The 144179-nt window shown below is 42.1% G+C and overlaps 1 protein-coding gene across 1 annotated transcript; it reads right to left on the bottom strand.

Moving 5' to 3' along the window:
• Window positions 1-23198: 23198 nt before the first annotated feature.
• Window positions 23199-124986, bottom strand: WLS (Wnt ligand secretion mediator). The gene is made up of 12 exons (XM_084875621.1): window positions 124597-124986; window positions 83580-83852; window positions 57094-57218; window positions 52146-52307; window positions 50445-50581; window positions 47398-47566; window positions 46012-46109; window positions 45122-45185; window positions 42452-42595; window positions 41092-41175; window positions 34050-34203; window positions 23199-24216 (listed from the first exon to the last, which is right to left on the bottom strand). The coding sequence occupies exons 1-12, from the start codon at window positions 124700-124702 to the stop codon at window positions 24107-24109; spliced, it is 1626 nt and encodes a 541-aa protein (XP_084731747.1). The 5' UTR covers window positions 124703-124986; the 3' UTR covers window positions 23199-24106.
• Between the last annotated feature and the right edge of the window lie 19193 nt (window positions 124987-144179).

Genomic DNA, 144179 nt, shown 5'->3' with positions numbered 1-144179 from the left:
TTGTTACAATTAATGGACCGATTTTAATACATAATTATGAACTCAAGTTTATACTTTGTTCAGAATTTTGCAAAGAGGACCTCAGTCTTTTCTCTTAAAACTTTCAACTGATTGGATAAGGCCCTCCCACATTATGGAGAATAATCTGCTTTACACAAGTCTAATTATTTAATGTTAATCACATCTAAAAAACACCTAGACTTATGCTTGACAAAATAACTGGATACCATAGCCTACCCAAGTTGATGCATAAAATTAACCATGATAGAATCAAGACTTCCCACATATCTTCCAGCCAGTTTCCCCTATTACAACAGTTTATATGTATATTTGTCACAAAAAATGAACCGATATGGATATGTGATTATTAACCCAAGTCCATTATTTTTTTAATTTATAGTGTTTTATTTTAAATTACACTTGAAATACTATATTATATTAGTTTCAGTTGTACAATGATTAGATATTTATATAATTTACAAAGTAATCACCCGGATAAGCCTAGTACCCACCTGATACCATATAATTATTACAATATTATTGACTATGTTCCCTACGCTGTACTTTATATTTTCATGTCAAGTCCATTCTTTATTCAGGTTTTCTCATTTTCTTTTTTAATGTTCTCTCTGGGCCTCAAGATCCTATCCCATTTAGTTATCATGTCTCCTTAGTTTCCTCTTGATTATTACAGTTTCTCAGACATTGCCTGTTTTTTATTACCTTGAAATTTTTGAGGATTACTAGTCAAATATTTTGTAGAATGTCTCTCAATTGGGACTTACTTAATATTTTTCTCATAATTAGTCTGGGAATTGTTTGGGAGGAAAGCCACAGAGGTACAGTATCATTCTCATCACATCATATCACAGGTATATACTGTCAACATGACTTTACTGTGATTGTTATCCTTTATCACCTGGTGGAGGTAGTGTTTGCCAAATTTCTTTACTGTAAAATTAATTTTTCTTTCTTCCCCTCTCCATAGTATACTCACAAGCCTGAGTCTTAAAATGTAAGAATAATTAATACCATCCCAGAGACTGGCATTAAAAAAAGAAGGCTTTCCAATAACAAAAGGATTCTTAGGCAAGAACAAGAAGAGGTTTCCTTCCCCTGTACCAACAGTGGAAGAGAGTTTCCTTTGGATTCCCCAGGGTTGCATAAAGAATCTGATTTGATAAAGTTTTAAATTGACATGATGCACAAGAATATTCATGTTTTTTACACAATACAGAGGCATGTAAATACTTTTGGGTTTTGACTGGTTCTGCTCTTTTTTAATATACATCTTTCCTTTGCCACATAACGTGAGAGTAACCAGAATAACATACCAGAGTAATAACGTAAGAATAAAATACAGAGGTAAACAAAGGACTATGACAACGTTGGAAGAAAGAATACTTTCAGCCAGGTAACTTGAGAACAGCTTCATGGAGGGTGTGACATATGAGCATGAGTTTAAGAGGTGGAGGTGGCTGAAAGAATATCACATGCACTAACCTGAAAAGGAGAAGGAAATGCAGAGGTCGAATGTGTGAGAGTTCCAGGCAAGTAGAATGTCTATGCCAGGCTAAAGAGTTTGCACTTTATTCTGTAAGCACAGTTATGGGGGACACTGACATTTTGGGTTAAGGGCAGTAATATGATCAGATCTGAGTTTTAGAAATCTTAGAGGGAAGGCAGGGGGTGGGGATGAGTTGGTGGGAAAAGATTAACCAAAAACAATATATATGTATATATGCATAACCCATGGATACAGACAATAGTGCTGTAAAGGGCTGGGATGGGGGGCAGATGTGGTGTAGAAGAGGTCAATGGGGGGGAAAGAGGGATACCTGTAATACTTTGAACAATAAACATAACATTTTAAAAATCATTCACCTGATGAAAATAAAAAATAAAAAAGAAAAGAAAAATAACTGGCAAATGCCTATTGGAAGGATAAGAGGTTAGGAAGAGGGAGAAAAGGAGGTATTATAAAAAATTACGAAAGGCTAGAAAATAAAGGATGTGATATTGGAAATAGAGAAGAATAGAAAAAATTAGAGATAAGAGGCAGAATAGATAAGACTTAGAGCCAATACAACAACTAACAGTAGTAGAGACCAGTAGAATGTTCACTAAACCCATTTCCTCTTCTTCCTGGCCACCTAGCTGGACTACATTCCCCAGCCTCCTTTGCAGTAGGCAACACCGTGTGACTGAGTTCTGGCCAAACAGAACACTATGGATGAAAGTCATATAGGATCCTTCCAGACCGATCCTAGGGCCTCCGTCTCTTCCCTCTTCCTCAGCACGGTGGAGCGGAGGACTCCATTCTGCTCGATGGGCCATGCATTGGAGATGGCAGAGCCACAGGAGTGCAGGAGCTCTGTTTCCCGATCACCACTGCGAGAAGCATTACCCAACTTGCCAGACCTTGAGACAGGTGAGAAGTCAATGGTGTGCTCGGGTCTCTCTGCAATCACAACACAGGTTAGACTACCCTCAGCAAATTAGAAATTGGTCCATTGAGGTGGATGCTCCCATAACAGAAAACTAAAGCATGTGACATCGTTTTGTGAGGAAACAGATATTGGAGGCTGGAAGACAGGAGGACCCTGTTTGCTACGGCAACATTGTTGATTAAATTGTTGCCTGAGTCACAGTGCAACGGTTTGGGCTGTGCACAGGTAACATTCCCAGGAAGCCTGTCTGCACCAGTGGCTCCACAATCCCTGATGGAAAGGGGCTGAAGAACAGTACCTGGTTGGAGAGAGGTTGAATGAGTGTGAACAGTATTTTACATTAGATGTAGGAATTGTCAGTTGAGTTTATCCAACAATAGGATGGAAAGGCAACAGAATTATGAGGCCCTAAAGCCCACCTGGAAGCCCTCAGTACTGCCATATGCTTGCGGAGATGGTCTTCTCAGCTATCTCCCCCCCCCACCCCCCCACCCCCCCCACCCCTCCCCATAGCTGGAGCCAACCTCAGAAATGCCTCACTCGGACCTTTACCTTCAAGAGCAACTTGCTCAGGAGTAAGGAAATGGCAGTTCTGGATCTGGGGCCCAGGTTTGGGAGACCCAGAAACAGTTTTCACCTTAGAAGTATGGACGGTTCTGTTTGGGGTCCTAGAAGAGTAAGCAGGAGGGATAGGAGAGGACATGGAAGCTTGGAAATATAAGTAACCTATTCAAGGTCACACGCTGTCTCTCCATTTTAAATGGCTTGCCAGCATGATGTAGCAAATTAGAAGCAAAGTCTAGTAGTGAACTATAATTCATAAAATCTACAAAATTCAATAACTCAATAGCACCATTCTATTCAAACCTCTCAAGGGCAGAAATGACATCTCCTATTGCAGATTGTAACTTTCAAAGGGATTTTGACTTTTGTCAACGTATGTGGGTGGGTGGCAGCAAATGCCGTCCTTACAGCTGCTGGGAGGTTTGAGCTGCGAGCTCTCTGCATGGGGAGGTGTGGGTGGCCGGATGTCTGTTCTCCAGGAGGCAAGGAGTGTCTACCATGAGCCAGCTGTGTGCCTTGAGTATTTTATTCAGCACTCCCCTGCTTGTGTGAGGGAACCATTTTCTCCTCTGCATTCTTGCCAGTTTACACAGCAGGAACCTTTGCATTCTGTGAGCCACAGGGAAGTGAGCTTGTCCTGGCCTTCTCCCTCTCCTGCACCACTCCCATGGGAGGGGGTGCTTCTCTTCCTGCAGAGGCCAGCCAGAGAAGGGCTCCCTTTTTCAGGCTGGCTGCACGCAGGATGGGGACCCCTTTGTATTGCTGGGGCAAGGCCACCAGTATCTCTGAGGTATGTCTATGTTTTGGATCTGATCCAGTGGGCTGAAACCTGCATCTAGGTCACCTGCCTACCTGCCCACACCCAGGTGAGCTATACTAGTATAGTTGGACTTCTCTTATTATCAGATTTTATTAAATAGAGCAGTAATCTTATCTCATTAAGTGACTCCAAGATGGTTGCTAGGGAACCAATATGGATATATACTAGTATATAATTTGTAAATTTTGTAATGGCCCTAAATTAGCAGTAATCTGTGCTCTTGCTTCAAATGGATTTAGACTGAGCAGACTGGGAAACAGGTGAGTGGACGCCAGATGTAGCTATTTTCTCTCTTTTCCACATCCAGTGCAAAAGAGAGCAGGTACAATTCCTGAGTATTGGCAGCTGGGAATTGAGAAATAAAAGAAAGAGATAAGACACGGAGATAGAAAGAAAAGCTGGGGCCAGGTGAACCGCTGACCTCTTCTGATGGAGAGACAGTGACCCAGAGCTGATGCAGCGCATTTACTTTATACCCCCAAATACCAGGAAGTTTCACCAAAAGGTCAAGACAAAGGAGATTATTTGCATTCTTGAGTAGGCCCTGAGCATTCCTGGTGCTAGAATGGATTTAACATCAAAGCCCACTTCCCCACACCCTGGGCTAAAATGAAGATCAAGCTGACAATACCCTTGCCCTTTTGGCAAGGCGGGTCCCCAAGGCTTGGCTTTGCTGACACTGGGTTCAGCTGACAATAATTAAAGAATGCCCATGTACTTTCCCAGGGGGCCCTCTACAGGTGAGGAGGAGAAAACAATCAGAGGTTGGCTTTCACTGCGTTCACACTCCTCAAAGAAGGAGCCAGAGGGGACATATGACACCCTTTCTAGTGGACCTAGAACGCTAGAAAGGCAAAAATAGTGCAGTTCCTCTGTTCTTATGAATTCAGGTTCTCCTGGCAGAGTGATTGGAGGCAGCGTCAGAAGAGATGGAGATAAATATATATATATATATATATATATATATACATATATATATATATATATATATATACATATATATATATATATATATATATATATATATATATATATATCTACAAGGACTTTTCATTTTAAGATGGATTCAGAATCTTAATACTGTCATTCATAGAGGGCCGCATACTCCAAATTAGGAGAATGAAACTACTTGGGAAATGTCATCCTCAGAAAAAGCGCAGGGTGGTCTGAATGTAGGATCCAGTGTCAGAGTTGGGAGAGGGTGGGCATCATTTCTACCTGGCCTTTTCATGGTCCACCCCTGCGGTCAGAAGGTCATCCAACCTCTGCTCTTGGACATTTCCAATAACGAAGAACTCACTCCCCAAGGCTGCCAATTTTATTTTAAAACAGCCCTAAGTAGTTAGGAAACATGCCAAAAATGGGGTATGGGTGGGTGGTATTTTCCCTCCTTGATGCAGTTGCTGGCTGAGCTCACCGAGGGTTGTTTCTGAGTCTGAAAGACCATCTCCCTCTGTTGTATGTGCCCATTACTGAGCAAGCCACAATGGCTCTGGGGCTCAGGGATGTCCAGAACATCCCTTGATGTATCGTTTGAATAAACCTGTCTCTCAGGGTCCAGCAATGTTTATCTCATTGTGATAAAAGCCAAAATCGGAGTGCAGACCCTGTTACCCAAGGTAAATGCCATATGAAACTTTTCTTCATACAGTGTCAGGGCCAATGGAGGACGACTCTGTATTGGATGAGTCAGATGTGGAAGTTCAGGGGGTCCTGGGCTCCTCTTTGGAAACTTCACAGTTCCATTAATGCGTTGGATGTCACATCAGCTTGTGGCAGCTGCCTCCCCCTAGTGACCCCTGTTGAACTGTCCAATTACTGGAACCCCCAGGTTATTTCTTTCTGCTGGTGGAACATGACATGGCCCCCCAACCTCAGCTATGTTGGGACTGTGGATGTCCAGGGCCCCTTCTAGTTGCTGGCCTGCTTTTGCTGTCAAGTTCATGCATATTTTAAAACATGATCTCAGGGATGCAACCTCTTGTCTTTGACTCGTTAGCATCTCTTCTGGTCTTTAAGGCCCTGGGAGGTCATTGCCTTATGCGACCTTATTCACACGGTCCTGTTCCCTTTAGCTCCAATGTACTCAGACCAGCATGCTGAGTGAAGTTAAATGTCTAATCTGCCCTTTGTCAATGTCTGCTCTCTTTTCCAATTCCTTGACAGAGAAGTTGGATGAAAGGCTTCTGCTCTTTCTCTGACCCACTGAAGCATCCTCATTCGCTTATCAGATGATATATTACCCTGGTGAGAGGTAATAGTTTAGGATTTTTTTTAAAAATAAGACTTCCAACCTAAGTGTGTACACTCTGCATAGCCATTTGACATGGTTTGGGTCTGCTGGGTCTTATGCTATTTCATTGTTTTAACAAACAGTCCCAGGGTCTATAAAATACAGACACATTCATTACATTCTTACTCAGTTCAGTCACTCTTGTGGAAAATCTATTTTTATGTCCCAACAGAGTAATAGCGAAGGCTTGCCTCACGGCAGAGAAAGAATCCAGGAAGAAGTTGCCGAAACCGGTTTGGCTCAATGGATAGAGCGTCGGCTTGGGGACTGAAAGGTCCTGGGTTCGATTCCGGTCAAGGGCATGTACCTTGGTTGCGGGCATATCCCCAGTAGGGGATGTGCAAGAGGCAGCTGATCAATGACTCTCTCTCATCGATGTTTCTAACTCTCTATCTCTCTCCCTTCCTCCCTGTACAAAATCAATAAAAAATATATTTAAAAAAAAAAGAATCCAGGAAGAAGTAAATGTTCACTGGAAGCAAAGTTGCACATTCCAAACTGTGAAGTGCTGATCAGATCCCTGTGGTGGGATACTAGTTTTAGTCTCTGAATTCGGCTCAGGATTTGCTAGAAAACCAGCTGCCCTGTAAACTTGGAAGTACAGAAAGGGGGCGTGAGTAACCTCAGCCTTAGGGCAAGGAGTCAGAATGTGTCTGACAGGAAACAGGGGTGAAACGATGGGATGGGGTTTGGAAGCTGCATGTCTGGAAAACAGCAGTGCTATTCTCTTCACCGGAAGTCAGGGGCGTGCACACACAGTTAGCTAGAGAGAGGAGAAAACAATACCTTTGACCCCAAATAGGAAGTGGCATGGATTTGGTTAAAAAGGAGAAAATATTATGAGACTCTGCCATTATCTTCCTTCCTTCCTTCCTTCCTTCCTTCCTTCCTTCCTTCCTTCCTTCCTTCCTTCCCTTTCTTTCTTTCTTTCTTTCTTTCTTTCTTTCTTTCTTTCTTTCTTTCTCTCTTTTTTCTTTCTTTCTTTTTCTTTCTTTTTCAGAATGTTAACTTTAACCTTTAGTCACTGCAGTTGAAATTTTACTATGGGAAACCAAGTACCTGGCTCTGAAATGCCAGAATTCCTTGGTGCAGATTTGTGCCAGGGAAGAATCCCAGTTAAAAGCAACTATCCCCATAGCACTTTAAAAAACTTTATGTTCAAAATGTAGATGCATCAATAATATATATACTCTTGAGTGGTTAATTAAAAGGCACCTATAACCATCCACATAGAGATAATAATAGTGCAGCCTCCCCTAAGGGCCAGGAGGGGAGTCAGGGGCGAGTGCTCCCAGGGAGATGCTGAGGCAGGTGGACAGGACGTCTGTGAGGAGAGCCTAAGGGAGCCCTGAAGCTGCCCCCCTCCCACCGCCACCCGCCCCCTTCCCCCCCCCTCCCCGACCTCTGCAGCTTGACTGTACTGAAAGGCAGTAAAGACAGTATCTCTGGACAAGAGGGAAACCCCAGGCCTAGTAGCCTCCCAGTTTGGGACCCCAAAGGCAAGAGCTGGGGAAGTGTACTGTGATTTGATTTCATCTAGGAGGCAAATCAATCCAAACTCCATTCCAGAAACTCATTCCTTGGTGGATTTAGGAACTCACTACCAGCTGTTCACAATGCCAGGCATTTGGGGACAGAAATCTTAGTGCTTCTCAGGTATATGCAGGGTGCCTACTCTCCTTTCCAAGGGGCACGAAAAATGTGCAAGGTTGGTTTGCTCTCTCTCTCTCTCTCTGTGTGTGTGTGTGTGTGTGTGTAGAGACTCCTGGGACCAGAGATGCCCAATGTCCTGCCACTCTGGGTCAGTTTCACACAACATACTTGACCCCCATTGTCAAACACTGTGCTTTGGGCTCCGTTAAAAGAAAAATTCCCTTAAAAGAAGTAGGTACCATTTTAAGTTGGTTTTGGTATTTTACAGTTTAAAATGATTGCATCTCAATCTTTCTTGCTTTTACATTTTAAAAGACTCCTAAATTTAGGAAATACATATTAGCATAAAGAAAATGATAAAATAATCATCAATCTCACTATTTAGATATAACACTTATTAATGTGTTGGTGTCTATCTTTCCATTCATTTGTAAAAAAAATAGGACAAAACTACATGTACTATATTTTAATCATCTCCTTTTAGTTAACACATTGAATCTTTTCATTTTCTTAAATGTAACCTTCTATACTATTTTAGTTGCTGCCTGATGTTCCATTTTATGGATGTGCATTATCTCACTATCTTCTGCTGTTGAACAGCTAGATTTTTTTGCTATTAACACAATATGGCAATTTATCTTTTCTTCAAAAAAGATCCTTAATTGTCAGAGAGCGACAGGATGTTTGACATCCTGGGAAGAGTTTAGGATCTGCAATGAGGAGCCCTAGATTCAAGTCCCACCTCTACTACTTATTTGTTAATCACATAGCCTTAAGCCAGATATCTGTGCCTCAGTGTCATCTGTAACATGAGGATGACAAGACGTACGCAGCAGGACAGCACAAGGGATTGGCTGTGATATTATCCACGGGGCTACCTTTTAACTGTAACTCTTAGGAGGAGAGATTTAAAAAATATATTACCTACCATTTATTGCAAGCTGCTCATATGCCAAGTACTTTTCTATGCTTTACATACTTTATTTCATTTTAATGCTCATAGCAAACCTATAAGGCAGGTACTAATTTATTACCCACATTTTACACAGGAGGAAAACGAGACGGGTGTGTCACTTACTCCGTATGGGCAAAGCTGAAAGTGGCAGAGCTGGGACCCAGGTCTGCCTGACCCGTGGCCCAGGCTCTGGGGCGAATACCCTGCAGAGAAGGGGACGTGCACAGTTTTGCAAAAGACCTGCTCTAGCATCATTGCTGTCTTCCACACCGGCTCTGCGTGAGATGAATGTAATCATTAGTGGAGACAATCTTAAGGCCAAAATGGCCCAAACAAGCCTCACAGCCTGGGTTTAAAGGGGGCTTTTGTCAATCCTTGAAAATGGATGTGATGATCCTTATAGTACATGGCCCTTGTATATTTCAGAGCTGTTTGCTGTTCTCTCACTTGGTCCTGATGCTATCTCGGTGCTGTAGGTGAATCAGGTCTCTTATAGGGGAGGAGTGGCTTGTCAAACCTCACACTATAGGGTGTACATTGGGGAGATAAAACATTGCTAAATCAACTACATTGATATCATCAAAAGATACTTATAAGGAAAGTGAAAGTACCAAATTCAAATATCTTTCAGGAAGGTAATTTTAGCATAATAGCTCTAACTGACAAGGAATTAATATCCAGATTATATATTTTAAAATTCTACAAATCACTTAAGACAATCCCCTCTCCAAATGGGAACAGGATACAAATAGGCATAATTATAGATGAGGAAACACAAATGACAAATAAGCATAGGAAAATATGTTTAGTCTCAATAGTAATCAGGGAAATAAAAACTAAGACCAATGGGACACTATTTTACACATGCTGAATTGGGAAAATCAAGATAATAGCAAGTGTTTATGAGGATGTGGCTCAACGGGGACTCTCATTCACTGCACAGAACTGTGTGATGGTGGCTGCTGCGGGATTCTTCTGGAGCGTGCAATTATCTGCTCTGACCTCTGGGGACACATGGCTGTTTTACAACTCCCATCTTTAGGGCTGCAGATGCTCCGTTCTCCTTTAGTCCCTGCTTGGGAGCCTAGCTGTCCTTGCAGCAAGATTTGGTTGATTTCTTTGAAGAGAACAAGCACAGACCACTGGCTCTCTGGCTCTGTCAGCCAGCAGGAGCAGAAGGCTGGCTGGCTCCAGTTCTAACTGCATCCTCAGAACAGCCGCATTCAGGGCTCTGTTGTCCTGTGTAAGGCTGAGCAACGCCCTCCCTTGGACACACTGGGAACGTACACAACTGGCTGCTCTGAGAATAGACCTCGCCACGGAGAGAAAACCTCCCATAGCTGTGGCCTGAGCTGAGCAGACCACTGCCATCACATGAGGGTGCCTCAGGGAACACTGGGTGGAGGGGCCCCTTTGGAGAAGGGTGCAAAGCCCTTTGGGAGGAATGAGAGCTGGGTTTCGGTGCTCACCTGCTCCCTTGGCCAGGCGCTCTTGTCCACGAGCCGCACAACTGTACCCAGTGGCCAGACCCTCTGTTCCCATCCATCCGGACACCCCACCCCCAAGCTTCCCCCTGGAGCCTGTTTCTCTCTGCGGCTGCTTCATTGCAGCCTGAACCTAAAAGCATGTACATCTCAGATTCCAGCCTAAAGGGATGGGTCCAGGGATCCAGCCCTCCTGGTCTGACATTCAAGGCTTTCTATACTCTGCTTCCAATTTTGCTTTACTACCCACTACTCCCCAGACACTTCCAGGCACACCCCCTTAGCCATTGCCTCCCAAGTAACGCCTGTGAGATTTCACCTTCATGCTCTCTCACACTCTTTGTCCTCCCCTGTTATCCAGCTATCGGAAGGCTCGGCTCCTTTGGCCTCGGCTCAGGAATCACTGAGAAGCCTTCCCTGGACCTCCCACTGGCTGCACAACTCACATTGTGGAAGCCCTGCTCCCCGAGATTATAGGTTCCTGGAGGGAAGGAACCAGTTGGAGACTTGGCCCTCAGGTTCCCTTACTTAAGAATGGCTAAGCAGCTACGATGGTAACAAATAGCTTCTCTTCCTGTTCTCCCAGATCAAAACAAATAAACAATAAAGAAGCAAACAAATTGTTGAAGAGCATGGGATCTGGCTTCCTGCCCTGATTGCAATGAGAGCATCCGGACAAGGATGAGGCCAAATCGGAGATCCCGGTTTAGTAAGTTGCCCATGAACTTGGCCCGGGATGCTTTGGCTTCGTCCTGATTGCCTGAGGGCCACCGGCCTGAGTGCCAGAGCAGGAACATCTCCCTCCTAATGATTCACTCGGAGACCTCATGAGGCTCCTGCAACCCAGAAACAAGCTACGTCTGCGCAGGTGGAGCCTCACATATACTCGGATGGATCTGATGTGTAAGTTTAAGAAGTGCGTTGACCGGTTTTCAAGATCTTTGGTGAGTCTGCAGCAGGACTGGACCACTTAGGAACTCACATCCATCACAACTCAGTACAGCAAATGTTTCAGGAAAGGGGCATCTTGGCTGAGTTTCCTTAGCGATGCTATCATTCCACAGGTATATACTGTCTGGGATCCAGGCAGCTTTAGGTGCTGGACATACAGCTGGGAACAAAACAGACAGAACTCCCTGTCCCCACTCTTCACATGATCTGGTCCATTCTTCACATGACCCAAAACAGGCAGTAGGGCTGTAAAGAGATGTCACAGAGCTCCTGGGTAGGGAGCATAGCAGACCCACCTTTTAGAAATAGCGTCTCAAACCCCACTGTTCCAAGTGCAGTCTGTGGACCACTAGCATCAGCACCACCCGGGAGTATCATAGAAATGCAGAATCTCAGCTCCTCTCAAGACCTTCGGAATAGAAGCTGCACCAGAGTGGGCCCCCAGGTGTGCCGCATGCAGGTGAAGGTTTGAAAAGTGCCTTACAGAATGCTAAGGCCCACAGCTGTCCTATATACACGAAAGCAGAATGGTGGAATGAGTTTGAGAAAGAGCACATCCTGTCTGTCCCTTGAAGACTCAGAAAGCTGGCATGTGAAAGATGAAGACGTCCTTGGAAAAGAAACTTGTGACCTAGCCAGTTTGGCTCAGCAATAGAGCATCGGCCTGTGGACTGAAGGGTCCTGGGATTGATTCTGGTCAAACACATGCCCAGGTTGCTGGCTTGATCCCCAGGAGGGGACGTGTAGGAGGCAGCTGATCAATGTCTCTTTTCATCATTGATGTTTCTATCTCTCCCTCTCCCTTCCTCTCTGAAATGCGGAAATAAAGATACTGCACCCCAACGACACTGGCCACATGAGAGCTAAGCCTTCACGATGATTTCAACTGCTGGTTAACTTGTGGGACTGCACATGGGAAACACTACCTTCTAGGAGGAAGTCATTTGGAGAAATCTAAAAGCAATATAAGCACCATTTGTCATTTAGGGAATTCATGAAGGTCCTGGGCCATGTCAAGGATCCACGGTGATGATAAGGATGGCTAACATCTATTGAGAGTTTCTTATAGCCACACACTGTCCTCACTCATGATTTCCTTGCAACCACACTGAGATAAGTAGTGTAATTATTTTACAAGGAGGAAACTGAGGCACAGTTCAATCCCTTTTATGTAGAAGGTGACTTCTGAGATATAGGTGACAGTAGAGACAAAGCTGGCCTCGACAGGGGCCCTTGGCACCCAACCCCCTGCCCCCCGCAGCAAGCTCCCCGAGAGCTAAGAGCCTTGCCCAGAACCCTGGTCAGACAGTGGGCATGACTCAGCAGAACTGCCTGGTACTGTGCTATAGGCTCCTTCCTTCGGGAACCCTGTAAACTGAGAACATTCATCTCCTTTGGGAGAATGTCTCTCCTGTCCCCAGGGTGAAGGTGCCGCTCCAGGTGCGAGCAGCACTGAGGAGACAGAGCAGACTGGAGTAGCCCCAGCGCTTGCTTTGCCTGAGCGTTGCATTTCTATCATGCTCCAGAGGCTGCTGCTGCTACTGCTACTGCTGAGGCCACCCTGGAAGGCAGGGCATGGCCAGGGCTGCCAGGGAAAACAAACCTTGCACTTGCAAGGCCTGGGCTCTAGTCCAAGCTCGGGCCCCCAGCTGCTGCACAGTCTCTGGCAAGCTTCTTCCCAGGCCCTCTCCCCCCCCCCCCCCCCCCCCAAGTATGTGGGGCAGTCCCTGGTAACTCACTGGTGCTCAAGAGGTCCTTCTTGGACTCCCTTGGGCTTGCGGCTGCTCCAGGCTGGCAAACTGGGATCACGTGAGAGCTGGCCTACCCCCCCCCTCCCCCCCCCCGGCTCTCAGGGACATACAGATCTGCTGCCTCCACATCACCCAAACAGAACCCCAGCGATAAGGAGGAAGCCACTGGTGCATGGTCAGACCAAACCCTGTCTCTGCTTCTTGGGATGACACTCAGAGGTAGGTCCCTGGGACACAGAGGAGAGTCGCTCGGTTTATGTCACGTTGAGCCCCAGCATAGGGTGGTGGTAATGGTCGTCCAGGCTCAGCCTTGCCTGTTCGCTGAGTGAGCCGGGGAAGAGGACCTGATCTCTGAGCTTCAGAATGCTCACCTGCGAGTGGCACGAGTGAAAGTCCATATACTTCGGGGCTGCTGTGAGGGGCTGGCCATGACCAGAGCTTCCTAAAGAGCAGCTACTACTATTGCTGTTATTTGACTATTGGTTATAAGAGGGGATTCTGGGGTACACTATAACAGAACAATTTTTAAAATCTGCCTTTTAAAAACATCAACAAGCCCTAACTGGTTTGGCTCAGTGGATAGGATATTGGCCTGCGAACTGAAGGGTCCCAGATTCAATTCCGGTCAAGGGCATGTATCTTGGTTGCGGGCACATCCCCAGTGGGGGGTGTGCGGGAGGCAGTTGATTGATGTTTCGAATTCTCTATTCCTCTCTCCTCTCTGTAAAAAAAGTCAATAAAATATATATTTTAAAAATCAACAAATTTCTAAATGGAATTTTAAAATGTTTTTCTCTCCCTATACAATTAATGTTTTATATGAAGTTGGACACATGATAAGATAAATTAACAGAAATCAAGGGTTTCTAAAAACCCGAGGAGTCTTTCTATGACCTACTGCCCTTCCCCTCTCCCTCCTGGCAGCAGCCGCTGGCGTTTCAGTGCAGCCTGGCAGGTTGCTCCTCCCTGGTCAGTAGGTGCCAGTTCTCCCGGGAGCTGACCTGAAGCCCTCCACTGTATGCTGTCTCTTTGACCCAGAGAGCTAGGCCAGCATGGAGGAACTTTCAGCTTCATCACTAACTTCCAGGCTGCCTGCTGCCCCTCATGCTGAACTGGAGAGGCAGGATCACAGGGACCTCACGTCAGAGGCCTGGAGCAGCTGGTGAGAGATTCCGTCCTTCCTGTGGGCTCCTGGCCCTCCCATCCGGGGGCCAGTGTGGGGAGGGAGGAGGACTGGGACAACATTGGGTCAGTCCCAGCTCTGAGCATGCCAGCCCCTGCCATGTGTCTTCTTCCCACAGCTACGTAGATTGAGGGACTGGCTCGCCGCCACACAGTGGCTGAGACGGAGGAGTGGCTGAGGCAGACGAGCAGTTGGCATTTGTCTTTCCATCTAATAATGTTGCTCTCTATACACGGAAGTGTATCACCTGAAACATGCAGGGAAATGGAGTGGCTAAGACCAGGCTCTGGAGCCAGACTCAGTTACTTTCTAGCTGTGTGACCTCAGGGAAGTTGTTCAACCTCTCTGTGCACCGGTTTCCTCACCTGTGAAATGGAAAATAATCATCCCTACATCATAGGGCTGATCTGAAGATTAAAATGAGGTGATATATTATATATAAAGCCATTAAAATACTACCAGCCACATATATGCTTGATGTTATAATTGATGTCGTTACTGAATTAAGTACCGTGAAGGTAGGAATTTTTGTGTTTTGGTTCCTGGTCTGTTTTATAATGTTCAAGGTACTTACTGGGTGCTCCATAAATATTTGTTGGGTAAATGAATGTTATTGCAATCAGAGAAAAACTCTTTTGTAATGCAGACATTATTTGTTTTGGCCAGCAGAGAGCAGCAAGTAACTGTGACTGACACTAATTCTGGGCCAGGGTGGTTTTAGGTGTTCTGACTGTGAAGGCTAACAGGACTGTCCTGAGCCAGCTGGTGGGGTGAAAGTTTGCCAATGCACCTGTGTGGGTGGCCCCTCCCCCACCCCCTCACCTTTGTGCAGGTTAGAATGATTGGCAGATATTCTGATTCACAACAAACCTTGGTTCAATATTCTCTCACAGGCCCAATTCATTTTCAATTTCTCTCCTCCTTTCCTTTCTACCTCTCCCCCTCCATCCTCTCTTTCCCTCTTTCTTCCTCTTTCTCTGATGATCTGTTTCTCTCTCACAGACATACTTCATCCTCTGTATCAAGCCAGTACACTGTACACATTCCCAGATTTTATCTGTGCAACTGCAGCTTATATTCCAAACCAGGAAATGCATATCCTTATGAAGTCTTCTCCCCAATGCTAAATGTGGGATATTAAAAAGAACATCCGACTTGATCAATCTAGATCCAGAGAGGCACTATAACTTGGCTCAGGACACACAGCAGTAAGTTGTAGGGTAAGAGCACTAGCCAGGCCCTTTGGCTCTGTCCACTCAGCCAGGTCATCACTTGCTTCCCTTCGTACCCTTGTGGTTCCCTTGTGTTGATCCAATCGGTGAAGCCATCGGCTCTGGCCCCAGATGTCTGGCACAGCGGAGCAGCTTCCCGGGAGGACTGCTGCCTGTTTCTTCCTCAGCTCGCTGGGCCCGGCCCAAGCTCTCGCGTTTCCTCTGTGACCCGGTATGAGACCAGATGGTGCATTTCCTCGTATGGACAAGCCCACCCCAGCCAAGTCAAAGTTAGGTTTCCTGGGAGCCTTGGGGGAATCCCTTAATGGGGGGGAGGGGGGGGCGGGGGCAGAATGCTCTATGCCTGGCCAGCCAGCGGCCACAGTGGTTCCTCGCATCAGCCTCATCACAGCTCTGCTCTCTGTTCAGGCACGTCCCCTCACCACAGCCTCTTCAATTGGCTTAAGATCCTGTCTTTCTCAGATATTATCCCAAATGTCATGCTAGCATTATTATTTGGAAAAAAACTTAATTGATATTCCCACTGAAAAAGAAATTCCCTATGAATTGGTGAGTAAAAGAAAACGAATATAGAGAAATTTAAAAACTAGAGGAAAAAAACAAACAAACAAAAAAACCATGGATAACCTATTCTATTATCTTAGCTTAGGAAGATTTCCCTAAGCACTACAGCAAAGGTAGAAACTCAAAAGGGAAAGATTTACAGATTTGACTGCATAAAAATTAAAAAAGCTTTATGCCCCAGAAAACATCAAAAACAATATTAAAAGCAAGAAAGAAACTGGGAAAAATTTGGCAACACATATAACAGACAATACTACTTATAGCTCAGAATATCAAGAGGAAAAAAAGAACATTAATCGACAAACTAAAAATACAAACTTACAGGAATATGGAATATGTTCAACTCCCTCATCGTGGGATAAATGCAAAATCCAACGTTTATTTTTCCTCTTGAAGAGGCAAGCAAACTCCCAGTGTCGGGAAGGATGCTAAGCCACAGGTCCCCTGATTCTGCTGGTGGCGCGTTTCTGGAGGGCGCTTTCAGCTTACAGGTGTCCCTGGTAAACACCTTTTCTCATAGACTTTATGCTATCACTGTATTTATTTATTACCTATTGCCCATCCTCCTCTCCCCCCGAATCAATAACTTGGTGAGAGGGACGTTGCTCATTAATCCATCGCAGGTGTTTACAACAGCACCTGGCCCATAATAGTTCACTCAACATACACTTAGTGAATAATTGAACTTTGACCCTGGTGACTCTACTCCTAGGGATTGTTCCTAAGGCAACAATCAGAGAGCTTTTAACATATTTACACCCAAGGTGGTCATTTCAGCATATGTTGTAGTAGCCAAACTTGGTAAATCATTTAAATGTCCAACACAGGGAATTAACAAAAAAGTTTAACATATCCTTATTAGAGGCTACAATAGTAAAGTTATTAAAATCATGTGGTAGGTGATGATGACACTGAATGACTTTCTAGATATAGTGTATTATGAAAAGGGCAGGTTACGTGACCCTGTTTTCTACAGAATTTCTGAAGAAAATTTCCAGAACATTTCTGTATAGAATACTATCCTAATTTATATATATAAATACTATCCTAATACTACCCTAATATATATAAATACTATCCTAATATATATATATATATATATATATATATATATATATATATATATATATATATATATATATTTACAGCAGTGCTGCTCAGACAGCAATGCCAATGCACCTGTTCACAGCAGATCCCTTTAGGCACCGGACTGCTAAAGGAAATCATGAACATGTAATTTTTAGAATCGAGGCTGGCGAGTTCTTTAGAATTCACCTGGCTCGAGTGGTTGGGGGTGAAGCTGCCCAGAGGATCCCAGAGCAAAGGTACGTGCATAGCCAGGACCAGAACTTACTAAAAAGCAGCAGTTCTCTTGGAGCAACTGCCAATTTCCCAATTCCAAGATCTACCTTTTGATCTGGATTGGCCCAGTGATAGCTGTCATCCTCCCTTTGGCCAGAAGAGGGCAGACACTGGCCATCGATAGAGGAGGAGAGCTGGCAGATACTTTTTTTAAGGTTGAAATAACATTTCCCAATAAGGTCATTCTATTCTATCTGATGAGAATTGGAGCTCAAAACAAAACTCTTGACTTTTCTGCTGCAAATCTGCTACTTAAAAAGCAGAGAGGGCCCAAGACTGAGGATCTCTTCTTAGCTCCAACTTTGTCACTTCACCTCTCGGAGCCTCAATCTTCATCATGGGAAGTAGATTCTCTACTGTGTGACTATGAGGTGCTATAGGGGGAAATACGTAAATTAGAAAGTTCTATATTACAAAACACATAGGCACAGTAAATGGGACTTAATACAATGGTGTGTGTGTGTGTGTGTGTGTGTGTGTGTATGTGTGTAGAGCTGAACACAGGAGGGCCAGGCCCTGGGAGGCTTTTCTGGTCTCAGGTGAATATATATGTCAGTTCTCAAACAATTAAAACCAACCCATTTTGCACTTGGTGAAAAGTTAACTACCTTTATTTGCATTATAAATGGTGCTTATCTTAAAAGTTAAAGATGTGCTTGACCTGTTGACTGTGTGAGAAGAGAGTGAAATATCACAGGGGTACATGTAAATTCCTAAGATTAAGCTGAAAAGTGTTCCTGAACACAAAGGAAGATATTGGTGATACTCATTTTTAAAACTCGAAGTGCTTGAATGGCTATACATACGTGGTCATGAGAAGCAAAAATGTGTAAGATGTGGATATTTTTTTAAGCCTAGTTTCATTTTCTTAGGATGTGGAGTGCTGGTAGAAGTGTTATTTTCACACCCATCTGTGGCAGCTGGAGTGAAAAGTGCAGAGTGAGTATCAGACTTTGGAACAATGAGGAACTACAGTGCTGTTGCCAGGCAAGCAGTCACAGTCATGAAGGCATTGTGTCTGGAGGAGGGGTTGAGGACCTGAGCCAGGAGCCTGGAGGAGAGGGGCCCCGAATGGATGGGACCTGTAGGGAGACATTCAATCAGAACAAGAGGGTCCAATTCACAAAGGCAGGTCTGTTCTCATTGCTGAAGGGCCTTCTCAGCAACCAGAGAAAAACGTATCCTCAGAGTCAGGAAGCTCCGGACATTCAGAGGGTTCAAGGAGTGCCTGGAAGACCCCTCTGAAGTCAGGAGAAAAGGCAGTAGGTAGTCTTAGAAACCAAGTCGTCCCTATACAATGAACTCAGCCACGTATCAACACATGATGGGGAAAAGCAAGCTTACAGGTGTCAGCATGCAAGCTTCTAGGTTCCGATAGCACCACAGGCTGGAAGGGCCTTGCAACACAGGGGCAAAGGTTTAGTCAGTTGTGTGAAAGTCAGACGCAGAAACAGGTTGAGCCACGTAAATGGCACTCACTTATCCCAATGATGAATGGCGGGGAAAGAAGCAAAGTCTGCTTGAATCAAACAAGAGAAGGGGATCCCAAAGAGTCCATGTGACCACAGCAGTCAGACAGAGACTGGGATTCGCTGAGGTGTGTTCACTCACTCACCCACCAACCCTCCCCAGTGGAATTCCCACACAATGCGTGGCACTTTCTCCAGAGCTGTGTGTATTTGCTTTGACAGCACTGGACTGTTGCCTCAGGCTTTGTAATGGTTGAGATGTTAACGTCATCTGGGGGGATGGAGCCTTGTGTAAAAGATAGCATTGGAATTGTATGTAGTTCATTGAGATTCCCCAATGTGACCAGTCAGCCTCTCAGAGCCTGATCAATCTGACAGAGTTGATAAAACAATGTTTAGAAAGACAAAGCTTAGGGTGGCAGCTAAGCCCCATTTCCCCTCTGAATTTCTTTCAACTTTCTCAGAAGTCCCTTCCAGGTATCAGGGGTGTGACTTCCAAGGGACCCACCAGCTCAGAGAGATAGGCTGACTCGGGCATCAGAATCAGGTCACATGGAGAGCAAACTTGTTTCATTATTATGGACATTCTCTTTCCCTAAGGGAAAATGTAGGCATAATTCCTAGTGAATATGAGTGGGTGGGCCAACATAAACCTGATTTTTTGCTTTTTTTTTTCTTTGAAAGAGCAATTGTGTTTTGTTTGTTGACTATATTGCTGAATTTTTGTATTTTTTTAAAAAGTATATAATTATGATGTTTTATAAATCTTTTCTATAATTCCCTTCAAAATTACATGAAAAATATTAGAACAATTTATAACACTGGTGTACATGGCAAATGATTTGTTTTGTCTAGGTTAGTGGTCCTTAACAAAGGCCTTTTCTTACTTGGAGAAGAATTTCTTGAATTTTCCACTGATTGGAAATGGTTTTGTTCAACCTGGATTCTTGAAACTGAGAACTTTTCATGTTTATGGAGAAGATTGAGCACACAGAGAAACAGGCAGCAACCTCTCTTTTTTTTTAATTTTTAAAAAATTTTTATTTATTTAAAAAATATTTTTTATTGATTTTTTTTACAGAGAGAAAGAGAGAGGGATAGAGAGTTAGAAACATCGATGAGAGAGAAACATCAATCAGCTGCCTCCTGCACACCCCCCCACTGGGGATGTGCCTGCAACCAAGGTACATGCCCTTGACCGGAATCAAACCTGGGACCTTTCAGTCCGCAGGCCGACGCTCTAGCCACTGAGCCAAACCGGTTTCAGCTCTCTTTCTTTTTTAAACTGATAGAGAGAGAGAGAGCGAGAGAGAGAGAGAGAGAGAGAGAGAGAGAGAGAGAGATATGGATAGGCAGAAATATTGATGAGAGAAACATGGATTGGTTGCCTTCGACACACCCCCTACTGGTGATTGAGCCTGAAACCCAGGCATGTGCCTTGATGGGGAATTAAAACCAGTGAGTGAACTCTTGGTTCATGGGTAGACACAACCACTGAGCCACAGTGGCCCGGGCAACGCATCTTCCTTGGGGCTTATGTTATCTCATCATCCTTTTGACTTATTTGGCTGGCTCCCACCCCTCAGGTTTACCAGCTCAGTCGTCTCCCCAAACTAATTCCAATAACCAACCACAAACCTACCTCCTTCCTGTAACGACATCCACTGGCAGCTCCACCTCTGACTTCTGCCCTTGCCACTTGAGAAGGCCACGCTCAAACCACCAAATCCAACAGGCTTTATAGTCAATCCTTAACTGTTTTTGAATCTCTCAGGGTTCCTCATCTTTCCCCCATAAATCTGGTTCTTTCTTTGGCTTCACATTTTCCGGATTAATCTACCTCTTTTTCTTCCTCTCCTGTGGAATGTGGGCAGCCGGTTCTCCGCTCCTGGTTATCTCCCCGGAGGCTGGAAGCTTCAGTGAGCTGCCCAGCTGCACTTCTTCTCAGGGGTAACGGCTGCCAAACCTCCTGCCCCGCCGAGTGGTCCGCTCAACCTCTCATTTCTAATTGTCAGCTTGTCAATGCCTCCGGAGGATGGCTTTTAAAACCCAGCCCAGGCAAAGCCAAACCTATCATCTCGCTCCTTGCGGTAGATCTTCTCTGATTGTTTGCCCATGGCTAAATGGATTCGCCACCATCCTTTGGAAACCCACCCCAATCCACAGGGGACACTGCTAAAAGCTGCTTGACTTCTTGATCACAGTTGATTGCTACAGGGACAGGCACCTGCCTGAGGCTGAGCCACTCAGCCTCTCCTAGTTGGGAAGTGAGAGACACAAAGACCTGGGATCATTGTAAACGGGCGCTGTGCAGGGATTCCTTAGAACTGCCCCAGTTTCCAAGCTCTCTGGTCATTCAACTGTTCCATGGACTCGAGATATTCTAGAAAACATCTAGTGAAGCCCCTCTTTTGGCAAAGCTTGCTTGAGTTGCTTTTTGCTACTAACAGACCTTTAAGTAACAGAACCACCTACACTTCTCCAGGAACCTCTAATTCTGTCAGGGCCCTGCCATGCTCTTCACAGCCAGGCACGAAACTTGACTCTGCCCTGGCTTTTCCTGAGGCCCACATTCAGACTGCTCAGGCCTGCCAGCTTTGTTTCCTCAACAAGTCCCCTCCTCTCCACGTCCTGGAGTATTGCCCTAGGTCCAGGCCTGTGGTCTGTTCGCTGGGAGAGTCCAGCCTCCATAGGCTCCAGTGGGAGGTTGATTCAGAGCACACGGCTTCTCTAAAACCCAAAGACTGTCTTATGGCTCTCGCCACAGCAGAACCACCCGTCTCCTCCTGGCTCCAGGGCCACAGGCTTACCTCCTGCTGTTTCCACTCATGGTGCGAGTCAGGCCTGATGAGCAGACGAATTAAACAGCCCCCATCTTCACTTCCTCCATAATTCCCGTACTTTTTTTTTTTAAATAAATCTTTATTGTTCAGATTACAAATGTTCCTCCCCCCCCTCCATTGCTCCCCTCCACCAGGTTCCCACCCCACCCTCTGCCCTTTCCCAACCCCCCATTGTCCTCATCCATAGGTGCACAGTTTTCGTTCAGTCTCTTTCCCACACCTGCCACTCCCCTTTTCCCCGAGAATCATAAGTCCACTCCCCTTCCATACCTCTGATTCTATTATATTCACCAGTTAATATTGTTCATCAGATTTAATTCCCTTGGTTTTTAGTTTCACTTATTGATAGTTACGTATTTGTTGTTCATAATTTTTATCTTTATCTTCTTCCTCTTCCTAAAGAACCCCTGATTCCCATACTTCTGGTCCCTTTGACCTTGGGCCCTGGTAAAACCTTTTTTTTTAAACGTCTCTCAGGCCCTTTCCCCTTTCTTTGGGAGAACCTCTCCCTGTTCCCTCTGGGACTGGAGATCCCTGGCCATGTTTTAAGTTCACATTCATCTCCCCTTCCAGATGGGGAGGCATGGGCTCCCTTTGATTCCTGACACCACCGTAGATCAGAAGTGGATGTTGAGTGAATTGGTTCATACACTGTCAGATGTTCACCAGGATAGGAAAAGGCCCGAGAGAACAGCCAAAGCCAAGGTATTTCCTTCTGCCCTCACTTCCTGTGCTTTTAGCCAAAATCAGGGGATTGGAGTGGCGGGGACGGGGGTGGGTGTTGAGTGGATGAATTAGAATGTGACCCAGACTTCCAGGCATCAGTGCTTGGAAAGCAGGACGCTCCTGAAGTTGTTTTTGATTCCAGGAAGAACACATTCATGTGGCTTTTGCATTTAAAATTCATTTCCCTATACATTACCTGGCTTACTAGGTGCTGCAACCTGGTGAAGCAGTCAAAGTTTATGGAGGCCAGTTTGTAGGTGAGGGACCATCCAGGTCAGGAAGCATCAACAAGGTCACACTCATAAAGGACCGGCCGGCCTTCTCACCTCAGATCCAGATGCTTTCCCTCTGCGACACACACTGTTGCCTGCCTCTCCAGGGTCAGAGTTAAAACACCACCAAACAAAATAACACCATTCAGTTATTTTATAGTATGCCATAAAAAAAAAAAAAAAAGAGGGACACATGTCTATTGACAATTTAAATATCAAACAGGCTAATTAGCCGAAACCAGTTTGGCTCAGTAGATAGAGTGTCAGCCTGCAGACTGAAAGTGGCCAGGTTTGATTCCAGTCAAGGGCATGTACCTTGGCTGTGGGCACATCCCCAGTAGGGGGTGTGCAAGAGGCAGCTGGTCGATGATTCTCTGTCATTGATGTTTCTAACTCTCTATCCCTCTCTCTTCCTCTCTGTAAAACAATCAATAAAATATATTAAAACAAAAAACAGGCTATTCATGGAAGTGGGAATAGGTGTGTGTGGGTAATCTGCTTCTAAATCATGTCACATTTCCCCCACTCTTGTTGCCAGACGCGACAGCTAGGCAGGTTAATCCCCAGTACTAAAGGTTATCCTATTTTGGTTATCCTATCCAAAAATAGATACCGCCCCCAAACACTTTGATTTGATGGCAAAATACTTTAATTTCTCATAAAGCCATTTCCCCCACCCCATAACTTGACATGGAAAAGAATCTGCATGCGTGTGTCCTGGCTGAGCAGGAGGATGACGTGTGCATGTACATATATGCAAATACGTACAGGTTTATTTAATGGATCCGATCTACACTTCCGGAGGCTATTTGAAGCATCTTATCAAAAGGAAACACATGTAAGCAGGAGGTTAAAAAAGCTTTCAGACCCAACCCACATCCAACAGATCGGTCAGTATCAGATACACAGATTTGGTTCCAAAGCTGAAATAGACCATCTCACAAGATTCAGTTATTTTATAGTATGCAATAAAAAAAAGAGGGACACATGTCTATTGACAATTTAAATATTAACTCAACAGGCTACCTGGTGATATAAATAGGAAAAAAAGTGGTCATGAACTAGGAGTGTGAAACTATGACACCAGCCTCTCTTGGACTGCAAAGGATGTTAAAAACAAAAAAAACAAAAAACCTATCCTAGAATCTAAAACAGGAAAACAAGTCAAATATTCCACTCCATATAGACCCCATCAGGCCCACATCATCCCCCCAAGGAGTATACCCCCAACACATGAGGTTTACTAAACCACCTGCTACAGATGTTACTACATCACTAATTAATAATGATCACAGAAAATGTGTCATACCAGAGGTTTTGTTATCATACACAATGCCTTAGTGGCTGTGGAATCTCTCCCCAACAGCTCTGGTCGGAAGGCAAACTGGTCCATGCCACTGGTCCAAGAAACCACAGCTAAGACACAGGAGCAGTGGAGGGTCGGTTCGCACAGCGAGCTCTCACTGGCATGAGCCATACTCCAGTCAGAAGGGCTGGGATGTGGGGAACAGTCCCAGCCAGGTGCTGCGGCCACCTATTCCTGGGCCTCCTTGCGGGTCAACTTGTAGATCTCGGTGGGTCCGTCCACGTGGGTGATAGTGGTGGTGAGCTGGAGCTCTTCCCCGTTGTGGACCCTCAGGTCACCTGAAACAGGGGTTTGGGGTGAGATGTATTAGAGGAGGAAGAAGAAAGCTGGGTCCATCTCCGTAGCCAACACCCTTTCATTTTCTGAAGCTGACAGTGAAAACCTGGGCACAAACACCAGGGCTCACGCCCAACCTTTTCACTCAAACTTGGCAGTAATTTCATCCACTTTTGTCTCCCAGAGAGGAGTGATTAATGAGAGATGAGTCAGCTTACTGCTTATGTAATTTGTAATCATTACTAACATTTAATGAGAGCTTCCTTGGTGTCTGACGCTGTTCTCAGTGCTTTATCCTTGATCGTATTTATCCTCACAAGAGCCCTCCAAGTTGATCATGCCAGCGTTACAGATGAGGAAACTGGGGTAGAAGGAAGGTGAGACTGCCCCAGGTGACAGACAGACAAGGCAGCAGAGCTGGGAGCTGGGCTGAGGAAGGAAGGCTGTGCTGTGGGCTAAGCCTTCCTGGGATGGGAAGGCAGACATAGGCACCCTCGTTGTGAGTCATTTACAAAAGTGGCTATGCCAGATACAGGCAAACAAGACCTGCCTGTTACCAGCCGATTGGGCAGGGTACTACGTACAATACTTTTAATAACAATTAGGAGTTTTCTTCTCAAGGAAAAACGACCAGAAATACACTGAATTTTCTGCTATCCCCAGGATTCTGTACACAGCACCAGTGTTTTGGTCACCCCACCCAGTGGCCCTGCAGGGTGCTTGGTCAAAGCAAGTGCTTAATTTGCATATCTGGGAGAGCCATCAAAAGTTCAAAGCCAGTTTCAGGATCTGCATGTCTGAGCGTCCTCAGCATTTCAGAATCCTGACCACCCCAGGAAACTCTTAGCACCTCCAAGTGTTTACCTAAGGAATCCCTTTCATTGAAGACTTCTTAGAAATAGATGCCAGGATGTAATTTTCTTCAGGTTTTGAACCAAAGATGGGAATTCTTTAAGCTTAAAATGTGATTCCAATTGGCAGGCCCTAGAAAATGTGTCTGATCCTACAGATCATTTGAAGAAACAGCCAAAATTACTTGGGCTTCCTTATTTCACAGGTACCTATCTTACAGGTTGTGCCTGACACTGTCCGAAACACTGCACAAATATTAATACATTTAATCTTCGTACCAGTCCTTTGACAGAAGTGCTGTTGTCATCATTCCCATTCTGCTGATGAAGAAACTGAGGCACAGGCTGGCTAAGCACCTTGCCCAGGCCCAAGTTGATACAGAAAGATTCAAAGGGGAAGCTATGAGACTCCAGTGTCCAAGTTCTTAACCTTTAGGCTCTGCTGACACTTGTCAACATTCAAGTTCCCAACAGCCAGTGAGACTGCCAGCAAAGCATAAATTCGAATGCAATATGTTACAGTTATATAAATACATATACACAGTAATTTGGATTAATTGTTCAGGATGTTAATTTTGCTCTTTTGTGTCTGATGAAAGAGAATTTATAGCACAAAATATCAGTGCACTGTCAGTACAGAGAGCTGTTACATATGAGCATTTACCATATGCACCAGTAGGGGCTTAACGTGCCCCAGGTTTCCTTATAAGATGTGAAGACACTGAGGCTCAGGTAGGCAATTCATTTCTCTATGGGATGCAGCCTGCTCCCAGCAGAACTAGGATGAGGACCAGATCTATGCATCTCTGGCTAGTGGATCTCTGATTCATCTGTGGCTATATTGTACCTTGAAGGCCAACTCTTTCTCTGCAGGAAAGGATGTGGGAAGGTGGCAGTAACATGGTAGGAGTGGGGATCCCTCCATTTGTCTCCGAATTCCAGGGACCCCCACTCCTGCCAAGGTCTCACTCCATCTGTTCTTCTCCCTCTCTTGGCTTCTGCTGCACCATGCACAAACACACTTAAAGATTCTTCCTTTTCAACAACAACAACCACCAAAAAAAACAAAAAAGCAAAAAAAAAAAAAACCCTTCAAAAATTGTGATGTATTTCTTACTGAGGGGGGAGAGGAAAAATAAATGAATAAATGATGGAAGGAAAATAATTCTTTGGTTTGCAATAAGTCTCTTTCTCTGCTTATAAGGTCAATTCATTTCAGCTAATTAATAAGACAAAAGCTTGTTTCTTTCTAACCACTATGGAACGAGAGTGATCTCTGGCACAGGATTTAATCTCAAAGGACTATGATGGGCCCATATTTTTGGTATCATGGCCAGAGGTGGCTGCTGCTTGATTCTAACTGCCTGAAATACTTACTATGGGCCCAGAAACCTACATGAATGGAACTAGAATGACATAATGGTAAGTACAGCTTTTAAAGACAGGCAGCTTGTTAAAAATAACAATTATTTGTATATCTGTGACTACTTCAGTAAAAAGAAGAATAATTCTAAGATTGTTTCACAGAATCTGGAAGAGATCAGTGGTCTTCTAATACTAATAAGGGGTAACTAATTCTTTCCTCATAACCACTAAGACAAACTAACACCCCATTACCCAAACATGGCAGATCAAGGAGGACACACCCTAAGCTCGTGTTTATTTTTTGAGGACCAGGATTCCAATCCATCTGTGGCCACATCCAAAACTTTTGTTGTTTCTGTAACATTACTTACTTGTTACATTTCTGTAACATTCTTTTCTGTGGGCTTTTTTCCTAGTCCCTCACTGACTTCCTTCTATTCACCTTCAAAGCTAAGTTATCAAATGATAACTCTCTAAAAGTCTCTGGTTCACAGCAGGATGAGAAAATCAATTTGTAAAACAAAATTATTTTCATGCACATGACTGTTGTTTATTCTCAGATTATGTCCTTTCCTATATGTTGTGTGTTAATAAAATAATGGATGGTAGGTCTTAAAATTCTTTTTTCGCCAAAACCGGTTTGGCTCAGTGGATAGAGCTTTGGCCTGCGGACTGAAAGGTCCCAGGTTCGATTCCGGTCAAGGGCATGTACCTTGGTTGTGGGCACATCCCCAGTAGGGGATGTGCAAGAGGCAGCTGATCGATGATTCTCTCTCATCGATGTTTCTAACTCTCTATCCCTCTCTCTTCCTCTCTGTGAAAAATCAATAAAATATATGTTTAAAAATAAATAAATAAATAAAATCCTTTTTTCTTTTCCAAAGAATGTGACCATGAAGCACAGGATCTGGTATAGTAAGTGCTCATTAAAACCACCACCAAGATTTGTCTGGTACAGTCCAGTCTAGCGCCTCCCTGCTCTGCTTGAATGGCTAGGTCATAGTAAACAGGTATGCCTTGGGATGACTCTGCTTTTGTGATCCCTCTTGGGGAGTGAGGTGTAGTAGTCTTGGTGGGAAAGAGTTCAGAATCCTGGGTCCAGCCATCTCTCAATCCCTTTCTATAATCAAACATACCCTATACCATGCTTGGGGTGTGTGGTATTTCCTACCCACCTCCGGACACTCAACACCAGGCAACTGCAAGGAGGGGACACAATTTAGTCTAGAAATTTTGAGTGAAATCCTAGTGTTGTGGGCTGACTTGTATTCCACAATACAATAACCATAATCATTTGTTGAAGCCCTAATTCTCCAATACCGAAGAATGTGATTGTATTCAGAGATAGGTTCTTTAAGGAGGTAATTATGTTAATGTGAGGCATTGGGATGGGCCCTAATCCAATATGGCCAGTGTCTTTATAAGAAAAGGAGATTAGGATAGAGACACACATCCAGGGAAGATTGTGTGAAGACACAGGGAGAAGACCTATACGCCAAGAGAAGCCCTGGGAGAAACAACCCTGCCGATAACTTGATTTTGAACTTCTAGCCTCCAGGATCATGAGGAAATAAATAGATTTACGTTACTTAAGCCACCTAGACTGCCACATTTGTTATACCAGCTCTACCCAACTGATACCTTTAGGAAGCAGAAAGGTCCTCTCAAACAAGTGACTGAGGTACCTTCTATCACAGAGGGGTGATAGTAATTCTAAGACTCAGAAAATGTGATTTTAGGTGCCTGGGTAAGGAAAGATCAGACCACTGGGAGGAAGAAGCTGGAGGGGCTGGAGATGGCCTGTCTGTCACCTCTTTCCCATCGTCACTAGGGAGTGGGAAGAGGCTGTTGAGGCCCATGTCAGAGTCTGAGTCCCACCCTGGTGGGAAGACCAATTCCATCCAGACATCAAGAGGAAGGCGGGCTGGCCAGGGTGAGTCATCTAACAGGCAACCGGAGGAAAGACCTCAATAAAAGGCGGCCACTGTCGAAGCCTCATGACTCAAACTAAACATTTATGGAGGCAATGAAAGCCAAAGCCACCTTCCCTGTGAGCCCAGCAGCATGAGACCTTAGAAGCTTCCGGAAGTAAAACGGCCACAGCGAGGATAGAGGATAGCCAGCCACCAGGACCTTGGTTCCGGTAGCCTGAGTGTGTCAGAAAGCATTCAGTGTGAGTAGAAATTGGAAGGAACCAGTGGGCAACTAGAGTGTCTCCTGGCCCCTTCATTGTCATCCAGTCAGGAATCTCGTTTCTCCTTTTTTTTTTTTTTTTTTTTAAAAGCTTTCTGACAAGAATTCTCTACAAAAGAATACAAAAATGAAAGCGATGATCAAGAATTGTTGGACTTCATGAGCAGCACCGGCTTTCCCCCACATGAACTGGTGCCAGGGCGTTGGGACGGTTGGCTGTGAGTATAGGGGCTCCAGGTCCCCCCCCCATCCCCCCCCAGGAGACTGTGCCCTCCCTCGGAGCTTACGGCTGACCAGCATCAGCTAAAATTTGTTTCTGCCTAGGAAGATATCCATAGTGATTTAGACTGGTATAGGAACAGGTAAAAAGAACAATTTTAATGAAAAGGCAGCAAGAGCAGAGCAGAAAACGTGAGTGGTCCTTGCAAGAAAGAGGTCTAAAATACCTTTGTTAAAATAAAAAAAATAAAAAAGCATATTTATATGTACATAAATATACACACATAGAATAATGATATAAACATATCCATGCACACAGGCGGGCACACATATGTAAAATCAGCCTTGACTTACCACTGCACTGAGGTTAAGTGAGCCAACAGGAAGGAAGTCAGAGCTCCACATGCCTGCAGCACCCACCAGCCACGGAAGACATGAGAACACGCCGGCTGGGAGCTGTCCTGCCGCAGCCGGTGTTTCAGGAGGCAGCCGTGGAAGTCCTGTCTCCCATCCCAAATGTCTAGCTCTCGGGGAACAAGGACTGTCTGTGGGCTTTACATCACTCCACCTAATCCACCTAGCACAGTGCTGAGTACTGAGGTGCTCAGTGGTTCATTTCCAAGGGCCACTGGACCCACACAAAAAAGGCAAACAAATAGCCCTGACCAGTTTGGCTCAGTGGATAGAGTGTCAGCCTGCGGACTGAAAGGTCCCAGGTTTGATTCCGGTCAGGGGCATGTACCTTGGTTGCAGGCATGTCCCCAGTGGGAGGTATGCAAGAGGCAGCTGAATGATGTTTTTGACATTTTCCCCCTCCCTTCTTCTCTGTAAAAAATCATATATATATATATATATATATATATATATATATATATATATATATGGCAAACAAATATATGAGAGAAAATGCTCTTTGGAAACTGACCCTCGCTTGCACCTGCTATCCACTTTGTTCCTCTGTCCATTCCTTGACCAAAAGGGAGACACAAACGTCTATGTCCTCTGCTCCCACTGCCTCCTGACACTTATTGGCATCTTTCTCCATCTCGCAAACAAAACAGCACTTCTCAACCGTTTTTTCTTTTTCCAGAGGTCTAGCCAGCATCCATCTCATGAAGACAAGAAGCATGGCACACCTGTGATTCATTCTCCACAGCAAGAGAGATCTGAAGTTTTGGCTCTGGACCATAAAAGCAAAGGGCAGGGAGAGCAGTCCAAGCCAATTTAAAAATAAAAACTTTCCAAGAGAAAGGAAAAGGAGCATGAATAAGCTAGGGTGAGGGGGAGAAGAAATGCCATCCAAAGAATTTAAAACTACAGTATATCATCCTAAGAGTTCATTTTCTAGGTTTCCATGCAATATTCCAAACTAGCTCTTTCAAAGGAGCTCCAAAATCTTGGCAAAGACACCATAATTCCTAGGCTACAGTGCGTGGTTTGGCGGCAGATGAAGAGATGCAAAGTGAAAGGAGCAGAGAAGAAAAATGATCAGAGAACCCAACATGGAGAGCCCCTTCCAAAGGCTCAGCTCACAGCACCATGCGGGAACAGGGTGCCACCAGCTGCCAGGGGCTCAGTCACAGCACCATGCGGGACAAGAGGGCCACCAGCTGCCAGGGGCTCATGGGCTGCTCTGAAGTCACAGGTGATCATGTCATCACCATGACCTTCTAAATGGTATCTCTTTTGTGTTTATGATCAAACGGAGTCCCAAAAGGGTCTGCCCACTAAGCTGTTTGGAGGATGTTTTTCAATAGGGGCCCTATTGCATTAGAGGCAAGACAGTTCTTTACTCAATGAACTCCTTTGCTCAATGCAGGACATTGAACATACCTAGAATCCGGTCACTCTATGTACCAGTCACAGTGACAATCTAAAACAACCATGAACATTTCTAAACACCACTTGGGAAAAGATTCAGGGGAGGTACTCTCCTCTTGAGAACTAGCTTTTTATTTATTTTTTATTTATTATTATTTTTTTTATTTTAGAGAGAGTTGGGGAGAGAAAGAAAGAGAAATATTGATTTGTTGTTCCACTTATCTATGCATTCATTGGTTGATTCTTGTATGTGCCCTAAGCAGAGATTGAACCCACAACCTTGGCGTATCTGGAGGATAGTCTAACCAACTGAGCTACTCAGCCAAGGCTAAGAACAAGCCTTTGAGCTTTCTGTGAAATTGCAGTTCAAGCTGTCTTCAACAACAACAAACATACGATGAGAAAAAGATCTAGTGCTATTCTCAACTGCACGGTTGCAAGCCCAGCAGAGCAGCAGTCGTGCAGGGAAAGAAGTCCTACTGGGAGCTGCCTAACACCTGGCTGCAGTTCAGCCATCTGGCCCTGCAGGCGGCAGGCAGTCATGCTGTCCCTGCAGGGGTGGCTCCAGCTCTGGCCTCCCACGTGCCTGAGAGTGCCAGAGCTGGGCAAAGTCTCACCAGTGTTTGGAGACCCCTTACCTGTGACAGAATCCCGCCCTGGGCTGTGACTTTATGGCAGGAGGTGCTCTTCTGCCCCTTCCTTGCTATCAGGAAGAAAACCACAGGATTTCATGGCTCCACAAGACTCTGGGAGATCACTTACAATCGGGAGAAGTGATGCACAGGGGAGTGAAGCAGCTTGCCAACAGCCATAGAGCAAAAACAACCAGAGTAGTGTGTGTACATGAAGCACAGGTCAGCACGCAGTAATTCCCACTCATTCGAATGATCGTTCCAACATCCTGGTTAGTCCAGCCCTTGCTTTTATGTGGAATTCCCCTTGAAGGCAGGAGCTCCATCTTTTACATTTCTGCTTAATAATCTCAAGTCAAGAACAGGTCCATGTGATTTGTGTCAAAGTCCAACAGGGTGTCCACGAAATGAAATCAAGATTCTTGTTCACAAGTCCACAATGCCTTCCTGAGGGCGCTGTGGAGGCCCCTGTTGGAGAGGCTGCATGCTTCCACAGGCCATGCACAGAGTCAAACAGACTTACTCGCAGTGGAAAGGAAGCTGTGGGAAGTGAATGCTGCCTAGCTCACAAGCTTTCTGAGAAAGGAAGTCAGTCAAACCCAGAGTTGGGCAGCCGGGCAGGCAAGTCAAAAAGTACTGATGAACCAAATAGAACCAGAGGCATGGATTCATGGCACAGACTTGACGAATGTCAAAGGGGAGGGGCGTGGAAGGGTCTGGGTAAAAGAAGGTGAAGAGATTAGCCAAAGAACACATATGCATATCCCATGGACACAGACAACAGTGCGGTGAAGACTAGGAGAGGGTGGTGGGCAGGAGCTGGGTAGAGGTGGGCGAGGAGAAAAATGGGGGACACATCTCTAATAGTGACAACAATATTTTAAAAAGTATTCTTGCCCAGGACCTATGGCCAAAGTGAGTGTGACTGAAACTGAGTGTGACATGAAGTCGAGGACCAGGAAGGAAGGCAGGCCTGAGGTCTAGGACGCCCTGGCACAGAGTGGCAGGTATAGTGTCAGAGACAGATGCTGGTGGAGACCATTCCTCTACAGTTGACCCTCAGCACAAACATCTCCTCTCCTCGCTCCATTTCTCATGTCACCACCATTCACCTCCTTTAACCCCACTTTCAAGATGGCTCATCTGTGAAATATGAAAGCTAATCTAGAACTCTTTTTTTTTTTTTAAATCTAAAACTCTTATTTCTAAAGCATTAATTCACTCAACATTTTCAAAGCACCCTTAATCATCAGTCTTCGCCCTTAAGGAGTTAGTGTTTCAATAGGAGTGAGAAGGGACAGGCGAGCTCATGCACAGCTGCACAGTGCGTGTCGTGTGAGAAGCATAACCTTGCTCCCCCAGGCCTCTTCCCTGGGACGCAGGCTCCAGAAGATGCACTGCCTAGAATAAGAGTTCCAGGGCCAAAGGATGTCATCACTTGGGGAAATGCTCTCTCTCTCCCTGCCCTCGCCCTTCCCGCCCATTTTAAATGACTTACAGTACATATTCATATGCTAAAGGCATTAAGATATCTTTTGGCAAAAACCCCATTGATGCTGATTAAAAACCCAATGATTTTCAAGCGTATTCGCCTATTAACATCCCACGGCGATACTATTCTACTGAATCTAATTTGCTGAACTCCAACTGGTGTGATCAGGAAAAGGTTTCAAGAGGGAAGAAGCATTTTGAATGAGCCCAAGAGACAGGAAGGGTTTTATTACACCCAGATGAAGAGACAGGATATAAATCTATTCATTTACCACACACACCACGGAGCACTTCCTGCGAGCAAGGCCAACCCCTGGTGCCATGGTGGACAGGCAGACCTTGAACCCTGGTCTGTGCTCTGGGGGAGAGTGAAGGGCACTGGCTCTGATTTGAGGAAGAACATCTTATATTTGGGGAATGGTAAGTACGTGGCTTGGGTAAAGCAAGTGTGAAAAAGAGATGAAAGAATAAGGCTGGACCGAAACAGTATAGAATCAAGCATCCAAAGAAAAATGAGCTATCAGAACAGACGATTACCAGGCCACCAATTCCAAGTTAACAGCTCTGCCACAGATAGTAATATTCATTTCTTTCTGCTGTGGCTGGTAAGTAAGGAAAGGCAAGCCCTTCCCTTCTACGGGCCTCAGTTTCCTCATCTATAAAATGACCAGACTGGCTATGTTTTCTAAGGCTCTTGCAGCATCAACATCTGAGACAGCAACACCAGCACTTAAGGAGAGACAGGCTGTGGGGACTGGTGAGTAGCTATTAGTCTGGACACATGTCAACAGCCTTGCAGAAAAAGTGAGCAGGAGAAAAATGAAGCCAGCTCCCTCTTTAACTCCCAGGGCCCCGTCCCACTCCACCAGATATCTTAGGACCACACTTCTCATACTAGAAGAATGAATGTGGTATACTTTTCAACAGTCCATTTTTGAAAATAAATAAATAAATAAATAAATAAATAAATATAAAAAAATTAAGGAAAGCAAATTTAATTTTTGTACTAACACTGGGACATGTTTTAGATTAGAATGTAATATTCCCAACGTATTTTCAAGGTATTTTTTAAAATGAGAACTTAAAGAAGTATCTTCCCTGTGCTGGCTTTTTGTCTTATGGTTCTGCAATCCTTAGGTTGCTCACTCACACTCGGAGGAAAAGTGTGGGAAACCCAGAGGCTCTGCTAGCCAGCCTTAAGTCATGCAGAGACAGAAGCCTACTTATCCTAAATAAAATTATACTAAAGAGACTAGCGCTCACCATTAGACTGATCATCCCCATAGTTCTTATGGGATGGTGCGTACAGGAACATCAAAGCAAAGACGTACAGATTCCACATCCCATAGATGCCTGTGAAAAAGGCACTGTTCACCTGGACTGTGACACCACCCCACTTCCAATGGCCTTCAGTCACCTGTGGAGAGAAGACAGGGGTATGGGATTAGAGCTGAGAAGAAACACAACACCAACCCAGGAACCAATCAACACAGACACCAAGTCTCTTCAAGATGTGGGAAAAGTGTAGGGCGATGTAGGACTCCAGTTTTTAATCTGAATCATACTCTGAACAGATTAATTAAGGGCTTACTATATGTGTCAGACACAAAGTCTGCTTGTCATTTGGCTGCACACCAGAATCACCTGGGAAGTGTCTCTTCCTAAAACAGCAGCACACCAATTTAAAGAAACTATGACTGGGCCTAACCCTTATCCACAAATACCACTCTTCCTCTGGTATGTCTTCCCAGCTCGCTGTAAACTGCCCACGGACAGAGGCCAGCTCTGGTTGTTATTTCCATATCTTCTCTGTGCCTTGGGGCTTAGAGAAGGCAAGTGAGTCCTCAGAGGAAAGAGTTTTCCCCAGAGGGGCGGTGAGGGGAAGCACAAAGACACAGTCAGAGATCCGGATCCAAATCCAGCCTCCACCTCATACTCTGTTTAATGTGAGAGAAGTAAAGACTAAGACTCTGGACTTTAGTCTCCATCAGTACAAAAGAAGAACTTGCGGGGTTATTGAGGAGAATTAAGTAAAAATATTTCTAGAAATTTCCTGGCATGCAGTAAACACTCAATAAATCTTTTTTTATATTGTCTCTCTCTTTGTAGGTCACTCATAAAAGTAATTATGAGCTTTCATGTCGTTTATAATCCTGCAAGAATGTTTTGAGGCTGCTTTTGTCTATGTTAATGACTTGGTAATTATTTTAAGAGCTGTCTGATGACATATGGGTTATACTAAGAATTGTCAACAGAACTGTTGAGATGAATGACTGGTGATTTGTGAGATCAGTGAAATGATTTTGACCACTTCTGCCTGCCACAGGAAATCTTACATAGGAGTAAAAGAAAGTATTGGACATATATTCTTGTGAGTTTAATGAGGTGAGATTATATAAACTATCCCTAGGAGCCACTTTTTCTAAGAGCTAAAGTGTAAGAGGGCAAGTCATATCTAAATATTAATGACTAACAAACAGGTTAATTTCACCTCCTGTTTTTGAAGCAGTGGGTCTATATTCCTTTGGTACCCTCTTTATAACCCATAATCCACTAGGGCCTCAGGCATAATACAGCTGTAATGACAGGTATTTCTTCCTGAAAGACCTGGCGTGTCAGCTAACCAGATTGATTATAGACTTTATCAGTTTTATTTTTTTTTTAATTTTTATTCTTTTAATCTATTTTATTTATTTTTTACAGAGGGGAAGGGAGAGGAATAGAGAGTTAGAAACATTGATCAGCTGCATCCTGAGCACCCCCTACCGGGGATATGCCTGCAACCAAGATACATGCCCTTGACCAGAATCAAACCTGGGACTGCTCAGTCTGCAGGCTGATGATCTATCCACTGAACCAAACTGATTAGGGTGACTTTACCAGTTTTAATTTGACACTGGTGACACATTTTTTTTTTTCATTTCTGTGACTCATAAACAAACCACCACCACGAACTCTTATTTACTTGGGGGAAATAATTCACTTTATATGACATGCTCAGAAAGGTTTTGGCCAAAGAAGGATTGCTTACCCATTACTGATTTTTGAGCAATGCACCAACATTCAAGCTATTTAGGGCTTACTTTGTAGAAAAGTCTCCAAATGTCACTTTTTCTTATTTTTAAGTACAGAATAGCCTAATGTTATAAGAATCACAGTACTTAGACCATACTTAAGATAATTTTTTTTTAATGGAAGGGGAGAGAAAGCCTTAAGATGGTTTCTGGAACCATGTAGCAGATGCCATATGTACTAGTACCCGCTGTCCTTACAAAGGGAGCTCCTCTCTATGCAATTAAGGAGGGGCGGCTAGGCTGGGAGAAGTACAGGTAAAACAGGGTCAAACACTTCTTATCTTCTTATACTCTGTTAAGATAGGGGACCTGTAAGAGACCCTACTTCCTGTGACATAAACTAGAAATAGGACTGACAATTTTGCTGAAGTTGATTCTTGCTGGGGGCAGCATCACAGATTTAAGGAAACACCTGCTTGTATACCTGGTACACTATGGTGCTCAACAGACAGATGTGTGTTGAATGAATGGGCAAAAGCATAAGGATGTGCAGAAGGCCAGTGCAGGTAGGTACATGGAAAGAGGGGATAGAAACAGTCACGCTTAGGAAATATCTGACTGGAGTCAGAAGAAAATACCACAGTCCTTTGCAAATCCCAATCATTGCACTTAAAAGTAAGAGGTCAATAGGTAATAAGTGTTATTTCATTGAACTATTTTATGCCTATTGCATTCTTTTATGTCAATTTTAAAAAATAGTGAATAGGTATTAGCAAAGCTAAGATTTAAAAAAATAATAGCAAGAACAATAATAGTTAACATTTATTTAATGCTAATGGTTTCTCAGAAAGTACACTAAGAATTTTACATGGAAGGTATTACTTTCAATAACAAATCTATGAAGTAGGTAGTTAAAATTTCCATTCAACATGTGAGTAAACTGTGACACAGAATGTCTTGCCTAAGACTGCTCAGCCAGAAAGTCATGGCTCTGACTACAAAAGAAGATCTACTTAACCATTATACAACACATGAGTAGGAATATTATCTTAAACCAGGGTGGGTCTCTTAGGCTAAATTATGAGGCACCTATTGTATAAGGTCAAATTTCTTTTCAAAATTCACTGAATTGGCCATGATGCACATTGGTTAATTAGTATATCTATACGTAGGTGTGTTTATTCAAATCTGTACAGTAATACATAAGCACTATATATTCTAGATATAATGCATGGCACATAATAAATTGGATATATATATGAAAAATACAATTTTACAGCAGAACCACTCAAATGACATGCTCATCCTCGAGGGGCCCACGGAGCTGAGGCTGAGGAAATAGCATTTTCATGCCCAACTCTCATGTTTGCTTCGAGACACATGCATGTCTAGATAGAGATGCAGAATTACCCAGACTACTTAATGTGTAATCTCTAAATGTGTTATTTCCTGCTGAGGGCAAAGAATTGAATTTGCATAAATAAATTGTATACAGTGTCACTCTGCTGTTGGGGACTCGATTGTGTTTTCCCCTCTCCCCCCTCAATTATTCATGCCTGAGCCATCCCGGGCTCTGAGCACGTTCCCACCACCATGCACCACAATCAGCAGCCTCAACAGAGCAGCCTTGTAAATCCAAAAATCTCATTAATGCCAAAGCAGAGAGGTGGCAGTCACCCCGCTTTAACTTTCAGAGAGAAAAATCAGGTAGCCCCAACAACAACAAAAACACACACACAAAAAAACAAACAAAAAAAGAAAATCATCTCCCCTCTGTATACATCCTATTTCTAAAGGTTCCTGCCTTTCCTGATTTAACATTTGAACAATTTACTTTTGTGTGAAACCACCCAATTATACTCCTGGAGCCAAGTGAAGGTCAAATCCTTTTACACCCAGTAGTCTTGACAACCAGCATTCCACTTAACAACAAGATTTCCAAATCCCAGACACAGGCTGGAAACATTTCCCCTGCAAGTAACAGAATGAAGTGATCACACAAACAAGAAAAGAAGAGCCGGGGACGGGCTCTCTGGGAGTTTGCTGCTTGTGGCTTGACCTGCATGTCAGGCACCTGGGGGTTCCCTTAGGGAAGGTCGGTGACCTTCTCCCCTGCATCGCACTTCTGCTCCCTACTGTGCGTCACCCCTAAATGGAACGCCTCTTTCTTTTCCAGAGGGAAGGGGCTAACACACCACCCTGTGATGTGCCATCCCTCGGTTGCTAGGACTGGGGCCATTAAAATGGCAGGCGTTAAAAGACTGCACCTCATTGCCCAGCTACAAAGCCTCAAGGTCACTGCATTCCACAGCTTCCAGCGGCCTTTCATTCCTGGCCTCCAGCTTCGATGTCCTGGCGAGATCCCCTCGCATTATATTTCAGGGGCTTAAATGCAAGCTCTCCCAGCAAGCCCGAGTGCATAATGGAAGTTTTAATACATTCCTTTTACCTAAGGCTGGGATCTATTTCAAAAAGTTACCCAGTAGATTTTCTTTCAGGTGAGCTCATTGCTGAAACATTCCAACAGGACATTAAAAAAAAATAAATCCTCTGATCACTATATTAATACAGTGCTTGGGACACTAAGAGTTATGCCTGAAAACGTCTTAAATCTATAAATAAACCTTTATATATATATATAAAAAAAGCCACCCAGCAGGAGGAATGTGAGCAGCTAATGGAATCCAAAAGACTTCATCACTATCCCCTTAAGAGTTCAAATCCACTTTGGACTGACTGTCACAGCAGATATAAAAAGCCAGCCACAGGCTGAGGCCGTGTTAGGAAATACTGGGGCGAAGGAATATTAATCTTTTTCTTAAGAGAAAAGCCACAGACTCTGCTCCTTGGAAGACTGACCTCCTTTGCTCTAAAAAGGTGCATTCATTAAACGTGTACAAGGTTAAGTTTGGACAACATATAACCGCCTTAAACATCAGCCCAATGTCCCTTCCTGACTTCAGGGAGCAGGGACTCTGCAGAGACGAGAGAGGGAGGGGGATGTGGGAGACAGACTGCAGCTTTCTAAAGTGGCAGGAGCATGTGTTAGAACCAAACGTGCCCTTCCTGGGAACATATCTTGGTACTGCCTTCTATTTCTCAGCTCATCTTACGCGAGGTTCCGGGTCTCCACGCGGTGCACGGTGCTTGCTCAGCCTACCAGAACTGGCTGTATTAACAAGCACATGACCAAGGCCATGCAGGGCTGCAAAACATTTTGGTCACACGAGGGACTCGGCCAAGGGATAAGTCGGGGCCTCCCGCACAACTTGTTTGAGCCTCGGTTAGGTGAATAAAAAACTCATTCAGAATTTGAAATATTTTTACTGCATCAGGAGTGGAGAATGAAGTTTCCAAGGTTTTATAAACAAACAGTCTGATACAAACACAGCACTGTTGGAGGTCACAGCAGATGTGAACAGATCTCATGAAGACATGTATATGAATATATTTGTTATTTTCCCCCACATTCACGTCAGCCTTCAGGAGCAACTAACACTTCCCAGTGGGCATAGCCAACAGAACGCCAGGGACTCCTAACTTGGTGTCCTTAGTGGAATTCAAAGGGTATGTGAACTGAAATGAGAAAAATGTGCTATTTTTGTTTTCACCAGTCTCTAATCAAAAGTTACTGTTTCTTTCGATTATGATTATAGAAAGCAAACTCCCATAATAGAAGCACTACCTATAATTTTGTTGCCAACAGAAGTCATATTTTCATATCAATTACATTTATAGCTATGTATAGTTGCACATATATATCATCTATTTATTTGATTTCCTTTGAATATCAAAGCCTTTTATTTTACTCATTTAAAAAGATTCAAAGAAGAGGTCCATAGCCTTCACCAGCGTACCCAAGGGGTTCGTGGCACAAAAAAATGAGGAGCCCCAGTCCTGTAAGGAAACTTGCTAGCAGAACGGAGCAAGTCTTGCCCTAAGGCTCTGAGAGCATGTCTAACATCTTCAATTTCCGCCAAATGCAGGGATGGCAGAGCAGCTGGTAAAAACAACAACAAAACTCAAAAGGTATGGGTTCTGGTCCCTAACTTAGTCTGGGTCCTTTAGCACAACATTCACACTTTTTACTATCCATAAGGCATGCCTATATGCTCACAACCCGCCTGCACTTTGCAAGCATTAGTTCATGGGATCCTTATAGCCACCTTCTACAGTGTACTATTATTATATCTATATAACAGATAAGAAAATTGAACCTCGAACTTTTAAGTAATCCATCATAGTCACACCCAAGTGGAAAACATAAATAGGATATATCTCCACAGCCACTAGATTTCATATTCTAGCAAACTGGGATAACAATTCCTACCCATAGGATTTATGTGAAGCTCAGATGAACAATCTTTATACATATAAACCTAAGCAACCAAATAGGCTGCATGGGGCGACTAGGCCGACAGGGGGGTTAGTAAGGGACGACCAGATGACAGACCAGCAGGCTGCATGGGATGACCAGGCCAGCAGGGGGGTTAGTGAGGGGTGACCAAATGACCAAGCAGCAGGCTGCATGGGGCAACCAGGCCAGCAGCAGGGGGTGGGGGCAGTTAGGGGCGATCAGGCAGGCAGGCAGGCAGGTGAACAGTTAGGAGTCAGTGGTCCCGGATTGTGAGAGGGATGTCCGACTGCTAGTTTAAGCCCAATCCTGGAGGCATCCCCTGAGGATTCCCAGATTGGAGAGGGTACAGGCTGGGCTGAGGTGAGCCCCCATCAGTGCATGAATTTCATGCACCAGACCTCTAGTAGATACATAATACATTACATATAAATAGTAACTTCCAAAAACAAGTTACCAGTATTTAAAAATCATTAGCATTAAAGTTTTGAAGCACAGCAAAATGTTGAGTTTTGGAAATAACCAATAGAGATAAGGGAACTTTTGAATTTCATTTCATGTTTAAGTGGCAATAGAATTAAAAAGAATGGCTAATGGCCTAGATAAGGATCAACTAAAATTAATACTTGCTTGCTGGTGTTCTGCTACAGGGCTTGAAAAGTTTATTCTCTGAAGTAAATAAAACAAGTGCTCTTCAATATGGCTGCAGGCTGTTTATTTACTTAGCAACTGTTCCTCCCCTGACCGAAGGGAAAATTCAGTCCACTTGTGGCCAGATAATGACAAGACCCAGAATGAAGCCTAGAGAACACGGCTTGCCCAGCTGCCACACGAGAGGTTCCCTGCTCCTTTCTCAGTAGCTCTGCAGGATTTTCTGTGCAGAGTAGAAGCGCCTCTCCAGGGACATTCTCACCCTGACTTCTCAGGATCCACTTACCTGACTAACAATGAAGAAGATGATGGTCATGGCAGCACAGGCCAAGGTGATAAGCATGAGGAACTTGAACCTGAAAATTAGCCCCTATTAGGAGAGAGAAAGAGTAGTTTAATATTCCACCAGCTACCGCCAATCCTTATCTCAATATATACATCTCTAAAAAGCGAATTTTAAAAAAGAAATCCATAAAACCAAATCCCTAAGAGCAATAGTGAAATAATTTCACATAGTAACTTTTTTTCTGCAGAGTCGGAAAAAAAAAGTCTTGGACCAAATATGTCCTATGTTCTTATCTCTCATAAAACAGTAACACCAGAGCCTGGGAAATTATATTCACAGCACATCATGAGGCTGCTAATTTCCCTGTTAAGCTGGTTATGCTTCTCTGCAAGGGTTCAAAGTTACCAAATCCAAGGTTTTTTTTTTGTGTGTGTTTTTTTGTTTTTTTTTTGCAGTGGAAATAAAATTCTGCTACAGTGAACAAAAAGAAACATGCATGTTAATCCGCCTGAAGTGGGCTCGGGTGAGTTTTCCATGTGTCACTCTAGCTCTAGAGACAGGCAAAGCTTTAGAAAGTGCCCCTGCTTTCTGAGAGCAGGGTTGGGGGGAACCTGTGCTTTGGGAAGGGACGCCTCTGCAGACCCTCTGCATATGGGAGCCCTGGAGTTCTGCCGTCCCCATTTCTCTCTTCAGAGAGGAATTGGGACCATGTTTCAAGGACAGCCACTTGGGCGTGAGCACAAAGGGGTCTTTGAGAAATCAAGAATGTGTTTACCCGCATTAGAAATTTGAGTGTTTCTCTTGAATGAGGCACATAATCTATAAACAAACATTACTGAACCCTATCTGAGCACCTGCTGGATATTTCAGGGAACTGTGGCTTCCTGGAGTCTGCAAATCAGATCACCTGGGCTGAACCCCACCCAGTCTTAAGGCTGATTCTCAGCAAGGGAACCTTAACTAGTGCCTCACCCCAAGCCAAATCTCAAATCTATCAAACTCAAATCTCCCACCTAGCATGCACCTACATTCCACCCCAAAGCCGAAGAACCTGTGGGACAAGTTTCCTCCTCACTGGGGACAGAAATACACTTATACCCCAGGAAATTCCAACATTCAGGTAGTCCAGCTACATGCCTCTCAGGGTAGGAAGTAGCCTCTTATTTTCCCCAGAGATCCTAGAGTATGCATAAATCTCTCAATCGGTATGTGTATTTGAAGTAAAGGCTTCCAATCTCCAGGTGTAGGGTGGGGTGTGTGTGTGTGTGTGTGTGTGTGTGTGTGTGTGTGTGTGCATGTTTATACAACAAGCAGGAGACACTGAGTACCATTTCCTGAATGAGCCAAGAGACCTGCTTACCTCATAGTGCAGCCGCCGGACTTTGCTCATGGCTGGCAGGCTGGACTGCTTCCCATTGATGTTCCGAAACACCTGAAACACCATGAAGCACAGAAACAGGAAGTACAGGCAGAGGCAGATGCCAGCCACGATGATGAAGGCCATCTGATGGTGATCGGTGAAGGAAACAGCAGGGTAGGCAAGCACACCAGCACTTTTCCCAGCTCCATTGGTAATACCCTTTCTCTCCAAATACACAGGTAGTTTTCAGGGGTATAAAATATTAAAACCTGGTTTTAATGTCAGCGAGACAGGTTTTATGCCACAAATCTAGCACAGAGAGAAACGTTCCAAATTGTTTTCTAAGCCAAATAGGAGAAATGAAACTTCGCTTGTTAAAAATGCAGACTCGAGGGCTCACCCTAGACCTTATGAATCAGAATCTGCCTTTTAACAAGGTCCTAGGGAGATTCACATACACAATAATTTTTAACAGCACTGAAATATTAGATGTGGATAGCATAACACTGATCAAGTGGATAGCTGCATTAAAATCACCAGAGGAATTAAAATACAGATGGCCCAAGTCTCGCACTGCAGATGGAATCAGATTTTCCAAGGGATAGGACACCAAGTATAACCATGTTTGGGAGCCATTGGGCCAGTCTCTGGATTTTGGGGAGGAGATTGAAATACCCTGGAATCAGAAGCGGGTGCAGTGGGGATGGGTGCAGCAGCGGCTAAGGGAGGCTGGCCATGGGAATGAAGAACTTAAAGTAAAACTAGGTGTGAAGCTCTGTTTGCAATCTCCTGTCCACCACAGACACCATCATGTCAAACGGAACAGGGAGCAGGAGGACACATGGCCAAGGTGGCAGTTGAGAGGGTGGCAATATACTTTCAGACTAATCTTTAAGGATGATATCAAGACCTACTTTTAAAGTTCAGTCTGAGAACCACTGAGGCTCGAGGTAGAGTGAGCTGACTCGGGAGACAGGTGCCCTATCCCTAACTCCTTTCTGCTACAACTCTACCCCAAGTTGTACATTTAACAATTGTTTAACAAGTGTGAATTCCGCATATACCGTGTTTCCCCGAAAATAAGACATTCCCTGAAAATAAGACCTAGCGCATCTTTGGGAGCAAAAATTAATATAAGACACTGTCTTATTTTTGGGGAAACAGGGTATATTTCATTAAATAGTGTATTTAATGAAGCTTTTCCTTCTTTCCTAAAATCAATAGTACCCTGGAATGAAGAGAACATAATTATTTGCTTCAGGACTCAAAATGTTATTTGCCTTCCTAAATCACCATCATCATATCATAGAACAAAGGGGCTAGAGTAGACTTGACATTACATATATGTATATGTATATGTATATGTAGATATATTATATATATCCTATATAATAAAAAGCTAATATGCAAATAGACTGAACAGCTGAACAACCGAACTGGTTGCATTGATGGTCACTGACCACCAGGGTGTTTGTGCAGAACGTGTCAGGCGTTGGCAGTAGCGGGATGGTGGAGCAGGTGAGCAGGGCTGCCAGATCAAGGTGGGGCACTGGTTGCTGTCACTGGGGCAAGCCTCTGGTAGTTATTGAAAATTCTTTGCTCCCTGGAGCCACAGTCCCGCTCAGTGCTCACACCCGGGGCTGATGCCCAGGGCTGGTCCCAATCACTTGGCGCCATCTGTGGGTGCTAGCAGTGGCTGCTGGCCCTGATTGCCCCTGAGGGCTTCTCCATCTCCCTCTTCTCCCAAGGGGCGATCAGGGCAGCAGCTGCCACTTGTACCTGTTGCTGGCACTGGCCCCTATTGCTCTGTTTGGTGCAGCTCACATTTTTGGAGTAATGGAGGGACGGGGAAGCTTAACTCTCAAATCTTTCAGATAATAAATAATACTACTAATTTAGTGTGCTCACAAACTTCTTGTGATAATACAAAGCCAATATAAACATCATGGCCGGGCAAAGCATACTGGCCAGCACATGACAAAATATTATCCATCAGGAAAGAATACAACTCAAGGCTTTCTCCCCTCTCCAGAGAAGAGTCTTTTTCTCCCCAAGGATTTAATGCATTATTCAGGAAGATAAAATATTTAAATGCAGCATCCTAAAAGGGTTAAGCTCATACTGTCACTTCTGCTTCAGGAAGATGACTCCAACAGAGTCTATGCAACCAACCAGAGGCCTTGGGCAACGCCTCTGGAACTAATCACCTTAGCCTTATCTCCTCTTGGGCTCGGAAATGAATAGCAGCAGCATGGTGTGTCAGCACACCAAGGTCACTGTAAGAAGTCTCACACACAGAGGAATTCAAAAACTGGCTCTCCCACAAGAAGCCCAGAAATGAACCTCCATGGCTCCAGGAAAAAGCTAGTCATGCTTCGGTCTGCAGTAAACAAGGGTGGAATAGATAATTTAGGCAGGGTGCAATAAGACCAGCAATTCTGATGCTTCCGCCTTGGGGACATGCTGCAATCTCCTTATTTTGCTTGCTCTCACCCAGGCTTGAAAGCAAGCATTAATTCCTCTCATTATTTGCTTTAATTGTGCCGTTATCTTCGGTCTAAGGATCAAAGCTCTGGCTGAGCACATATGGAGAACATCATTAGAAAATGATCTTGGGGATCAGATGGCTATGGGAAGAAATAAAACCCTGAGACAATCCAGGAAGGATACAGCCAACTCTGTTCCAACATCTGTAGTCCAGATACTGTAGAAGGGATTCGTGAGTTGTACCCCTCTACAAAGAGAAACGAGATGGAAAAGCAAGAAACAATTAATACAGAGGAAAAGGGGCACTTTCCTTTCTATATATTCTTAGCTTTTCAGCTGGAGGGGTGGAGGGTGTATTTAGAAAAGTCACAGAGGGCTAAAACCAGTTTGGCTCAGTGGATAGAGTGTCGGTCCGCGGACTGAAGAGTCCCAGGTTCGATTCTGATCAAGGGCATGTACATTGGTTGCAGGCACATCCCCGGTAAGGGGGGGGGGGGGGGGGGGTTTGCAGGAGGCAGCTGATGGGTGTTTCTCTCTCATCAATGTTTCTAACTCTCTATCCCTCTCTCTTCCTCTCTGTAAAAAAATCAATAAAATATGTTTAAAAAAAAAAAGTCACAGAGGACTTAAATAGAAAAAGAGTTTGAAGAATTATCAGCCCAATCTGGCCAGTGTTGTCCAATGGTTGAGCCTCAACCTAGGAACCAGGAGGTCACGGTTTGATTCCATGATCAGGGCATGTGCCCTGGTTGTGGGCTTGACCCCCAGTAGGAAGCATGGAGGAGGTAGCTGATCAATGATTCTCTCTCATTATTGATATTTCTATCTCTCTCCCTTTCCCTCTCTCTCTGAAATCAATAAAACACAATTAAAAGAAAAAGGAATAATCAGCCCAAGTAGTTTGCATCTATAAAGAGCTTTACCTTTGATTTAATCCCAATCCCTCTCTGAAGATATGACCATGTCCACAGGCTCCCAACCACCCTTCTCCCTTTTGAAAACCCCTCTTGAAGAGCAGGCAGAGGACATGCTGGTGCACATTTCAGCCCAGAGTCCCACAGGCATCTGCTCACCTCTCACACATGTCAAATATGAAGAGGCAGAAAGAGCCAACAGCGATTGGTCCGACTTGCTTCCAATACCCTGCTATGTGATTCCGCTCATGCTGATCCTGATTAAAGCCAAGTTGAGAAATGAGATGAAGATGGAGAGAACAAAACAATTCCATAGGTGAGTCAGTCATTCGAACAACCCTTGATGACAACCTGTTGTGTATCACACATCCTGCCAGTCTCTAGGCATTTGAGAATGGGTGAGACCAAAATCTGTTCCTAAAACTCTCATAGTAATAACATCTGGGTGCTATGGGAACACAAAGAAAGGCCTCATAGGTTAAATCATTTAGAATTAAATTCCTATGTGACTTATTCTTTATGTTTGATAAGGTGGGGTGGTCTCTAGAGGACTGAATAAAGACTCTAAGGTATTAAACTATGTCAAATGTAAGAAGTCTCACGGTTAGGAAAATAAATCCATGTTTTCCCTATCTTTATTCAAAACAAAAATGGTTCCTCTTGATAAATGTACAAAGATATGAAAAGACAAAAAATAAAGGGGTGTAAAATGAGAAAATAGAGAAAGGCAAAAGACATAGTCGAGCATCCAGGTGGGACAGGCCACACCAGTTCACTCTGGGCAGTGCACTCCGGCAGACTGTCCGGCAGCTGTCCCTGAGCCTACTCCACTCGCTGTCCCTGCTGCTGAGGGCTCGGTCTCATGCTGGCGAACCCTCATGCCTCCCCTGGCAGTAGGCAAAGCCTCTCTCTCCCCTCACTGTTCTAAAAGGGCTGCACAGCTTCGGAAGCAATGATAAAACCATCATGGAATTTACAAACAGCCCACCAACCACAAAGCCCATGTGCTTGATCTGAGGCCCAAGCTCCAGCTGGTGTGTCATTTTAGCCACAGCGTGCTGACGGCACCATTCTTATTTTTAGCCACGGTACCGTCAACTCCTCTTGAAATACGATTTGGTGTCTGTGCAAACTGACCAGGGAGGTCAGTATTTCAGGGAAAGAGGGGTTACTAGGCCAGCTGGACAAACTGCCAGCTGGAAAGAACTGGGCCTACACTACATTCTCTCGTGGTTACTTTGGTCCTGGGGATAAGCAGAGCAGAAGCCAAAGGACAAGAAATAATAATAATCACTAATCTTTGTGTGTTTATTCCCTGCTAAGTATGTTACATTTACATCTCACAAAAACCCTATACATAAATCCCATTTTATAGATAGGAACTTGAGATTCAGAGTGATTAAGTCCACTTGCCTAAGGCCACTCAGCTAAGCAGTGGTGAAGTAGAAATTGGAGCTGAAAGCCTGATCCCAAAACTCACTCCTGTAGCCACTAATTTATTCTGCCATATCCACTGTCCCTTCCCCGAGAGGTTCTTTCTCTTACCATCATGTGCTCGCCACAGAAGATAATCCAGAAGGAGAGAAGCATTGCGTAGAAGATGCCCTGCCGAATATCACCAAACAATAGCATCCAGGTCCAGTCAAACCCAATGGAAAACCATTCCACTGGGATATTGATAAATGTCATGGAAATCCCAAGAGCAAAGATGACTCTGATGGCAAGAACATATCAGGAAAATGACTTGATTCATTTCGGAAGCAGATCTTCAAACATCAGAAGCCAGTTTTGGGGAAATGAGATATTACTTATTGAAAATGAAGCCGTATGACCAATTTTCTTAGCTCCCATAATGAGCTTCTACACAGAGATACAAAATGTCTTCTTTTTGTGGTACCAATGCAGGATGGAGGAGTGTTACCTTAACCTTTCTAGATCACTGAACTTAACCTCCTTAATCCCTGGGACTTTATTTTGGTACCAGCTCAGATTAAAAGCTTCCTCCAATGTTTTTGCCCTCCCTTGCCTTCTTAATCAGACCTCATTGAATATAATTATCCTCTCTCGTCTATTCAGGCTATCACTAACTTGATGGCTAAGAATATTCATTGTTATAATGCTTTCCTCAGCAACTGTAAGTTATATAAGCATATTCGTTTTAATAATACATGATTCCAAACAATATGAAATGCACATTCTTTTAATGGCTTGTTTAGTGTTATTGTTGCTTCCCCCACCTCCTATCACACTATTAATTGTCATTTCTCTATCAAATTATTCATTGAGTCGGTGATTTATTTCTATTTTCATTCATTATTAATGAAATACATATGTTTACTAAGCACAGATTATGTGCTGGGCACTTTGTTAGGGCTATACATACCTAAATAAATATGAGCAGTTCTTCCAATCCTGGAAATCTGTTTAGTGCCTCATCCAGATAAAGAGACAAAGTGTAATAAGTGATATGACAGAAGTGTATGCCCAGGCTGTCGTTGGGACCTCTAACTTTGACAGAAATTAAAGTGAGTTGTAAGTCAAGAATAGGGGAGGAAGGGCATTCCAAGCAGAGGGAAGTGCCTGGATGGGGGCACAGAAGCCTGGAACAGCCTGAGCATTTTGGGGATCTGCATGAGGCACTTATCAGGAAATGTCAGGACATGATACTAAAGAAGTGAAAAGGGGCAAGCTCATGAGGAAACTTGAATACCTCATTAGAGAATTTGCAATTTATCCTGAAAGAACTGAAGATCCAATAAAAAAAAAAAGGCTCAACAGTGGAGTGACATAATACATTCATTCATTCATTCATTCATTCATTCATTCAACGAATTCATATTTATTGAGTTCCTGTTATGTACCAATCACTATTCTAGACACTAGGAATGTAATAGATAGCAAAACAAAGATCCCACTCTTTTGATAACTGCATTCAGATGGGGTTAGAGGAGGGGTATAAAGGGAAAGATAATATAATAAATAATGATTGTTATAAAGAAAAATAAAGCAAGGTGGGAGAATGGAGAGTGGTGCTATTTTATGCATGGTGGGCAGGAAAAGCCTTTAAGAGAAGATACATAAGAACAGGGCCTGAAGGAAATGAGGAATTGAGCCATAGATATATCTGGATAAAAGCATTTCAGATAACGAGAACAGCAAGTGCAAAGTTCCTGGGGTTAGGCATGTTTGAGCACCATCAAGGGGATGGTAGGTGGTGAAGAGGATAAGAGATAAAATCAGAGACAGTAAGAGTCCAGAGCATCCAGGGCTTTATAGGCTAGGGCAAGGGAGGTGCAAAGCCAATAGAGAGCTTCGGGCAGAGGAGTGACATGATCTGATTTACACTTGAAAGGGAATCTGGCTGCAGAGTGAATAGGTTATTGGGAGGAAAATGGTGGAAACAAGAACAGTTCAGAGGCTATTTCAAATAAACCAGGTGAGAAATGATGGTGAATTAGGGTAGCAGCAATGAAAATTGTGGGATTTCTTGGTGGGTTAGACGAGGAGCCTGAGAAACCAGAAGTCAAGGGGACAGGGAGGAGTTGCCATTTCCCATGATGGGAACTCCCGGGAGAGGAGCTGGTTCGAAATGGGAGGATAGCCATTGTTTTTTGCACGTGTTGCATTTCCGTGTAAGTGAAGATATTGAATAAACAGCTGGAATATTTGAGTCGACAGTTGGGAGAGGCTGAGATTGATGATTATAAATTAAGAGTCATCATTTAGGTGCTTTTTAAAACCATGAGACCAGATGAAGTCATCCAAGGACTAAGCACAGATAATAAGGAGATAAGTTCCAAAGACTGAGCCCTGGCTCCAAAGTTTAAGAGGTTGGAAAGTTGGTCAGAAACAGCAATGGAGACGGAGTGGTGGTCAGCAAAAAAGGAGAATGACCACAAAAAGGGTGGAAAAGGCTCAAAAAAGAGGGGGGGCAGTGTTCAATCATGTCAAACGCTGATGGGTCAAGAAAAGTGAGGACTGAGGCAGGACCATTGGGTTTGGAATGCCGGTGATCCTGTCAAGACCAGTTTCACGGAGTAGCGGGAGGGAGTGGTGTGTGAAATGGGCTTAAGAAAAAATAGGAGAAGATTACAGACAAAAATTTTTTGAGGAGTTTTGTTGTAAAAAAAGAGAAATGGTGTGATGGCTTTTGGGAGAAACGGGAAAAGGAAAAGTCTTGTTCAAGAATGAGAGCTAGCAGAGAGTATTTGTACATTAGTGGGAATGGTTCAGCAAAAAGGAAAAAAGTCAGTAATATGGGAGAGAAAGGGATACATCTACAGGAATATTGTCCTTCTGGACTGGGCTTAGGTAGGAGAAAGGCAGCTCATCCCCTGTAACAGAAGTATCTGATTCAGACCATGGGAATGAGGAGCAAGGATGGAACAAAGAGCAGAAAGAGAGAGGACCTGCAGCATTTAATAATAATTTGTATGTGAAAGCTGGAGGAGAAAAAAGTCCAAAATGATTCCTGGTCAAATCACTAGCCCAAGTACTACACTGACCACTTGAACTAGATCCTGCTAAACAGGAGCAGACAGTTAGATCATGCGATGCTGTGTTCCTCAGGGTATTCCCAAACCAGCCCTTACTTTTCTAGAAGCACTGGGGGGCGGGACATCATGGTGATCCTCCTCCAGTACCACACCATAATGATGAAGATGCTGGGCGTAAGGAAGGTCTTCATGGCAAACCACACCTTCGTGAAGCCTCCGTTTTGGTGGATTCCCTAGAGAGAGGCCAACATTGTGAAGGTGAACATGTCTTAGCGTTATTTTCTACCAGCAGAGAGAGGTAAGGGGGGACCTTGTCTGCTGAACTGTCCAGATCAAAAGCCTTCACATTCAGAGCATATACTGTTGCCTACTCTCCCTGACCCCTTCTCAGGCATTGTAGAAATATAAATCCAAAGGCATAAAAATGGACCCACGCTATACAAAGGGGATGATTAAGAATATGATCAAAGATTTTTCTGTATGGCCTTCATTGAAAAGTTGGAGATACCATAGATGACCAAAGTTAAGACTGATAAAATGTGTTAAAAGTAAATCTATGGCCGAAACCATTTTGGCTCAGTGGTAGAGCGTCAGTCTACGGACTGAAAGGTCCCGGTTCGATTCTGGTCAAGGGCATGTACCTTGGTTGTGGGCACATCCCCGGTAGGAGGTGTGCAAGAGGCAGCTGGTCAATGTTTCTCTCTCCTCGACGTTTCTAGCACTCTATCTCTCTCCCTTCCACTCTGTAAAATATCAATAAAATATATTTTAAAAAAAAAAAGTAAATCTATGTGAGGGTGTGTGTGCGTGTGTGTGTGTGTGTGTGTGTGTGTGTGTGTATGTGAATTTAATATTCATTCACTGCATATATAAAATATTCACAATATACAATTAACATATTCAAAAAATACCATTAAAATAGAAGAGTAAGTCCTGGCCAGTGTGACTCAGTGGTTGAGTATCGACCTATGAACCAGGTGGTTATGGTTCGATTCCCGGTCAGGGCACATGCCCAGGTTGTGGGTTCTGATCGATGATTCTTTCTCATCACTGATGTTTCTACCTTTCTCTCCCTCTCCCTTCCTCTCTGAAATAGATAAATATATATTTTTTAAAAGGAGAGCAAAAGTGTCAATTGAGTATGATCCTATTTTTTGTACATAAATATATGTATAGAAGAAATCTGAAAGCAAAACCTCAATGGTAGTTATTTCTATATGCTAGGACATTGGTCGGCAAACTCATTAGTCAACAGAGTGGGAAACCGTGAGCTGCAGTTTGCTGACCACTGTTCTAGGATAGTACAGGTAATTTTCATGTTCTATGTGTTTACTTGTACTTTCTAATTTTCTACAATATATATGTATTTCTTGAGTAACTATGTTTTAGATTAAAAAATAGTCCCCTCACCCCATATTCTAATTTTTCCATTAAACAAATAAATGGAAAGAACCTAAAACACCACTGCTCCTGTTAACATTTAGGTTTGCAAGATGAAACGTGTAAAAAATAACTGTTTTTTATCTTGGTGTTATTCATTATACAATCGTGATCATTATGACATCTTCAATGGGCGAAATAACCGCTTTATTTTCCGTTTCTGTAATCTCTCACACAAATTTCTAATCTCAGCCATCATGGGTATGTGTTACTATTCTTATTTCTCAGATGAGACAATAGAGGCTTGGAGATACCAAGAGTGAGAGGCGTGTTCCCTTTCAATGCACTTGCTCCATAACCAGTTCTTAGCCTGTGTTCTAGTGCTGCAGACTGCCTGGGTCAATGAGATACACTTACCACCAACCGAATATCTTTTATCTCCCCAATGCCAACGTTGATTTTCTTCTTTTCATTCACAGGCAGCCGGATGTTCAGAAGGTAGTACTTATGAGCCACAGACCCGATTTCCATTAAAGGAAGGACGTCGCATTCATAGTAACGGCCCTCATGCTCTGGGGTCTGGAAGAAGAACGAAGGTTTTGAGGCATGGTCACTATTGCCAATAGATTGTCTGAGCTGTCTTACCTGTGCCTCCTAGCATGAATTCTTAAAGGTATTCCTAGCTAATTCTTAAAGGTATTCCTTAGAGGTATGGATAACAGGGCACACTGGAGGCACTGTATCCACTGGCTGCCCTTCCTTCCTTCAAAAAACAAACACACATTAGCCACATTTGAGGTAGAACCTAAAATCTTAGTAGGTAAAAAGCAAAAACCTCTTCTATCTCCTTGCATGTTTTTCAGTGTTTTAACCCTCACTTGAGCCTCCTATCAGATTCATCTGGTCTACCAGGACTGCATGCTTTTTATCTGCAGCCCGTCACTGGAGACCTGTAAGGCTCTGTGGGACACTCAACTTCTTAACGTTCAGGAGGAAGCTCTTGCTGACATTCCGCACAGTCTTAGGTAATGGCTAATTACTTACATGGTTTTGGCCAGCAGGAGAAGCTGCAAGAAGCTGAGAACATCTATGTTTTATTGATTTGACAGAAAAAGAATCAACTCCAGGAACCCTTGAGACTTGGGGAAGACAGAAAGGGATGAAAGGCAATAATGGGATTAGTTTGAGATGCCAACTTGGAATTTTCTATCTCCAAAGCTTCTAAACTGCCCAAGAGGCAAGATGGCAGAAGAAGCAGACATTTTAATTAAACAAAAATTAATCCCAGCTTTTAAAAGAAGCCTCCCACCCTTCCTGCCAATCAATTGAAGAGTTGCGGCCCAGAACATGGCAGTGGGAGGTTGGAGAGTAGGGGCACAGGTTGTTTTGAAAACTAAATTCTGCTTTCCCACACCAGGACTCCTGGTTTTGTGTTCCTACCGAGGGTTAGAGGCTTAGGGAAAATATGGCCATGTAGAGGCATAAGCTTTAGCAGACAGGGACTTTTTCCTGATAAAAGAGGTGAGTGTCTACCATCAATGTTGGGTATATATGACAGCTTCAATGTTTGCTGATCAAATGATAGGGAAGACCTAATTTGTTGTTCCCAAGGCTGAATTCTCAGAATTTCTATAATTTTTTGTGAATCGTCAAGAGCAAAAAGTCTAGTGGAAAAATCAGAAGGAAGATAATAAGAAGTCTACAGACTAGTATATGAAGAGTCTTTTGCCCATTCTGTGATCTTGTGGAGTTCTTTATTGTAGAGTCAGAACTTAGATGGAATGAATAGAGACCTCTGTATAGAGACCAAAGACACACATGGCAAAGTAGAGGTATAGCATGCAAATATCTGGCTTGTTTGCTTCCACTCCCTATTCAGAGCAGACATCATTAATCAATCATGATTGTTTTTTATCCTTTAAGGTTGGAGGGACTCTTATCAGAATTATCAGTTGATTAGACTTGACTTAGGGAATTTAAAATGTTTTTCTGCAGAAAGAATCCTGCTTTTTACCCAAACTCCATCTGCAGGCTGGATTATTCTTCCTGTATAGGCTTGTCTTTCTCTCCTCCTGTTCCTTTCTCTTTCATATATTTACAAATCAGAGCTAGTGGTAGGCCTCTGCAGGAACAACTAAAAACACACTATAGGCTCTGATTCAACCTCAGATTAAGCTGCATTGAGGAGGTTGATGACCCCCTGTGGTAGCAGCAAGGAGGATTTTCTGATATGTTTCCAATCAGAGTCTTGCTTTATTGAGACTTTGAGGGGAAAGAGAGTTTTTAGTCGAATGCCATGGTCCCAAAAGTAATAGTATTGGGTTGAGGCATGGGCCTTCCAAGTCCAGCCTTCAGCTCTGATGGGGAAGAAATGAATGACATTGCATCAGACATGCCTGAGGACTGGCATTGTGCTGTGATAAGGATGGCAATGACCTGACCTTGCTCCTTGTTGGATACCTTGTGAAGGTCATCCACCTCATTTGGCCTCACTTTCCTCATAAGTAAAACAAGAAGGTAAAATAAGATAATATACAGGGTTCTAGTCCCCTTTCATTGTTCTCTAAGGGTCTTTTACTTCCCTGGCCATACAGAGAGCTAATGCTATCAACCCATGAAACAAATTTATCTTAGTTTCCCTGGCGTTGGGGCTCAGTGGTTGAGTGACAACCTATGTACCAGGAGGTCATGGTTCAATTCCAAGTCAGGGCACATGACTGGGTTGCAGGCTTAATTCCAGTAGGGGGTGTGCAGAAGATAGTTGATCAATGATGTTCCTCTCTCATTGATGTTTCTCTCTCTCAATAACTCTCACTTTCTCTCTCTCTCTCTCTAAAAATCAAAGTTAAATAAACCAAATACACTGGATTCCAAAATCCTGGCCTAGCCTACCTGTCTCAAAGATAAACACTGCATCCTGTTCGGGATTTTGCCATACACACTGAAGTTCTGCCTCTGCCAGTATTTAGGACATTTAGAAAGACAATCGCCCCTCTCTCTTTACTTTCTCTCATCCCCCTTAGGCCTTCCCCAGCTCCAGCCAACTCCAGCATGAGACTGACTAATTAGGACAAATTACAGCAGGTGGCAACTTGACTACTTTTTTTTTTTTTTTTTTTTAACTTCACAAACCACTAGGGACTAAAACCCTTTACAGCAATTTCTCATTTAATCTTCAGACTCAAAACTAAATTTAACTGCAATCAGAAAGCACAGATTTGATGATTCATTTTCCTTCACACTTTTCAAGGTTTAATATCTTTCTTGAGAGGAATCAACACATCCTAAAGATAATTAAGCAGCCAACACCTAGGAACAGTTGCAGGCTTCTTAATGACTCCCCCTCACTCTGCTTCTCAGTGCCCTCCAAGTGTGCAAGTGAGGTGAGAAATTACTTTCCCCTTTTCTGAGGATGAAATTCCATATCCCGAAGCTTTATATCCTTTAGATTAGATATCCAACCAGTCTCACCTCTGAAAGACGCAGGCAACTTGCAGCAACAGATAGAAAGGTTTTAATTAATTTTCTCTGTTGCACACAAAGCTCTGAACATATTAGATAGTCCCCTCTCCTGCTACTTCCAGTTTCCCTCTACCATTCATTTTTACCCACCAGTTGTCCCCTGAAGGCTCTCCAAACAATTCCAGGTGGCTTTATTTTTGTTGCACTCAGCAAAGGGTCTAGGGCAGTGGCTCTCAAATTTTATCAAGCTTAGGAGAAGAAATTGAAATCTTCTACAGATTCTTTGCTCCTGCCCGCTGCAATTTTGACCCTTTAGATTTTTTTTTTTACCCTTAGAATCTACATTTCCTACAAGCTCTCAGATGATGTTGATGCTGTCAGTCCCAGATCATGCTTGCTGTAGCTCGAACCCGGAATAGAGACTTAATAAATGTCAGGTGCCCCAATAGGTGCTTGTGCCCATAAGAGTTCTAGTAGCCCATCTGATTAACATCCTCTTTCATTCTCAAATGTGTCACAGACTACATGGTACACGATAAAGTCATTCTGCTTATGTTCACTATTCTGTCTAGTCCTTACAAAGACTCATATAGCAGGCATTATTATTCCATTTTGCAGAAGGGAAACTGAAGCTCAGACAGAGTAAGTAAATTTGCCTAAAGTTATGCAGACAGTAAGTGATACAGCCTAGAACTGAAGATATGCTTTGCTCCAAATCCATGCTTTTACTTAATGTTAATTCTGTGAGCATGCCCCGTCTTACTCCTCCTCAAGGTAGGATGGACAGGGGAGGGGCATGGTACTGAGAGGCTTCAACCTGCCATTCTCAGAATTCCACAGGGAATCCCAACATTATAGTTACCGGCAAAAGCAAAAGGCCAATGCTAGGAAAGGAAAGGAACTAAACCAAACAATGGAGTAGGTATTACAAAGCTATCCAAATCCTTCAGGAGCAATTGATCTGGAGATGCCATGTGACAAATGACATACTCAAGAATGTGCTCTCATAAAGTTTGGCCTCTCATACACTTCACACAAAGAAAACGAGACCATTTCTGTACCTGAAGGACCATCAGAGATCACCTATCATTGCTGGTGCACCACATCAGCACCCTTGGGGAATGTGGGTAACCATGAGTAATAGTAACTATGGCTCCATTTCACCTTCACAGAGACTTTTAAGAGCAGAGGGGTAAATAAGGGTGAGGGGTCAGAATGTCAGGGAGGCATGTGTAAGGGCAGCACTTGACTTTTATAAAGGGCCTCCAGCTAATTTTGATTTGGTCCTTTAATCATCAAATCCCACTACCCCTGGAGGTCATTGAATCAATCTTTGGGCCTTTGCCCCAAAGAAAATGTTTCCATATTTTTAATGCAGCATAGCAATCTCTCTTCCATGGGTGGCTGACTGAGTCCTCCTAGAAGAACAAGAGAAGGGAGAGTCTTAAAGATGGATTAGAAGACTGAGCATGTCTTTCTGTCTGTGGTCAATGGGATTTTTAGTCTTCATACCTACACATGAACTTTGGCAGCAAAGAGAAGCCTAAGAAAAAGATAAGTAGACTCAGCACTAATCCAATATCAAGGTTCTCATATATCAAAGTAATTCAGCAATTTTCTTCAGACACATTCAGCTATTAACCAAAGAATAAGGAATTTATTTTTATGGAAGTATTTCAGAGAAACAACTAAACCACTTCAGACAGACATTCCTTCTATTCTTTCCTCCTTTGCCAGGACAGGAAATATCTACACAGCCCTTTTCTCTACTAAGACAAATGATAATATGGGTTATGCATGCTAAGGAATAAGGAACATGTCTGTTAATTGTAAAGCAAATCTTCCCGCATACCTGGAAATCAAAAATAATAACTCCAACAAATTAGACAACAAGGAATCCTACCTTGGGGGATGTGAAGGTACACTTGAGTTTCCGAGGCACTCTCTCATGGGCCATTTCAGTCCATTCAGCAAACATATCATCACGGTAAGCCAGGGAAACGTCCATGGAAACTTCTGCATTTTCTCCTGCAAGAGAAAGAACTCACAATTCCAAAATGGCTTTTGGACACAGCTAAAAAATTATTATAGGTTCTGCCATGGAAACCAATAAGATAAATAAATAGATGATAGATTAGATAGATAGATGATAGATAGATAGATAGATAGATAGATATTAGTGCATATCAAATTCCAAATCTGAAATTCTAAGTCTAAAGACTTAAAAGTCATTAGATGAATGTCTAGCTAGATTCTGGGTCCCCTTTTATTACTGCTGTGCAGAGATGGGGGCCTCACTCTCTCTGAGGCAGCTCAGATGGTCTTATTCTGACTCATTCAACACTTATCCTCCTATAACCTGCACTACAGGTCCTAGGTCTGCCCAGAGGAGTCATATGGAAGGTAAGGTACTTCTTCTGCAGAAGTTTGTTAGGCCCTGAAAGCCATGCTTCATATCTGTGTTTTCTCTCCTCCCTGAGAGAAATGTGACCAGGTTTTTCAACTCCTCTCAGAAACATGATTTAAATACCTTTGGTGCTTTCTTCTGGACATACTGTAGTCTAACAGCACTCTTGTTAATATTACTTGCAATAAGCTCTCAAATATAAGATCTGGCCTGGCTTATGTGGCTCAGTGGTTGAACCAGAATTCAACCTATGAACCTGAATTCCTAGTCAGGGCACATCCTGGGTTACAGACTTGGTCCCCAGTGATTCTCATCATTGATATTTTTGTCCTTCTCCTTTCCTCTCTGAAACATACACACACACACACACATACACACACACACACACACGAGGCCTGGTGCACAACATTTATGCACTGGGGAGGGGGAGTCACCTCAGCCCAGCCTATACCCTTTTGCAGTCCAGGACCCTTGGATGATGTCCGCTGAGGGGTCCTTAGCCTTGCCACAGAGGCAGGAGCCTCCACTGTGCTCGCCAGTCATGAGGCTGGCTTCTGGCCAACCACCAGGGGGCAGCTCCTGTGTTGAGCAACTGCCCCCTCGTGGTCAGTGCGCATAATAGCAACTGGTCATTCCGCTGTCTGGTCAATTGCATATTAGCCTTTTATTATATAGGATATATATTATCTGCTACTTCTCTAAAAGGTAAAACCCCTTCTTCATATTGTAGACAATGTTAATTTTGTGGTTTTTCCCCAAAATTAATGACTTATACATAGGTAGGAACACATTAATGAGTACACAATTATACACAGGAATGTCCACACATTATTCCATAACAGTAAGGACCATGAATAGGTTTAACTCACCTAAGAACTCATTAAGGAGTTTAAATTCATAAAGATTGCATCTATTCATTTGTCTGTTTTATGCTATGTTAAGCAAGTTCAAGAACAAAGGGGCTGTAATGGAGAATAAAAATAGGACAGACCACATTTCCAAAATGATTGGAGAGTTGGCTCCCACTGGGGTTATGAGACTGCATTCAATTCTAGGCTCTGGAACTTGAACACACACAGGAGAACCAATAAGAATAACTGCAGCCAAAACCGGTTTGGCTCAGTGGTAGAGCGTCGGTCTGTGGACTGAAAGGTCCCAGGTTCGATTCCGGTCAGGGGCATGTACATTGGTTGCGGGCACATCCTGGTAGGGGGTATGCAAGAGGCAGCTGGTCGGTGTTTCTCTCATCGACATTTCTAGCTCTCTCTCTCCCTTCCTCTCTGTAAAAAATCAATAAAAATATATTATATATATTAAAAAAAAAGAATAACTGCTGTCTGGGGACTTAGGGCTTTCCTACCATTGGCCCCCTGTGGTTTGAGGTCGATATGATAGTGCCATAAATCCTCACTTCTCTGCAAATATCCAGAAAGGGGAAGAAATGATGCAGAAAAGAAGGGATCTGAGGCCATTCTAATGTAGATGAAATCCTCCATGAACATCAGATCTGCTACTTTATTAGTATTTAAATCCAGTCAAACATGGTGAATTGGCTACTTGTCTTTCTCCTGAAATTACACACACACACACACACACACAAAAACACATGCGTGAGCAACTATTGAATCACAAGGGGAAACTGTATATAAATGAGTGGGCCACAGGTTTCAGCTAATTTCTTACAGATGAAAAATAAAGTAGGATTTCTGACAGCCATAGAGACAGGCACAGCCTAAACTCCCACAGAAGGAGTATTGGCAAAGTGAGCCGACATGTCCCATAGACTCCCAGGGCACTCTGAACTTGAAAGCATCAGGTGTTGCAGAAGACAGAGGTGAGGCCTGGTGCCAACAACAGGGTGACTGGGTCAAAGTCTGTACATAGAATCATTGGTCCCCCCAGTTCCCATCACCACACAGTCTGAGGGGAGACTCTGGCCTTGAGGACCAGGCATTACAAAGACCCAGGGCTGAAAATGGGGAAGAGTCTGTAGGAGGAACTGCGGGGTGCCCAGCTGGGCAGAAGCAATGCTTGACCATTGTTTTTCCTCTAGGCTAGGGGCAAGGCTGGCTGCAACTGCTCCCTACTGGGCAGCCTTAGTGGTCAAGAGAAGGAACTGGCCAGAGCTTTAGTACTAGGCACCAAGGGATATCTTTTTTTATTTCTAAGTGGGATTAGAAATTGGGGCTTTCAATCGGTTGAAAGGGCACTTGTAGAACCATATAGATCAAGAATACAAATCGGAAAAGCTGTAAGAGAAGCTGTCAATTCACAATTTGGGCTCCTTGGAGCACTAGGGTTCAGCGCAGCACTGGCCTTAGCCACAGATAGGAGAGGCCCTTTTCCAGCTGTTCCCTTTCTCAGAGGATGAGAAAACCTTAGAGAAGGGTACATGCCCACCCAGGGCTAACTCCTCCCCCAACTTCTAGACCATATTCCAGGAGCCTGGGACCCCAGAATATCCTACCCAGACCTCTCTGAGCCACTTCCACAGCCTGAAAGGTGGAGGAGCGGGGTTCTTCCTCACATCTGGCCTCCAAGGGGTATTACGGAAGCATAAATGCACCTCTGGATTCAGGAGTGGTCAAAGGCCGCTATCTGTAAGAGGCTATGAACAGAGATTGGGCTTGGAGGTTGGGGTATCCACCCACAAGCACACAAGGCCCCTTTCTGCACAGGATGGATACAGGGGTGGGAACAAAAGGCGTCCAGGGGCCCACACTGCCTGGTCAGTCACGTTTTGGCACAGAATCCTAAGGAGTCCAAGAATCCTGGCCTTCCGGTCCGTTATGAAGGCAAATTTGTTTCAATTAGATGATAGACTTTATTTATCTTAACAATTTGTTGGCCTTACTTATCACTTTTAAATGCTTAGACATACGGCAGCCATACCTTCATAGGTACTCTTGCCCTGGGCCCTACTAATGTTAGGGATGGGCCTGGTTCAGAGCAGGGGCCTCAGAGACAGAAAGAAGCCAGACAGGTTTGCCGCCTGGCCTGTTCCCAGCTTTGAGTTCATCCCATCTGCTGGGAATCCCCAAACTGTCTTAACATACGCGGTTAAAAACAAAAGTTTAAAACACCTTTTCATGTGCAACTTCTCTGTATGAAGCCCTGTGACTTCCCCTGCTTTCATTTAATTTTCCCAACGACTCTACTAAATGAGCATGGATATTTCCTTTGATTAGGAAATAAACTAAGGTCCTCAAATATTAAGTCACTTAAAGTCATATTGTTGTTGGTAACAGGAGAGTGACAATTCTTTTGAAACTGTCTTAAGAGGCAACCATCATTTTGTGTGTTTTTTAAAATAGATTTTTATTTAAAATAAAATAGGGAGAGGAAGAGAGAGAATCATTGATCAATTGCCTCCTGCACGCTCCACACTGGGGATTAAGCCTGCAACCCAGACATGTGCCCTGACCGGAATCGAACCACCGCCTTCTTGTTCATAGGTCGATGTTCAACCACCGAGCCATGCCAGCTGGACAACAATCATCTTTGTTGTATTCCTTAAAGAAAACTGTCTAACTGATGAAAGAAGCCCCTCAAACTAGTCACAAAATATGAACATGCAAGTCTTTAATAAAAACTTACAGTCCTCACAGTCATCCTCTGAAGAGGAAGTTATATAAATTGCCCAAGAATACATACTAACACATTGCAGTAATAGCAATGCCATGGCAGAGATGGGACATAAGCCTTGGTCTGGATCAGCCCAAAGTCCTCCTACTCTCCACTACTACCTTTGTTGATAGAAATCAGTAAACTTCAAGAGAAACTTAACAGTTGAATCAATCACACTGTGTGCAAGGGGCCACTCAACACTGACCAAGCACCCTTTGCATATTTCCATAAGAGAGAAATATCCATGTTCCTGGGAAGAGCCAGCATGGCGTGTAATATATCTGGAGTTCCCTGATCTGAGCTTTGATGGGAAGAACTGCTGAAACCCACTGGAGAACTGCTGAACTCGTGTCATTTCAGAAAACTGACGAGGGAAGCATGATGTGATCCCAACCGCACGGACCTGGGAGCCTGGGGACACCTGGGTTCATGTCGTGGTTCTGCCCCTAACCAGATGTGTGACCAGGGGCAGGTAGGGCTTAGAATAGGGGACTAAGCCTCATCGGCTGGTGACAGCTGCTTTGCGCTCCGGCCCATAGACATCATGAGGCTGTTTAGGTCATTATTACCAGACTAATTGAGAGAAGCTTCCTTCCAATTCACTAACAACAGAAACTAAACCAAAACAAGATGAAAGACAATCTCTGCGCAGGTCAGCTCACAGAACGGGAGGCGGCCTGAGTCACTCTGTGGAGGAGACATTTCTCCCACACCACCATTCCCTTCTCTCCATTCCACCATCGAGGCAAGGTCTTCCTAAAGCTTTCTGTGATTGTTCATGCACTTGATCCCACACTCTGCCTAAACCTCACACATCGCCTGCTTCCTTCCTAGGCAGCTAGCGGCAGGAAGGTATCATCATTCCTGTTTGTGAGACGGAGAAGACAAGACTCAAAAGTCACACCCTTAGGAACAATGGCCTCAAGCTTCTAGAGCTTCATGGCCTACAGTCTTACAGCCTTTATTGTCTCTTATGGTGCACTTATATATGGAAACCACAGGGAGAATAGCCAGTTCCAGTGACTCTTCAGCTCTCCTTCAGTGGATGTTGTGATATCACTCTGGGACAAATGCTCAGGCTCCTTTTCTGTTGGAATAAGACTTGTCTCCTAGGACCGTGGTTGGCAAACTGCGGCTAGCGAACCACATGTGGCTCTTTGGCCCTTGAGTGTGGCTCTTCCACAAAATACCACGGCCCGGGCGAGTCTATTTTGAAGAAGTGGCGTTAGAAGAAGTTTAAGTTTAAAAAATTTGGCCCTATGCCGAAACCGGTTTGGCTCAGTGGTAGAGCGTCAGTCTGCGGACTGAAAGGTCCCGGGTTCAATTCCGGTCAAGGGCATGTACATTGGTTGCGGGCACATCCCCAGTAGGGGGTGTGCAAGAGGCAGCTGGTCGATGTTTCTTTCTCATCGACATTTCTAGCTCTCTATCCCTCTCTCCTCCTCTCTGTAAAAAATCAATAAAATATTTAAAAAAAAAATTGGCTCTAAAAAGAAATTTCAATAGTTGTACTGTTGATAATTGACTCTGTTGACTGAGTTTGCTGACCACTGTCTTAGGAGTCTGTGATCACTAAATTAGTTACACATCAAAATATGTACAGCCTGGCCAGTGTGGCTTAGTGATTGAGTGTCAACTTATAAACCAACAGGTCCCCAGTTTGATTCCTGGTCAGGGCACATGCCTGTAATGAGGGCTCAATCCCCAGTAGAGGGCGTGCAAGAGGCAGCCAACTAATCAATGCTTCTCTCTTATCATTAATGTTGCTATCTTTCCCTCTCCCTTCTTCTCTCTCTAAAATCAATAAACACATATTTTTTAAAAAAGAAAAAAAATGCTTAGTGCAGTGCCAAAAGCAGAAAGGATTCACTATTGTTGTTATCCTTTTACTAGGGAAGTACAACTCTCATCCCTACCTTTGACTCAAAATAATCACCAGGTTTCAGGAACATGGGAATGTCCACTATGAACTCCTATCCGAACCCAGGACACAGAACTCGGAAAGAGGAAAGCTCTGGGCTAAGGAGCTCAGCAAACCTGTGAAGTCAGCCACCTGAACCATTTTCTCTCCTGCCTCCCATGGACTCGGAAATAAAGTTCAGCTTTAATGACTATGTTGCATGAAATAAAACACCAGTTTCATGACTCCTGGGATACTGCGTGGGCAATCCTCCCCTCTTCCCCATCCCCACGCCCAGAGATAATGAAAGTGAAGGATCCAATTTGCACTCCCTGGGAGAATGGCAGGAAGGCCAAGGCTACCTCCGGCACCCAGAGAACCTTCCCTATAAAACAAGAGCACTGGTTATTCCAGTTCCATGGTGGGGAAAGTTGTAATGTGTCAGCATTGGGCATTTATAGATTGGAAACACATGGTTTTTCCAAGTATACCTACCAGAGCAGTGGCCTTGCTATACTGTGGGCTGGCCAAGCTTCCCTTTTCTCAAATGGCTTTGGAGACACATTTCTGTTGGGTGGAAAATCCATCCCGAATGGAGAGGGAGGTGTGGAAAGGCACTGTGGCTCTTCACACTTACTATTCCAGCCTGTGATGGGGGTGGTGCTCCGACATGAGGAAACCTGCGCTCCAGGGTTCTGGGGAAGCAGACCCAGATGGCTGAGGACCATTCCAGGTGGAAAGACCTGTGCCTTTCCGGATTAGGAAGCATCACTCAATCAAACCCTGAGGAAGCATTTATCTCTGTGCTAGTGTTAAACTGCCCTGCCCCGCAGGAGAAAAGCATTTGTGCATCCGTTTGCTGAAGACACGTGCAAAGTCAGAGAGGAGAGCAAGTCTTTTGGAATGAGCCAAAGATGCCAGGGGGACAGCGAGCTGGGAAAGAAGTCAGGGCAGCTGTTTAATATAAGAACAACCCTTGGGAGCAGGGAGGGGGAGAATGAAGTGATGAAAGATGAGGCTAGTGAGGAAGTAATCAAAATGCTTTTCACTTACACTTTTAAAAAAAATTATTTTTCAATTACAGTTTGTATTCAATATTATTTTGAATTAGTTTCAGGTGTTACTCAGCCATAAAAAAGAACGAAATGAAATGATTGAGCGTCATCCCATGGCCCCAGAGGTCCCGGGTTCGATTCCCCATCAGAGCACATGCCCAGGTTGCAGGCTTGATCCCCAGTTATGGGCATGCTGAAGGCAGCTGTGGATGTCTCTCTCTATCTCCCTCTCCCTTTCTGTACTATATATATATATAAAAAAGCATATATTTTTAAAAAGAAAGAATGAAATCTTACCCTTTGCAATAGCATGGATGGATCTGGAAGGCATTACATTTTTGAAATGGGCATTTGCCAGCTAGGATAGTACAAAGAGTTTTGGGGCCAAAGAGATCTGCTTCTGAAACCTATCTGTATGTCTTTCTGGCTGAGAGACCTTGAACAACTCTCAGTTTCCACCTCTGCAAGCTAGGAATAGTGGGACCCACTTCCCAAGGCTGCTGACAGGACTACTGGGGACACAGTCACTTGAAAAGTTCCCTCTCCTTCAAGTCCCCGGATGGTTAGATTACATTGTTGACCAATTAACTGGAAATAAAGGGGAAAGGGTTAGAGGAAATAAATAATTATTTTATGGTTGTCAGAGGTTCCCTGAGAAACCTTGATTATCCTGGGCCCTTTCGCTGAAGGAAAAAAAATTAAAGAGGTTTCGAAACCCTCATATGCATTCCTACATTCCATAGGGGAGCCTGTGCCTCAGCGGGCTTTGTTTGGGTAACCTCTGAAGGAGGACGCCCGGACCAGCCTCCTCACAGCCTCCAGCAGACATATAATCCGGGGTTATTTATGCCAGCGTTCCTTCCCCCATCAAACGCTCTCTGACCTGGCTTGTATTTTCTTGACGCTTTTAATTAAGGAAATAACAAAACAAACCCTGTCCTCTATCCATGGTTAGGTCTGGCGAAAAGGGACTCAGCTCATTACAAATTTGGCCCTGGCTGTTTTCTTAAGATGACCTCCGGGCCTGGGTGTGAGCAGATATGAAAATGAATGAGTACGATGATTTTTACAAAGCAGCCCAACAGTTTAGTTCACATTTGCCTATCTCATTTGTCCCCATCAGGTCAAGCATTTGCCTTGTGGGGAAATAGTTCCCATGGGTAAAAAGACATTTTCCTAAGCATCATCCAAAATGGTTCCTGGCTAAGCTCTGAAGCAATACCTCCTAGGCAAAGCCCTTTGGGTGTAATAAAATGCCAATCTATGAAACATGATTAGGACAGGGAAGCACTGCTCACATCCGGCCCTCTGCAAAGTGACACCTCAGTTAGAAAACATCCATGTATCCCTATTGCACCCTACTGCACTGGTTCCTTCATTCGGACAAGGAGCTGGGACATCGATTGTTTCAGAAGCAAATGCATCTGAAGCACCACAGACTACAGAAAAATGGCATCGGTGGTGTTCTCTAGGATGGAGAGGAGCTCTCTCCCATTCTAACTCAGCACACTTGCTCTGAGGGTGTCTCGTCTGCTCCAGGGATGTCAGCCACCTTCTCAAGTTCAATTTTCCCTCCTGAGTTTCAAATCTGCCTGCTCCCTTCCCACTGTGTGTGTCTCTACTGTACTTCCGTCGTCATTGCCTCTCCCCTTGTTCAAGGCCACTATTGCCTCATTCCTTTCTGTTTTTCTTTCTTTCTTTTTTTTTTTTAATATATTTTATTGATTTTGTACGGAGAGGAAGGGAGATAGAGAGTTAGAAACATCGATGAGAGAGAGTCATCGATCAGCTGCCTCTTGCACACCCCCTACTGGGGATATGCCCGCAACCAAGGTACATGCCCTTGACCGGAATCGAACCCGGGACCCTTCAGTCCCCAAGCCGACGCTCTATCCATTGAGCCAAACCGGTCCCGGCTCCTCTCTGTTTTTCACTCTGTAGCCAGAGAGATAATTTCCAAAATACCCTGAATGCCTTTTGTATTGTCCTCAGTCTAATGCTGAAACTCTTTCAATGACATTAAAAGACTCAGACCTGGCTCCTGGTGCTAACCTGGCTCCCAGGTTCCTATCTCACGATCCCTTCCCTGCTCCTGCCACCACCAAGGATGGTCACCTTGGACACAGCCCGCCACCACCTCCTGCCGTGGAAAACAGAGAAGAGTTCAGGCTCTGGAGAGAGACAGCCTGGGATGGTGGACGGACGACCTTGGCAGTGGTGCTTGTGTAGCGGTGGGTAAGTCACTGAACTTCTCCGCCCACAGACTGGGGGTAACAGCAATGTCTGTTCTCCTCTGGCTGAGAGCATTACATGAGATAACACGTGTGATCACTCAGCACAGCCCTGGCATGCAGTAAGCACTTGGTAAATGCTGACTGCTAGTCTAAGGCTGCTGCTGCTCAAGGTTACCTACTCTTGGTGCGCTCAGAGTCTCTACTGGCACACGGAGTTTTCAAACGGTGCTCATGTGAGCGTGGATTAGAAAAGAGTTTCTTTTCTTCTGACAGTCCTCTGCATACGGTGCTTGGCATCCCCACCTGTACCAAACTAACTCCTTCTCATCCTCTCATCCTCAAGACATCTGCAGATTCACTCCCACTTTCCCTCACCCGCCAAAACTCGATGAAGTGCCCCTGCTGTTGCTCCCCCAGCAACTGTATGCCCAGCTCTGTAACATGTTTCCTAACACAGGGCAACTACCTGCTACTCACCTGTCTCTCTCTCTCCCTACCCTCCTCCCACTTGGGTGGAGACGTTGCTGAAAGCCAGGAACTGCCTCAGTCTTGTTCACAGCTCCACCACCCATGCCTTTATACAAGAGCTACCCACCGAAAACTTGCCAAATTAACAAATAGCATCCATCTTTCTCCAAATACTCCTACAGCCCCAGATCTCCTCCATCACTTCATCACCTCTACACTTCACACGTGTGGCCTATGGTTTGCTGTATTTCGGTGGCATTCACTTTCTTTTCCCACTCCCTGCTTCCCTTTCCCTACCCACCCCCACATGTCCTTCAGGGGAAAAAAGGATGGTCCTCAAATTTGGCCCAAAGGTTCCATCAAGAAACAACGTGCCTGTTCCCCAGGACTGGGTGGGAAGGGAGCTTTTAGGGGACACGGTCCTGAGGGAGGCACTGTCTCCTGTATCCCTCACATCTGAATAATGATAGGGGGCTGCTCTAGTGTTCTACTTAAGAGGGCTACTGGGTGTAAAGGAGGAGACAGGCTGTAACTGTAGGGACTAGAAACCAGAGTTCTCCCACCTGGTCTAGAGTGAAAGGGTGAAGTAAAGCAATAAAAGGGTGAGACTTTGAAGTGTGCATCATGCCTGTCTAAGGCTATGGCAGTGGTCGGTAAACTGGGGCTTGCGAGTCACATGTGGCTCTTTGGCCCCTTGAGTGTGGCTCTTCCACAAAATACCACCGCCTGGGAAAGTCTATTTTGAAGAAGTGGTGTTAGAAGAAGTTTAAGTTTCAGAAATTTGGCTCTCAAAAGAAATTTCAATCGTTGTACTATTGATATTTGGCTCTGTTGACTAATGAGTTTGCCGACCACTGGGCTATGGGAATAAGATAATAAACGGGCCGAAACCGGTTTGGCTCAATGGATAGAGCGTCGGCTTGGGGACTGAAGGGTCCCGGGTTCGATTCCGGTCAAGGGCATGTACCTTGGTTGTGGGCATATCCCCAGTAGGGGGTGTGCAAGAGGCAGCTGATCGATGACTCTCATCGATGTTTCTAACTCTCTATCTCTCTCCCTTCCTCTCTGTACAAAATCAATAAAATATATTTTTTAAAAAAAAGATAATAAATGGAACTACAGGCAAGAGATTCCAGAGAAGGAAAATTGTGCAGCATTCATCTGGGTATAACATGTCACGTTTCTGATAATCTGCTCAGGCCTATGTTTCCAGGACTGAAAAGAAACCCATCAGGACCTTAGGAGCCCCAACAGCTGGTGCTGCCACCAAGATGGAATCAATCTACCTCTGAAAACCCTAACACTAGACCGACCATCCAATCCAGTTCATTTTCCCCCTCCATGCACAAAAGGACATATATGGCAAAGTCACTGCCATCATTTTTTCACAGTAAAGTGGGAAAGGCAGGTATATACATAAATAAGTATAATTCCCTGTGGGCAATACGACATCACAAGTACATGTAAAGAACCTTGTCAGCACAAAGGTGCCCACAGTGCTTGGTAGGGGGACAAGAATCGTAGCATGGAATATAGATCTTCCACATCACCTCGTCTGGACAAGATGATGGTCCTCTGTGAATCACTGGTGAGTAAGAATTCACGAGGTCGCACCGTAGGAGAAGGGATTACAGGCAGGGGAAGCAGCGTGGATAAAAAGCATGGAAGCTCAAAGTAGCCTGGTGTGGTCAGGGAGGAGCGGCGAGACTAGGCAAAGCTGGGCAGGAAGAACCTGATGACAGAGGGAAGGAGTTTGCTCTGAGTTGCAGCGTTTTATTAGAAGGATGTTTAAGCGAGGAGGACTGGAAGCTGTGTGAAAGGCAGCCTGGGACTTGGTGTGGGGCAGAGAGATCTACATGGAACTGAGCCTATTGTCCTTTCGGTTCTTGGCATGTTTAAGAGAATATAGAAAATAACACCTTGCCTGCTTTCCATGGAGTTTGAACTCCACAATGAACCGATCTTTTCCTAACAAAGCTAGAGAAATCAAAATCATCCAAGCGGCAAGTGTGAACACACTGGGAAACCTCTGTGGCAACAGCTCTTTCTTAGAAGACTGTAATCAACATAAACGGGGAGAGAAAACAATCCTGACAGCCCAGGGAAAAAAACACATGGTGGCTTCTGTGCTTTCTCCCAGGACCCTGCCAGCGCACAGCGCATTTAGAACAGTTGACTTGATGGTTATGGAAATCTCTCTCTCCCTCTCTACCTCTCTCTCTCTCTCTCTTCCTCTCCCACCCTACTTACCTCCTTCCCTCTCTCTCTGAATGCAATTAGAGAGCTTCATTCACACTGAAGCTAAAAATAGAATTGATGATGGCAGAGTTCACAGACTGATAGCTGTATTCTCATACAGTCGCGCCAGGAAGGGAGGGGGATGGCTAATTTAACTCAACAGCTTCCAAAACAAACAGTGCAGCAGAAGCCCAGGATGAGGAACAGGGTCATTCTGTGACAGTGTATCAGCCCTCCCAAAGCCTGGTGACACTGGCTCAGGATTTTGCCCAGATCTGCCCAAAGTCCTGTAGGCAAGAGTTTTGGCAGCTGCACCTGCTAAAGGAATCCAAGCAAGGTCAGGCAGAAATGCCAGGACTTGCCCTTGTAACTTCTTCAGACACCGCCTGGATATCCAGAAGTTAAAGATTTCTAGATAAGATTAAGTGAGCACCTTTTCCCTCTTCACCATATCTAAATTACACCCAGCTTAGCCTGCGGCAGAAAACAAAAGTTATTCAGGAAATAAACGTGGATAGTGAAGGCGGAGAGACCTGGTGTCTAGAAGGAGTGACCCATTTCTTCCTCTCCTTAGTCTGCTCCGCCCAGGATTATGGTTGGGCTTCAAAAGAAACAAGGGGATGCTTGTGGACAGGAAGCAGATCCTCTCCAAACTCTCCCACAGACCTGCGGAGGCTCTCCAGGCTGCTGCCAGCCCGCTAAATGTCAGATCACTGCACCCCAGCATTCCCGCGCACACCCCCTCCATCGCCCTGGTGACTAAGCTGTTTCAACAGCTGTGTTATTGCTGGAGTCAGGCCAGTGTTACTCACACAGAGTATTTGTCTCAAAGGCTTATGGGGGGTGGGGTGGGGGAGGGGGAAAAGGGGTGGAATGACTGCACTCGGCTTTGGGGGTTCTATCTGCAGGTCAGGTCCTTGTCTTGATCCATCAGCCGGGACATTCCCTGGACCCAAGCTCTGGGGAGCAATAAGACAATATTGGGTTCCCTCCCAGGCTTCTAAAGTATGGATAGATCCGTAATAACACAGAGAAGGTGCAGAAGGCACGTGTATCTGAGAGCCAGAAGGAAGCATAATAAAAACGATGACCCTTGGTTGAGCCCTGAAAAACCTCCACTGTCCCCCTCTCAATAAAAGCCACCTACACTAACAGGAGTGATATGCCCTTTCCCTTTCCCTTTCTCTCTCTCTCTCTCTCTCTCTCTCTCTCTCTCTCTCTCTCTCGCCAGCCATCCCCTTCAGTCTTTTCCTTAGAATAGAGTTAAATAAATCGAGTTCTTTCCCTTTTGGTAATATTGGCAACCCCTCTGCCTCTGTCTCGCCATGCACCTCCACAAACTTGCCCATGATTACTGAGTCTGGGCAGCGTCCTCACGGGTGCTCCTCCCTTAGCCCATGGCCTTCCCCTCTTTCATCACATCCCTGTGATCATTTATGTTCCTATCACTTCTGATGCCAGTTGGGCCTGTTGGCTTGTTCATCTCCCCCGCCGCCCCACATCCCTGCATCGCTAGCCTCTTTCTCAGCATAGTAGGCACTCCATTAGGAACTGCTGAACGAACCAACCCAACTCCCTTCCATTGAGGGGTGACAGGAGAAGGCAGAAGGCATTGCACCTGTCGGCAGGATCCATTTCTATTTCTAGCTCATTCTAAGCTGCATCCACCTTAGAGCCCTATTAGCCTGCTCTCCCTCCTAAGTTCTCACCAAAAACAACAGGACTGCATGTTCTAATATTGAAGAGATGGTAGAAATGTTTCTTATAGAGGGTCTCGTATTTTAAAAATAAATAAAACAATGATCCTTAAGACATCACATTTTTGAGCGCCTAATATGTGCAGACGTTTTCAGCCACACATAGATGCCAGACGTCTATACACGATCATCTATAAGCACAAAATGAAAAAAAAAACTGAGGCCCACAATCACACCGCTCGTGTGGGAGGGAGGTGAAATATGAACTCAGGTTTGTCTGACTCCACAGCTCAAGTTCTTTCCCATTAGCTCACGAGTTAGGAGACTTGTTTCTTGCTCTAGGAAAGCCACTAATTAGCTGTACAGTTTGAGTAAGTCGCTTTACCCATGGCATTCTTTTATTAAAACACTGAAGTTGAATCCTAAGATGACGAAGGTCCTTCTAGTTCAAACAATTCATGAATGCAAACATCCAAACTGCCACCCCCTCTTTAACTTCCTTCTACACTTGAGGCATCCTGGCAAAAACAAAAACCAGCATGACCATTCCTACCCTCAGGGCACTTAAAATAGAGTTGGAGCGATGAGGGATGAAAACTTTGACTTTGACTCAGGTAAGAGTTAAACAGTAAAAAAACACAAAAATACCAGAGTGCATGGCACCAGGGAGAGCAAGCACAGTCATTATTATAAAAGGACATTCGTGCATTGCAACAATGGGTTTCCCCCTCCCTCCCAAATACCTTTGTGCTGCCGGCAGAGCGAGTCAGCCACCAGAAGGGATCACATCTGTTTCGTGGGAAAGCTTTGTTTCTGACAAGTTTCATAAAGGAAAAAGTAGGCTAGAACAAGCTTTTTATTTCCAACCCATCTTTTCTTCGTTCCCATGAATGAGGAGGGGATACAAATGAGAGCAGGCAGCCGGGAGAAAAATAATATGGCTGGTGGCTCCTGACCTCCTGGATTCCTGCCGTCAGAGAAGCCTGAGAGGCAACATTTAATTGTGGAAAAACCAGCCTTGCCAGCCTCTTATCTTTTTCCTCTGTGACTTAAACCCACAATTACTGGCAACCCCTCGATTCCGAGTCACTCAGCTGGTGGTGGCAGCGATGCTGTGTCTGCAGCTGAAAAGCAGAAGGGGAGTCAGATTTTACCTGCCTCGGAAGCCAGCCCTGTGCAAACACAGCCCTAACCCAGCTTTATGACTTCTCCCATTAAAAAGTTCACAGATGCCCTCCTGTTGGGAATACCACCATGCAAGGAGTCCAGATTGGGGGAAAAAAAAAAAAAAAGGAAAGAAAAAGAAATGCGATTTCCAGCTGCTGTATAATTCAAAGGACAAGCGAGGAGCCTCAAATCCTGAATTCCACATCTCCTTTCAGCACCAGACACGTGATCTTCGATTCTCTCCAGACGGATCAAACTCTGGATGTCTTCGCCTGGTCAGCAAGGCAACTCACCAACTGACCCCTCTGTCTTTCAGCAGCTTATCTTTTCTCTGCAATATGCAATTCTTCTACAGCCTAACAAATGGGCTCACCGTCCTTTGCATATAACATGCTATTTCATAGCTTTTCACAGTAGAAAAATATGGGTGCTAGTCCTGACTTTCTTACCTGCAAACCAGGTGACCTTGGAGAAGTCACTTAACTTCTGAGGTTGTCTCCCACATATTTCTGGTCCCAACCTGAATTACTATTCTATTCCAAGACATTTTAATTTACATGTTAATAACATCTTCCATTTTACAAGGGTATTCTCCATGTTTTTAATGGTATTTGGCACTCCTGAGATCTGCCTATACCAGTGGTCGGCAAATTCATTAGTCAACAGAGCCAAATATCAATAGTACGATTGAAATTCCTTTTGAGAGCCAACTATTTTAAACTTAAACTTCTTCTAACATAGACTGGCCCAGGCTGTGGTATTTTGTGGAAGAGCCACACTCAAGGAGCCAAAGAGCCGCATGTGGCTCGCGAGCTACAGTTTGCCGACCACGGACCTATACCATGAAGTTGGAGCTCTTACTTTGAGATTCACAAACCTCTGAATTCCATGGATGACTTTCAGGGCTTCCATAGAAATATGAATACAATATGTGTGAGTGGGGCCCGTGTACATGTTTCTCCCGAGGTTGCGATCCTTGACCCAAAGTTAAGAACTACTGTCCTGAAGTAATGAAAGGCCTGTGGCAGCATCCCCTGGCTCCTTGTTTTATACATTCTGCCCTCCTGCCCACCTTTCTGGGCTTCTATGTTCTCTTCAGAACTCACATTCCTCTTCTCTACTCAAGACCAAGAATAATAATAACTCACCTTTATTGACATTTATTATGTACCAAGCATTTACTATGGAAAAGCATCATGCATTCTTCTAGTTGAATCCTTAAAACAATCCTGTAAGGGTGGACGACTATCACCTCTATTTCCTAGATGAAGATAATAAAGTATAAGGAAGTTCAGAAACTTACCAGAGGTCACATACTTTTAAGTGCCAGGTTGGGGATTCAGCCCAAACACTTTGGCTTCAATAAAATGAGGCTGCCTTTGAATTACTTCTTTGCCATCAGAAAGTAGATGGTCACAAATTTCACTTTTTAAGACTCCTCCCATAAAGACGCTTAAAAAATTACTTTTTCATAAGTGAGTTAATCATTTCCCTGTCGATGTTCACTGGATACTTTGGACACTTAGCCCTGAACACATGGTATAGTTTTTGTTTCTGTTTCTCTGAACTAGGCTGTGAGCTTCTAACTAATTATTTTGAATGCATCTTGAGTATTTACTGTGCCTGGAGCTGTGCTAAGTATGAAGACACAAAAAAATGAACAAGTATAGTCCCTGCTCTCAAAATAATAATAAATAAAAAAGGTAAAATAGAAGGATCATGATGTTTTTTGAAACTGTATTATGAAGGACTTATCTTTGTATCTTAAATCCTAAGAAAAGAACAGGACAGCACATAGTAAGAGCCCAATAAATGAAGTTGGGAAGAAAGGCTCAGAAGTTGGGACTGTAAAATTAAAAGACCTACCGTCCCTTTATGAAAGCTCTTTGGTTATTTATACACTGACTCACCTAAAAGCTGCTTCCTGTGTTGGTGTCTATGATACATTTTTTAATGTCAGACTAAAAATACACTTCCAGTACAGCAACCCTGTCTGCCTACCCGAGGACTAGAAATGAACACAGGGTAGCACATAACAAAATAAAACACAAGAAAACTCACTCATTTCAACACTAAGCCACCCAATAACAAAGGGGTGTCTTCTAAAATGGTTCACACGTGAGTGTCCCAAAACTCACCCATTTACAAAGCTGAAGGGATGAGATTTTTATAGAGTCAAAGGATTTTCAGTGAGTCAAGGACTCTCTGCAAAAGGGAGTTAAGAGTAGCTGGGACTTTGGGGGTCGTCTAGGATAATTTCCCACTCAGAACAGGAAACCACTTCACAGCACTATCTTGGAGCCACAAGATCCCCTTCACTTGCAACCTTCTATTTCCCAGCTTGGAGACTTTGGACAAATCAATTAACTGCTCTCATCCTCCGTTTCCTCATTCTGCCAGGAAGAATTGTAGAGATGATCAGATGAAATACAGGGAAAGTTGTCTTAAACAGAGATGATTTGGTTACAAGTAACAGAACTTTACCCACACACACTCAAGCAGAAATTAGCTGGAGGGACATAAGGTATCTCAAGGAACTCAAGGACAGAAAGTTCTGACAAGCTTGAAGGAACAGAACCAGGAAGAGAAATCTGCCAAGAAGAAAGTTATCACTTGTAGTCGATCATAGTTATACCCCATTTCCTTCATCTCCACTTTCTTTTTGCATCTGGTTTTAACCAACTTCTTCTGCTTCTCCATGTATGTGGTAAGTGATGGCTGCCCAGATAGCCTTCAAGACTTCTCAATTTAAGTGCTAATGAAGGTGGGTCTAGAAACAATGAACCCCAATTCCCGAGAAAAAGAGAGAGAGGAATCTGATTATTCCCCCTTGGATCAAGGGCCCATCCTAATCCAATCATCTGAGGTTAGAGGGCTGGTCCAGTGGCCAGCTGCTCATTCAGTAGGAATGGTAGAAGCTCATTTTTGAGGGAGAGGAGATAGGTAAGTTCTGTAAGAAAATGGTGTGAGGCCAAAGCAAATGGCTGGAAGCAAAGACAACCACCAACATCTCTTGTACAAAAGTATCTGGAAGCCCTAGCTAGTGTGGCTCAGTAGGTTGGGGTGTTGTCCCATTCACCCAAATGTCATGGGTTCAATTCCCAGTTAGGGCACATACCCAGATTGTGGGTCTGATCCCTGGTTGAGGTGTGTATGGGAGGTGATCAATTGATGTTTCTCTCTCTCTCTCTGTTTGTCCATCTCTTTCTCGCTGTCTCTCTCTCCACCCACCCTTCTCTCTCTCCATCCAGGCAAGCTATTACTGTGGCCATCATCATCATGACCACCCCCCAAAAACAGCTTCTGCTTGATTACTACCTGTAACAAGGTGCTCACTACTTGAAGACTGAGCCTTTTCATTGCTGAACAACTCCAATTATTAGAACTCATTTCTATGTGACAGCAACTGTTTTCAAAGATTAAATTTAAATATTTTCAATTTCCCCCAAAACTTACTTTTAAAGAAAACATAATTTTGCTTGTCAGGTTAGGTGTGAGCTTTCCTTTGTGGTAATAGTATGAATAACCAGTAAGGCAGAAAAGATATATTATTGGACAATTATTATGGAAACAATCTAGACAAGAGTAATTAAAAAACCAGAACTTCTTCTTCCTTTAAAGAATTTCTACTGCCTCTACTATTAACATCACTTACTAAGGCCAAAGAGGAACTGGAACCATTTCTGGCATCAGTGTGTAGACAGTAAGTAGATGTTGACAGAAATGAGTTGTTGTTTTTTCAACATAGAGTCCCTGGAGCTTTTGAGGGTAGAATTCTGCTTTGTTTAATAAAGGATTTTTCTTCCCCATCTAACTTTCTTTTGCTTTGGAAAATATAATCTAGGAAATAATTTTACTTCATATTTCCTAAGGTTACTCACAATAAAAGTATAATTCCCCATAAAATAACCTCACATTAGCTATGTGATGGCTAGCTGCATTTAAATAGTAAGAAGAAAACACAAAGTTAGAAAAGGAGGTAAAAATACAAAAACACCTTCTATATACTGGAGGCCCCATCTAGGAATCTTCTGCAGCTGGCTGTTTTGCTGTTCACATTTCTCATTGATGTCACCAGGCTTTTATTTTAGTAACCAGAATATACTTATTATGGATGCAAAGAGAATCTCCCCATTTATATTCTAAACTCAAAGCAGGAAATGAGACATGTGGGTGATCTGCAGCTGTGGTACTATAAACAGGACCTGCCTACCTCCTAGTCTAGGTTTGAGATTACACTGCAATCCCTGAACTAACTACAGATTGGCAGATTTAAAAAATATATATATAAAAATACACCATTTTAGAAAGACCATAGCAACTTCTGTCCAAAAATTAGAGGCCTCTATTTGGTAGAAAGCTCACTGACCTGTACAGCGCAGTATACTTGTTGCTATGTACCATCCGCCTACCTAAATGGTTGAGATACAACAGGAAGATTCTGCTATGTCTCCAGCCAGCTGTGCTACAGTGGGCAAGTATCACTGGTTGTAAAGTTTCTTCGTCTGGTAAATTAAAGGACCAGTTTTTAACATCTGGAGGTCAAGCATCTATTTGGAAACCTGACAAAAGCCAGAAGAAGAGGTCTGGTTTTTTAATTACTCTTGTTTAGATTGTTTCCTAAAATAATTGTCCAATGAATATGTCTTTTCTGCCTTATTATTGAATTTATTTTCAAGTCAGAACCCTAACCCTAACCCAAACCCTCTAACTCCCAAAAGTCACACAAGTTTATACAACTAAAATTTTACACAGCGTTATCAGGGGGGCTCACTTGGGACATGGAATCTACCCCCAGACTCCTGTTTGAACATTATTAGACCAGCAGTACTCTACCGTTGCCTCCAGTGCTCAGAGTCTGCAATTACACAACCAATGCTTAGTAACAATTACTGCAAATTATTCAGCACCATAGATGAGTGTTTTGTTAAGACTGGAGATCAAGCCAATATGATCTACTTTTCAATGTTAAATTGACCAGTAAGCCAATGGACAACTGGAAGGAGGTAGGAGGGGCGGGATATTAAAAACATTAATAATAAAAAAATCTTGGGAAAGTTCTGGAGGAGCCCAATTCTGTTCCTCATTTGGATTTTTAAATTTGGAAATACAGTGCAACACCAACAAACTAGATAGAGAGATCCAGACAGCTGTATAGTGATATTGTCCAAGTGAAGGGCTTACAATCATCACATCAAAATAAAACAAAGCCAAAGATTCCCATATTCCTGACAATATAAACATGCTCATAATGATTAGTTCCAAAGTTATGCCTGAAGATTCCCTTAAAGGGAAAGATATTCATAAATGAGCGTGAACAAACACAATGTACCTAATCTTCACTACTCTGGGTTAATCATGAAAATATAGTGTTCTCCCATGATTCTCGTTTCTTTCCATTCCAAGTCAGTAGGTAAGACTAACTATACTAGTAAATTCTAAGGTCTAGCCTTCATTTGAAGGGGTCACATGACTCCTAAAGAAAGAGGCCTAGTCACTTAAACCCTTCTTGAATACTGACAACCTCCCTTTGTCCACCACCACAAACCCCACTCTTTAAATCTCCTAACTCTGACTGAGGTAGGTAAAGACACTTAAAATGTAACTTTGAAAATCTTGGTGATTCTAGCCTATGAAGAAAAATATTTAATTAGAAATGTCCTTCTTATAAAGAGAGATAATAGCATGGTCATGAATCAAAGGTCTCTGCTTGCGGGGAGTGGGATGGTGGGAGTCTTTTTCTCAGTAGTTGCTTCAACATATTTTGTTAAAGAGGATTATCTGATGAAGCATGAAATTCCAGTCATGTGAATACCATATTACCAGTGGCCTGTTCCATCATAGCAGTTGTAGTCTGGTGCTGCATGGAATCTGCTGCCCCGTTCAGCTCTCTTTGTGGATGCTTCCCAAGAAATATGTGAAAACCAATTAGGAACCATGACTTGCTGATGGCCAACAATTTGTTCACAAAAGGACTCCCTGACTTTCTTCCTTCTGTATTTCGCCCCTGATACTTTTGGATAATCTGACAGTTTATTTTTACAGTTAACAGATTGTTCCTTTATTTTCATTGTTTTCATGAAGTATCTACCTAATCCCATAAGAGGGACACAAACGGGAGAGCACAACCACTTCATAAAAAGTTTGGCAATTTCCTCCCAGGACACTCAGCCATCTAACTTGAATGATATCATCCTAATTTTTTTTTTTATTAGAAATAAATTCTACAGCAAGTTTTCAGTCTGAGAAAAGAAAAATCACTCATAAAGAAATATGTAATTCCATCGTTTTATGTAGTCATTTGCAATAATGAAACAAGCCAGTTAGACTTAATATTCATCTGTAGAGTTTCAGCACAGGGCTCAAGGCAAAACAACTTCATTACCTAAGAAGAGAACAGACACCCTGGCTTTCCCTACGGCATACCATTTATAGTATTTCTTCAGCCTAAGGGACTTTTAGACCTCTGAAAATCCGAGATTTACTACTCAACACAGCAATCCATCTTGAGGCTTTCTGCCAATGAATCTCAGTATTTCTATTTCAACAGTCTGTAGATTTGAAAGCTGTGTTAAGACATGTCAAAAAAAACCCCACAAACGTCTTTGATCTCTGCACCCAAGTTCCTCAAAAGGAGCCCCATGGAGAGTCTGAAGTTATGTAAGTATGTGACTTGCAGTTATAATCAGTAAAGGAACATTCCATTACAAGTAGGCACCTTGTTAGTGAACCTAAGCCTATATTTCACGAACATACACATAAATTGAGTGAGTGACTAGAATTACACTTTAAAATGAACGAGATACACCCACTCTAGAGGATATTTATTTTCAAGTCAGAATTTGATGTTACAGAAAAATCTAAGTCCATCACATTGATAACCAGTGATTAACATACATCCAGATGTCAGATGTTTAGGCTGACATTTTTTCTGACACCCTTTATAGTCTACTCACTCTCCCTCCATGTCCTAACTCTTTGGAGTAAAACTGAAATCTATGTCCCTTACAATTCTTCAGAAACACCACAAACTGGTTAAATCCATGCCTCTAAAATGTTCAGAAAAAAGCCATCACTGACCCAATCATAGATTTCCACAAATAGGTCTGCTCAGAATTTGTAACCGGTATTTGCTGAAAAAGTTCAATTACTCCCATTTCTAAGTATATAAGTCTGGATTTTTGTCAATTGGCCTTTCTTCCCTGGATCTTTGTAGGCTATGATTTTAAAATTATCACCATTTAAAAGTTGAACTGGCTAATACTTTTCATACTTATCATCAAATGACAATTGTAGGTGTTAAAAATGTTTATACTTAAAAGGTGAAAAGTAGGAGTTCTGTTTAAAATTACTTTTTCAAATGTGGGTTACTTTTTTGCATAATATACGTGGGATATCTTCTTTCCCAATTACTAAATATACACAATCTCTTAACCACTTTTATCACTATGAATTACCTTTTAATGTCACCATTTTCCTTCCAAAGGAATAGCCTGATAATATCTTAAAATTGATTAAACAATGACTAACTTTTAAATAGTAAGTCAATACTTTTCTAGTTTCTAAAGATTTATCAAAATCTCAAATCCTAACCAAAATCCTTAAATTAAAAAGCTTAAAGGAAATAAACATTTAACCCAAAAAACTAAAAGTTATTTAAAACATAGAGCCCTCAGATTATTGTATCTATTCAGAGACCCTTTAAATATGGGTAGACACCCTGACTCTCTCTCTTTTTCACAGTCCAAATGATAAATCTCTTTTATATTTGAAATTTGAAATTCATTTCATGGGCTGCCTAGGAAAGCTTAAAGAAAAAACAGGATTGGTCCTGACTTTTCCTTACGTTGGAGATAATATTGTTACAGCTGAATCTTTGATAAATAGGAAGCCATCCACATATAATAGGATCTTGTTCACCATTTATTGTTGTCAGAAAGACATCCAAACAATGATAAAATGTAAAAAGTGGACATGCAATCTCATGCATTCCTAATATAAGAGTCAGAGCAAAATCGATCATGTCTTACAAATATTATTATAATTAAAATACAAGTATGTATATATCTATGTCAGTGAGGAAAGACTCACCATCACTCTTAAAATCTTTGTCTTCATTGTCCATAAACAAAAATATAGAGGATACATTTAAGAGATAAAATATCCCCACAAACCCAACATGTAACCCTCTCATATTAAAGTTAATAGCCTCTACTCACTGCTCCTGCTTAAAAAAAAAAAGTATTTCTTTAAATCTGGTTTTCTTGAGGTTCTATGATTTTAGCTATTTTATACATCTTCTGACAGAACCTTTAGTTGTCTATCTTGTCAACCTTTCAGTGTGCCTTTATTAAGTGCAGGACCTCATATTATAAGAAATTTAAGGATTTTTTAAAGATAAAGATCTTTAGTAAAATCTTTTTCTACATGAGGATAAAATATATCTTGGAACCTGAATACATACATTCATACTTCATTTATATATAGAAATATTTTATCAAACCATCACCAACATAGGCATTTTTGATGTTTAGGATTAATATTTGCTGGGAAGTAATTGATCTGTAAAGTTATTAAGTTATATAAGTAATAGGTTCTGACCACCAATTAGGATGTGTGTGTAGAGGGTATGCAGCGTGTGTGAGTGGAGAGGATATGTGGAGTGTGTGTGTGTGGGGAGGGGGGATGTCTCCACACTCCAATAATTCTTGAATACCAGCAAGGTATCCTATCACTCAACTCAATTCTGACACTACATGGAGATAGCATCAGATTCCACAGATTAAGGGCTTAGTTCCACAAGAACAGCCCTCCACTACAGATGCCAATCATAAGCCCAGATTGTCGCCTGTGGCTTCTGAGGGACTGGCTGAAAATCAGAGGTTCCCACAACCACCTCATTGTGTTCAATTAATTTGCTAGAACAGCTCACAGAGCTCACTAGATTGCAGATTTATTTCAAACGACACGACTCAATAGCCAGATTAAGAGAAACAATTGGGCAAGATCTCAAAGGAGCTTCTATCCTTGTGGAACGTGGGGTTCTGCATGGGAAGTGTTCCAGTTCCCCAGCCTGTAAGCTCTCCAAAGCCCCTCCCTCCTTCTGGGTTTTTGTAGAGGCTCCATCACATAGCCACAGCTGATGAAATCACTGGCCATTGGAGATTGATTCTACCTTCAACCTCTCTTTCCTCCCCAGAAATGGCGTGTGTGTTTGTGTGTGGATGAAAGTTTCAATCCTTTATTTATGGTTAGTTTCCTTGGCAACCTGGCCCTGACTTAGGTGTTTTCTAAAAGTCACCTCTTTAACATAAGCCCAGTGGTGGTGGTAGAAAGAGGCTTGTTATGGATCACAAGACACACATTCCATGACTCTGAAGCATTTTTAAAATCCAAGAACAAGAGCCCAAATACAATAGATGCTCCCAATGCCTTTATTACTAGAAATTCCAAGGTTTTGGGGGTGGGGGTGGGGCTGTGAGCCAGGAACTGTGGACAAAGACTAAATGTATATGAGAAGTATTTTTGGGTCATCTGAATGACCAAATATTTGTTCCTTATATATCACAATATTGCTTTTTCCTCTCATTATAGCATATATGTTTCTCTTTGGTAGGTTTAAGTGTCTGTTTCCCAACCACCATCTTCCCTAATCCCTTACAAGGGCACTTTTTTTGTTCAGTCTTATATCCTCGGTACCCATTGCTTAACACAGGTGTGGGCCTTAAAGTTTGAATGAGTGAACAAATAAATGTGGTATAAAACCAATCAATAAGTCTATATACAAGAGAATGGGGCAAGGAAAATACCACTTGAATGCTTCCAGCAGTTGTTCAAATCTACATCTTCATATTAACTGTTCCTTCTTCCTTCTAATTATAATGTTCTCCTATTTGTCCCCATCCTCACCCCCAACTCCTTGTCAGGGTTTTCACTCTTTAATACTCACCTCAAATATCTGTGTGTGCATGAGCGCGCGCGCGCTCAAACACACACACACACACACACACACACACACACACACACACACCAAGGCAGCCTTTCATTTCCTTGCTCTAAAACCTTTTCTTTATGCTCCTCAGTCTCCTGGGCATATCTTAGTCATAGCACCTATCACATCATACTGTAAAAGGTAAAATATTTATGCAATCTAAAGAGAAACCGGAGTATCTATCACACCATACTGTAATGATTGGTTATTTCCTAGTCATTTACGCTCAAAGGATAGTCTTCATCCGTATCTGCATGTCCAGCCATCAGTACACTGCCTTGTGGTAGTGAGCACTCAAAAACATTTAGAAGCAATGGGTAAAAGAGCAAATGAATGGGAAAGGGAAAGTCTACATTATGGAAAAGTATCTCAGCATAACTCCTTTGATAAGGTGTCAATCAGATACATACATTATTTCAACTTCTAAACAGAGAAAATTAATATGACTGAATATTAAGATTATTGCTTATATAGGAAAATAACAATTAGAAAAAATGCTTTAATTTATTGGAAGGACTAAGGCAGAACTATTTTCAACATTCTTTCTCTTTCTCACCCCTGATCCCATGTCAGTAAAAAATGCTTTTTTCCTTCTCAACTTAGGATTCCCTACGATACCCCCAGATGTGACACATGGATCTCCTTCCCAGAAATCACCCAATGATCTCTTCCTCCCCAAGTCCTCAGAGTCTTGATTCACAACTGAGTAAGCTCAAAAATATAACCCAGGTTTATGGGAAAATGGGTGCTCAAGAATTGATGTTCCCATTTTGACAGATATTTATTTCTAAGGCAATGGCTTCACTCAAAGCCCAGTGGGAGGGAAAAACATTTGAAACATGGGACCTTTCATAAATCCTCTAGGCACTGAAGTGGGGTGAACTCCCTTGTGGTACGACAGAAGTGAAGGGGTGAATGGGCCATTTGGCATGTGGATTATTTTGAGCTGAAGGCCATCGAGACCTAGCAAATTCAAGAAAAAAATTTTACCACTCTCTTAACTGCCTAAAATAATTTAGATAATGAGTGGGTCTAGCACAGAAAGAAAGCTTATTCAGAGATAACTTTTTATCTGAAAGACTTACCTGCATAGCAGGGCATACTTCTAATTACCAAACATCTGCTTTCTCATCATCCTGAGAATTACCCTATCCTCCTGCCCTGTGCAGCTCTAGACCTCTCATTCCTCAGCTCAGGATGACATATTAAGCTTCGATTTTCCAACTTGCCCTTCCGCCTCATATCTTTAGGGCTCCCATACATATGAAATTAATTTTTTTCTCCTGTTAATATGTCTTATGTCAATTTAATCATTAGACCAGGCGAGGGAAGAGGGAACACTTCCCACTGCCTGGAGAGTTAACGCAGCTTGGGGGGTAGGGCAGGGATGCCTGAATTTGAATCCACTCTCCAGCCTTCTGAAACCTTAGGCAACCTCACTGGTGCCCACGTTTTTTTAACTGTAAGATGAAATAAAAGACCTACCTCTAGGAACTGGTGGGTTGATAATTGTCTGCTATTAATATTATCATTTTACTGTTCTCTGAAAGAACCTAAAGAGAGAAATTCCCCAAGATCAGAGAGGAAGAAGGACAGTGCACTTACTGATTTGGTTGTTCAGCTTGAATGCAATGTCCAGCTGCAGGATAAACAGCATGAACTGGAACCAAGGACTCATCTCCATGAAGGGGAGAGGAATGTGGACAGAAAACACAATGTCATTGGCTCCTATTTCCTTTGGAATCGCTTCGTCGATGTCTCGGATTTTGTGGCAGTGGTTGGGTCCCCAGGGCACGAACCATTTTGTCTTGTGATGGTTTTTACGAACATCCACACATTTCACTGACAAGTAGGACACAGCCGTGGTGGGTCCTGGAGCTGAAAAGAAAATGTTTTATTATTTTAGAAAAATCATCCACTGAGTGCTCATTTCTGGCTCACATTCTTTTCACTACCGTCTTCCTTCCATTTTTTTTTTAGTACTGCCTTCTATAATTTGGGATCAGTAATACCTATGGATCTCCCAAATCTTGGTGATAATCCTCCATTGACCTCTATAAGTGACTTAATGTATCCCCAGGGGCCTACCCAGTGTGTTTTCCACCACTGGTATTTATTAAAAGAATGTATTTGTAATCGTTTGGTTCAGTTACCTCCTCACTCCAAAGTGAAAATGCCCAGTGCTTCAGTTCCCACCTGCCTGTGAACTTCAGAGCTCTGGGGCTTCATAGACCAGTGTCTCAAGTCAGAAGACCTGGGTCTGAAACCTGCTTAAACCACTTCCTCTCAGTTCATCTTGGGGAAGCTGATTAAATCTATAGTGGCTTCAGGACCCTCATCTGGGAAACAAGATGGTGGTTTCTAAGATTCTTAACTCTAAAATTTTACAAAACTGCTTCATATATATATATATATATATATATATATATATATATATATATATATATTTCAGAGAAAAAGGGAAAGGGAGAGAGATAAAGAAACATCAATGATGAGAATCATTGATCTGCTGCCTCCTGCACGCCCCTTACTGGGGATTGAGCCCACAACCCGGGCATGTGCCCTTGACTAGAATTGAACCTGAGACCCTTCAGTCCGGAGGCCAAGGCTCTATCTAACTGAGCCAAACCAGCTAGGACCAAAACTACTTTTGATTGAGAGAAAGAACTATGCTAACCTCAGGTCCCCACTTAGAGTGGTACCTTTCAAAGGATGAGAACTCAAACATTGACACTTCAAACGTATACAAAATATAATCCATGCATTTTAAGAGAGAACATCACATTTGAACAATGTAACATTGAAAAAATACTATTTTGTGACTATAAACTGATTACAATAGAGATTTTAAAAATATAGAAATTTTTAAGTTTGAACCAACATTTACCCAAAATCCCACTGGAATGTAACCATTTTTAGAAAATATCAAAATACTAGCTTTCTTTTCAATGAGTGTATAATTATAAAAAATTTATACACAAATTAAATTGTATGACCTTTAAATACATACTAATATTAACAACAAAAATTTTACAAACTGGGATCATGCCATACATAGTTTTGTAGCTTTTCCTTCTCACTCACTTCAAGAAGCAGAGCAGCACAGTGGTAAATAATACCAGCTCTGGAGCCCACTTGCCTGATGTGAAATCCTGGCTCTCTCATTCTCATCATGTCACCACTAAGTCACACTAGGGAAGTTTTGGGTGATATTACTAAACTGGTCTGTGTATTATTAGTTTTATCATCTCTAAAATGGCAATAATAATAGTACCTACCTCTCTAAGTCATGAAACAAGTTAGCATGAAAAGTACTAAGAACAGTGTTTGAGTATATAAAAGGTATAAAACTAACATTACTTATTATATTATAAATAATTTCTCCATAATTAAACATTTTCAACTAGCAGTTACAAAATAAGCACATGATATGCCAAATTGAACTTACCTACACACCCCTTAGTTTGTAAAGGCTGTCTATAAATAAAAATAATTCTTTGCCTGATATTTTTTTTGTTTCTAATTTATCTTAACACTTGCATCTGCTGTCTATATTTTAATATAGAGAAGATCCAAATTTTATATGGAATCTCTTTTCATTTGTTTTTTCCTATGCTTTTTTCCTTAGAGAAACTTTCTTTACCTCCAAGTTCTAAAAAACAGTCTCTTTTATTAACTTCTAGTTATTTTTAACAATTTTCTTTTTTTTTTTTAAATATTTAAATAGTTGATCCTTCTGAAATTTGTTTTGATATAAAGGGTGAAGTGAGGTTCTAGATTTATTATTATTTTTAATATTGACATTATTCTTTACTGTATAGACTTTCATTGACTTATGACATAATTTCATCTTAAATATAACAATAGATGTTTCTGGACAATCTGCTCTGTTTCATGTATTAGATGGTCAAGTCATGGCCCAACACAGCACTGTTTTGATGGTATGTTGATGGTATGTATCAGTATCTGACGGAGTAAATCCACTCTTCCAGTCCATTTCAAATGCATGTCCTATTGCTGGGATTTTCATTGAAATTCCCTTAAGTCTATAAATGAAAATGAAAAGAATAAGCATCCTTTCCCAACATTTAGTGTTTCCATGCAAAAACAATGACTGCTTCTCCATTAACTGGAGTTCATTTTGACATCTCTTTCATAGTTTTCCTCATGTGGATTTTGCCAGTATACTATCTTTTTTAAAATCAATTTATAAAAATGTTCTCCTAAAGTTAGTGGTGAATGAAAAACATTATGTAAATTATGTTTTATGTGCATGGTTTACCTATGATTAATTCTGTAAATATATTCAGTATACTCTTCTTTCAGACCTGTTACCAGCAGAAATCATCTCTTATTTAATGGAGAATTATGTAAAGCAAGAGGAAAGTCACATAGGAGGCAAAAGTTTGTGTTATTAATATGTTCTCTACCTCTAATGCTCAGATACACATTATTCTGTACCTAAATATCTATCCTAAGTTTTGAGTGGTAACATGTTGTTTGCAGAAAGTGTGACAATGCCTAATGAAAGGTACCTGAAAACCCAGCACTACTAAGCTCTAGCTAAAAGTCCTTCAATGTAGAATGCTGAACACTGCAGCCTGGAGTCATCACTAATCCATGCCAGGGCAGTTTTTCTTTAAAACTCAAAACTGTATCACAAAGACATTTTGCACCTAATTCATCTGTAATCAGACATCTGGCTTATTATTAGAAATATGAATCAATCAAATTGTGGTTATCCTGACTCAGCTAAATAGCCCACTGACATTAAAAAGACCATATGGAACATTTAACTGAACTCTTTTTAATGTGGTTGGAGAAATAAACAGGGAGACAAAAGTCACGAATTCTATTTTTAGCTAACATGCTCAAACTGACTATTTGTGGCAAAAAATAGTGACTACATTTTAAAACTTCTATTCTTCCAAAATGAACCTAACCTTTTTCCCCCTTTTTTTTTTCCTTTTGAAAAACAAGCCTTTCCCTCCTTGGACCAAAATGAAAAATAACTAGCTGAGTTCCTCAGCTAAGCTCCAAAACCACATTCCAAACTTAATAACAGAGAAGCTGAGCACTTTATGGGCACAAAGGCTGCATTTTTAATGGACACAGTGAACGCCTGCCTTTATAGCAGCCTGAATCATTTTCATGCTTTCATTAGTCTAGTGTTTCTTGCATAAAGAAAAAAAAATCCCAGGAATACTAATATTTTCATAAAGGTCATGACAACGAACTTGGGAGAAATCTCAAATGCATCTTCGGCTACACTATGAGAATCACAAACATTTTCCTTTACTTGAATAAATTAGTCCTCTGGACTCAAAAACCTTTGCCTAACTTAAAACCTGAAGACAATTTAATATTTTCAATGTTTCTAGTAGTGCTCAAAAGGCAAAATACTTGAATTGTTGGGGAAAGTAAATAGAAACTCTGGTATTCATAAGTGGACAAGAAATGTTTCCCCAGTAATGTGTTTATACCTCAAGACAACGTCCTACTCCCAGATGTTTCTTTATGCAGAAAGCCTATCAAAGTAAACTAAAAAATAAAGCTTATACCTAAAGGCTGGTTGCCTTCAGTAGTTTCATTAAATTGTAGCCAAAATTGTGACTGCATGGATTACAAAGCAGTGTCTAAAATTAAAAGAGGTTTGATTTGTCATTAATGTTTTTTTAAGTGTGATGGATTTTATTGTAAGGGAACAGAGTGAAATGAAGAAGTTGAAATTACCTACAGCCTCTGAAGAAGCTACAGTCAACTAACAGGTAATATGCAATGAAGGCCTTACTTAGAAACAGTGTGGTTCTAGGGATTAATAGACTGTGTTTATTTAAGAAGGGGCTGGATGGATTCAGGTCAACAAACTGAGTCATGTTTACTCGGCTAAAAATAACCACTCCTAGGTAGTCCTAGGATAGTAATGCAATACCACCCAGCCGCCTCAGCAGACTTTATAAATGTCCCCTCTATCCATCCGTAGCATTTACTTGAAAAAAGTGGGCCAAAACTTACCTCTACATCAGTACAACTTAATGGACAGAGCAATCTGGCCAAAAATGAAGATGCCCAGGCACTGTGGATGGATTAACTTCCGGTAGGTTAAAACAGCATTTAGAGTGTGCCCAGAAGTCATAAAACCACTAGCTACTTCATTGAAAACTTGGCCCATTTGAGTTCAGTTCTCTTTACTATGTCAAACGTAGGACTTTTTTTTCTTTCCTTATCTGTATTGGTACACAGAATTTTTGACCTCCACCTCTCTACTATAGCACAAAAACTGTGAAATGTGATACTATAGGATATTTAATTTTAAAATTATATGAAATCAATTAGACTTCGAATGCAAGGTTGGGAAAAACTGCACAAACACAATTTGAAGCCTTTGAAAATTCAGTGGCCTCTCAATTATGCACATCACTAAGACTCATACTACAATCACCAAATATGTCTTGAGTACCTACTACGCACTAGGCACTGTTAGGTAGTGAAGTGAACCTAACAGACACCAGCCATGTCGAATGTAGAGATAATGGGAAAAACAGACAGAAAAACAAACAATTACAGGAAAAAGTAATTATAATTGTGATGAATACTACATTTATCCTGACATGACATGAAAATATCTGAACAGTCAGATATTTGGGAGGTAGGGAAATTGAATTCTTGAAAATGAGGCAAAAATTCCATTCCTCATCACAGTGTAACCATGAGTAAAAATGTAAGTGAACAATGACTAAACTCATACTCCTTTCGGAAGAATATTCATTGACTCCAGTCAGCTTCCTGTTATGGCATCTCAAATGGCAGTCCAGTTTACAAATTACTATCTAGCCAACCACTACGGCTATCATGCTCAAAGTTGAGTCAATATCAAAATCATTAGCCCCTACTCCTTCCAGAACCTATAATTAAAGAGTTGGACAGAGATGCAAGACTTGGTTGCCTCCTAGAAAAGTTAAAATTAAAACAGTATGTGATGGTTTCCATTTAGGCCAACACAGACTACTTACTTCTTTGCTTTATTCAAGAGAAAAAGACTCCTTTAGCAATTATCTAGGGGCATTATTATTATGTGAGCACTGTGCTAAGTAAGGATAGAGACAATAAGAGTCCCAGACCCCGAGTTGCTCACAGTCTTGTGTGGGAGGCTGAGAAGTTGGCAGAGAAGCACATCCTGATTGAAACTTGTTCTGACAGAGGTTTGTATAGGATGCATCAGTGGGAAAGGGGTTGGGGGTGGGGGAAGCTGCTTGCAGAAGGCTTGGGACTTAAGGTTTGTACTTATCCTTGAAAGAGAGCAGGTATTTGTTAGGCAGGAGAGAAAGGGTGACCGCCAAATGGGGAAGGTTCTGAAGAAGACCATGTACTCCATCATAGGTATGATACCTAGGACCAGGGTTGGCAAACTGCGGCTCTTGAGTGTGGCTCTTCCACAAAATACCACAGCCTGGGTGAGTTTATTTTGAAGAAGTGGTGCTAGAAGAAGTTTAAGTTTAAAAAATTTGGCTCTCAAAAGAAATTTCAATAGTTGAAATTTCTGTTGATATTTGGCTCTGTTGACTAACAAGTATGCAGACCACTGACCTAGGAAATCACAGTATGTTCTGCAGGTGTTTGAGTACTAAAATTTTTTTTAAAAAAAGATCACTTAACAGGTGAAGATGCAGCACCACCCTAACTTGGTTTCAGCTCTTTGCTTTCTCTAACCAGTGCCATAGTTCTACCAGGGAGCTTGGGTTCTGTTCCCAACAGTCTCTGCTACAGTCTATAGAGCAATATGAAGAAGAAATAATAAACAGATATCCGAAGAATTTTTAGATGAGGGATCTTTCCTCTTAAGACACCTTTCTCTCTGTCCTTAGGAAAGTTTTCACAAGGCTAGACGTGAGCTCTACTGGAAGGTGGAGAAGAAGAGTGGGCGGTGGGAGGGAATGGAGAGGCTCAACCTCTTATTCCAGCAACTGGGCCTCCAAAGAGCCTTTGAAATCTAGATTGTCAGATAACATCCTTCACCTGAATAACAAAAAGAATGTCTGCTTTCTAACAAAAATGATAAAGATTAATCTGCTTTGGACTACAAGGAGAAGAAATGTAGAGACCAGACCGGTTAAAAAGATAACACATGTTTATGAGCATTAATAATCATCCTGCAATTGCTAGCACATTGGTGGCAAACTCATTAGTCAACAGAGCCAAATATCAACAGTTCAATGACTGAAACTTCTTTTGAGAGCCAAATTTTTTAAACTTAAACTTTTTCTAACGCCACTTCTTCAAAATAGACTCACCCAGGCCGTGGTATTTTGTGGAAGAGCCACACTCAAGGGGCCAAAGAGCCGCATGTGGCTCGCGAGCCGCAGTTTGCCTACCATGAACTAGCAGGTTCATTTTGCTACGGACTCAAGAGGGAGGTTGATTTAACTCTTAAACCCTAGTCTCAGTATAAAAACTTCTATCATGATATCTGGACCTCGAAAAGCATGAATGCCTAATTTATTAATCTATATTTAAAATAGTTTCCTCTGCTGCATTCCTTAAAGGTCTTGGGGTTACTAAAAAGTGAATGTTAGACTTTTTTTTTTTTTAAAAGAATTGAGGCTAATTTTAAAAGATAGAATTATTGTTTGGGGCTAAGACTTACATGGCCTATGTATATATCTACAAAATTAGAGAACAAAAGCAAGAGTTGGACCATGTAAGCCTCCCCAACTTTCACCTGAACTATAAAGCTAAGTGACTCAATATTCACTTCACTTTGTAACTGAGAGAAAACTTCTACTGCCTGGCTCTGAATAGTATTTATAAGATTGTATACAGTTATTCTCTCCTATCCACAGGAGATACAGTATAAGACCCCTGGAGGTGGATGCCCCAAACCGCCCTATTTGGCATATCTGAATGGCTAGCATTACTATTCTTGTGCTTTGGGACCATTTTAAGTAAAATAAGGGTTATATGAACACAAGCACTGTGATATTGAGACAGGCCATCTGACCACTGAGCCTGGCTACTGACAACTGACCGGGTAGCATATAAAGTGTGGATAAGCTGGATAAAGAGATGATTCATGTCCCAGGCAGGATGGAGCAGGACCATGCAAGATTTCATCAAGCTACTCAGTATAGCGGACAATTTAAAACTTAGAAATTGTTTATTTCCATGTAAGATTTTTCCATGTAAGATTTTTGGATCATGGTTGACTGTGGGTAACTAAAACCACAGGTAAAGGGGGACTCCTGTACTCAACTTGGTTTTAACCTTTGCCTATCTGCATATCTATGTTTGCCTCAATGCGAACTTACAGGAAATGTACTGGGCATTTAGCTCTTGGAGAATTCCAGGGCTTACTAAGGCGTTTTGATGTGCCTCAAGGAGGGAAAGGAGAAGGAAAGAGGAACATGGGTGGCAGAAACTGAGGAGACCAGATGGATTCCTGTTATTTATACAACTACAATTATTTATTCAAAGTCCCCCCCCCCCAAGGCACTAATTTAGCATAAAAGAATCTTCAACTAAATTTAGACATTAGTTTTTGAATGTGTTAATGTGAGTTCCCACAGAGATTCTGCCTGTCTTTCTTAAGCTCAAAAAAAACCTCCTACTCTAATTCTAGTTCAAAGGAAACACGTGGGCTATACTGTACAACTGATGTAGCCAGACCATATTATTTCCTTGACTTGTGAGGTTTTAGACGACTAGCCATCCTTCCAGCCAATTCAGTTTGCCTTTCCCTCCAGGCCAGTTCCCAAAAGGACTCCTTATTATACCTGCCACAGCATGTGTCTACTAAGTTTTAGGATGTCTCACTATAATGACTGCTTCAAAATTTCCAGCTAGAAAGTGTAACACTGTGTTCAACAGACTTAGTGCTTCAGAATTAACTGACTTGTCAAGTCTGTTAATTCCTTGACTGAAATTGCTCTGAAGATATAACGGTCAGACGACCCTCACACTCCCTCTGCCACTGACTCTGAAGATAAAATTCTCCTCCATTTCCACCATGCCAATTAAATCTTACTAGATTACTAAGTGAAGTATTATTTCACAATTCCATCTCAATTACCGGAGGACGGAACGTGGGTCTGTCTGCAGGGCCAAGACCTGGAGAAGTGGCTTTCGGAGTGATCCCAGCCGTGCCCTGGTGTGTGTAATGGGTGCGCTAAGTATAATGCAATCCATTCCTGCCAGCAATTTTCGGTAAGTAGTTAATTATGCTAACATCTGTTCTAGGAAAGCTAAATTTTTTAACACGGCAGAACATTCCACTACACTAAACTACGACCATGAAAACACACACACACACACACACACACACACACACACACACACACCACGTAGCCCAATTGAATGCAAAATAATTTATGTCATACGAACAAATGTCAAGCACTTATTTAAAAATAGTCCCCTACCACATAAACTTGTGAAAAAAAACGACATAAGACTTTTTGACGGCAAAGGCTCAGAAATTGTAGCAAACACTGTAGAATTTATTCTGATTTTGAAAATATTGAAAATTTTTATATGTGTACGTCGAAGGCTGAGGAGGATTTTAAGCTGCTTGGCCTGCAACCCCGACTGTGTTGGAGCCAGAGATGTCGCAGCTTTGGAGAATAGAAGAATGACTCTGTATTTGTCAGAATCGACAGGGCAGACAGGCAGCGCCGCTTGGCTCCCATTCCTTGCCTGGCTCAGATCCCGTGGAATGGAGGAGAGTTGGAACCAAGAGGGAAAAAAATGAGAGTGCTCTGGGACACTGAGCCAGACTCTTACACAGTATTTGAAATGCTGTGGTAAACACGGCATTACTTTAGGCTCGAAAGATTGGTGCCAGTTTCTTCCTCTTTAGGAAAAAATAATAAAACGCACAGAAAGGGTCCTGCCAGAGACATAGCACATCGAATCTGCCAACCATCAGGCGTGCTAATTGGGGGAGCAACACTGAATTCTGAATTCGGATGACAAAACAGGCCCTCCCCTTCGATAGGCAGCAGCAAGGAGAAACTAAGAGATGTGAGGAAAGGGCGTCACATCACATCACTAACTCTAACCGCTCTCTCTGAAAAATACCTACGATTACTGTTTCCCCATCACGCCCCAAACACCCAAACAGCAAATGTGAAATACACGAGAAGTGAACACAAAAGACTTCCCCGGAAAAACCAAATGGCTCATCTGTTGATGCTCTTGCTCATTGCTTGGCAAACGGGTCGTCTGGGCTGAATTTCTGACTCTCTGCCAGGGCTTCAAAATCAGCCACCTTTCAGCCAAAAGGCGGTGGAACGGGGCCAAGACCACCTATGGGAAGTGAATTACAGCACCTTATAATTTACTGTCTCGGCTATGATCCTTCATAAAGCCAGCACGGAGGGCAGGCCAGCTCTGCTGTGGGAAATGTCTGAGCCCTCGGAGAGGCCCAAAGCTGCCCTGGCAGAGCTGTGGGGAGAGGGGTGGCAGAGAGGCAGACAACTGGCTCTTATTCTGTGAGCAAGCTGGGCACACTTTTGTCTTAACATTTTAGGTGTAAGAAACCCCCACATTTTTCTAGAAGCAACAGCGGCTTTGTTCTGACGCACTCATTCCACTCTATACATTTCGCATATTCATGATTTATAATTCTTATCAGGTATTTATTATTTATAAATTACAGACCTCTACCTTTATCAATATAATCAATGTTAATAATAAATACAGATCTTAACTATGCCGATCACACATGACAGTTTACAAAGCATCTCACACACCTGCACCATCTAATCCTCAGTAAACAGGTACAGTCATTAGGACGCCCCTCCAAGGCACATACTGAAAATGGGTGGTTTTTGTCCCACCAGCAAGTGGCAGAGTGAGAACTACCACCCCAGTCTGACTGGCTATCCAGTGCTCCTTCCACCACACCACACTGCTTCTCAATAGCTCGTTTCTTTTCTTTTATTTTTTTAATTAATTTATTTTTTTAAATCCCGATAGGGACTTTTTTAAAACGCCGCGGGACGCGGGACAATTTTTTTTTTTTAATATTGGCATACACACACACACACACACACACACACACACACACACATATATATATATATGTATATATATATATATGTAATTAATTTACTTTTTACAGAGAGAAAGGGAGAGAGATCGTTAGTAACATTGATGAGAGAGAGTCATCGATCAGCTGCCTCTTGCACGCCCCCTACTGGGGGTGTGCCCGCAACCATGGTACATGCCCTTGACCGGAATCGAACCCGGGACCCTTCAGTCCGCAGGCTGACGCTCTATCCACTGAGCCAAACCGCTCTATCCACTGAGCCAAACCGGTTTCAGCAGCTCGTTTCTTTATTCTCTCTCTCCAATTACCTGAGAGGTAAGGAACAGAGCAGAGGTTGGGTGAGGAAGACGGGGTGCCATGGGGAACTTACTGAACCTCCACAGACAGCTCTGGGCTGGGCTCCACACCAAGGGCCCCTCCAGGATAGCTTCTCTCAAGACTCAGTCAGTGCCAGGGTTCTCCCAGAGTTCCAGAAAGAGGTGGTGGAATAACATAGGCTCCCCAAAATGCACTGGACTCATTTGAAACTAATGGCTACTCTCCCACCATTTATTGGGTTTCTGGTTATGATTTCACATTCTGGGCTGGCAGTCTGGGAAGTTAACTTAGATGAGAATACTTGATCCAGGAACATATGACAGACCTGCCATGGAAGCATCTATGGAAGATCTGTGGGCAGAATAAGTGCCAAGATTCCCAGTGGGAGGTAAAGTCAAGTCAGAGCAACCTAAGGAAAGAATTCACTGATAAATTGCCTAGGCAAACAATGGCACAATTAGGCTCAGGAAAGGGCGAGGTCTCCATTCAAGGAAACATTCGGGAAGTAACTGAATAGATAAGAGCCTGAACTAAGTCAGCTTCCCTCAGTGACACCAAAATGATAGTCTTCTATTCATACATGTAGGATACTAAGGAATGGAGATCGTAAGGCCCTAAGAAAGAGCTTCATGCAAATTGGTTAATATTGATTAATATTTCTCCATATATCTGACACATTTCAGACAAAAGTACAGGGCACTCTGAAGGGCCAACAATTTAGTGTTAGAAAGTGCAAGCTGAAGCTAAGGTCAAGCAAGGCTCGTTAATAATTTTACCTGGAATTTCAGAAATGCCAGGGATAATCATATCCCCTTTCTTGATTTTTCAAAGAAAAGGTAGGACCTTATAATTTCAACTTCTCTAGAATTAGAAGTTGAGGCCAATTGGAGGTAGAGGGTAAACTATAGTTTCAATGGTTACATTTTTAGAATGTATCAATATTAGGTTTTTTAAATCACTAAAATAAAATTAAGTCTGCTAGGTAATTGTTAAATATTTTAATCAGCTCTGGGTTCTAGTTTAGGTCCCACTTCCTTCATTCATTCAATTTGTTAAATGCCTATAATGTGCCAGCATCTCAAGCCTTCACCAGTTTCCTTTCAGTAACAAATTATCCTTGTTTCCACTAATGCCAATATTCCCTATTCTAGGCTTTTACTGTAGCACTACAGGCCTGGTGCACAATATTCGTGCACTGGGTGTGTGGGGGGATGTCCTCAGCCCAGCCTGTGTCCTCTCACAGTCCAGGACCCCTCAGGGGATGTCCGCTCGCTGGCTTAGGCCTGAGGGGAACAGGTCTAAGCCAGCAGGTGGACATCCCCCAGGGGCCTTTAGCACTGCCACAGAGGTGGGAGAGGCTCCCACCGCCACTACTGTGCTCGCCAGCCATGAGCCCGGCTTCTGCCTGGGCAGCACTCCCCCTGAGGGAGCACACTGACCACCAGGGGGCAGCTCCTGCATTGAGTGTTTGCCCCCTGGTGGTCAGTGCGCATCATAGCAACTGGTCGTTCTGCTGTTCGGTCGATTGGTACATTAGCCTTTTATTATATAGGATTCTACTTTGTTTACAAACATAGCTTCTGAAGCACACAAAATTATAAGCTCCAGTTCTTCTTCCTCCTTATGGCACCAAACATAGAGATTTGAACATGCAGATCTTCCAAACCTCAATTGAATAATTTATATTATGTCATATTAAGCACATTAAATTATTTGTTAGGAAATTAACTTATATCAAACATTTATTTGCTTTTTGTTTCCTTATCAAATATTTACTGCCTTTTATCAAACATATGAGGTACTATAAAAAAGTGCCATAGTGAATTTGACCCATGGCCTGCCTACATCAAAGTACAATGAAGACTGGCATTTCAGTGTGGGACAAAGCCACGCCCCTTCTTGATACCAACCCCCCAATGTTACACTTGTGCCCCAGTTGAGGTTCACTTCCATTTATGATGGTTCTTGCAGATCTGTGTCAACCTATATATACAATGAATACTGAGTTTTGAGGATCAAAATGACATCTTCTAAACTGGAATACTATCATCTCAATCCACAGTAAAAAAGTTAAAAAAGTACATTTACACATCAAAAAAATGTGTAGGAGACAGACAACAGGCAGGCAAAAACATGATAATATTTTAAAAATTTTGGCAAAAGTGTTTACAGCTAATGTGGGAGCATGTTTAGATAACTACTCCTTAGCCTACTTCCTGGAAATTGAGGTTCTCACAGGTAGAATTTAAAAATTATTTATCCTATTCCAGCACTGCCCTGAGGGAATCAAGGCCTGTATGACAGAAATAAAATAAGAAAAAAATGTTTATTTCTTAGCCTTCAATGTATATAATGAGTGGCTGCATAAATGAAGATTTTATTTATTCTTAAGAACACCCAGAAAGGAAAACTGGCAATTTCATTACTATCTTAAACCAATTCATAGCAGAGAGAAAAGCAAACACCCATTCTAAAGGCATCAAACCTACTTTTGAGATCAAATCTACAAAACAGGCTCAGACAGAAACCTGGGCAGAGGAACCTTCCGTTGCATGTATGTTCTATTTACCCAGCAGCTCTAAATAAGTTTTTCTCTCTGGCCCAATGAATTGCATACAAAAGTTCTGAAATAACTAGTAGAGAAAAGCAATGGAAGGCTTCTGGTGTTAAAGGATCTGTGGGGCATAGCCTAGGAATCAAAAGTCTCAATACATGGAGCTTCTTATTTAGGAAGAAGAATTTGCAGGCCCTGTTGATTCATGTCAGATATGAGTGAGAAAGAGGAATCAAGAATATCCCCAAGTTTCCTGTACCAACAGCAGATGGATAGTAATGCCATTTTCGAGAAGAGGAATCAAAGAAAAAGGAGTGATAGGACATGTCACAGGTAGAATACGTAGTAGCTGGAGGTATGTGGCTTGTTAAAGAAAAGAGCTGGGTTTGCATTGAGGGGAGCAGGTTACAGATAAAAGGTCACATATGTGAGTGGTTAAGAATTGGAAGAGAAATTAGATTTATTCTAGGTTGTCCCAATGTTGCAAGTTCTAAGGAAGGAATTCTGAGATTGATACAATCTGATGGTCCAAAGTTAACCAGACCAGTTGAAGACAATGAGCTGCCCAAAACTGGTGAATAAAGGTGCTCCTGCTGGTAACACTGGGTGGTGCAAAAAGTGCAGGGGATGGAATCTTGGAGGGAAGGTGGAGGTGGGTGGGTGGGTAGGTGGGTAGGTGGGAAGAGACTACCCACCTACCCACCCACCCACTTGTATTGCATATAAAGAACCTGTATTGCATATACTAGTATGCATAACCTATGGACACAGACAATAGGGTGGTGAAGGCCTGAGGCAGGGTGTGGGGGTGGGCTAAAAGGGATTAATGGGGGTGGTGGGGAACATACATAATACTTTCAACAGTAAAAATTTAATGGGAAAAAAAAAAGTACAGAGGATACCTGAGTACTGGATGAGGGTGGAAGAACAGCCGTCGGTGCCTTCTTCATCATCAATATTCTAGGAGCCCTCTTCACACAATTAGACCTTCACTCTGGGCCACAAATCAGTCTGCTATTCCTGAACTAGTGCAAACTTGAGGAGAAGAATCTTGGTGGAATTATCCCAGGAATCAGGCCTGCGGGACATGCCACCAACCAGGCAAATTATCCCACCAAACTTGGAGCCCAGTGTTTTCAAATGTAAAGGCAGTATTGTAACTGTTACATCTAACTTAGAATTGCATGACTATAGAGGGAAGTAATACACTCTATATTATGGCAAAAATCATTCTTACGTGATTCAAAAATATTTGTTCCTAACAGGGTCAATTTGTATGCCAAGAATAGAGGCTGCCAAGCCTTGTTCATCTATCTAGGCTCCTTCTCCCCTCATTTTCCTTGTATTTTCGTATCTATTATAGGAAAAGACCTTAATCATCCTACTCTACCGTGATCAGAATGTGCTTTGGGTGTTTTCTATCTTCCACTAACTGGTGAGATTACTGAATTGTTCCAAAAAGCAAGGGCAAACCCCAGCCAACCGTAAAATTTCTTACTGATGTATTCAGCATGATGAAATATACCTCCATAATATGCACTATGGGAAGTGACTCTAATCCAATCACAAAGAAAATGTTTAGGGATTTTAAAAAAAAATCTATTCTAGCTTCCAGCCGATGGCCCATGCATTCACAGTATAATACAACACAAAGACATTCCAATACAGTGAAATAATGTGGAGCACATCCAGCCTCTGTTTTTCAGAATGATAGAAATAGGCTCTACAAAGCTGTCTATTACTATTCAGAAGAAATGAAAGTCACGGCATACACTGACCTAAAAGATTATTGACAAAATTTGCTAATCAATTCATAATATTCATCAATTCATAACATCCACTCAGATTTTCATTTAAACTGCTAGGTTCCTAATGTATTCCAAGTTTTTTATAGATCACCTTCTACAAAAAAATATTCCATAAGAGAAAACAATAATTACAGTGCAGCTTTCATAGGAAGGGCTCTTTATGTGGCTGTAGACATCTATAAAAACAGAGTAAGGAAAATTTAAAGCAAGGGCTATAGACTCAGTAATACTTGGGTTCAAGTCCCCAGCTCTAGTACTTACTAATAGGTTAGTTGGGCAATATACATAGCTTTATGAAATGTCAGTTTTCTCTTTATAAAATTTTACTAAGAGAATCCATCTTGCCCAGACAGCTTGACTCAGTGGTTGAGCAACGACCTATGAACCAGAAGGTCCTGGTTTGATTCCGGTTAGGGTATATGCCCAGGTTGCTGGCTCCATCTCCAGTGTAGGGCTTGCAAGAGGCAGCAGATCAATGATTCTCCTCATCATTGATGTTTCTATCTCTCTCTCCCTCTCCCATCCTCTCTGAAATCAATAAAAAAAATATATATTTTAAATAGAGTGCCCATCTCACAGGTTGGTTGTGAAGAGAAAATAATTACTAGAAAGAGCCTACTATAATACATCACCTTGTACATAGTGAGCCTCAATCAATGTTAAGTATTGATAACAATGATGCTGCCAGCAAATGGTGAATAACCTGGTGGGAGGTGGGGACATTATCCCTGCTCTCTATCCTATCTTCTACCCCCTAAGGATGTGTTAATCCTAAAGTACTAGAGGGTTTGGATCTTGGGTCATTAAAAACAGGATTCTCTTAGTCTCTCAGTGAACAGTCCCAATAATCAGAAATGATGCTATAAAAATTTTAACTTGAATGTCTAAGACGTATGTCCCTGAGAAATAACCCAGGGATATCCTAGTCAACCGGTTGCTTGAGGGAACATAGAATTAGCCCTTGTTTTCTCCTGAGTGAAATGGGATTATAACATTTTTTCACAATTATTTTTACAAATTATTGTAAAATAATTATGGCCAAAAAAATTAGCATGGGTCTTCCATACTCCTTCCCCTGCTCCCTACAGATAAAGAGAATGCTGGTTTTGCTTGTTTTGTTGCATACTCTCACCTGCCCTCCAGTGAAGGTTCAACTATTGCTAGTTAAATTTTTTTTAGATTTCATGGTATATAATCAAGAGAAAGGAAACAGGTAGACGAGATGGTCTTGGCTGGGAGAGATCAGCCTTGTCCTAACAACCCAGGCTTAGAAGAAAAATCTGTACCCCTCTAAGCCAGTCTATGACACTGCCTTTTCAGAGTTGCAGCTATAGGGGCTGTTGAGTTCTCAACAATCCATTACCATTACAGTTATTTTCATACTGGACTTGCTGCATCAGGTTGTCATCTACAAATTACAAATGATCATAATAGGTACCATTTATTGGATATTTGTTATGTTGGGCTGAAAAGGTAAATAACTCATCCAAGGTCAACAAGCGGTTGAACTGTGGTTTGAACCCTAACTCTATCTGAGCTCAGAAACTCTCCTTGACTTGGGCTATACTATTTCTCTTACTGAGAAAAATTAATGCAGAAATATATAGGAAACACATTTAGTATAAATTATCTGACTTAAAATGATGAGGCGGTACATGGACTGTTCTAGAACTCAGTGTTTTCTGAATAAGCTGACCACCAAAAATATAGATGTTTTTGTTCTAAGAATGCTAACAAGTTGATTTTTGAATTATGGACAATCTACTAAATACAGGAAAATGGTGGTTTCCTTTAACTAAAAACAATATTCCGTAGCTGGTTGCCATGGTAGCAGAGGTAAACTTAATTTTGATGGGGCATACAATCACTAGATAGGACAGCAAATATGGTCAGGAGTCTAAACCAGATAAGGGGTGTTTTTCAACTGGAAAAGAGAAAGTTGAAAGAGGGAAATGATAGTCATCTTTAATTATTTGAAAGGTCACCATCTAACAGAAGGAAAGCATATGATCTAAATTATTCCAAAAGGAAAATTCATGAGTGGAAATTACAATGTGGTAATGGAAGCCAGTTTTCCACTGAATGATAAGAAAGAACATGTAACCACCATAGTGTTTCAATTGGGTTGTCTAGACAGCAACTCATCACTAGGACAGAAAGGGGATGGCAAGGGTGGTATCTCTGCTGGGAGATCCCAGTGCGGGTGAGACGGGACTAGAAAAATGCACAGGCTTTATATTTATATTTATATTTATATTTATATTTATATTTATATTTATATTTATATTTATATATAATCTATTTCTCTAAAGAACTAGAAAATTGTGAATTCCTGCTGAAAACAGACAATGGCGGGGGAGGGAAATAGGGGTCTCCACTGGGCAGAGAGAGAATACCAGTAGGAGCTCATCACCATAACAGGAGTGGGAAATTCCAACCTTGCATAGGAAGAAAAAAATCACATAGGTAAGACCAGACATAAGAGAGAAAAACCTTGTGGAGAATTTTTTTTCCTTCTGTACTGATGACCAAGGGATAGGGCAATAGAGGTTAAAAAAATTCAAAAGTTAAGCAGCTATTTCTTCTATCTTTCAACTCAAAGATACTATAATGCTTCTTCTTTGGACTTTATAGCTACCTCTCACTATTTTGACTCCAAAATTCCATTTAATTTTTAAAAGAAACTACATAGCCCTGGATGGTGTTACTCAGTGGTTAGAGAGCCAGCCCTCCCATCAAAGGGACTCTGGTTCGATTCCCAGTCAAGGATACATACTTGAGTTGCAGGTTTAATCTCCAGCCCTGGTTGGGGCATGTGTAGGAAGCAACCAATCGATGTCTCTCTCTCACTCCCTCCTTTCCACTTTCTCTTTAAAAATTATTGAAAAAATATTCTCCAATGAGAACTAACAAAAAAAGAAAAGAAAATACACAAACATGCAGGTAGAAAATAGCTAGAATAATAGTTGATTGCCTATTTCCTAAGCACTACTATTACCTTTGGTTTCACTACCTTTGATTCACCCTTAATCAACAATTCATTATAAATCATCTCACCACTAGATTGACAGAATGGAAGCAGGACAAGGCTATCCTCAAACTTTCCCCTTAGAAAATCAACCACATGGTAAACTTGCAGGACCTGTCTTGGAAAACAAAATGGTTACAAAGTCAACCTCTGCTAAGGCACACAACCTCCCTTGTAAAAGGCAGGTGCTAAAAGCATAATAGGTGTTTTTTTTTTAAGGAAAAAAAAAACTTATACTGATTCATCTTTCCACATTAATATGAATAATACTTAAGAGAAAATGTTCCTATTTCTTCATCTCCAGGGCACTCAAAACATTTACAGTCTCATTACTTAACAGGACACCTGTTAAGTGGATACCAAAGATTATTATCCTCTGATTTCCATAAAGACAACTCTAGAAAGACTAAACAATAAGTTGTCCAAGATTGTTCAATAAATTGAGATGCTTAAAGTCTTCCATTCAGTGCTTATTTTAGGGACTTGGTACTACAAAGTGATTGAATTCTGTAAAAACCTAAGCCATTTTTTGTTTTGTTTTTATCTCATCTCCATTTCTCACACACACATACACACGAAATTTTCATCATCTAAGCACTAATCTGTCACCTTGTCGATCTCACACAAGGGTATCCTATCAGACTAGTGCCATGCCTGTGCAAAGAGTGGTACCTCACCCAACTTGGTTCTCAACCCACTTCTGTATCCAGTGAAGTTGATTCCGCCTGGCTATGTCTGGGAAATTTTTAACCCCTCGATTAGCTATTAACAATTGGTTTAACTCAGACGAGACAGGGGACAAAATAATAGTGATTGGGTAAAAATGCCTCCACCATTCTGATTACAAAAGGAGGCATGATTAACGAAGTTCCCTTTGTGTCCAAGCTCCATTCTGAAAGGCAAAGAAAGAGCTTTCCACCCCTCTTTTTTTTATTGATGAGTCTTTTCCTACTTGTCTCATCACCCACACAATCTGTTCACAGCCCAGAGAGACAATCCAGCCAGTCTGTGAAGAGTTCCTAAAACATTTATGGCATGAAAGCAGACAGGATGAACAGGACCTCATCTTGACAAAGGATGATGGGACGTTCAGCAGAAGAATTCACAAAGGGAAATACAGACGGAAGGCTGTGAATGGAGATTGTCCACAGTATCTAACACAGTGCCCGTCCTTACGGGTAATGGTAAACCTTCTGGTCAATTTACAGCACTTCCAGGTTTTGTCCCCCAAAATCCATTGCTTTTAGAACAGAGGGTTTTTAGATTGTTTTTCATTATTATTTATTTTTAGAGAGAGAAGAAGAAAGAGGGAGAAACACTGATTAAAGAGAGGAACATTGATCAGCTGCCTTCTGCATGCTCCCTCCTGGAGATTGAGCCAGAAACCTGGGCATGTGCCCTGACCAGAATTGAACTGAGGACCTTTTGATGTATAGGACCATGCTCAATCAACTGAGCCACACTAGCCAGGGCTAGAACAGAGGGTTTTTTAAATATATATATCAATATTCCTCTCCCTTCCTCTCTGAAATCAATAAAATATATATATTATTGATTTCAGAGAGGAAGGGAGAGGAAGAGAGATAGAAACATCAATGATAAGAGAGAATAATTGATCAGCTGCCTCCTGCACACCCATGACTGGGGATCAAGTTCAAAATGTGGGCATGTGCCCTTGACTGGAATCAAACCTGGGACTCTTCAGTCTGCAGGCCAATGCTCTATCCACTGAGAAAAACCAGCCAGGGCTAGAACAGAGGGTTTTTAAAGAAAATACAATTAACAAGTTAAAGAAGTCCAAATCACTGCTTTAAGTTACCTTCAATCTCTAAAAACCTTTGAATCTGAAAACAGCAAGTAAGATAAAGATTTGAGTTCCAACTTCCATGTAGGTTAAGATAAGGCATATAAAACACTTAGCACATTGCTTGGCACATTAAAGTCTCAATTAATATTACCTAATATTTTATCATATGCTGCTTTGTCTTATTAAAGATGTTCTTTTAAAAAAAATAAAACATGTTATTGATTTTAGAGAGAGAGGAGAGGGAGAGAAAGAGAAACATCAATAGGGAACCAAACCTGCAACCTGGACACATGCCTTGACCAGGAATCAGACCTGTGACCTTTAGGTGCACCAGAAGATGCTCAACCAACTGAGTGAGCACTTAAAGATATTCTAATATATGTCCTGCCTATATACTCAGTTAAAATAGTGTCACCTCATTTGTCTTTGGTGCATTACAAAAGTTGAGTGCCTTTGTTTATAACATCTTATTTAAGCCTACAGATCTAAGGTGGGTTATTGAAGATGTAGTAGTAATAGCAAATCGAGTCTCACAGCTGTCACATGGTAGATGCCCTAAGATCTCAGCTCACTGATTTCAGATCGAGGGCCTTCTTTCCATAACATCACAGCTGAGCAGGTTATTATCTGTTGTGTCTCTTTATATTTCCCAGAATTTAGCAAAGTGCTAAGACATACCTTCATCACCATCTAAACAGATTTTTAAGCTGTAAGTAACCTAAAGACTCTAAGGGTTTATCTTAGAAACAAAAAGAAAAGAAATTGGGTGCAAAATGCCAACATATTTGGCTTTGAGAAAAGACATGCCTCCATTTTCATTTGCTAAGGGAAAGCATTGCCATCTCTACTGAGCAAATGATAAAGATAAGAAGAGGCAAGAGGGACTGAATGGTATGTCTAAGGAGGCAGAAGGGGCTAGAGCCAGATGTCCTGTTACTCTACTCATGGTTTTTCCTATTAAGTTCATTTTTAATTCAGTGTCTGGAATGAGGTGAATCTTCTCTTGGGATTATGCACATCAAACAGTGCTTCAAATAATCACAGCAAGCTTCAAAGGCCCAGGCCAAACCCACTAATTCTTCAAAAACAAATCTTTTTATATGATCTAAAAAATGCTAAGACCACTTAATCTACATTGCCCAACTTTGACTTTAACAACAAACTATCTTACTTTAATGACCTTATCTCTCCAATCAAATTTAAGTAGTTTAAAGGCAAGAGCCATGGTTGCACTCCTTCTGAGGTCCATGACTAATCCAGTTCAAGAATGGTAATAATGTGCCCTGGCTGATCCTCATTCTGCCTCACAGACTCCCAGATGTCCTAAAGAAACCCCAAGCCATCACAGCATCTACTCAAGTTTTCCAGCCATCCCCAGAAATACTGCTCTGCTTAGGGCCTAAGCCTTAGGCAGTCACTAAAGCTTCTCTGTGCCTTCAAGAACTTCACTTTAGATGCTGGAACATCCTGTTGCCATCCATTTCACATAGAGATCTAGCTCAGCAGGAGTACATGTGGCAACAAGCTCCGTTTCAAAGCCAGCAGCCTGGCCTAGCTCCAGGAATTGTCACTAATGATCTTCACTAGCCACTCAATACCCAAACAGTCACACACACACACACACACACACACACACACACACACACACACACCCCATTCCAACCACTGCTCTAGTTGGAAGAACTATGTCAAACAGAAGTTGGTTCCACAGCTGATTTTATATTTTGTTACAGAAGACCTATTCCATCAAACACGAGCAAACTCTCTAAAAACACCTCCTGCAATATATCAGTGGTCTCCATCAACCTATCTTTAAACCAAAGACATAGGAATAAGTACATCCGTCAGGGATCTTTGGGCTGCCAGAGAAAGGAAACCATGCTAAATGTTGCTTGAGTGAAACAAATCAATCATATTGTAAGGGGAAGCTAAAAAATATGCAGAGAGAGAGCAGTCTTTGGATAGGAGTTATTTGAGAAATCAAATTATGTCAATAGATCTCACTTATCTACAATCACTTAGCTTCATTATCAGGGAATGTTGGAAAGATTCCAGCAGTTCCAGATTCATATTATCAAGATTCAAGTTCAATAAAAAAAGAGAGAGAGAGAGAACATCTCTCCCCCTGGTAGCCTCCACACAAGCCTCAGAATTTACTTATTAGTCTAACTGAAGCCACATGTCCACTGTGGCTTGGTAACGTGCCCATCACTGGGGTCAGAGGTGAGGATTCTCTAAAACCACATGAACTGAGAGTGGGAAAGGAGAAGTGCTACAGAGAAAACTCAGTATCCTTCTATCAATAGAATTGGGCTCAACCATCCTCCCCGATAATTTTTCCCTCTTTCCTGATCTCTAAGGAGTGTATCATAGGGATGATCAACTTTGAAAGTAGTATACTAAAGGAAGAAAACATCCAGGCAAATCACAAAAGAATATAAATAGCCAGTAATCATATGAAAAAAGGTTCACCCTCACTAATAAAGAAATGTAAATTAAAGGAAAAGGATATTCTTGGCACATTGCAAAAATAATAAAATTAAACATAATGCCTGTTACTGGCCACAATGCAGTGAGAATCTGGCTGAACCATTCTTCCCAATAAGTCTTCCCTCTTCCAGACTTGCCTAAAAGAGTATGTGGTGGTAATCACTGATCTAAAGTGAGGGTTGGCAATTATTATCAAAATCCTTAAACATTGGCATGCCTTTTAACCTAAGGTAAGTTTACAGAAGTGAAATTGCTAAGGCATGAATAAGAATTTAACTTTAGCCCTAGCTGGTTTGGCTCTGTGGATAGAGTATCTTCCTGTGGACAGAAGAGTCACGAGTTCTATTCTGGTCAAGGGCACATGCCTGGGTTGCGGCCTTGATCCCTCATGGGGAGTGTGCAGGAGGCAGCCGATCAATTATTCTCTCTCATCATTGATGTTTCTATCTCTCTCTCCCTCTCCCTTCCTCACTGAAATCAATAAAGATGTATTTTTAAAAAGAATGACTATTATATAGCCCCCAAACTAGAAATATCATCAATGTCCAACAATAGGTGATTGGGTACTAATTTAATGATGGTACATACATTCTATGTGCTTTCATACCAACATCAAGAATGACCTTCCAATGCCTATTTCCTGGTATGGCTTAGATAAGGGAGAAAGGCACACCACAGAGAAGTTAATATTGTGGGTGACCATACTATAACACTAGTAAATTAGTTTCACTCTGATATTTTAAGCCCTCACTGGCTCCCTGTTTTAGATTTACATAGGGTTCTAAAAACACAGATTCTGCCCAGGGAAAGATCAAAACATGTGGCCACCTTCAGTAGGCTGAAATGTATTGTTCCTTCAGAAATATTCTTTTTAAAAAAATATATATATATATTTTACTGATTTCAGAGAGAAAGGGAGAGGGAGAGATAGAAACATCAATGATGAGAGAGAATCATTGATCACCTACCTCCTACACACCCCTTACTGAGGATAGAGCCTGCAACCTGGGCATGTGCCCTGACTGGGAATCAAACCCTCACCTCCTGGTTCATAGGTCGGCACTCAACCACTGAGCTACACTGGTAGGGCCAGGGGTATTCTTTGCATTGTTAACAACTATCTTTGGGAGCTGCTGAGTGCTACACGGGGAAGGTGAAGAAAATGGACCACAAATGGCATGGAAGATGGCTCAAAAAGTAATGTTTGGTTAACATACATAACTACCATAGTAAACAATTCCCTCTCAAAAAACATATACCTAAGCTTCTTTTCCTGTTCATCACCCTGTCATCCTATAACAATCAATCTTCAAATCCCCAGAATAATTTCCACCACAAACAAATCAATTACCTTCTTAAAAAAGAAACAAAAACACTAACCACAATATAGCTATTCTCCATCTCAGTTTCCCTAACTTTAAAATGTGAATATCCCTAGTGGGCTGGCCTATCTTAGAGTGCTGTTGGTAACATCAAATAAGATGATTACTGAGGAAGTGCTTAGGAGGAGAAAAGCATCATACAAGTGTGAGGATTCAGAGTATGAATTCACCACCTAGATTTGACATGCACTCAACAAAGCATCTGAGAGCCCATATCAAGCCTTTGGTACCATAACCTTGACGTTCTTTTCCTATAGTCATTTCTGAAAGCCAGATGTTGTTCTGTAGATTCCCTGCAACAAAAAGAAAAGCCCTCTCTACTTTCAAATTGGCCAAGGAATGCTTATGGTGTTTCCAGGTATTGAAACATGGGTAATCGAATAATTGGGGGTGGGCGGCAAAAATATTCCAAAGAGCAGACATACGTGCCTGGTATAGACTGGAGCCTGGAATGGGAAAGGGCAATAGCATGAAAAACTAGAGGAGTTCATGGTCTTCATATTATCGCATTCAAGCCACAGCAATTAAAAATCCTAGAAGATGCGAACTTCTGAGGGTGAGTTTTCTTTTGGAAGTAGCGCATAGTATGGCTATTAGCAATGTTTTATAGTGCTTCAATTATCTTCTGAAAGGAAATCACTGCTTTAAAAAAAAAGTTGTTTCTTGGTAGGGTAGTGCCTCTATATTATGGATTTACATTCTCTATAATGTTTTTTCTATAGTCTCGTTCTCATGTTGAAGACTGGAAAAGTTTAAATAAAACATGATGGGTCAATAATAAGTACATTTAAATTCCTAAATGCCCTTCTTTGTGAACCCCCATCCCAATTACATCCTTCCCTTGAGGATATTTACAATCCTCTATGACACATGCTCTATACCTCTTGGTTCAAGGAAAACACACCTACAGCATTTCAAATTAACTACTGACCCTTATTCTCACACTATAAACAAACCCTTTTCAAAATCTCAATTGCATTGTGTCCACATTGATTAAAGCTTGAAGCCTGGTGACCTCATGTGGTGTTAACTTCTCCCATGCACCAACAGCATTCTGCCTTTCTACTCAATTACCCCCTTTGGTGCCAGAGGATCGCTACCCAATGAACACACACAATGGATTTCTGCTTCATTACACTAACCAACAGCAGGATAGAAATAAGCAGAAGAGGAATAAACAAGCTAATTTATCATGAGGACAGAGCAAGCTTTCACCAGTCTCGCCATGGAAAACTTCAGTGGTTAACAGGAATATCAATAGTCTGGGGGTAATGTTTATGATCTTACATATTACAGGCAGAGCCACAACAGGACCTCGGTAATTAAAGAATTTTGCAGATTAGCAGGTGTGAACAACATGCACACAAAACCCATGCCTTAACACTCTGGGGTCCTACATAAAACCCACTGAATAATTCTTTGGGAAGCACAACCCAGGGCTTTGGATAATATGGACTGACACCCTGGTAATTTGCCCCAAGTGTTTGACCTAACTGTGGGGCCCCTCTTATTCATCTTTGACAAGGTGTTCAGGAGAGCCCCAGCCTCTTTGTGAGAAGAATTTGGATTGTCTCCCCCCTCACCCCCCACCCTCTACTTCATTAGGCATGGCTAGGGCACTGCGGCTGATTGAATTAACAACTTTGGAGGGCTTTAGTCCCAGTTCCCAGACATTAGCACCATCATCCAGAACAAATTAAAAGTCTCACAGCAATTAAGCAGATTTAAAAAATGAATTTCCCATGGTTCAATGGCTCAACAAGCAACTTGATTTAAGTATTAGGAGTTTAGAAGGAGGAGAGGAGGAACTGACAGTTGAATTTCCAAAATAAATACACCATGGTAGAGGTATAAACAATAAACTTCTGAGCCTCTGCTAACTAGGCTTTCCTATGTCTTTTATATAAAGTTGGAACTATTCAATCGCAGAAGGTAAAAGAATAAAATAAAAATAAAAAAACTAACAGAATTGTATTAAAATGATAGATTTCAGGAAAATTATTTTCTGTTTTTAATTTTTAACATCATTTTATTTTTGTTCAAAAACATAAATAAAAAATAGGAGGGGACAGAACAATGCACGTTTCTAGTTGCTAGATTTTAAATTCTCACAAGCAATCTAAACCTGAGTCTAGAGCCATCTACATCTCTCTGAGCCAGTACAGCCAGATTCAGAGCAGGCACACAAACTTTTATGCCAGCCTCCCAAAGGACTCCAGGTAATTTAACTCCAGGAACTCATTCCAGGGCTCAAAGAATTCCAGTGAGATTAAAATAGTACCTCTCCTATCCTAAGTGTTTAATATTTGCCAGGCACTGTATTCTTATTACCTCATCTAATATTTTCACATATCATATCATGAGCAACACTACTATCATTTTACTCATTTGAGAGTTGTGAAAACTGGGGCTCTGAGATTAAGTAATTTATTCAAGGCCACATAGCCAGCAAGTGATGGTACCAAGATTTAATTTACATCCAGGCAAGCTCTTTATTTCATTTACAACAGCAAACTCCCATTTTCAGGGCAGTTTTTTATATTGTTGTTAATCCTCACTAGAGGATATTTTTTCCCACTGATTTTCAGATAGAGTGGAAGAGACGGGGAGAGACACACAGAGAAACATTGATGTGAGAGAGACACATCAATTGGTTTCCTCCCACATGCCCCCCATGGGGCCTGGGATGGAGTCTACAACCGAGGTCCATGCCTTTGACTGGGAATCAAACCTGCAACTCTTCAATCTGATGCTCTAATCACTGAGTAAAACCGGCTAGGGCTCCAGTGGAGTATTCCCTAGGCTTTGGAGCAGTGGGTAGATCCATACAGGAAAAAAGTCACGATTTTAGAGGGAGTGCACGATGATGTGTTGTCCCAGCTGAGGAGGAATTCCGGTCGCCTTTATTTTAAGCCCCTATTTTCTCTCCAGTACAACCACCTCTCCCTCCCCTTACTCTATGCCATCTCCGAGTCTGCCCCTCCTCCCCTGGCCCAAACATCCCTTCTCTAGCTGGAAGTCTGACTAAAAGAAATCCAAGATCAATTTTTGTGGGACTGTCTCCTTGGCTTTTGCTTCTATCCCTTCCAGCTTACACCTGCTTCTTAAATCTCTGTCCTTCATCTCCACCTGCTCCACTAGAAAGTCAATCGGCCCAGGTACACATCCAGATACACCCTCAGCACAGCATGCTTCAGCGCTGCTCAGGAACCTGGAGAAATATGTCAATATGTTCATTCCCACCATCCAGATGCACAGACTGAACACAATGGAATGCAGAGGTGGGTGGTTATTTGAAGGCATTACGCTTTCTGGTCAAGGGCAGTTATAAAAGCTGGCATCATAAACACGTTACTGATCTCCAAGAACTGTAAATACCTCTACAATATTCTTCCAAGAGAAACTTTCAAAGGTGAATTTTTCATCTTCAAAAATTTACAGGAAATTAAGCAAACTATGTGGTTTTTTAAGGAGCCTCTAATAAAAACACAGAGGGAGAAAAAACACATTTATTTCTTAAAGACAATAAATCACAAAAATTCCATCATCTGTCAACATTCTCATTTGAATATCCAAATTTAGACATACATGTACTAATCCATGTTCCCTTCTTCCCAGCCAGTATGTACAACCAGTCACAGTCAACTCTTGGCCTTTATGGCTAAGTAAAGACCAAATATGGAGATCAGATATAATAGCAATCCACATAACAGTGGGCATAGGCAAGGAAACGCTTCATTAGTTGTCTTGGTTCTAATCTTATTCTCTCACTGTGCTGTCTCTGGGTCTTAGTTTCGACAACAAAATAGGAGAATGTCCCTTTCTAAAACTTCAAAAATTATGTTTTTATAAATCTAAGCATGCAAACCATGAAGGTGACACAATTCTTTAAATTCAAGAAAATAGTAAGAAACCTCCTCTCATTTAAATTATTAAAGAATAACCAGAGATATAATATTACAAATCTTAGGTCAGACCTTAAAGTTGAGACATTTTAGCTACTTCTGACCTCTGCAATAAGTCCAAAAGGCAAGTACCTAGTAATTCTTCAACCAGTATTACTAGACACCTACCTTGCACTCCCCTATGGTAACCACATAACCACTGGAGATGAAGGTGAGCAAATTAGACCATCCTTGCTCTCATGTAGCGTACAGTTTTAGAGGGGTTATATTTCCATCTTTATTGTGGTTTATAATTTCTCCCATTAGAGCACTACAATTTTAGTTAATGTTTCAGAAGTGGATATTTCATGAGAAAAAAAAGATCATCAGTTTTTCCCCTTGAAGTTGAACTTTCAAAGGTATTTGTCATTTAAATTATTATCTAGAAGAAAAAAAAAAATTCCCCATGGATGATGACTTCAATTTTCTAATGTAAAACAGATTCGCTCAGCAGCTTATGTGGATGGAATACAGCTCTTCCACAAATTGAGTGACGTCCATTTAAAAGTTTGTTGCCTGTGTTTCTCCATGCTATCAAGAGCCATAAATACTGGCCTGGTGATTTAAAAGGCAAAATTTAAGATTCAGAGTAAACCCTGGTGAAAACAATTACTAATTGGATCAAAAAGTAAGTTAGTCACTCTACTTCACCAAAAGTGTAAATGACATGCTGCTTGAATGGCTGGTTAGCATGGATTATGCCGAGTAGAAGGCTATTAAGCAGGGATGCTGTGTTGCTAATTTTATGTAACCCGCTAAGAGGAAGAAAAAATCTGCCACGGGCCTAACCAGGTATAGAATGACTGAGAAAACACACAAAACTTCACAAAGTTAATTAGTGATCACTTCTAATCCAGGGAAATGGCCAATCTATATTGATTGGTCTAACACATGTGCTCTGGTAACTTATGTTCTCTCATTTAACCCAACAACTTCCCTATGAGGGAGAGATCTTTTGCTGAGGAAACTGAGGTCCAAAATATATAAGTGGTGATCCAGTTTACAAAGCAAGCTTGATAACAAACCAGATTCCACCCACCAGTCACCGCATGTTAGAAAAGCATCAGTTAGAAACCTGCTTTGGAAGGAAGGATCACTAGGTTTATCATTGAACAGAAACAGCATATGGAAAATCTTCAGCCAGCACCTAGAATGCCTGTTTTCTAGGAATCCTATGAGGATCCCAAGTCCTCAAAGGCAACTTTCAAAACGACTGCAGCAGCTCTGCTTGCCAGAAGAGTTATGCTAAAGTAAGATGCCCAGAGAGTGAATGGAAATCAGTACCTAACCCAAGTCCTGACCTACTAATATTATGGCCTCAAATTTACATTAATGTCACTTTTGTTTAAGTCCAAAATATACTGCTGATCCTTCTCCCAAAGTATATTTTCTCTCTTTTTAAAAAAAACAAAACAGCCAGAACCAGTTTGGCTCAGTGGATAGAGCATCAGCCTGCGGACTGGAAGGTCCCTCTCGGGTTTGATTCCGGTCAAGGGCATGTACCTTGGTTGCAGGCACAAACACGATGGGGGCTGTGCAGGAGGAAGCTGGTCGATGTTTCTCTCTCATCTCTCATCGATGTTTCTAGCTTTCTATCCCTCTCCCTTCCTCTCTGTAAAAAACCAATAAAATATATTTAAAAAAACAAAAACAAAAAAACAAAACATAGGTGGATGGTGAGGGGAGCAGGGGAATAGAGGAATTCTTCTGATGTTTATTCTAAAAAGGAAACAAATGTTAATTAAAAGGTAACCTTCATATCCTTTTATCTTAAAAATCTTGGGTATCTGCAAATTATCCTGTTTCTCTCTCTTTCATCAACTATTATCCATAAATACCATGTTCTCTTGAAGCAAAACTCTGTTCTGCTTAGACATGTTCAAAGAATGGTGCTGGGAACTTAACATCTGCTCTCTCACAGAGCTGCAAACTCTGGAAAATCGGGAGGAAAGGTGACTAAAAGGATGCCTGTGTCACCTGTCACAGCCAAGCCCATAACCCCACCTCCCAATCCTGAAAAAGCTGATCCTATCTAAGAGGAGGTGTGTTCTCTAAGTGACAGCAGGCAGGGGCTAACACAAGCCAGGGTTTCACACAAGCCAGAACTAGCTCAACAGGAGAGAGAAAAGAAAGGAATGTGGGAACATGTTCTCTCTACATTTAAGGCATTCTGCTCTCGGGCAAGTTACAACCCAACTGGGAGCAGATGAAATATCTAAGAACCCAGAGTCAAAGGAAGAGGGCTTCCCAAAGACCTCTCTGCCTTGAGAGAAGGCTGGGTTTCATATATATATGGAGCCCAAACGTTTGGTGTGATTAGAAGGCAAGCATGTTAAACAGAGTTAAACGCCAAAATGTATTAGGATTCAATCAGAAGATGCAGAGAAGCACAGTGCTTTGCGACTGTGCTTAATTTCAACAAAAACAAAGGTGGAGGAGGAAGAATTTATAGTGAATACTTGCACCTCTAGAATCACAAAAATCTGCTTGTCAGTCGCAGTGGCATGGAGCCCTCAACATTCAGTTAAGTCCTATTTTGGCAATTTGGAATTTCTGTTTGCAATTATCCTCAGAGTTGAAGAAATGGTAGAGAGGTAGGATGAGGGATTTTGCTGTTTCTTTTGTATGTAAATCAGACCAAAAAATATAGGGCATGCCACTTCCCTTAAACTCATTATGACTTTAGAATTATGCTTGCCACAAACATCCTGCAAAAGCACAAAAGTTAGTCACAGAATTTTAGTCAAAGGAGCCACAGATTGAAGTCTTAAAATGAAACATCAGGATGGGTCTTTGGCTGGATTAGCAAGGACCACAGTCATGGGATTTTTTTCTTTCTTTCTTTAAGTTTTACATTTGCAACATTTTCTCAAGCAAGAGGAAAAGAATGTACCACACCCTCAGCAAGCAACGCAGGAATTTGGTTTTGTTTTTTTTTAACTCCACAGTATCCTTTAAAATCCACATAGAACAGCTTATAACAGTATATAATTACATTGCTCTGTAAGAGATTAGGTAAGAATATAATATTAAGTATACAAAAGCAAGAAGGAGAAGACATTCAAATTATTGCTATTTTATTTTCAAATAGCAGAAAAATTAATAGAACTATAAGAACTACAAGTGGGTAGTTTTCTTGAGTTAAGACAGAAATCAAATCTTCATGCTGAAACTCAGAAGGTGATATATGTTTGCAGTACTGACTGGCCTTAGAACCTGAGTCTAAGCCATGGCTCTGACTATAATTCTGTACACTGAGTCCCTTCCTTTTCCTGGGACTAATTCTTCCTTAAAGGAGGTAGGACAAGATGGTCTCCAAGGCCCTTTAATCTTTACACTTTTTAAAAAAAAATATATATATATATTGATTTTTTTACAGAGAGGGACAGAGAGCTAGAAACATCGATGAGAGAGAATCATTGATCAGCTGCCTCTTGCACACCCCCTACTGGGGATGTGCCCACCACCAAGGTGTATGCCCTTGACCGGAATCGAACCTGGGACCTTTCAGTCCGCAGGCTGACGCTCTATCCACTGAGCCAAACCGGTTCTGGCAATCTTTACACTTTCAATGGCCACAAGCTCCAGGGCTTCCTTTCAGACCAAACTACACCAAAGTGTGTGGATGCAGTCACACAAAAGCTACACTCATGGCAATAAGATCACTTTAGAATAGAATCAACTAGCATACCAGCCAATAATGTAATGATGCTGTGAATGGGGCTACTGAGGAATGAAATGACTAGCTCATATCATAGAGACCCCAGATTTCTGGGCATTCTTCTTTCCCCTTCTCTTCCTCTGTTCTCGTGTTACCTACCACACTCCCACATCTCTCTGCTGCCAGAGTTTCTGTGGCAAATTGTCAACTGTTATAGACTTAGAAATGGCATAACCAAGCTCTATTAAAATTGTGTGTAAAGCAAAAATAAGATAGACCTTGAGTAAAAGCATGAGGGATTCTCTTAAGCACAAAATATGCAGGCTTTAGGAGAATGATTTAGACTTTTGTTCTTATTTATTAGTTTTCTGCAATAATGGCTACTATGTAGAGGAGGCTTATGAGACATTCAGTTACAGCATGGTAATCAATGCTAGGGAGCAGGATGTAATGACCCTTTTTGTACTTTCAAACCCAAACTGAGTAAAGCACTGGGTCATTCCCATTTCTTCAATCTCAATAGACCCATGAACCTGGAGGTGTTTGACAAAAGTGGTGGTGACTCAAGGAAGAAAAAGAATCCTATATAATAACAGGGTAATATGTAAATTAACCGTCACTCCATCACAGAGATGGTGGCACCCATAGCCACAAGATGGCAGCGCCCAGTCCTCTCTGCCCCACCGGAGTCCCCCAGTCCCCGGGAGGCGGCCACTGAGAGCAGGCAGCATGAGCAGCCTGGTGGAATCAGCAAGCTTTCCACAACCAGCTGTGAATGGGCCTCTGGGCACATAGAGCCTCTAGGCAGAGGATGCAGAGTAGCCAGGCCCCGCAAAGAGCTACTGGCACACAGATTCATGTTCAGGGCTACTAGTAAAAAATAAAACCCATCGTGATTATGTTTCCTCCATGTCTAAGAACAGAGAATAACAGAGAAAGGAAAAAGTGGGAGAGGTGGATATGGAATTAATCAAATAGTTTCAGACAATATTCCTCTGGGAATCACCTCTCTGGTGGGCCTGGTTCAGTGAGATACCCCAAAGAGCGCCATGTCCTCAAGATCCTCACAACAATCATACAGGAGGGCACTGCCCCACATCATACTTGGGGGTGGGAGCTTTTGTCTTATTTGAGGTCACCGAGACACATCATCTGCAGAATTCGAGCCAAGTGTCTGCCCACTACAGGATGCTGCCTTGAGACCAGGACTCTCTCTTTGGGAGGGGCTCAGCCAGGGTTAAGGTCAGTTAACTGGCGCTCAACCAGCTCTCATGAGCTAAGCCTTATTAATCTAGGGATTGGGAAAAAAAAAAAAAAAAAAAAAACTGAGCCAACCATTTACAAACCTGTTACCTTCTTTCTAAAGAAAAATCAAAATGCCTTGCCAAAACAAATGTAATAATTTGGCCTCTTCTTTCAATTACCTCTGCTTTCTTGGAAATGTGTTTTGTGGATAAAGCCTCTGAGTTTACCCAGGGAATTAACGAGATGTTTAAGAATGCCCTATAATTCCAGCGAAGAAAGAACACCCTTTCGCCAGGGAATATTAAAAGAAAGGAGAACATTGTCCTTGAAGGCCCAGGATTTGAACAGGCATAGCAGATAGAAACACTAGTTTCTTTTGGGGATGGGAAGTGGGTGACATCAGAAGTAGGTTTTGGAAATCCAGTTACAAGCTGTGTCCAAACATGTGATATGGTCTCATATGTTTATGAAGGCCTTAGTTTTTATTCCTTGGGTCCATATTCTACTCCTATCTCCGTTTTCCACACCCACATTTTTCTTATATGCAACAGCTATATTCGGGACTGACTGTGTATGCCAAATCTAGACAGCACTCAGGAGGTCAATAATTCTGACACATTTTCAAGTACAACGCTCAGTCACTCTTTGCTGTGTGTAATGATCTCTCTTTAGTAGCTGGGGTACAGTTTTCTCAGGTTCAGCTCCCCACCCCCAGCATGTTCTGCAAGCACTAGTCAACATTTACAATGGCTAGTGTAATTGGTTTGTATGTATTTGAATCAGGATCATTTGTTTAGGAATTAACTAGGTCCATGCTTAGTACCTAGGCAGTGATGAGGGTATGTGGTCTGGGAAAAGGGTTGAAGCAGGAAAAGGGGAGACAGCTATCATCACCTACTAATTCTGTGTAGAACCAGCATCATCACGCTCCACCCTTTGTTTCCCATGGAAATTGAAGGGGCCAGTAGGAGGAGAGTTGTATTAGACTTAAGACCATGGATTAGGATTCAGCCAAGGAATGTGGGCTTGAGCTCCAGCCCTCTTATTTACTCTCTCTGTGTAACCTCTGAAAAGTTCCTTAAATGTGCCTCAGATTCATCTGAAAACTGGAGAATGTACCTGCTTCTCTGGGATGCTATGATCATCAAATAAATCTATACATATAAAATGCTTTCTATAGTCAGTGAGTAAATGCTCACATGGCAACAAATCATAATAAGCCATATCTTCCACTATTGGTTGGATGACAATCTGATTATTTATTGTGTTTACTCCTCTATGAGACTTAGAGGTGTGGGGAGTGGGAGAGTAGTAAAAAGCTAATGAACCTTAATATTTCTATATTTTAAAACATATGAGTTGCCCTTTTCTGTTGTTTAGCAATCCTTTTAGATTAGCCCTAGGATGAAAAGGGAAATTGCAAAACATTTCATCCTCAAGCTCTTCTTCTCCACTCTGATCTCCATCCCCATCCAAGCACTTTCTCTGAGAATTATCCGTACCTGGCTCATTTGTCTATTAGACCACCACTATAACAGCCCAGAGAAGACACAAAACCTAAATGCAACAGACATGATCATTTCATGTCTTGATGCTCCCCATCTGCCATCATCTCTCAAAAGTCTGTCAAAATTGAGTCTAACAGCATTCTCCCCCCCCACCCCAAAAGAACAAAATGTACCTTATTCAAGGTGTCAGCACAGAAGTCTATGGTTTGAAATGCCCTCCTTCTTATGTAAGGGTGTGAATATAAACAAAAAATACCCTTTGGGGAACAGAATTTTCAGTTTTCAGTAGGAGGCTCTTCTTTCAATTGCTCTACCATCACTGCCAAGTCACACCCTCTAAAATCCTCTCCAACCTCAGTTGACTCCTTCTCTCCTCTTCCTTTGAAGTCCAGATCTCCATAACTATATTATATGTTAAAACCACTAACTAGAGAAAACCAAATCGAGTAATCTACCTTAAAGTAGCAGAGCTCAAGCACATTATGGTTAATGAACTTGGCTGCTCAGGCAGTGGATGATTCATACAATTATGGAAACTGGTTAGAACTTGAAAGAAATTGGTTAGACTGGCATATCAAAAGGTGTCCTCCCTTAGCCTTGGCAAAGACACTGTTCTGCTATGCAGCACAGCTGGACTCCATTTCATTTAGCATAGTTTTTGAAATATTTTCCTTTTTATATGTTACCCAATGATTAAAAATAAGAAATTAGTTGTTTTTCTATTTTACAAAATTTTTTGAAGTTGCCTAGTGCTCCTACAAACCACATTAGATACTATAATAGTTAACTCATCATATGTCTTGCTATATTCAAGTCCCTGAAGTCAAGACTTTGGGAAGTGGAGGCAGGATTACCTAATAGTTGAGAATTCTGGCTCTCTTGTCAGATTGACTGGAGCTGCAGCTTTGACCCTGACTAGTTAGGCTCTAGAGCACTTTTACCAGACCTTGCTACATCTCAGTTTATATGCGAACTGGGTACAACAGTGACAATTTGGCAAGGCTTTGCATGGGTTAAATTAGATAATGTCTGACACATTGTGCACATTTAACATATATTAAACATTACTTATAGTATTTTATTAATACATTAATTTTAAGATGAAATCTTAATATAATTACTTGATGGTATAAGTAATAGGGCTTCTAATTTTAGGTGTTCTCAAATTCCCAGTAATGAGTGAGAATTATTTTGATGCTAGAGACCTTATCATAGGAAATCTTTCGCTGTGAACTTGTATAATACTTAGAGGGCTCTTTTCTTCCTATGGCTCCCTAAGTTCCTTGGGTTTCAAGGCCCCACTTTTCTAAGCCACAGTCAGCACCGCAGCCCTATTTTGGGCACACAGTAGGCTCTAAGGAATATTTTGCACATTAGGCAGGTGACACACATGAGCACTAAGCTAAGGACTTTCATAAAATCTCAAATTCTAAATCTCACTAGAAACACTTTTATGAGGAAGATAAGGTAAGAATATTTTCTCAGTATATGTGGATTTTTTAAAAAATTAAAGGTCAAGCCGAAACCGGTTTGGCTCAGTGGTAGAGCGTCGGTCTGAGGACTGAAAGGTCCCAGGTTCGATTCCAGTCAAGGGCATGTACGTTGCTTGCGGGCACATCCCCAGTAGGGGGTGTGCAGGAGGCAGCTGGTCGATGTTTCTCTCTTATCGACGTTTCTAGCTCTCTATCTCTCCCTTCCTCCTCTCTGTAAAATATCAATAAAATATATTTTAGAAAAAAAAAAATTAAAGGTCAAGTTATTGAAAAATGTCAACTAGTTAGGAAAGGCTTTGAGTCTAGATATGGGTTCCAAGCAGCGGGGTTGAACGCCTTATAAAGCCACACATTGCACTATTATCTCAAGGAAATATTTCTCACCTTTAATAGGAAAATGGGAAAGTTCCAATAGAAAGCAAGACAGTAATCTGAATAGTCAGATGAAAGCATGATTAGAGATTGTTAGCACAAGCATGATTTTGTTGCAATAACCAAGTAAGTAGTTCAACTTTCTTAAGTAAATAATTTTTACAATAATTTTTGAAGTTGTATAGTGCTCCTAGAAACCACAGTAGATACTCTAGTAGTTAACAAAGAGGGGGGAAAAGGACATGATTTAATCAAACACAAAATTTTATAAACTAAAAGGGAGAATCAAATACAGAAAAATGTGGGCTAACATTTACCAAAGGCCAAATAATTAGTTCTTTTCAAGATTCTCACCAGATAGAGAAACACTGCAGGATTAAAAGTGGTGCATTATTAAACATAAGCTGAAATAAAATAAATACCACAACAAGCTTAAAACCTAATGTATTGGGAAACAAACTTTATGTACTCTGCATAACTGTAATTGTATTTAATTTCTTAAAATCTGGTAACTTCTAAATAAATAAGTCACAAAAACAAAAACTCACAAGAATAAACCATAATCAAGACCACCAATAATTCCCTCTTGAAACAGTAATAGCACAATACTTTTGGCTATATCATTGAAAGGTACTACATAAGTCCATGTAAAAATTAAGAAAACTGATTAAGTATATGCATACACACACATAAATATACCCACACACATATATAATATAGATAGATAGATAGATAGATAGACACACACATAATAGTCTTAGCATTAATATGCTCACATAATGAGCTTTTGAAAGAGCAATCCTTCCTAAAGAAACAATTTTTGGTAATTTGTTGATATTTGTAGTGTAAGTCTGAAATATTCTCATTTCTGAGTATGCTTAAAGCAATGAAATAATTTTCTATTCATCCAGTCCTGATCTTCATACTCTTAACACTTTTAGAACAGGTGGGAACAGTGACCTGCTTTTCCAACCATTATATCCCCCAGACATGACTAATTAGAAGCTGAGCAAATTGCACATAATGGGCCAGGGATTCAAGTTCATGATTTTTAGTGGCTGCACTCGTGTTTCAGGGCACATGTTTCCTATCCACCCTCTTCACCCCTGCAGCTGCCTGTCTCTACATGAAATCAAAGGAAATTTATTTTAAAAAATTTTTCTGCAGGCTTATTTTTGAGGAGGATAAAGATGTTTTATTTTACTTCAGGGGGTTCTTAAATTTTTTAAGTGAGTTCTAAATACTAAAGAAGCTAGCCACGTAAGAAACCTTTTCAATACATACGAAGATAATCAGATGAAAGATTTTATAATGGCTCAATTTTTACAAAAGCATAGCATAATTCAGTGAATTTTTAAATACCCCAAGTTCTGTCATATACCTATTGCTTTCTAGTGCCTTTTTGCAAAATTCCATTAAAGATTTAGCAGTACCCAGACACTGGCACAAGAAAAAAATAAATAAATAAGTGCACACACCCAAACACATATAGGGAGTGTTTAAGCTGGCTAACCAAAACCCAATCTCTATTTGCTTTTTTACTTAATATTTAAAGTTTCCCCATCAATTTTAGAAGGCTGCAATCAGACACCACACCAATCTAAATGCCATCTAAAACTCTCAAAGTCCTGAAAAAATATTATTTTATAACTGAAAGAACCTTTAAACTCATTAACCTACTATAAGACGACTTTTGAAACAAAAAAAAGTCAACCGAAAATCGGGGGCAGAAGACCAAAATTGCACAAAAATTACCTGCAGATCTTGACTGCAAAGTAAGTCTTTTCTTTGAAGTGGGGGGTAGTCTTCTACAGCGAATATAGGCCTAAACCTATGTAAAATTAGGGGGTAGTCTTATAAGCCAGAAAATACAGTAACGATAAGGAGACTGAAGCCTGTTGGTTAATTGATTTGCCTGGTCACTTTGGGATGTGTGGTTTGCCATTGTTTTATGCATATGTGTGTGTAGTACTTATATTCTTATAACCAGGAGCTTTGCCATTCAGATCCTCCTCTTTCTAGGTCCATATTTCCTTTCTGGGAGAATAGTGATCAAAAAGGAACATATTTATGGCCAATTTACTGCTAAAATTTCACGTTTTCCCTTGGCTTCTACAGATTAGAAAGACACATCTCACCCAGGATACCTGACTTCTAACATATCAGTGGATTTGGGAAGTGAAGTTCTTTGTTCAGTGGGGAGAGTGGAGAAGGAAGTTTGTGAACTTTGCTTTCCAGCCTACAAACTGCTCCTTCATCTACTGAATCCACTGGCCCACTTTGTTGAAGTTCCATTCTTTGATGGGTTTCCTCTGCTTCCCAATTTAGGGAAGTTTGATGGAAAAACATGTTTACGGTTTGTTGATATTTATTTCCCATGTTTGGGTCTTGTAGTATACCCAAGTTCCTAGATTTCTTTAACAGTAATAAATAAGTAGGAAACTAACTAACTAAATAAAATCTCTAAATGGATGAGATAAAGGCTTGGAAGCTGTTCCAAGTATTTAACATGGGCTGGATCTGATCTTTTCAGTCTCCCAGCCAGTACTGGGTACAGAGCTGTGACAACTGAGGAAGAAAGGAAGCTCAACAGAAAACTTACAACAATCCCGCCCCCCCAGAAGTGTTATACATAATTATTTCCTTTTTTAAGGAAAGTTGGAAATAAAGTCATTTCTTTGTTCAAGAGAATCTAATTACAGTTTAGAACCGATCACTAACTTTCTGGTCACTCACCAAGTTCTCTGGGGAAAACAACCCTTGGCATCACTCACTCCAGACAAACCCCCCTTTGAATGTGCAACTGTTCCATTCCCACTGCAACTTGAATGTCCAGCAGACACGCACCAGTGTCGTCGGACCATCTCCCTGGTGCTAAGGCTCCAGAAAGTATACTAATTCCAGCAGTGCCCTCAGAAACCTAAAACACTGGGTGATGGGCCCTGCAAGGTTAGTATCAGCTTTGGAAAACGAAACGTGCACCAACACACACCAGGGAGCTGTGTGTAATGGTTCACTGCCGAACAAAAACCTCAAAGAGGATGAAGGTCAGACAGGGATAATAGGCCAATTTAATTCTGAAAGCACAAGGTGCAAGAAATTTTAATTATGGTCTGCCACTTGAAATCACACAGGATCCAATGGCATCTAACTGCAACTGCTCATCAAGGGAGACAAGAGGTGTAATTGTAACTGCTGCATAATCACTGAGAGCGCACAGGGAAAGGCTGCCTTCAGCTCCCAGCAGAGGATGTACTATTAAGAGCCTCGAAAAATCCAATACAAGGAAACACAGAGATTGCACAAAGCTGGTGAACAGGAGCTCATAAGAGGAAAGCTCTACCTGAGTGTGTGTGTGTGTGTGTGTGTGTGTGTGTGTGTGTCTTTGGGGGAGGGGGTGTTCCAAGATTAAGCTGTTTGGCCCAAATTGAAAATAGGAGCTTGGAAAACTCTGAACCCCTTTCTGCTCACTTACAGCGAGAAAGGTCTGAGCTCCTCCAGCAATGCCTCCCCTCGGGGAAGCTTTGCCCGCTCTCCTTTGTTTAAAAACAATTACCTGGGACGTTACAGCGATTTACAGAACCAGACTCCTTTTGGCTGGTTCCCATCACACCCAGGTATGGAGACAAAATGCCAAGTATACCACTCCAAGTGCCCAAGCTCTCACCCCCAAGAGGAGACTACGACGATGCTGGTTCTGTTCGGTGCAGACTCTTGGCAAAGGGAAGCGTGGAGAGAGCCCCTCCGTGGACTTCCCGCTCCACAAAGTTTTACAAATCCGAGAAGGGAGTAAAATCCCCCATCCGCGCAGGCTGCAAAGTTGGCGCTGAAGTTTGTGCCGGGATGTCCTAAATCTCTTGGGGGAAGGGGACACGAGAGTATGGAGAGGCGGGAAGACAGATGAAGATGGAGAGACAGTAGGAAAAAAAAGGGGGAGGGGGGGCGGTAATTTTTCCAGTGGAAGGTCCTTGAGACCTTCTTCATCCGGAAGCCTCTTTGGCTCAGCGGTCCGGGCTGTGCGCACCAGGAGAGGTCCCCTAGGGCCTGGAGCTGTCACCTGCGCGGGGTGCGGGGGTGGCGGTGGCGGGAGCTTCCCAACGCGCCAAGCGAGGACCACGGGCTCCAGATCCACCCGCTCTAGGGGCTCCGAGAAGCTCCGAAAAGGGCAGATTTGAAAGAGGGCACCAGGCCAACAGCAACACCTTTCGGATACGCTGTTCTCCTCCTCCTCCTCCTCCTCCGACCTCTCCAACTTCCATGGGCGCCAGCCAAGGACTTTCTCCGGCCGGCCCCCACCCCATTCCGCCTCCCCTCCCTCCGCTCGGACCTCCTGACCGCAGCGGGCGGAGAGTAGGAATGGGGTGCTTCCAGGGAGCAGACGGAGCGGGAGGTTGGGACCCAACACACGAACTCTCACCCCCTGGCTGAGAAGACCAGACCAGATGCATTTAACACAGGCAGCCAGCACAACCCTGGACCCGGGCTCCGGGTCTGCACCGGGCTCAGTTCCCCCGACTCCTCTGTTGTTCCCAATAAAGTCTTATTAGGCGGCCCTCCGGAGCTGGATGGAGGGAAAGGGGAGGAAAGTGGGGGTGGCTGGGGGGGGGGGGAGCGCGGGAAAAAGCGGGGGTGGCTGGCGGGGGGCGGGAGCTGCAATCAACTTTGCAACCCGGCGCTTCCTCCCGCGGTCCAGTCGCCAGGCCTCAGATTCCCACCCCCGCCGCCCCCCTCCTGCCTTTCAAGTGGATACTGAAACTAGGCCAAAACTTTTCCCCCTCCTTTTCTCTCCGCCACTAGACTGGATGGTGCCCCACGGAGCCCCATGGAGCTCTGCTTTCTTAAGCACAATAGCCGGACTAATTAGATCATAGAGGCGAGACAGCGATACTGTAACAAGTAGCCCGAGCGGCGAGGGAAGGGGCCCGGACCGAGAGAGAAAGGGGGAAAAGTTTGCAGCTCCGGCACTTACCGATCAAGCCTCCCACTAGAAAGGCGATGACTTGGAACACAAGCAGAATCCCGCCGACAATGCACAGCTTCTTGGTGCTCATGTTTTCTATAATCGCCCCAGCCATTTTTCTTTCTTTTTTTGCGCTCCCCACCCCCCTTTTTTTTTTTTTTTTTGCAAATACAATGTTTTGGGGTGTGCTTTTTGCTCGCTCTCCTCTCACGCTCCCCGCCCCCTCCCTCGCCTCCTCTCCGGGCGCCGCTGCAAAACTTCAGGGGTGCGGGCTGGCGGCGAGGATGGGACCCTGGCGGTCGGCGCCCGCGCGGACTCCCCCGGCGCGGCCGTTCGGGCTCCCCCGGTGCCCGGAGCTGTGATTGTGGCCGCTCCGCCGCCTGTGGACGCTTAAAGGAGCAGGGAAGCGGATCACATGACACCGCCTCCCTCCCTTTCTTCCTCCCTCCCTCCCGCGCTTCCTCCCTTCCCTCCCTCTCCCTCTCTTCCTCACCCCCTTGCCCGCCCGCCTGTGCGGGGGGCGCCCAGCTCCCGAGTCGGGCCGGCAGGCAGCTAGCTCGTCCCGCCTGGGGCCGGTGGGTGTCCTTTGGGGGTTGATGTTGCTGTTCAGTGGGTTCCCCCTACCCCGCCTCTGACACGATTTCTTTTCTGGTGCGAGATTTAAAATCACTCGTGGGCAGCTTTGCAGACCTTTAACTAAGGCGTTGACTTTAGGAAATGGTCCTATCCCCTCCCCCCACAACTGCTAGAACTCTCTTTAGGAAAGAGGAGGAGAATTATAAAAAAATGTTTAAATCAAAGAACAGAGATGTTAAACAATGTCTCAGCTCGGCTGGCTTCCGAATGCCTGAGCCCAGCCTCGGTTATTAGGCACATACCCAGCTACATTCCCCCCAGGGCCCCCCTTAATTTAAGGAACCCTGTGCTCCAGCCAAATTAGCCCTCTGTTCCTTCCGTGATGCCCCACTCCATGTGTTTCCAGAGCCTTGACCCTAGTTCTTGCGTTTAAAAAAAATTTTTTTTTAATTCCATCAGAGTTTTAATCCTTTAAAAACCAACTCGCCTGAAGAGCCTTGCTAATTTTCCAAACCATCTCTGTAACATCCTCCGAACGGAGCCCCTACAGTTCCTGTTTACATTCTTAGCTCCTCTTGTAAAGGACTGCTAAGGACGTTCCTCTCCCCCACGGAGCCTAAACTCCTGGGGGATAGGGACCGAGTTCCATTCATCTTTGCACCCCCCGTGGTGCCTAACAAAATTCTAGCTCTAGTAGGTCCTCCATGAACTTTTGTGGGCTGAATAAATCCGTGAGTGTGAAAACAAGCCCACCGTTTGCATTTCAAAAGCCTGAAAGAGGCATTTGACTTAGATGGTACACATATTAAATTGCAATGTTTGTTCTCTCTTGGTGAGGATATATTTTTGCTTATACTTAACTTTGAGAGGGGGGAGGGGGAAAGACACAAGAGATTTCCTGCTCTATGGAAAATAAATCCCTGGGCTTGGTTTTTCTGTGTTTCATAAACTGGTTGCTTGGCCAGCACAACACACATTTCCCAAATAGACCCTGGATCTGGTAACCTCTCCTCTCCACTCTCACACATGTAGGGTTTCTACCACCCACCACCCCTGACACACCTGATTTCCTGCCCTCCCCTCCATCAACACCCTCTTTATGCCAAGGGAACGTGGAAAGTCCTCTCTCCTCCTCTACTCTGCTCCTGGACTTGTATTGCCCTTCCAGAAGATGCCATGAAACTTGCACATCATAGCGGTGCTCATTTCTAAAGTTCAGCAAGATATTTCTTGTTGGACTGGTATCAAACTTTATGTATATAAAACTACACTAACAGTCTGAACAGTTCTGGGATATGTTTGCTCTTTATTCCTTCTTCCCTTAACCAGCAGTCACTCACTGAGCCCTTAACCCCTTCCATGCTTTCTTTTCTAAGCACTGAGGGGTTGATACCAAGAGGTGAAGACACTTGTTCTTGTCTTGGCACCTAGACTCCTCAGTCTAGCTGGTATTCACTGAATAGTGATTAACAACCTTAACTGTGGAGGACATCAGATCAGACAGGGAGAAGCAGAAGGAATTCTTATCAACAGTCATGATCAGAAGTGTTTGATGCCCAGCCGGGACCGGTTTGGCTCAGTGGATAGAGCGTCGGCCTGGGGACTGAAAGGTCCTGGGTTCGATTCCGGTCAAGGGCATGTACCTTGGTTGCGGGCGCATCCCCAGTAGAGGGTGTGCAAGAGGCAGCTGATAGATGATGTTTCTAACTCTCTATCCCTCTCTCTTCCTCTCTGTGAAAAATCAATAAAATATATTTTTTTTAAAAAAGAAAGAAGTGTTTGATGCCCAAACATAGAGAGACCAATGCAGCTGATTTGCCTTCCTTCTTTGCCTTTTCAGACACTTACATCTTTTTTTTTCCCCTGACAGGAGTAGATTCCAGAGTATCATAAATAGAAAGAATGTCCTCCTCTTGCTAGTATACTCTACATTATGTATTCTCATCTCAGTAAGCTGCCAACTTCAACATCCCAATATATAAAAAGCCAGGGGCTGTCATGACCAAAACAACTGGACAACCAAATACAGACTGTGTAGGGTGACCAGGCTGGCAGGGAGGGAAGTTGGGAGTGACCAGGATGGCGGGGGAGGGGGGGGGAGAAGAGGGGAGAGTTGGGGGTGACCAGGCTGGCAGGAAGACAGCAAGGAGCTATCAGGCCAGCATGGGAGGCAGTTAGGGGTGACCAGGGAAGCAGAGGAGGGCAGTTGGGGGTGACCAAGCCAGGCAGTTGGGGGCAATCAGGTAGGCAGGCAGGTGAGCAGTTAGGAGCCAGCAGTCTCAGATTGTGAGAGGAATGTCCCAGATTGGAGAGGGTGCAGGCTGGGCTGAGGGGACCCCTCCCATGCTCCAATTTCGTGCACTGGGCCCCTAGTATTTAAATAATAATGATGCCTTTTTTTTTTTTTTAATACAAGGGGATTTTTTTTTTTTTTTAGTAAAGTTGATAGGATTCAATATTAAGATTTACTCATCATTTTATTCTACTTTTCACTATTAAAGAAGAAGGAAATGGTGTCCCATATATCTCAAATATAAACTGGATCTATAAGAAATTCTTGGCTAGCTGAATTGGTTTCTTTAAGATGAGTGAGTTCCTGGGCTCACTTTCCTATGAACTGCTTCAACGCCCCTCCATCTCCTCTGCTCCCAAATGTAGGGCTTCAGAGTAACTGACCTAACTCTCCAAGGTCTGGAAATGAAAGGCTTGGAATAAAATACTGGTTCCCCACCAAGGTTTTACTCTTTTTGAAAGGGTGCTGGTTATTTAACATTTTAATTTTCAAAAAGAGATATTTCTCATTGCTAACCAGTGCTTCTGACTTGTAGGAGATTACCTATATTGCCAACTGAGTGAGGGCAGACACACATAGCATTAATCACCATGAACAGCTTTTTTAAAAAAAAAATTACAATTTCCATTATATCTTTTTAAAAATTAAAACTGACTGTTGGATTCTTAATTTCCAAGTAGAAAAGAGCATGAGTGTTTGAGTTGGCTGTATCTGGGGTGGAGCCTAGCTCCCAGCTCTGACCTTTGCGAGATCCGGGGCATCTACTTTCTCCAAGCCTCAGTTTTCTGATCTGTACTATAATAATAGTACCTAACTCATGGTGTTCTTGCATGGTATTATTAATTATTATAATTAGGAACCCTTAAGGGAAATCAATAATCATGTGTAAAAAACTAGTAAAAATGATCATTAATTGGTTCTCAGCTCTAAAATTTTATCATACTATAATTATTTTTTGAAACTTATTTCAGGAGCAGTCTAAGTGATTAACTAACAAGGATGCTGACAAGGCACTCAGTGAACTTTAAACATACAAACATTCTAAAACCTGCTCCCAAACCAGTAACTGCATCTCCTGTCCCCACCTCTGTCCCCCATTCCCGTATAGCATTTACCAGCACATCTATCCGGGGTTGTAGTTTGCATCTACATCTGCCTATATGCCCTGTGCACCCCTTGCAAACTCCTTAAGAGCTAGGAGAATATGACCTGAGCCTTTGTCTCTCTCTCAGCCCCAGTATAGCACCTTGCACAGAGAGGGCCATTGCCTCCTTTGAGAAAGCCCCCTTTGGAAGCCAAAGGCAGCATATCATTATCATCATCCCTGTAAATGTAATGTAGAGATCTAAGAGAATTGCACATACCTCCTCAAACACCTAATTTACTTCCCAGAGGGACCTAACGAGAGTAATAATCTCACTGTAAGGCTTCTCATTCTCACAAATAGCTTTTATCCATAAATGGCATCCCTGTGTCTCCTTCAGTGTTGGTATTTTTTCCGTAGTGTCTGTGAATGTGAGCAGGCACTGTGGGTTCACATTCTATTATTCAGTGTCACTTTTCCCTCCTCTCTCTCTCTCTCTCTCTCTCTCTCTCTCTCTCTCACACACACACACACACACACACCTTTTTAAAAATAGTGTTCGTATATATATAATTTCAGAGAGAAAGGGAAAGGGAGAGAAAGATACATACATCCCTGATGATAGAGAATCACTGATTGCCTACCTCCTGCATGCCCCCTACTGGGGATCAAGCCTGCCACCCTAGACCGGGAGGGAACCTGGGGCCTTTCAGTCCAAAGGCCAAGGTTTTATTCATTGAGCCAAACCGGCCAGGGCTAAATGTGTGTGTGTGTGTGTGTGTGTGTGTGTGTGTGTGTGTGTGTTCAACGGAACCACCCTTTCCTTTTCTATGAGCTCCTTTGTCTTGTTTTATATGTACCTTTTCTAGTAGCTCCCTTTGCATACTAACCTGAGTAGTAACTATTCAGAATCCAGAGCTGGGAAGACTTACTTTCAACCTGATCTTTAGATGAAACTGTTTCATAAATATCCCACCATCTTCACCCATTTTACACATTAGCACCCATCCTGAATAAACTCCATTTCACCTTTTCTTTTACATTCCACATATATTTCACACATGAGGCTTATTTTGTCAGTGCTTTAAGTCTTAGTTGTATATAAATCTGAGAATATTACTAACATTTTTGAGACTTGCCTTTTTTCTTTCTTTCTTTCTTTTTTTTTTTTTTTTTTTTTTTTTTTTTTTTTTTTTTTTTTAAGGATGCTAATACCAACCCCTTAAATTGTGGTGAGCATTTAAAAAAAAAAGTAGCATAGAGCCTGACAAGTGGGCTCTTAGCAAATGTTTCCATATTATAAGGATGGGGGAGGGGTTCTGTTCTCAAATAGCAAAACAACACAACAAAGCAAAGAACTATAACCCCATAATCATTGTTTCTTATGAAGCTGCCTATTTGAACCCTGGCAACTTGGAAGGGGAAGGTAAAAATCTTGATGGGTTTCCAGAGGCCTCTTGTGGGAGACAGCTGACAACTTGAAGTAGCCAGCCCGCCTCCTGCTGTTTTCCAGACTTGAAAGAGGCTGCAGCAGGGAGCTGGGATGCCTCCAGTGTCTGAACCTCTGAGATGGCAGGTGCTCCGTTTCTGGAGCAGGGATAGAAGACAGGGTTCCTGATCTGCCAGTTTCCCTAATATAAACCTAGTGGGGTCTGAGCTGACTGAACCCCCTCCCCATGACCTCTTGACTGCTCTCCCTCCCCATCTCACCTTGCACTTTGACATGCTCATAAGCTGCTCTCCATCTGCTCCTCCCCATGGAGAATGGTGATGGGAGGAAAGCTGAACAGGCCAAGAAACACCTGCTTTGGATAGCGATCCTGTGATCTAGAGAGAGCAACCAACACTGAGGCACAGAGTCAACAGAGAAATTGTGTTGAAAGAAAGAAAGAAAGAAAGAAAGGGAGAGAGAGAGAGAGAGAGAGAGAGAGAGAGAGAGAGAGAGAGAGAGAGAGAGAGAGAGAGGGAGAGAGAGGAAGGAAGGAAGGAAGGAAGGAGGAAGAAAGAAAGAAAGAAAGAAAGAAAGAAAGAAAGAAAGAAAGAAAGAAAGAAAGAAAGAAAGTAAGAAAGAAAGAAAGAAAGAAAGGGAAAGAAAGGAAGAACACATTCCAGTCTCTGGCTATCCAGGGTTTCAGGAAGGCTCCCCACAAATGGTCAACATCAGGAAGAAGGACTCAGGCTTAACTCAGCCCTAGACCACCTGGTCTAGGTGAGAATAGGCCTTGACTTGGGCCAAAACCCAATCTTTACCCCATGCTAATTGTAAAGTAGCTCAGAATCATCACTAAGTAGCTCACCATGAAGGGTAATCGCCAATAAAAACAGCTTCAGGTGTCTATATGTAGTGTGGGAAAGTAAAGGTTGTGTGAGGGTAAAATACATGAAAGTCAAGGACCTTTACTATTTCTCCTTTGCACTAGATAAAGGAAACCGGGATGGCAGGGAGTACAGAGGGCAGGTCATTCCCCAAATGTCAGATCTGGCTGCAGCCTGATACTAATGTCAATAATTATAACAATAACAAGTTACACTGATTGCTTCCTATGTACCAAGCATGAAATGCTTTACAAACTATGTTATCATTAATACAATCATATGAAGTAAATGCTCATTTTATCATTAAAAGGAGGGAAAAAAAAGGCAGTTCAGAGAAATTAAGGAATATCCCTTAATTTAACACACTGCTAGAAGACTGGGAGTTCAGATTCTGTGATAGATGCTACAATCAGTATTCATTCAACTACCAAATACTGATTGAATGTGTGCGAGTGCCGGGAACTGATCTAGATGCTGGGGAAGAGCAGTAAACCCAACGAAGGCCTTGCCCTCATAGACCAGAAAGCCTACGACAGAGCCTCGGTTCTTATCTCCTTTATGTGAGCTGTGCCCTTGGAATTCAACGAAGAAACCTGCAGTGCTGTGGGAATGAGTAGAAATCACCTCCTTGGTGTGCCCAGGAGCTCTCAGGAGACAGTCACACAGAAACTCCTTTTCCGGCCAATTCCGAGACGGACACCATTTTTAGTGTTCCCCGGCTGCTCCTTTGTTCATGCATTCAACTCTGTTTTCTTCCTCAGCATCTTACTCCCACTCAGATCAAACTCCTGCCAATTAAGCCTTAAATCTGTGCACATCTTTCTTTGCAGGTTTTCACCATTAAGGCTTGATCCAAGTTAAAGATAAATTTTCAAGACAAATGATTCATAAAAGCAACTGTTAAGGACAATTTCACGGTGTTTTGAGGACATTCTTGAAGAATACACGTTAACAAAAGACATTCAGTGCACAAAATTTGTTTTGGCATGGCTAACCTGGAATTGATTTCTAAAATATTTTTATTCTGTTGACATGATGTGAAACCCTAATAAAGACCCTATTTACCAAAGATTTCAAGTTGATTTATCAATATTATTCATCTTAATGCAACAATTTATGAGGGTAAAGTTTCCTAATTTCTTTTTTCCACAGTAATAATTTTTAAATTGAATTTTAAATGGGCTGATATTGTTTAAAAAGATTACATAGTTTTCAAGTGTACTTTTCTGTGGTACATACTCCGCAGTGTGTGCCCATCACCTAATGTAAAATCATATTCTGCCACCATATATTTGGCCCTCTTTATAATTCACTACTCTCCCACCCCCTTCCATCTAGTAACCTGATTGTCTATGAGTTTCAGTTTTACATCCCACATTTGAATGAAATGGTATGGTTCTTAGCTTTCTGACTGATTTATTTCATTTAGCATGATATTCCCAAGGTCCGTTCATGTTGTTTTAAATGGCAGGACTTCATCTTTTCTGTGGCTGAGTAGTATTCTGTTGTTTACACACACCACATTTTCTTTATCCAATCATCTATCAAAGGACACTGGTTGTCTGCATGTCTTGGCCACTGTGGGTAATGCTGCAATGAACACAGGAGTGCATACATCTTTGTGAATAAGTGTTTTCAAATTCTGGGTACTATCTACCCAGTTTCTGATCTATGTCTTACCTTTTTAAGAAATCTGAGACAGGAAGCCTGACTGGTTTTATGGTACTTTCTTCCATTTATTTCATAAATATTTATCATATGAATGCCATATGCCAAGTATTTGGCAATTGCTGGGCTGCAAATACAAAAAGGACAAATACGCTCTTACTCTCTGAAAGCTTATAATTTCAGGTATGTAAAAGGATCTGGGTGATGCCATGGCTGTTACCAAAATGGTAAGTCCTGAAGAATCACTAGTGTAAGAGGCATGGAAGAGACCTCAGCTCTGAGAAAGGGACAGAACAGGGGTGCTCCCTTGGCTGGGTGCACAGGGACTCCACACTCTGGCTCCATTGGATCTTCACAGGGTCAGCATTGTGTAACGATGAAGGACATGGACTCCAGAGCCAGACTGGGATCTGAATCTGGCTTTGCTACTTATTAGCTGTGTGCACAGGCTAGATAGGGGTAATCGTTTTGTCACTCAATGCCTCAGCTATAAAATGGGAATAATAATACTCACCCCAAATATGATTTTCATGAAGATTAAATGGAATCATTTGTGTCAAATATTAAAATAGTGCCTGAAATAGTAAGTTCAATTTGTTTGCCTTTAAAAAAAAAAAAAAAAAAGTGTTTTCTCCTGCCACAAGGATACCTTGGGTTCTATTCACTTTACTTATTTTTTAAAGTATGTTTTTAATTATTTCAGAGAGAGGAAGGGAGAGGGAGAGAAATATCAATGATGAGAGAAAATAATTGATCAGCTACCTCCTACATGCCCTCTACTGCAATTTGAGTCCACAACCCAGGCATGTGGCTTGACTGGGATTTGAACTCAACCACTGAGCACACTGACCGGGCAGGTTCTATTCACTTTAAATCTTGCTAAATTCCCTAAGCATCATATGTTGTTGAACATATATTCATTAGTAATTATTATTATCCATTATTAATTTATTAGGCATCTCCTATATGCCAACTGTGTTTGCATAATTATGGGAGGCAGTATAAGAAACAAGGATTTAGCATTAAACAGATCTGGGTAAAATTCTGGGACGTTGAGCAAGTAACTTGAGCTCTCAGAGCTTCAGCAAAGTCACCTATAAAATGAAGATGAACAAAGAGGAATTGACAGGACTGCTCCAGCCACGAAGACAGAAGAGAAACAGTACATAGATGGAAGACGCTGACAAAACCTTGCCATACTAGCAGACAGCAGCTGTGCATCACTTAAGGATGCCCAGGACCAAACCAGAGATGGTCAGACTTGTATCACCACCATTTGTCCACCATCTAGAACTGAAATATCATTGCTGACATCTACACATAAGGAACTGTTTGACATTGAAATGGGGACTCAAAAGAACTATTGGCCCAGAAAGAAACTCATTATAGACTGACTCATTTGCCTCTCAGCATAACCATTATGGCTTGTCTCATTTTCGGTTCTTATAAGTGTATTTCTTATATCACATGATATCACACATCTAGGGGAAATAATGAACAACATAAACTGAAGAACAAAAACAGACCCAGTGACAGGGAAGCATCGATCAGACTGTCAAACCTCTGAGGGAAGGTAGGGGAGGGTGGCAGAAGGGGGGAGAGATCAACCAAAAAGACTTGTATGCACTCATATAAGCCTAACCAGTAGTCATGGACAACAGGGGGTTGGGGAATACGTGGAGAGGGGATTGGGATGAGAATGAGGAGATGAGGACAATTATGTGATACCATAATCAATAAAGAAATTTTAAAAATGAAGATAAGAGTGTCCTCACAAAAGCTGTGGGCATAGAGCCTCACCATGTGGACTGCAGGGTCAGGGTTCGATTCCCAGTCATGGCACATGCCTGCCAGGACTGCAGGCTTGATCCCCAGTAGGGAGCATGCAGGAGGCAGCTGTTCAATAATTCTCTCCCATCACTGATGTTTCTATCTCTTGCTCCCTCTCCCTTTCTTTCTGAAATCAATAAAAAAATATATTTTTAAAAAGTTGTGAGGGGGGGTGGATTGAATTCATTCAGTGTACAGTATAAGGAGCTTAGCAAAGTGCCAGGTATTTGATAAGCACTTAATAGAGAGGAGCTAGAAGAGAAAAGGGAGATTGAAGAGTAGGACTCTTGCAGAGGCAGAACCATTATCTGGTTAGAAAACGGGGAGGTTCAATGCCCTCAACCGCTGCCCTCCCACTCTGCACTGGTTCTCCTTAACTCCAGTTTCCTGAAATCCTTGTTGACAACTCCTTTATTGAACAACCAACTACATGTTAGCAAGCTATCCAGCTGTGGTTTGGAAAGAATGGGATACTGAGCCTCCAGGACAACTTATTGAAACTATCTTTTAAATGTGACACATTCTTTGAAATATGTTTTGATCCTCCTCCCTTTTAAGCAGCTAAAGTATCTCCCTGGGGATACTCATATAGCTGTATCGATTATGGCTACCTGACATTGCAGTTATCTGAGCACTTGTCGTATCTACTTCAGTCAGATTACAGTTATATTTTGTTTTGTTTTTAGGATAATAGGGCTGTTTTTCTCTTAGAACCTACATCACATGATTGCTGCCAAGATTTTAAGGTTTAACATATATAAAAGACTTTGATCAGTGTATGGAACATGGTAACACTAAGTGAATGGCAGCTATGATTAGTAGTGGTCATGTATTACCATATAAAGGTACACAGGCATTGGAAAGCAAGGATGGCATGGCCAGTGTTGCTCAGTGGTTGAACATCGACCTATGAATCAGGAAGTTATGTTTCAATTCTTGGTTAGGGCATATGCCCAGGTTGCAAGCTCAATCCACAGTGTGATTTTCTCTCATCATTGATGTTTCCATCTCTCTCTCCCTCTCCCTTCCTTTCGGAAATCAATATATATATATAAATAAAAAGGAAAGCAGGGATGAAGAGAGTGTGTATTTTATATTAGAGGTAGGAGTTCAGATAAGTCTTTAGAGCAAAAGATAACTCTAGATGAGTTTTATTTTTTTAAATTTCTTTATTAAGGTATGGCATATGTGTCCTTATTCCCCCATTACCCCCCACCTCACATTTATGCCCCCCACCCCCTATTGTCTGTGTCCATTGATTAGGCTTATATGCATGCATATAAGTCCTTTGGTTGATCTCTCCTCCTTACGCCCATCCTCCCCTAGATGAGCTTAAAAGAGGAGTAGTCTTTTTCTGGTAGACAAAAAGGAAAACTATAGATGGGCAAAGTTTAATTCCTAAAGCTCATATATCTGTCTTTGTATCTCCAGCACATTCCATTGGAGAACTCTAGCCATGGGAGATAGGAACACAACAAGGGTGGAGAAGTTCTCATCATGATCATAGATCTTTAAAAGCTATTATTTGAAAGCATGTTTATTATTGGACTGGGAATAATAATACCTTTCCATGTGCTTGGATAGCAGCAATTCTGTACAATTTTAAGATAGTATCTCAGTAATCTTCACAACCTTGGAGGTCTGGCCAATTACAGCATCACCATTTTTCACATGGAAATGCAGAAGTGCAAGGAGGGGAAGGCCAGGGTTGCTCAGAATGTTATTAGTGGATCTAAGATCCTACTACTTCCGTACACCCCCTTTCTGTCTTTGTCTTGGAAAAATAGATTAAAATGCTGTACTTGACACCACCCAGATATGAAATATCATGGCTGACATGTACACATAAGGAACTATTTGACATTGAAATTGGGACTCAAAAGAACTGTTGGCCCAGAAAGGAACTCTCTATAGACTGATTCATTTGCCTCTCAGCATAACTATTATGGCTTGTCAAAGTTTAGGTTCTTACAAGGGTATTTCTTGGATCACATGATCTCACACATTTAAAGGAAATAATGAACAACATAAACTGATGAACAAAAACAGACCCAGAGAAAGAGCAGCAGTGATCAGACACTCAAACCTCAGAGGGAAAGTAGGGGAGGGTGGGGGTAAGGGGAAGAGATCAACCAAAGGACTTGTGTGCATGCATATGGGCCTAGCCAGTAGCCATGGACAACATGGGGGTGGGAGCATATGTAGGGAGGGGTTTGGGATAGGAATGGGGGGATAAGGACAATTATGTGAGACCATAATCAATAAAATAAATTTAAAAAAAATTTTAAATGCTGTACTTGAAAAGGGTGGAGTTAAAAAGTAATCAGAAAAAGTGATGGGCCATGCAGGAAATGTTGAATGAAGCAGGTTTGTGATGAGGAATAGAATAGACATTTTGGGAATAAGTTGGACTATTGGCCAAAAGAAAACTTTATTCACTTACTTATTTACATATGTAGCTTATATACAGTAAACTACATAAATCATAGGTGTACATGTTCAGGAATTTCCAAAATAGAATTACTATCTTTGCTTGCTAGAGATGTCATAACAGAATACCACATACTGGGTAGCTTAAGCCAGTGTTTCCCAAACTTCTCTCATGATGAGAATCACCTGGTGGAGTTGTTAAAACACAGATTCCTGAATCCCAACTAAGAAGTGCTAAACTAGAATTTTTGGGAACGTATAGGTAAAATTGTATACTTAACTAGTGCTCTAAGACAGATTTTATATACAGAGCACTAAGTTAGGTATGCAATTTTACCTATACGTTCTCAAAAATTCTAGTTTAGCACTTCTTAGTTGGGATTCAGGAATCTGTGTTTTAACAACTCCACCAGGTGATTCTCATCATGAGAGAAGGTTGGGAAACACTGGCTTAAGCAACAGAAATTTCTGTCTCACAGTTCTGGTGGCTAGACCTACAACCTCAAGGTGCTAGAAGTGTTGGACTCTTCTGAGGTCTCTCTCATGGCTTACAGATAGCCACCCTCTTACTTCCTCTTTAGTTGGTCTTTCTTTTGACACCCTGGGTGTCATTCTCCTCTTCTTATACAATGTCATTCTTATTGGATTAGGTTCTCTCCCTAATGGCCTGTTTTAACTGAATTGCTTCTTTAAACACTTTATCTACATACACTATTACATTCTGAGGTACTGAGGGTTTAGACTTCAACATATCAATTTGTAAGGAGAATCATAATTCAGCCATAACAAATGTGTATATGGAAGATATAAAACCACCCAGATTAAGGTATAGCATATTTTCATCATCCCAAAAGGCTCCTTTGTGTTCTCTTCCAGTCACATAATCCTCCAGTGATAACCCTATTTCACTTGTACTACAATTTATATGTTTGTTTTCCTGTTTTTGAACTTACTTTTTTGTTGTTGTTGCTATTAGATTTATTTCTAAATATTTGGATTTTGGCTGTAATTACAAATGGTAATTTAAACATTTTTATTTTCAAGTGTTGGAGAGGATGTGAGAAAAGGGAACCCTCACACACTACTGGTAGGAAAGTAAACTGGCATGGCCACTATAGAAAATACTATGGAGGTTCCTCAAAAAATTAAAAACAGAGCTACCATATGAGCCAGTAGTCCTTCTTAAGAACACCTATTTGAAAATTTTGAACACACTGAAAAATGTGAAAAGTCAAATGGAAAAAAACTTGTATGATTTCACTCAAAAAACAAAAAGCAACAAACCAACAAACAAACTCATAGACACAGTTGACAGAATGGTAGTTATCAAAGGGGGAAGAAGAATGAAGGGTGGGTGAAGAGGGTAAAAGGTATTAAATATATGGTGATGGAAGGAGACTATACTTTGGATGGTAAGTATACAGTGGAGTATACAGTTACTGTATTATATAATTGTGCCTCTGAAACGTATATGTTATTAACCAGTTACCTGAATAAAGTTAATTAAAAAAATAAATCATAAAACACCTAAAAAAAGAACATGAGAATATTAATTAAAAATATTTTTTGCCTGGGAAAAACCATTCTAATAGTTTTCAAACCTTCAAGAAAGGTACAGCCATTTACAAGACTATATAGGAAAAGTTAATGTTCAAATTTATATCATCATAGTTTAAATTTTTATAAATTTTAAAGCTCTATGCAGTAAAAAAAAAAAGGGCAAAAAAGACAACAGATTGGGGAAAATATTTATAATGCATATGACAAAGCATCCTTAATACAGAAACTATTTTCATAAATAGGCAAATAAAAAATAAATCACCCAATAGAGAAAATGGGAAAGGCAATTCATGGAAAAAATATTAATGGACAATGAACATATAAAAGATGCTCACCCTTATTCATATTTTAAAGTATACAAATTAAAACAAAAATAAGTGGACATTTTTTCTATCCAATTAAAAAAAATAAAAGATTAGTTAAGTCCAAGGCTGAAAGGGCTTAACATATTACTATGTATTGTTGAGAGTATAAATTTTTATAAACCTTTTATATGAAATTTATCAGGATCTTTCTAAATTGCTAATGGGTATATCCTTTTACCTCCATTCTGAAATTTATCCTACTCATATACCTGCAAAAAGTTTTCAGAGATGTATGTAGAGGAATTCCACAGTTTTGTTGTGGCATAACTTTTACTAGAGTTAGTGGCTGAATTGTGTCTCCCCCAAATTCATAACCCCCAGAAACCCAGAATGTGACTATATTTGTAGATGGGGTTCTTAAAGAGGTGACTAAATTTAGATGAGGCTGTTGGTTTGAATGCTAATCCAATTTGCCTGGTATCCCAATCAGAAGGGATTAGGACACAAAGGGATTCCCAAGGAAGACCGTGTGAAGACTGAGAAGATACAGCCATTTACAGGGCAAGGAGGGAGGCCTCAAAAGAAATCAACCCTGCTGATACATTGATCTCAAACTTACAACTTCCACAACTGTTTGAAAATGAATTTCTGTTGTTTAGCCACCAGTCTCTGTTCTTTTACAAAATAGGGAGGACAGAAGAAAGGAAAATTTCTGTTTTACCTCATACCTGTTAATTTTTAAATATTGAACTTATATTATTGCTATGATAAAATAAACTAGTTAATTTTTTAAATGATGAAAAATTTGTATTAATTTGTGTGTGTGTGTGTGTGTGTGTCAATTTTTCAAGCCCCAGAAAAATGTCCAGAAACCTTCATTGAGATCATGAAATGTTTCTCTTGTTTCATTTATCTTTAATTTGCCATTTCTTCATGATCTAGCTTCAAAAATAAATGCAATTCATTTGTATTCTTTTGTTTGGATTAATTGCTAGAAATTCAGCAGTATTGTTTTATAATGTTTTTTTTCCATAAATATTTGAATTTATTTCATTTGCTTCCAAAACCTGATAAATAATAATTTTGTATACCCAAGGATTACACTGGGGTATTTAGAAGAAAAACAAAACAAAACAAAACAAAAAACCCCTCAATTTAAAGTTCTTTATTTTCAAGAAGAAATCAAGCGACCTACTGTAACATGAAATAAGTAATAACCATGCAGTGTAATAACCCTCTCTTTTAATTATAAGCTAGGCTAGAAAGGCTAGTGATAAATATATAGTAGACAGCAGTGTTATTGGGAAATACTTCACTTTAAACACAAGTCAATGGCCTTACTTCAAATCTCCTCTAGGTAACTAGAGGACTAGGAAAATGGTACAGTCATTAATTATTAGTCAGCCTTAGATGTTAGTATAACTCTGATGCCAACCTTTTTTTTAAAAAAAAAATGTAGGATCTAAGTAACTCTGGTTAAAAACATGTCAGCATGAAATAGTTAATAAATGGAGAATGCAAAGTTTAATTAACATACCTGCAAATTGCTCAGAAGTCCTTCAAGCAGAGATTACAGAGTAGGAGTGGATGAGATGCACTAACTGAAAGACTGGAATGTCCCCGGGGCTTAACTCCTCAGGCTTTCTCACAATTGGCTTGCATGGGGTCTACACTTCACTGACATTATAATCCAATTGAATAAGCATTTCTCTTCTAGGCCTCCTTTGGGCCTGAGCCTTCTGGTAAGGTCCTATGAGGGCAACAAAGGAAGTGGGTGAAATTTGAAATAGCCAAGGCCCAGTGGAGAGAGAACTTGAGGAAACAGGCACGAGAATGATAGTTTTTGCCTGCCTTGAGCTGAGGGGAGGCCAATCTTATTTCAATACTTAGACAAGGCACTAAAAATTGCAAATTAACAGGACAAGAGAAGAAATACCACATAATTTGATGGAGATTTTATAAACTATTACCTTTAAAGGCCCATGTGTAGGATGCATTGGTTATATGTAGCTTAATCATTTTCATCATTCACTTTGTTCAACAAATATTTATTTGGTGCCTGTTTTTATGCCAGGCATTATGCCAGACCCTTGGAATATAATAATATCTCACATGACCTTTTTGAATTCCATGAGCCTGCAGATTAATGGTTTTGACAAAAAGTAAGCTAATGACTAGGTTTTCCAAATCTTCAAGTCAAGTAGAAGTCCTGAATTTATGCACAAACAGTGACTTTTCTCTTTTCCACAGTGGGTTCCTGGTTCAATGTTGAAGAACTAAAAGCCTCTTTGTGTTCATTAAAATGCTTAGCACAAGGTTAGAAGAAAGGAGAAGAGAATTGGGTGGCAGGAGGCAGGAGGGGAGGGAGGTTGAGTCCCCTGAATTTGAATCCCAATTTTGCAATTTTCTAGGTATGTGAAGTTGGTTAAAGTTTTAAAATGTGTTTGCTCCAAGTTTCTTTATCAGAGGATTAAACTATGTGTGTAATTCACAGAGTGGTTATGAAGATTAAATTAGCTTTACATGTGAAGTTTAATAGTGCTTGACTCATAGTTAGCACTATGTTTTATTTACATGTATGTATTTCAGATTTAAAGAAACATACTGGTTTCAACATTCAAAAAGGAAATTTAAAATAAGTGAACTAAAATTAATGTTTGAGTCATTACAATCTAGAATTATGTCATCCAATCAATTAAATTTTAATTGTATTCATATACTCAAGAGGGGATAGAGACACATTTTTTAAATGATTACTTAATTAATTTATTTAAATCCTCACCCGAATATATTTTTCCATTGATTTTTAGAGAGTGGAAGGGAGGGGGAGAGAGAGAAACATTGATGTGAGAGAGAGACACATCAATTGGTAGCCTCCAGCACATACCCAGGCCAGGAATTGAACCTGGGACTCTTCTGTCTGCAGGCTGATGCCTTTACCACTGGACAAAACCTACTGGGGTTAGAGACACATTTTAATAGGTTTGCCTCAACATGGGGGAAAGCTTTTAATAATTAAGAGTCTCTAGGTAACCTTAAGATTATAAAACATTCCTGAGCACAGAAAAAGGCTATTATCAGCATTGTGCTAAGTGCTTTGAATATTTTACTGGTGGGAAGATGAGGTCTTGGTTCTTGTCTTCTTGAAGGAAAGATTTCGATCAAGAGACAATGTGTAGCAAAGTAAGGAGTTATTTGCCACATAAAAAATATACTTAGGATAGAGAAACAAGGAAAAGCATAAAAGAAGCAACAGGAGAGCCTAGGCTGGGCAGCTTTGGCTCACTGGGAATTTAGGGAAAAGGGGGCCTTGGAGACAGGTTCAGGGGGTTAGCCTGGGACAGGTTGCCACTGCCCATTGCTCCCTGGTTGCAAGTCTCCTCAGGAACCTTAGAGGAAAGAAAGGGGGAAGGGTATGGCAAGGGCATTCTCCCCTGAGGGAGAGTGTGCACTGCATCCTTCATCCTGAGTGTATTTATTTCTCTCTTGCAGGTGGAAATCTTAGGAAGGTCTCAGGGGAGGGTCTCAATGGAATATTCATCAGCTTTCTAGGAGTGCTCTTTCAGGGTTGTGGTCTCCATAGATTGGTCATCATCAGGGCAGGGGGTCTTCAATCAATGCAGCTGGTCCTGAGGCAGCCATGTGTCACTTGTCTGGTTTTGCTGCTTTTCTGAGCCTGGAGCTGAAATACAACTGAGGCCTGGATGTTATCTTTAGGGAAGTGCATGACCAGACATACCCTGAAGCTAAGGTTCTTATTCTTCCAGTTTTGCCCCTTGCTAGACATCTGAGGCTTTCTGCCCCAGAGAGTTTTTGTACCTGACCCATCGTCCTTGCTCTACTCATGTTTGTTTAACTACTGATAATGCTTACATTACTGATCCACAATGTCTTGCCTATAAATATTAAATCCAATAAGTTCTGAAAACCACATTACTATAAGATTATTCATAATTTGTATTTATTCCCCTTAATGTGAATATATTCATATGTCTTACTGAAGAAATTGTTCATTTGCATAATAAAATTGAATATGTTACAGAAATAATTAACTTACTTTCTCCTGAAATATATTTCCCTAAGTTTGGACTTGGCAACATGACTTTTTTTCTGGCTGATGGAATATGAGTGGAGGTGTTAACAGCAGGGGCTCTAAATGTGCTTGTGGGGGTTGGATTGGACTTGCATCAGAGCTTCCCATAACTCACCATGGAGGAGTGTAACCAGGGAACCATGATCCTAAAAAATGAGAACTACAGAATAGTCTCCCCAAACTACAGTCTGGAGCAAACCCAGGCCAACCCAGATGAGCCCACAATGACCTGAAGCCAGAAGCAGGCTCCCAGACCTGCAAACCTGTAGGAAAGACACACTGCAGTGACAGGATATAGAGAAAGTGAAAGACTGCTATCACAAATGGGTGGAAGAGCAGGCTCAGAGCCTGACTAACAAAACAACCACAGCATTTCAGCAAGGAGAGATACCTCCCACTTCATCCTTTTTAAAAAATATATATTTTATTGATTTTTTACAGAGAGGAAGGGAGAGAGATAGAGAGCTAGAAACGTCGATGAGAGAGAAACATCGACCAGCTGCCTCTTGCACACCCCCTACCAGGGATGTGCCCGCAACCAAGGTACATGCCCCTGACCGGAATCGAACCTGGGACCTTTCAGTCCGCAGACTGACGCTCTACCACTGAGCCAAAGCGGTTTCGGCTCCCACTTCATTCTTAGCTCCTCCTCATGCAGCAGCAATGATCCCATCTCCCCCCAGTCTTCCAGGTCCTTCTCACCCTGGTTTGATGCCAGCACCCTATATGGGAGGACCTCCCATGATGCCAATGATGGGTCCCCCTCCTGGGATGATGCAGTGGGACCTGCTCCTGGAATGAAGCTGCCAATGAGAGGGCACATGCCAATGATGCCTGGGCTCCCAGTGGTGAGACCTCCTGCCCATCCTATGCTGCTAGCCCACTAGGCCTGTACTGACTTGACCAGACAGAAAAGGAGTGAGGGAGCCTCTTTCTATCGGTTGCTATTACTTATTCTACTTCAGAAGGAGACCATGGTGATGTGACTCTGGGTGTTTTCTAACAGCATGACCAGGAAGACTCACTCCCTCTTCCTGTCTAAAAGAGAATAGTTTTGGAGGGCAAGAGTGAGACCAAAAATAAAAATTAAAAAAAAAGTAATTTTAATTTGTATTGTGAAATGTGAAAATAAAATTGTCAACTCTTTTAATTCAAAAGAAAAAAGAAAAAAGCATATCTTTCCCTTGAATCTTTCCCTACTTCTGCTGGCTGAGATGCTGATGGAAGAGATGTGTTGGCCACCCACCGTCAACCACAAGGAAAGGGCAGCACCATCAGGAATGGCAGATACAGAAGGAACTTGGGTCTTTAATACCATAAAGCTGTCTTTTCCCTAATTTTTTAGACTGTTTTAAGAGAGAGAAATATACCTTTATTCTTGTTTAAGCTATTTTTGATAAATTGGGTTTTTGTATTAGCAAAGTTGAAATTTGGAAT

The sequence above is a fragment of the Pipistrellus hanaki genome, assembly GCF_964339955.1.
Source record: "Pipistrellus hanaki genome assembly, chromosome: 2".
Lineage (NCBI taxonomy): Eukaryota > Metazoa > Chordata > Mammalia > Chiroptera > Vespertilionidae > Pipistrellus > Pipistrellus hanaki.
The sequence above is the reverse complement of the archived record's forward strand: the minus strand, read 5'-3'. Positions and strand labels throughout refer to the sequence as shown.

Excerpts from the sequence above, each read along its gene's own strand:
- WLS (XM_084875621.1), bottom strand. The coding sequence starts at position 124,702 with ATGGCTGGGGCGATTATAGAAAACATGAGCACCAAGAAGCTGTGCATT. Across the intron at positions 57,219-83,579 it reads CAAGCTGAACAACCAAATCA|GAGAAAATGCAGAAGTTTCC; the intron begins GTAAGTGCACTG and ends TTTCTCTTGCAG. Across the intron at positions 50,582-52,145 it reads TAAAAGATATTCGGTTGGTG|GGAATCCACCAAAACGGAGG; the intron begins GTAAGTGTATCT and ends GCCTCTCTCTAG.